Below are 144,179 nucleotides of genomic sequence, written 5' to 3' on the forward strand. Positions count from 1 at the left end.
CCACTTGCCTTTCTCTCTCTTCCACCACTTTGCTCCCTCCTCCTTTCCTTCCTAAATCCCTCCTTCTCCTTCCTTCCTTTTCGCCTGGTCCCTCCCCATCCCCTTCCCTCGAACAGTGCTTCCCTTCTCCCCTCTCTCCTTCTCCCTCTAGTCTCTTTCCCTCCTCAATCCCTCCCCGGCGTCTGCGTCAGGCCCCCACTTGCGTGACGCTCTGGGTCTGGGTGGGAGCTGTCCACTCGCCTAGGGTGCTGAATGCAGCAGCGGCGGTGGAGAGAGCTGAGAGCCGATTCTCTGCTCCAGGAACCTTGCTTCCAGACCTCGGACGGTCAGCTCACCGCCTGCCACCTCCCTTCCAGCACCACCCCTTTGGGAACTGAGCCAGGGGGGCAGCAGTCGCGGCGGGCGGGTGCTGAGCAACGGCGGAAGACGAGACAACACCTGGCAGCAGCCTGGAATCTGATTTGCTTCCTCTCGCCTTTTCAAAGAGATATATTTATACATGGTTTTTGGGGAGTCGCGAGGACCCAGCCGGAGTCAAGTGCTGGCTACCTCCCACCTCGGCCACGCTGCTTCGTTCCCCCCTCCCCACCCTTAGCTGGTACTGCAAACAAGCCTTACCTCGTTGCTTCTACGAAGAGAGGTAGCAACAGCGAGCCCAGCCAGCTAGAGGCAGCGGAGAGGAGGGAGGGGTTGGGAGGGGGGGCGCGCAGAGAGCCGACCGAGGCCGCCCTTGGTGGGGGTAGCAGGGGCAGAGCTGCCGTGAAGACCCGGCAGCCGCCCTTCTCCGCCCCCACCCCTCTAGAAGCGCTCTTTCCTGATTATTTGAGAACCGAATTATTCTTATTTCATTAGTATTATTTCATTTTTTATTACCCTTACTCCTCACTCCCCAGCCGCCCCCACCCCGACGCCTGCCTCGCCTCTGGTTGCATGGCAGCGCTGCCTGGGCTCGGGGGCTCAGAGCTGGCCCCCCGGGAAGGAGGAGGAGGCGGAGGATCATGAAGCCGGGAGTCTTGGCCGCGTCGGACGGCGAGCTGCAGCCAGAGGACGAGCCGGAGCGGCCCCCGCCCCGGAGACACCGGGACGCCACCGACAAGCAGTCACCGCCGCCGCCACAGCAGCATCGGTGGCCGCGGGCAGATCCGGAAAGAGAGAAGGAGGGCGACAGCGGCCCAGAGGAGCAACCCGAGAAGGCGAGGCCACTCACCCGCCCGGACCTGCCCTTCTACCGCCCCTTGCCCCTCGCCCCAAGGGACCTTTGATGGAGCCAGGGAAGGGGGCCGAGGGTTTACAGACTGCCACAGGGCTGGGCAGGGGGTTCTGATCATGTAACTACTCCCCCTAGTTCTCTCCCACACGCACGCCCCTCTTCTCTACCCCTTATCTCTGCTTCACTGCCTCCCACTCCCCAAACACACACCCTTCCTCTAGCCAGGATCTTAACGCTCAGGAAGGAGGTGGCTCTGCAAGGGTTAAACGATCTTTTCTGTTTTTCCCTTTCTTTTCCCCGTCCCCAGTCCCTGATTTTCCCACCTCTCTTCTCCTAATTGGCTTTCCCCTCTTCTGTGCAGCCCTTCCGCTGCAGAGGCAAAGCACAAGCCCCTTGCCCAGTATCACCTGGATCCCTTCCCCACCACCCACTGCTCTCTTAAAAACAACTCTGGTGCTTCTGGAGGTTAATTGCCCCAGTTTTCTGCCCAGGAGAATTGAAACTTCTCCCAACCTCCTCTCTTCCCCTCCTCACCTCCCCCAGGCCCTCAAAACCAACCTCCTGCTACCTAAGGGAAACTCTCTTTTCTCTCTAGCACATGCAGTCCTCAATTCTTCACTGAGCTAGTTTGCTCTAAGCCCAGCTCAGTAACCTTCCTCACCCTTTTATATGAAGAAATTTCCCACTCCCTGGGAATTTGAGAAAAACCCAATAAGCCTCTTCCCAGGGAACTTTCTAACAGTCAGACTTTGATCTCAAGGCCCTAACAGCCCATCCTCAACTTTTTTTTCTATCCCCCTGCCTGTACCAGTGCAACCAGGTCAAAAGCAAAGAGGGAGACATGCTGAAAGCCTAAGGTTTGGGTAGAGGTAGGAGGGGCAAGACGATTTTTTGGGCTGTCCAGGTAGAGTTCAGGACCAGTGACTCTCAGTTGCCAGTCCTGGGAGTCATTTATTTGCTACTTGGAGGGGATATAAGAGGAGCCAGCAAGAACGAAGACTCCCTCCATCATAACACAGATACACTGTGGACCCCCCAGACCATCCCATCCTCCGCAAAGACTCTACCTGCCCCTACCGGGCCCTCTGCTTCCACTGGGCACATGCTGATGCCCCTGAGTGGGCTGCTCTGGTGGTGGTGGTGCTGCTGTGCCTGGTACTGCTGTGGATTGTGCACCCCAGCTCCCCAGATGTTGCGCCACCAGGGTCTACTCAAGTGCCGCTGCCGTATGCTCTTCAATGACCTGAAGGTTTTCCTCCTGCGGCGCCCCCCTCCAGCGCCCCTGCCCATGCACGGAGAACCCCAGCCCCCTGGTTTGGCGGCCAACAACAACACCCTTCCGGCTCTGGGTGCCGGGGGGTGGGCAGGCTGGAGGGGCCCTCGAGAAGGGGTGAGCAGGGAGACCCCTCCCCTGCCACCTCCACCGCCTTTGCCACCTTCTGTGGAAGATGACTGGGGTGGCCCAGCCACAGAGCCACCTGTCTCGCTGCTCAGCAGTGCCTCATCAGATGACTTCTGTAAAGGGAAGGCTGAGGATCGCTACTCACTGGGAAGCAGCCTGGACAGTGGCATGAGGACCCCACTCTGCCGCATCTGCTTCCAGGGGCCGGAACAGGTGAGACCCTTCTCCCCTTTTCCTACTCACCTACTTGCCCTATGCTGTCTCTAGCAGGAGGACTGTAAGCTTTAAGGGATCCCCAGTGATGTTTCATGTGGTTAAATTTTCCCAAGAGGTTTCTGGTGCCTGGTGGAGCCTGTTTTGCATTTTCCTTCCATATGTTCGATTCCATCCCAAAATTCCATAAGCATCCTCAGAGGGGAAGATTTGGAAGTTGGAAGGGATGAAATGAAGGAACTTGGTGGTACATTCATGCTTGTTGCCAAGATATCCTTGTATCTGATTTGTCGTTAGTGACATTTCCCCAGACTGTCTTCAGTTCCAGATTCAAACTTCTTCCCTCTTTCTGATAGTGTATGGAGATCTTGTCCTTAACAGCCTACATCTGTTTCTTCCCTTTGAGATGATCCCCTCCCATATTATATTGACATCCTTGGCAGTGTGTTTTAGTTACTGAGGAGGAAATGGAGAGGGTTTGTAAGTTTGTGAAGATTATACAGTTTGCTAATACACTTCTTGTCAGACTCAAGTTTTTCTAGGTTGAAAGTGTTAGGTAAATAGGGTGAGAGGGAGTTTAAGGAAAGTGGAGAAGGAAATAGGGAGTCTGATCATAATTATTCCCCTTGGCAGGTCTGAAAGCACATGAACTTGAAAGTCCCTTAAACTCTCCCCATCCGGACAGAGATGCCAAGTACCTTATGGACCAGAGTCTTCCCAAGGCCAAGGGGTCTCCCTACCCTGACACATTCAGATTTTCAAAGACATACTCACACCACCCCTTCTAGCCCCATTTTCAATCTAGTGTCTGCAGTGCTGGAGAATATGTGCACATTCTTCTGGAATCATAAATTGTGGCAACACAGTTCTGGCCCACAGAATCCCAGATAAGAAAGGTTCACCTGAAAATCTGACTTAGTGATGCTGGAGAAGGAACATTCAGTTGCACCCTGGGCAGGGCTATATGGTCACACATCAGCCCCTTCTTCACCAGCTTCCCTAAAGTGGGGGTCAGGCTTCTGGGTGCTCCTACAAGTGATGGTGTACTAGGATGACATGCTGCTGCACCCTCTAGTTTCTGTTGAAGGCTTTGTCTTTGAGAGACAGGCTTCGCGGACATTTTCATTCATCTCGTGTTTGCCTGGAATGAGCAGGGCACTTCAGGACAGAAAATGACTGGGGCCATGGCCCAGGCATTATGAGAGGAAGTGATGTTGATCTCAGTGTGAATAAATGTCTCTGAGAGGCTGAGGGCAGGGTTCCTCCTTTTGTGACTGGAGTGGGTTGCCATTCCCTTCTCCAGGGGATCTTCCCTACCCTGGGAATTGAACCCAGGTTTCTTGCATTGCAGGCAGATTCTTTAGCACCTGAGCCACCAGGGAAGCCCTTTTTTGACTAGGATTGCCAAAAAGTCCCAACTGGACTGCAGCCTAGAGCCAAAGACTCCTGTTCAGCAGGAAGGTCCAGGTGCCTGCTCAGTGCCCCTCTTCCAGGGCTGGGCATTCAGTGCAGACACAAGGAGGAGTGGCACAGCTGAGAGCAGGAAGTGTGTTTCACTTTGGGCTGCTCCCAGTCAGCATCTGTCCCCATTAGAAGCCCCGTCTTCTCAAAAAATAAAGAGAGAGAGAGAGAGACTTATTTCTTCTCCCGTATGCCTGGTTCAGGTCTGAATGTCACAGGGGCACTGGGAGTGTGGCTTCTGGCAAGAATATGCTTGTCTCTAGCAAACAACAGGGCTTGGAACCTGTTCTGGATGGTATCTATCTGCTGTGTGAACTCCTTCAATTTCTTTATTCCCCAGGGTCCCTTTTCCAACTTCTGTGATTTAAAAGAACCTTTTTCTATTCCCCACATTTCCTTATAAGTATGTTGAGAGGATCCAGAAGATAATGAGCCTGAAAATGACTTGAAAGGGATTAATATATAATGACATATATTTTGCTTATGGTAAAGCAATATTTTGTTTAAAAAAAAATTCTTAGGAATACTGTGAAATACCCTTAAGTGACATAAGGTCTGGTTGAAGGTTAGGAGCTTTCCTTTCTTGTTTGTTATTTTTATAGTGTGTCACAAATAAAGCATGGAGTGAAAAAAAAAAGCTAGCCCCAATAAAGAAATGAGCTCTATTATTATGTGAGAGGGATGGGAGATAGTGTGGATACTAAGTCTGGATCAAATCAGGCACCCTCTGCATATGATTATTATGTTTTGAGGTTTTGCTTTATTTGGGCAGGAGCCAGGAGATTTTAATGGGGTTGTGTTATACTAGAAACAAGAGTCGCATGTGTTAGATGTGAACACATTTTCCCACTTTTTGCTTGTTTTTCTTCACAGGATTTCAGTGAGGAAGGGAGACAAAGGGGAGGAGATGGGGAAAACTCTCTAGAGAAAGAAGAAAGAGAAGTCAGACACAGGCAGAAAGTGAAAAGCTGAGATTTCAGTATTTTGTTTTCTGTTCAGGGAGGGAGCTGTCCAGCAATTGTTCACACGTGGACTTGCAGCTAATGCAGACAGTCTGCAATCTCAGTAGCTGAATGTCTTGGTCTTTCCTCTGACCAGACAAAGGAACTGAACAGCTCCTCGGTCACTTGCCACTACTCCAGGGGCTAAAAGGATGCCAAAGCTGAAAACCTGGTCTCTTCCTGCCAAAGGCTTAAAATGTATGTGGTGAGGGGCAGGCAACTGAAGGATCCAACAAGTTCCAAATTCATATATATCTCTAAAGGACTTGGTATTTATTCATTCACACATGCATATATTTAACAAATGTTTGTTGGGCACCTACAGCATGCCAGATATTGTTTCAGACCCTGGGTTTCCAGGAGAGAACAACACAGATGAGATCTCTGGTCTCCTGAAGCTAATGCTCAAGTGAAGATGCAGAAATAGACAAGTAAACTAGCAGACAAAAAAAGTGATAAAGTGATTTCAGATGGTGTTGAGTGCTGTGATGAAGGCAAAACAGGAAAATGAGTTAGACAAGAAGGAGGGGGAGGGCTTGGGAGCTACATTACACAGACAGATTGTGAGCAGCTGCCCTAAGAATATACCATCTGAGCTGATACCTAAGTAATGCAAATGACCCAGGGACACATACAGAGGTCTAGAAGAAGAGTTATTCAGGTAGAGGAGACAGCAGGTTCAAAGACCCAGGAATGAACACACCTAGTATGTTTGAGAAACAGAAGAGAGGACAGGAGGAGAGAGAGGGGTGGGGTGTGAACAAATGCTTTGAAGGCCAACTTGGCTCCACACTGGACAACTGCCTGAGTAGCCAACTCCTCCCCATAGCCAGTCATTTGGGTGGGACAGGGATCAGTCAGTCAAGGATCCATGAGAGCATGGGACAAGAGCCTGGCTGGCAGCCCTTCGCTCTCCATTTGTGCTTGAAGCTGCCCTAGTTCATGTCCAGGAAGTGTGCCGTGGCGGGTAAGCGGAGGTCTCTGAAGCCAGATGGCCCCAGTTTGAGGCCTGAACAATTTGCACAGATTCTCTGTGCTTCAGGTTTCTCATTTGTAAAACTGGCCTGATGATGACAGTCCCAAAATGCAAAACGTTGTTCTGAGCACCAGATTGGTCAACACCGTTAGAGCAGTGCTGACACGGTGTTTGTTGCTCTTGTTATCTCAGAGATAAGACATTGTCCCCTTTCCCACATACTTGGTTTAAAAGGAAAAGTGTGTTCCAGCTTCCAGGCTGGCAGGAGAACTGCTGTGCTGTGGTCCATCTGGGTGGCAGCTCGCTTCTTGCTCACTCACAATGCTCTAGACAGAGTGCTGCTCTTCTGTTTCCATCATCAAAAGTCTATATTAAGTGCCCACCTTTGCCTGCTGCTCTGCTGAGCAGGGTCTGGAGACACAGGGCAGATGTGGGCCTGCCCCCTCTGGGAGTTTCACAATCTAACCCAGACATCACAGAGGCTGATTGAGATCAAGAACACACAGACAGTGAGTCGCAGGTGAATTACAGTAATATCAGGGCAAGGAAGAGATGCAAGCTTAAAAGCAGCTAAAGTGTGGGGTGCCTATTCAGAGAGACAAGTGGATGAATTTGCTACCTTTTCTCCAATTAGTCAGAGAAGGTTTCTCTGATGCTGCTGCAGACTAAGTGAGAAGAAATAGGCTGAGTTTAGACAGCAGGAAGCAGAAGAGTTGTGAGACACAAGAATACGTTAACAAAGAGGTGAAACCATCTCCCAGCCTGGGTCAGCTGTGGAGCTCCTGGAGTGGGTACAAAGATGGAATCTACCATAGTAGAGGGGGTGACGGGTGATGGGGTACCTGTTTTGGACCTAATGAAAAGCAAGAAATAAGTAAGTCTGGAAGGGATTTAGTCTTGGTCAGCCTCCCTTATTCTTCCTGGGATTTATTTCTCTGGAGCTCCAAGTTCAGAAGGGGCCAGAGTAATGTGAAATATTTTAGTCAATGTTTTTGGATCTCAGAAAGTAGGAGAAGAGGGTGCTGCTGGGTTCAATGGAAACTGGGCACCCCCAGATGCAAGGAGAACTCTGGGAATGGAGATCAAATAGAGCATTTTAGGAGAGAAGAAATAGCATATTATTTTTCTTATCATCATGGTTCAATTTTATACTTCTTTGTGTGATTAATTAATATCTATATCCACAAAGAATAGACCCATACCTAACATTTATGGACCACAGGGCAAGAGCATGGATATGGTCTCACATATCATCAGTGCAGTTCAGTTCAGTCACTCTGTCATGTCTGACTCTTTGCAACCCCATGGACTGCAGCATGCCAGGCTTCCCTGTCCATCACCAACTCTTAGAGCTTACCCAAACTCATGTCCATTGAGTCGGTGATGCCATACAACCATCTCATCCTCTGTTGTCGCCTTCTCCTCCCGCCTTCAATCTTTCATAGCATCAGGGTCTTTTCCAGTGAGTCAGTTCTTCGCATCAGATGGCCAAAGAATTGGAGTTTCAGCTTCAGCATCAGTCCTTCCAATGAATATTCAGGACAGATTGCCTTTAAGATGGACTGGTTTGATTTCCTTGCAGTCCAAGGGACTCTCAAGAGTCTTCTCCAACACCACAGTTCAAAAGCATCAATTCTTCAGCATTCAGCTTTCTTTATAGTCCAACTCTCACATCCATTCATGACTATTGGAAAAACCCTTTCACATATCATAGGACAAAATATTTAGAAGTAATAAAACCAGCTAACAAACTGTTAAACAAAGTCCATTATATCATTCTGTCCTGGAAGGATATACCTTCAAAACAAGAAGGAAAACAGGTCTGAATTCAAAACTGTTAGGGTCCTCTGAATTCTGTGCTAGGCAAATGGGGACACTAGGCCCTTGGTCAACAGGCCACTCTGCTCAGATTCTCTTTCCACTGCTGGCTCCTTCTTGTACAGTGACAAGCCTTGGACATACACATGTGACACACGCACTGGCTTGTCCAAGCTCTATCTATACCACCTCCAAAGAGCTTCCTCTTGTCTCTCTCCTTTTGAGCCTGAAGAAGGAGAACCATGAAGGTTTGGGGAGCAGGCTCATAGCTAAATAGGCAGGAATTCCAGGGCTTCAGGTAATCAAAGCATGTTCTAGAAAGGGGCTGCGGGTCCCTGCAGGCTCCTTATGCTATGGAAAGCATGCAGCTGAAGAAGGAAGAGTGGAGCCTTCTATAGCAAGGGGCCCCCTTGCCTGAGTTTAAGGAAGGCATTGCAAAGGGACTGTAAGAGCCCTGGAAGCAGTGACTTGGTTGTGATTTGCTTATCAGTCCAGTTCCTGGCTTTATGCTCCATAAGTATTTGCTAAATGAATGAGCCTTTAGAACTTATGCAATGGGCAGCCCCACAGGTATGGGAAGTGGGGAGAAGAGACTAAAAAAGAGAAAAATACATTCACTGGCTGACCATGTGCTGCACACAAGAAGGGGCAGAGTTGTCCTCTGTGATCACAAATGGCAATGCCTTGGCCAGTGGTGGAATCTCCTGGGAAGCCAACTTGGGTTTTGATATTAGAAAGAACTTTCTATCAAAGCTGTCTCCAAGATAGTATAGGCTGCCTTAGAAAGGGGGCTCAAGTGGACATCTGAAACTAATGACCCTCAAAATCCCCTTTGAGCTTGAGACCTGGGATTCATTATGAGATTGCTTGGGGTCCAGAGAGATTTTAATCTAAGCAGAAATAGAAGGGTCTGCATCCTTTTCTAATTCAAAGGGTCATCTAGTTTCAGAATATCTAGTTCCAGGGTCTATATAGCACATGGCCTGTAAAAATGTATCTTCAGCAAAGATCACAAAGAACAGTCTCTGTCCTGTGTTTGTAGAAATTCTAAGGTGCTGATGAGGATGTGATGGCTGCAATCCTGAATTTGCTCCATGCATGTAAAATAGGAGAGCGAGCATTTCCTGAATGGCAGGCAACAGACACCATCATGGACCTAGGATGCAGAACCATCCCAGGAAAGGGGAAGCACACCTGTCACCACCTTTCCCCCAAATCACGTGTGAGCTATTTTCATTTTCCCATTGGAGATTTTTTCCCCACTGTTGTTTCCCAGTTGCTGGATTTGACAGTCCTGGTCCTATTTTAGCTGGAAGTTCCAAGGACCCTTTGGTGAGGGGTCTCAACAAAGCTCTAATGCTTTATTGGGAAATGATGTAAGGAGGCTTAAACCTCACCATTGGGCCCCTGGTTATTTTCCAGATTTAGCTCTCAGTGATTCACATGCACACACGTGCACATGCATGCATATGAATAAAGCATGAAGTGGAGGAGGGGAGTTAGCCAGTGTCTTGACAGTGCTGGAGTGATTCTCACCTCAACTCTCTGTAGATTCTCTGCATGGTGCTCACTTTGGAGTAATCCTTCTTCACTTGCCAGCCTGCATCTGCTTGCGGTGGGTTGGCTAATTTATTGGGTGTGGCTTCTAGCTGAGGCCCCCATACAGAGAATTCATAGAGCTGAAATATGGATTTCAAAAAAAGCCTGGAAGAAGAAATGAGAGATCCTGGAAATCAATATATCTCCCTCTCTCTCCCTCTGCTCTCTTTTCCAGCTGGTATGTGGAGAAGCCCAGCTGTGGCTTGTGAGTTGGGGGAGGGTGGTTGGTTTGAGGGGGAGGGGATCCTCAAAGGAGTGTGGGAATGAGCGAGCTGCTTCTTGTTTGCTGGGAAGGAAGCCAAGTTGGAAGTGAGCCCGGATGTAAACGATCTGGCAAGTGAATACTGTGTGGGCCGAACTGTATACCATCCCCCTCTAAGAAGTATCATGTGTAAGATAGTCACTTAGATGCTGTGTGTATTACGTAGAGTCCATCTTTGATACCGCCGTCTGTGCATGTTAAAAGTAAAATGGGGTGGACATAGGACTGACTGTTGCATGACAAGACAGGTGAAATTGCAGAAGTTATTGTCTGAGTTCTAGATAGATGCAAATTGTCAGAAAAAAGGGGGCTCTGCAAATACAGGCTCTGTGATCCAAACCCACGTAGGAGACACATAAGACCCAGTCTTGTAGCCAGTTCATTGCTTTGATGAGGGTATCTACAGGGCCTGTGCTCAGAGATGCTGAGGAGGACAGATCAGATTAGTTTCCTTCATGGTATCTGGATGTGGTTGAAGAGAAGCAACATCAGTTTCTCCAAAAGAAGCCTCTTGAAACCACCCTGATGTCTAACATGGGGCTTTGCATACAGTGCACGCATGGTCAGTTGCTTCAGTCAGGTCTGACTCTTTGTGACCCTGTGGACCATAGCCCACCAGGCTCCTCTGTCCATGGGATTCTCCAGGCAAGAATACTGGAGTGGGTTGCCATGTCCTCCTTCGGGGGATCTTCCCCACCCAGAGATCGAACCCACATCTCTTACATCTACTGCATTGGCAGGCGGGTTCTTTACCACTAGCACCACCTGGGAAACCCTTGCATACAGTAGGGATTTGATATTGATCCTTTCCCCTCCTTCCTAGCACATTCCAGACAAGCAGTGTTATCTTTGGTTCCTAGTGACATATTCACTTGTGTGTACATGGGCATATATGTGTATATATGTGTGTATATAAGTTAAAATGCTGAATGAGGGGGAAATGGATGAACCATTCCACCCCATCCAACCTCCTTTTCTGATTCTAGAATCACAAATAGCAATGATTCTTATTCTAGGAATCATAGTGATCATTATCCTGGCTTGAGATCACTTGACCAAGAACAGATCTTTTCTCATCCAATTGTACAAAGATGAGAAGAACATGGGATTCCAAGTCAGAAAGACATGGATTTAAATCACGGTTGGGGTCCTTCCCAGCTATGTGACTTGTTTAACCTCCCTGGACCTAGATTTCATCATCTATAAAGCAGGAATAAAGTGCTGAGCTTGAACACATAAGGAGTGGGCATGATTAAAGTTCTAGGCACACAGCAGTTGTTCGTTAAGTGAGAACAATATTTACCTGATTCTGTCCATGTAGCTTGGAGACCAGAGTGGGGCCCCCAGACCACACTGCTGTCTTTCCTACCACCTGCTCTCACAACAACCTTAAAAAATCAGACACGCTGATTAAAGCTGTGCTTTGACTACAGAAAGCCCCAGCTGTTTTCATGCCTGAGCATCAAGGACACACATTTAGATCCAATGTCTCTGTTCATCTGACTTTTTATCTTGCGTTTCCTGATTCAGCTGGACCTCCATCCTCTCCTGCTTGGATCCCTCAGTCCTAATATATTTTTCTTTCTTTTTTCTGTTTTGGCCACATTGGGTCTCTATCGCATTGTGAGGCCTCTCCATTTGTGATGCATGGGTTCTAGAGCACACTGGCTCAGCAGTTGCAGCACAAAGTTGCTTCATAGCATGTGGGATCTCAGTTCCCTGACCAGGGATTGAACCCATGTCCCCTGCATTGGAGGACAGATTCTTAATCACTGAATCACCAGGGAAGTCCTCTAACATATGTGTCTCATCTCAATCATCACCATGTCCCCGACCAATCTTTGTTAAATAACACTCTCTGTTGGCAGGAACTGTGCAGAAAGACACTTTTCTGGACTCTGAAATCCCTAGATGCCAGGAATAGGCTGTGCACAGAGAGGAGCGTGTTGAGGAACTGGCAGTGGAAATACCTGCTCAGGTGACAGCAAGGTGTTTTCCATTTAGGGTCATCCCTAGACTAGCATTTCTGAAAGCTGGGATGGGATAGATACTCTAGACAGACATGATGGTAAATAACATGGATCCTCAAGTGAGAATGTTGTTCTCTTGATATTTTGTTCTCATATCTTATGATTATGTCAGGAGAAAATCTCTGGAGATTTTCATAACATGAAAAGATTTTCATAAATCTCATAACATGTCTTGCATGTCTTTTTAATGCTTGTCAATCTCCTCTGTAAACAAAGAGAGAAGGTACCACACTCAGAGCCTTTGGACACACAGCAACATCGAGCTAGAATCTGTTAATCTTGTTTCTCTTGCATTTGTGTGTGTCTACTCTTTTTTCGGGGGAGGCTTCTCTGGTGGCTCAGTGGTAAAGAACCCTCCTGCCGATGCAGAAGGTGTGAGTTTGATCCCTGGGTTGGGAAGATCCCCTGGAGAAGGAAATGGCAACCCACTCCAGTATTCTTGCCTGGGAAATGCCATGGATAGAGGAGCCTGGTGGGCTACCGTCCACAGGGTCACAAAGAATCAGACACGACTGAACACACACACACACAATATTCTATTGTATGAATGTAGCACAACTTGTCTTCTTTTAATAGTTACTGATAGCTTTTATTTTTTTGCTTATGGTAATGACAAAAAGTCTCCTTTAGAAATAAGTTTACTGAAGTAAAAGTATGAGACATTTAGAGAAAAATGTTAACTATGAAGAAAATAATAGTATGAATATGTCAAACAGTGTAAGTGACTGAAGTCTGGGTAACATTGACATGGGTTGCACACTTTACAATTGCCCTGAAATATCTGTGGCCACCAAGAAGTGCCTCAGGTGTGGGGAAAATGCAGAGTCCCAGGCCATGGGCCCTGGAATCTGTATTTCTAACCATTGGCTTTGACAATTTCGAGTAGGGGACTACGTCACAGGAATAGTGTTATTAGGCAGGAGTTGGAGGAGGAAACCAAATGGTGGGAGAAGAAATGCTTCTACCAGACCTGAGGTTCCCTGACATGTAAGAAACAAGGCTGTGGGCCCTCATAGAGGAGCGGGCAGTAGTTGGGTAGGTGAGCACAGGACCATGTGATTAGGAAGGAGGTCTCTCAGTGAGGAGGAAGGAATTGATGACTCTTACATCTCTCTCCATCCCTGTCTCAGTGATCTGAGAGCTTCAAGTCCCACCTGGGACAGCCACAAGATGGGAAAAAGTCTAACCACTGTGTGACTCTGACATGAGGGAGAGACGCGAACTTTGACTGTGTAAAGACATTGCCCAGCGGATGCTAGTTTCCCTGACGAATACAGCCATCAATTCACATTCCTGAATGATGTTCAGAGGCTATTCTTGAGCAAAGTCAAATCAGGGCCTCTGGGGGAAGCCCTAGAGTCCCGGAGTAAGGGAACAGATGGCGCACAGCGTGCTCCTTCACAGCTCACTACCGACGATGAAGTGCTCCACTTTGGAATGGCACATCGCTCTTGTCTACAACTTGGCTGGATCTAGAGACGTGGCTCTGTCTAACTCCCCGTAGCAGGGGTGGGGAGTGTCATTCTCCTGGGTGATTGGAAAGAGAGGAAGTTCAGATGTCACGAGCTTTGGAAATCCCTCTCTCCACACTGTGTGTCCCTCCCTCTTAGGGTTGCCATGGGACTTGGATGAGCTAACACATGCCAAACACTTAGAGCACTGCTGACCCACAGTAGGCATGCAATAAGTGTTAGTAGCCATTGTTATTGTTTTCTCATTTATGTAAGGAGGAGGTGGTACGAGGGAATGTCCAAGCCCCTTCTAGTTCTGTTGTCTTCTTTTATGCCTTATCAGGCAGAGGAGCAATATCTGAGGTTATAAATCCAATTCTTCCTTTCCCAATAGAAAAACTCTTCCTAGAAGAATGACATTCGTGTGTGTGTGTGTGTGTGTGTGTGTGCTCAGTCGCTAAGTCATGTCTGACTCTTTGAAACCCCATAGACTGTAGCCCATCAGGTTCCTCTGTGCATGAGATTTTCCAGGCAAGAATACTGGAGTGGGTTGCCATCTCCTCCTCCAGGGGATCTTCCCAACTTAGGGATGGAATCCGTGTCTCCTGCACTGGCAGGTGGATTCTTTACCTGGGAAGCCCAGTGACCTAAGAGTGGAGCCTTGAAGACTGAACCAGAGAAAGAATTTGGAAAACAGGAAATGAAGACTTTTCCAGACACTGGAACAATGGAAGCAAAACGTCAGAGATGTTTTATGGGAAAATTGGCATGGATAAGAATATGGGGCTTTCAGAGCCAAGCGGAACTACATTCCAATTGAAGGGTTGCTTTGCAGTAGGTATGTGACCTTGGGCAAGTTACTTACAGACAGAAATGTTAATTTCTTCCATGGTCGAATGGGAATGATAATAATAGTGCCTATCTTAAAGGTACTATTGTGAGGCTCAAATGATGTAATGCATACAAAACTCTTGGCAAAGAGTAGAATACAAACACACAATAAAATTGCAAAGATGCAATGAACATTAGTTGTTAATGTTATCTGATCTGCCAGGCTTTCAGTGGTCTTCTCTAAACTTTCTTTGAGAATCTCTGCCTTGATGTGTGTATGATTGTGGGTTGCTGACATCAGGAGAAGCTTCCAAAATATCACAGGGGTAGGTGAAACTAAACATACTCAAGCATTGTCAGTAAATTAAAATTATTTCACAGATACACATAAAATTTTCCAAATGTACATGGAAGCCACCAGGACGAACAAAATCAAAAGCATCTTTCACGTTTGTTAAGCTTCTTGTCAATAAGTATTTTCTCAATTAACGGATACTCAAAGTACAAGTATGGGCTTTTCGGGTGGCCTAGTGGTAAAGAATCTGCTTGCAATGCAGGAGACCCGGGTTCGATCCCTGGGTTGGGAAGATCCCCTGGAGAAGGGAATGGCAACCCACTCCAGTATTCTTGCCTGGAGAATCCCATGGATAGAGGAGCCTGGTGGGTTACAGTCCATGGGCTCGCAAAGAGTCAGACGTGACTGAGTGACTAATGCACACACAAAGTACAAGTATAGTCATTTTGAGGGTTTGTGGAACTCTTTTAGTATTTAAAAAAATTTTTTTAAAGATTAATTTATTTTTGACTGTGCTAGGTCTTTGTTGCTTTGCTTGGACTTTCTCTAGTTGCGGTGAGGGGGGCTGTTCTTTGTTGTGGTGCGAGGGCATCTCATTGTGCTGCCTCCCCTTGTTGTGGGGCACCAGCTCTACAGCACACGGGCTTCAGTGGCTGTGCACATGGGCTTTGTTGCTTTGCGGCATGGGGGATCTTACCTGACCAGGGATCAAACCCATGTTTCCTGCGTTGGCAGTCAGACTCTTAACCACTGGACCACCAGGGAAGCCCCTCTTTAGTATTTAAAGAGACAGGCTAAAAAAAAAAAAACCAAAGGGTCATGGTCATGAAAGATAAAGAATGTAGGGGAAATCACCCTAGACTGGAGGAGGCTAAAGAGATACAGTAACTAAATACAATGTGTGATTTGGGCTAGCTTCTGGACCAGAGAAAGTCTGGACCAGACTTGCTTCTGTCCCTTTGTGGGACAGTTGCTAATAAGATGTAGCAATTACTTAATGGCATTGTATCAATGCTAAGTTCCTCATTTTGGTCATTGTACTATCATTCTATAAGATGTTAACCTTTGGAGAAATTGGGTGAAGGGTTTATGGGAAGCTGTGTTAACAAGTTTTCAAATGAGTCTTACATTGTTTCAAAATGAAAAGTTGAAAACTAAAAATAATTTAAATAGGGGGTAGTTTCTCATACTTGGAAAAATTGGGGGCGGGGGAGGGGGGGAGAATATAGAAAAAGGCACAGAAAAAATAGTATGGGTTTGGTGGTTAAAAACACTGGGTTAGAATCTAGGCTCTGGCACTCAGAAACTGAAAGCAACTTTGGGCAAATCCATTCAATGCCCTGGCTTCAGTGTCTTCTATCTGCAACAATTTGCTTCTCCGGAGCAAATTAAAGAAATAACGTCATAGAAATATTGTGAGAATTTGAGTAGACAACACCTACTATAGTACAAGGAAGGAGCTCCAGCTAAACATTCACTCTCTGTCTGGTCTCTCTTTACCCCTCTGTCTGCAGAGCATGACAAACATTCCTCACACATGTCCCAGATATGACGACTGTGTGCTAAGTGCTTTGAAATTGACAGGGTGACTCCTGAGCAATGAAAAGTGTTGAGTGGGCAGGAATGTTTTCCCAATACAGGATCTTGAGCACATAAACAGAGTTCATAATCATCAGCATGAAGAGCATTGGCCATTATGCAATGTTTTTTTTTTTTTTAACACTTCTTAACCTGACACCCAAAAAGGAGCGCTTTGGCACATTGAGTGAGTGTGGGCTGTTTATTTGATTCATCCTGTGGCGATTTCTCCAGGAGCCACAAACTTAAGCCTCCATGGAGCAGTGGGCTACTTTAGAAAGAAAAGCTCTCTGATGCTGGGACTCTGGTTCACTTATGTGTTCAGAGAACAATTGCCCAAAGCAGGCAGTCACCGGTGACTGAGGGCAAGTGTGAGTGGGAGTGAAGAGATGTCCTCTCCTGTGGTGTGTGTTTGTCTGTGGGTGGGAGTGAGTGAGTGGACATGTGTCTGCACGTGAACTACATCTACTTAACACAAAAGAAAACGGCGCTTGAGGGGGTTGGTCCATTTGACTGCTCCTGCCTTTCAATCATCTTTGTTCCAGAGAGAGCCCCAGGGGTCTGGTCCTTACAAACTCGGTACTGACGTTTTTGAGAGTCACTGCCTTGTTTCTTACTTCTGGCATCCATTAAGTGTCTGTCTGCAATAAAAAAAAAAAAGAAAAAAATCAGTTTGGGGCTTTTGAAAACGTATGTAGTTTGATTTCAAAAGTTTTCTGCTATCTCCTCCTCAAAACACATAGAGAGAGGTAATCTTTATCCTGTCTACTAACTAACATTTGACATGATGGCTGGAATTTGCTTCAAAATAATCTAGTGACTAAAGGTGAAACAAGACTGGTCATAAGTTGATAAATGCTAAATTTGGGTGATGGGTTTCATGCTTTCTTCTATTCTCTCTACTTTTATGTATGTTTGGAATTTTCCATAATAGAAAGGTATGGCTTATTGTCTGGTTAATTAAATGTTATTAAAAGACAATTACTGAACAGGCTTTTCAGGGGAGGAGGCACTAGCTGAGAGCAGACAAAACAGCTTTGTGGCACAGTGATGCTGACAATCAGGGCCAAGACAGACAGGACCAGAGTGCATCCCAGCGGGCCCTTCATCAGTCTTGCTCAACGAGGGGAATAAATTTGATGACCTCTTAAGGGATCTTCCGTCCCCAAAGGTCATTATTTAAAGACAAAAATGTCCTGTTGTCCCTTTTTTTTCTGGTCCACCTGGCTTGGTGGCAGCAAAAGATCGGTGTGACTACTCAGTCAACAGACATTGAGTGAACACACCCACGCCCTGAGGATGTGGAGATAAGATGCTCCAGGGAACAGTCTGGCAAGCTGAGAAGCAACCATAAGATGACATAATCAAAACAATGAGTACCTTGGACCAGAGTCACACCCACTGTGCTAAAGGACCACACAGGAGGGGTGGCTAGCAACATCAGGGAAAGCTAGAGAAGGATCTCTAGAAGAGCTTATCCTTGAGGGACCATGCTGGGACGGGTAGCGGGAATTCTCCAGGTGGGAGTCTGTGTAATGCCAGCTATACGAGATCTACCCTCACTCTCCTCATCGGGATTATTTCCCACACAGCTTAATCTTCTCTCCCTCTTGCTGCTTTCCAAATCACCCTGCTCTGCTCAAAGACCCTGAATCGCTCTCCTTAGAGAACTGGGTGGATTAAAGTATGGGCTTCATGCAAATGGGGGAGGGGTGCATTAACTCCTCTCTAGAAGCTTCTCCTCCCAAGGCCAGCCTTTTGGGACTTGGTCCTGCTGGCCTTTCTGTAAGTGGAACCTGCTGGGCTGGTTGTTCTTGGGGGGCACCTACCTGGTAATAATAACTCTGCAAAAACTTTCTTGGTTTATTGAATTAAGGTTTTTTTCTGTAAGTATTTCTTTTAAAAAATACTTTACTATTCTTACTTTATTAATTTTCATTGTTTGGCCATGACACACAGCATGTGGGATCTTAGTTCCCCAACCAGGGATCGAACCCACATCCCTTGCAGTGGAAGGGCAGAGTCTTAACCCCTGGACCACCAGGGAAGTCCCTGAATTGAGGTTTTATCTGGAAGCTTCAGTTGTGGGTCCAGGAGCTACATTATCCTCCAATGCATGCACAGACATGGGTTCATATTCCTTTGGTAAGGAGGAAAGAGCAAACTTTATTTTCCTAATTTCTTGGGGTAAGAAACCAGGATCTAGAGAGGTGGATGGAAGGCAACATGCTAAGGCTGCCTCAGCAACTAGAGCCTACATCTGCCCCTCACAGGAATAAAACATTTCCCCAGCCCCTTGCCAGTCACAGGAATATTCATTCATTCACTTCCTAAGACATAAACATGTTGTGAAGTGAAGTGAAGTCGCTCAGTCGTGTCCAACTCTTTGTGACCCCGTGGACTGTAGCCTACCAGGCTTCTCCGGCCATGGGATTCTCCAGGCAAGAATACTGGAGTGGGTTGCCATTTCCTTCTCCAGGGAAACGTGTTACAGTAAAGTGTTAATTTATCGGGATGTTTGGAGAATGAAAGAGATTAGGGAGGGAAAAAGTGGAGGAATGGGATACATTTATGATTAATTGAATTTTCTAGTGAATTTGGAGGTAACCCTATAATTTATATTTCAACTTTTATCACTGACAATCTTTATAAAATATAGCCTTTATAAAATATGTCTGCTTCATAGTGCATTTGGATATCACCCCAAGTTCCCTATATATACATTAAAGTGTTGCTGTTTAAAGTTAGACTCAGAGGTTACAGAAGGCAAAGGAGTGTGTTTCTAGCTTCACAGACCACAAGATACCTTGCAGAAGTCAGTATGTGGATTTTGTTGAGACTGTGATATCAACTTGTTTTGTCTTCCTCCCACAGGAGTGGTGTAAAACATCTAGTTCATTCATTCAGCACTTATTTATTTAGCAACTGCTTTGTGCCAGAGCTGCACTGAGCATCCTGGCTATCCTAGTGAGCTGGACCACAGCTCCTGTCTTCTAGGAGCTCTGCAGTCTTATAACTGCAGGTGGGGCCATTATAATCCAGGATGGAGAGGATTAAGAATTGTGCCAGGTGCTCTGGGAACACAGGATCAAGGTGGGCTTCTCATAAGAGGAGACAGCTATGGTGGGGCGGGTGCAGGGGGCTTGAAATTGTTCAAGATAACAGAAGAGAAGGGCATTCTAGGCAGAAGGAGGAGCTTTTCCAGAAACCCTGTTTGTTTCAATACACATGAATTCTCTCATCCATTCTCTGTACTCTGTTCAGCAGAGTCATATCTACCTCTCTAGGGGATCAGCTGTAGCAGCAATGAGCCTATCTTGACTTGGGGCTGCACCTGTGCCCGTCCTGGCCTAACCCAGTTCTGCTTCCACCAAGAGGCTGCCTTACAGAGCCCGTCTGAGGAGTGGGGACACAGGGGTCCCTCTGATGTGGGTGATCACCTTGGTACCAACCACCTCAGGTTGCCAGAGCCAGGTGGGAGCTGCAGCAGGTTGACAAAGGAGAGTCCAGAGGCCCAGGGACTCTAAATACACCAGGTCCCTCTAACGTGGGTGGGAAACAGCATCTCATTTCAGACTCAGGCATATTTTTATTTCAGGTCCCTCACCTATAGGCCATTGTCTAGCTAGAGAGATGAAATAAAATGTCATCAAAGTGTCATCAAAATGTCACCAGGCCCCATAGTCTTCTCAGACCCTCTGTGCTTGCTCATCCTTGTGGAGGCCTGGCAGACACAGCATCAACGTACTGTGTTCGTCTTTTGATTCCTTTGCAAATGATCATTCCAAAGTTGATCATTCTACTTTGATCATTCATCAGCACTATTATTACCTACCCTCATGCAAGAAAATATTCACAGGTTTTCTTGCATATAGAACAGTATGATTTGAGAAAGGGAACTTCCTTTTCTATGAGATAAGGAAATTGAGGCCCCAAAGAAAGTAAGTTATGTGTGTGTGTTACTGTTGGATGCACACATGCCAGGGAAGATGTAGGTGGTGGTGTTTAGTCCCTAAATTATGTTTGACTCTTTTGTGACCCCATGTACTGTAGCTCACCAGGCTCCCTCTATCCATGGGAATTCCCAGGCAAGAATACTGGAGTGGGTTGCCATGCCCTCCTCCAGGGGATCTTTCCAACCCAGAGATTGAACCCCCGTCTCCTACACTGGCAAGCAGATTCTTTACCACTGCACCACCTGGAAAAGCCCATGTTTGTAGGATATGTGGGGTAAAATCAATTCTAAATGTTACTCAATGCCACTTAACATAGGGTGGACAATCGTTCCAATTTCCCCAGAGACTGACAAAATTCCCAAGATGTGGGACTTACAGTGCTAAAACTGGGACAATCCCAGACCAACCTGGACAGTTGATCACCCTTCAAGAATGTTCCAGCTAACCATGCTGTAGACTAATATACCCCAGGACAACACCTCTGGTACTCAGTGTCTACCTGCTGTAAGTTGGGAGGCATTTGTTGATTGATTGGCTACTGGTGCCTGGTTTCCTATTCTAGGAGCAAGCATCCATCAGTGGTTCACCAGGCTGCTTAGAGTCAAGGAGCCATGATCACTGAGACCCTCCTGTTTGATCTTACACAGGGCAGGAGGGAGGGCCTAAGCAGTTAGATCTCTGGTATGGAGCTTCTCAGATTTTAATGGCCATGTGAACCACCTGGTGTTCTTGCTCAACTGTAGAATCTGATTTTGGCATTTGGAGTGGAGCCTGAGAATCTGCATCCCAACAGAACCCAGGTCAATGCGGATACTTTTGGTCCACAGACCACACCTTGAGTGTCAAGGAGCTCAGGGGTTCTTATCCTTAGCAGGCATATTAGGATTATCTGGTGGGGGGATTCTTCTTATGTCCAGCCACAAACCCAGACCAGTTAGGTCAGTCATTAGGGGTGGGACCAGGCTTTGGTATTTTTAACTCTCCCTAAGCATTTCCAATGTGCAAACAGGGTTGCAAATCCCAGGGAGGGGAAGGAGAGAAAAGTTCCCTCTGATGATAAGGGCTGATTGATAGGTCCAGATGGGCTAGGCTGTGCTGTCAAGAGATGTATTGCAAGTGGAATCAGAAATCTAAAAGAAGGTGCTTATTTTGGAAAGCCCAGAGGCAAAATTGCTTTCAAAATATCCGGCACAATGGTTTGTGTGCTTTGGCCTTTTAGCAGTGAATCAACAATGTTTCTCTTGCCCTTGGCATGGACGGAGCCCAGTATGCAACCTTAGGGAGAAGTGGGAGGCCCTGCTCTGAATGTATCTGATAGGAGAGAACAGAGGTTCTGAAACCAGCAAATCACGGGTTTCACAGACAAGTCTTCTGAACGGGTCCTCCAACTACTCAGGATTTCTTTCATTGCCTTGCTTACGGATGCTTTCCCGCAGCTGTTTCCAACATTCCCCATTCTCATCAAGCTGCCAGCCTCCTTCCAGCAGATGACTTTGCCTCCTGTTTTACTGAGAAAATTGGGGTCAGCCATTCAAAGGCCATCGTCTCTCCCCTCCTGCTGGTCATCGCTCCCTCTTCACTTCTGCAAATGTCTGTCTTTACCTAGTCCCTCCTCCTCTCCTACTGCCTCCCTCCCAGAGTGACCACACCAGTGCTCTTTGCCCCAGCATCCTCCACCACCCCTAGGACTTCATCCGCTGCTACCACCCTTTCCCTGCACCCACATACATCACTGTCAGACCCTCTCCATCACGTGCTCTTCCCTGGCTCCCTCTCCTCCGGACACAGGTGTGTTCAGATCTTTACTATCTCCTGAAGGGGGAGCGTTCTCTCTTTCATCTCCTCATGCCCATCCAGTTGTGCAACCTGGTTTCTACCTCCACCACCGACTGAAAATATTCCTTGGAAGGTCCTTGATGATCTAATTCCAAAACCATGTGGCCTTTCAGAAGCCCTCCTTCCTCTGGAAGGGGGTTTTAGGGGAGAAAAGATACATTATATGTATGGCTGAGTCCCTTCACTGTTCGCCTGAAACTGTCACAACATTGTTAATCTGCTATACCCCAATACAAAATAAATAGTTAAAATAATTACTTATTTAAAAAAAAGAAGTCCTCCTCCCTAGATTCCTCTGCACATTGCTGCTGCTGCTGCTGCTGCTAAGTCGCTTCAGTCATGTCCGACTCTGTGTGACCCCAGAAATGGCAGCCCACCAGGCTCCTCTGTCCCTGGGATTCTCCAGGCAAGAATACTGGAGAAGGTTGTCATTTCCTTCTCCAATGCATGAAAGTGGAAAGTGAAAGTGAAGTCACTCAGTCATACCTGACTTTTTGGGACCCCATAGACTGTAGCCTACCAGGCTCCTCCGTCCATGGGATTTTCCAGGCAAGAGTGCTGGAGCGGGTTGCTATTTCCTTCTCTACCTCTGCACATTAGGCACTCAGAATTCCCCACTCCATGTCTATATGGTCCTGCCTCTCGTCTTTGCTAACATCGGTTGCAGTGAAAATGAGGACTCGCTCTCCAGCCTCCATCCCCCTGCTGATGGTGAAGTCCTGTCCGGATTTCAGGCCACTCCCCATTTGTGGCTTCCCTCATAGCTCAGTGGGTAAAGAATCCACCTTCAAGCAGGAGACCCGGGTTCGACTCGTGGGTCCGGAAGATCCTCTGGAGAAGGAAATGGTAACCGACTCCAGTATTCTTGCCTGGAAAATCCCATGGACAGAGGAGCCTGGTAGGCTACAGTCCATGGGGTCGCAAGAGTCAGACATGACTTAGTGACTAAACCACCACCTCATTTGTGGGTCCTGAAGTCAGCTGCATGACTGAGTTGCAACCAGCATTTCCTTTCTCCATCCACTCCCCCCCGCCTCCCCGTCCTACCACGAGATAGACCAGAATAGGATAGGAAAACGTTTGCATGCATTACAAGTAGGAAGGGTAAGTATTGTTGAGAAACTTCTATTCTAGACTATCTTCTGTACTGCCAAACTGGGAATTAAAAACGACATTTCCCACACCTCTGCAGCATTTCCAAAACCACAGTGAGACTGTCTTCTGAGAACTGAGCCCTTCTCCCAAATTCCCTCCACGGCTGATGGTTTCTTGGGGGTAACATGCTGTGACTTCTACCTCTCGCTCCATCCACACTGACTGTCCCTAGGACCTACTCTGAGGAGTTGAGCATCCATTCCCGCCTCCCTCACTCCCATTCCTCCTGGCTTCACTGGCAGTTACAGATATTGCTATTCATCCCCTAGATATGACAACAGCCTTCTAACCGCTCTCCCGACCTCCAGTCTCCCAAAGCCTTCCAGTCCGTGGCAATCCTGAGCTGTCATTTACAAGTTACCCTTCCCTGCAAAGTGGAAGTATTTAATACTTTTCTCACAAGGCTGTTCCTAGGATTCATTGAAAGATACATAAGGAAAATATATAAACCTGGATAAAGGATATGTCAAGGGGCTGGCACACGTTAGGAGCTCAGAGGTTACTTTCTAGCCTCCTAATTCATCCAACATTCTGCTGCCAAACCCTCTATGGCTCCCTAGTGCCTACTGGATAAAATATCTCAATATCTTGGTCTTAGTTTCCTAAGAGTCCTTCAACATGGCCAGAAGGCTTCCATCTAAGCCTTCTCTGTCCACTGATCCCTGTCCTTCTGGACAGTGGCCAACTTGCCATTCCTCCCACAGACATGCACATTCCTGTCTCCATGCTCTTTTTTGGGCAGTGCCTTTTGCCTCACCGGTCCTAGACCTCAGTGCCACACCACTTCTCTCCTGCCTTGTCATCACAGTACAGTCTTGCAGAAGGAGAACACAAGATCCCCCTCACCAGCTGGTGGCCCCAGACCTGTGGAAGCAGATTGGGTTCAAGCCCAATCACAGCAGGCATCTTCAAGGGCAGGGAGCATGGCTGGAACCCAGTGCAGAGAGGACAGTGGCATGAGGATCTGTCGGCAAGGATCTGCGGAAAATAAAACCGCAGCTCACCCCTGACTCCCCAGCCACGACCCAGATGTGCTCATGCCTCTGGCTGGAATAAACCCCAGAATCTTTCTAACATGCCTACCCCATTCCCACTTCTCCATATAGATTATACTCACCCACCCCATACTTCCCCACCACTCCTGTAGCTATCCTAGCCGGGTCACAGCCACCCCCAGCTCCCGTGCTGGCCCCTTCACAGATCTGCCCACCTATCACAAGGACAAGTGCCGACTGGAGCACCAGAACACTTGTGCACTGGAAGGGGTCCTTCCTTCTTTTGGAGACAGGAAATCCTAGGTTCAAATAACCGCCCTTTCTTGTACCCATAGAAAACAAATTGGGTTCTTCTCATCTGTCAACTCAAGGGAACAGTAGGAACCTTATGGGTGGGTGTGAGAATTAATTGTGGTTTAATCTGTAAAGTGCAACACAGTTCCTGGTATCCTAAGGCCAGAGGGCTCAAAGTGGGGGCTTTGGGGGGTGTGTGTAGGCAAAGATATATTTTCTTTGAACTGGACTGGGCATATAGCTATTTTTAACAGAAAGAGCCCCTACCCCCACCCCCCACCACTCCCTGCCCTCCACACACAGACACACACACACTTTCTAGAACTGACTCTTGAAAAACTTGAAGATCCAGAATCATAGGGCCCCTTCTGCCCTTGAGACAACTATGGGCTGTTGCTAAGCAGAGGTCACCCCTAACTGTAGGCGGTGTGCTATAGGCCCTCCTCAGGCCCCTGATCTGATGCTCCTTGCACATGACTGAAATTCAACATTGCTGTCATAACCTAATTCTTCCATGCTGGTTGGTGAGCAGCAGCTGTCTGGGGCTCTAACAGCCCAGCCGTCCCAGTTCCTCCCATGGGCTCCCCTTCCCAGGCCTCACCAGGATCCAGCAACTAAAGGGTTAATGCCAGCACAGCAGGGGGCCTCGGGGACCCCTTGGGCTACCAGGCAACTAAGGGGCTGATGTCTGCACAGGTCCTGTTGCCTAACGTTTCAAACAACATCTCAGCCCAGATGTACAGAAGTTGCCCCTCTGTGTTCACCTCTGAGTCCCTAGCACTGAGAACAGATCCTGGCACACGATAGATGCTCTTTGTTGACTGACTGACTAACTCGCCTTATGCTCTCAAAAATACTAGCTTCCACCCCTTTGCCTCTCTCATAGCTCAGTCGGTAAAGAATCGGCCTTCAATGCAGGAGACCCGGGTTCGATTCCTGGATCTGGAAGATCCCTTGGAAAAGGAAATGGCAACCCACTCCGCTATTCCTGCCTGGAAAATCCCATGGACAGAGGAGTCTGACAGGCTACAGTCCATGGGGTTGCAAGAGTCAGACACGACTTAGCGACTAAACCACCACCACCACCCCTTTGCCTCATCCTCCTTTTCATCTGATGCTAATGGGAAGGAAACTGGTCCACTCTGGATCCTGCCCATTTACTCAGCTCTCCCTCAATCCCCCTCCATCCACACTAGCTGCTGGGGGTGGGGTAGGGTCGGGTCTGGTGGTGACCCCAGTCCAAGCCCCTCAGCAGCAAGCAGACTTTCTCCAGAAGTCAGTTGCAGAGGAATACAGATGGTGCCTTCTGCCTTGTGGGCAGCCAAATATAGTCATGCATGGGAGACCGTGGGTGTAATCAAAGCCATTTTATTTCTCAGACAATAGAAACAAACAGAACAGCAATCTCAGTCAGGCCAGAGAAGGACCAGCAGGGAGCAGGCAGATTGGAGGAGCTGTGAAACGGTATAAATTAATGAAAATGATTCTGCTGGCACTTATCACTGCCTGCCTGACTCCTTTAAATGGGTCTAGCAACTGCTGTCCTGGGCTCCCCGAACTTTGGGGCCTGGTACCCGGGGAGGGCAAAAACTTGCGGATCTGAAAGCAGACACGACTTTGAGTTCAATGACTCAGAGGAGAATGAGGGGGAGGAAGAGAGAGCCGACGGGCATCTATGGAGCTATCCACAGCCTGGGCAAGAATGTGTGGATGTCCAATCTGAGAAGCCAGGAAGCTCGCAAGGGAGTCCTGCACTGGGTGACCTTGGTCAGTGTGCCTCATCTCTCTGGGCCCCAGTGTTCACATCATTGAGTAGACTGGGCTAGTGGAGCTTCCAAGACCCTGCGTGTATATTAAGTCACTTCAGTTGTGTCCGACTCTTTGCAACCCTATGACTATACTCACCAGGATCCTCTGTCCATGGGGATTCTCCAGGCAAGAATACCAGAGTGGGTTGCCATGCCCTCCTCCAGGAGATCTTCACAACTCAGGGATCAAATCAGAGTCTCCTGCATGTCTCCTGCATTGGCAGGTGGGTTCTTTACCATTAGTGCCACCTGGGAAGCCGTCCAAGACCTTACCAGCCCTGATATTCAAATACTGTTTCATGAACACCCTCACTTCCATTTCTGGTAGAAATTATTTGGCTTGTCTCTCTCTGTCTCTTTCAGCCAGAAGCTCCTCCTCAAAGCCAAGAATTATTTCCTTTCTTTTTTTTTTTTTTTTTGGTCACGGGGTCCTAGGAGCCTGGGACCGTGCTGGAATGACAAAGTGATGGACAGACGGCTGCCCGCAGGGATGGCTAAGTCTGCTGCAGGCAGTAGCAAGACAGGCTACTTACCCCGTCTGATGGAAGGTGTGGGGAGGATTAGGCTTTAACCGGATTCGGGTGGGATTCATTAGTTCACACGGAAATTTAGCTCTGCTCTCTCCAACCCCCACCCCCACCCCCCCACATACACACTGGCAGGTTAAAGGCTGTAAGGCCAATGTGTGTCTGTTCCTGGCTTGATACTGACTGCCAGCCGGGCAAAAATCATTTGGGGTTTATATTTATGTGTCACCCTAGATTTAAAAACAACAGTGCAGACTGGAAGGTCTCCTGCCTCGCCCCGAGCCCACCCAGAGGCCCCTCATTTTAGCCATGAACACTACGCAGGGCTCCCAGAGCCCAGGCTGTAAAGCCACGCACGCAGCAGGCTTTGTGGACACGCTCCAGCGAGCGGCGATCGGTCTGAAGAGCCGGCCCCACCCTCTCGACTTCCTGTTTCCTTTGTCTGGGGCGAGGGCAGCCGGCAAGGTGTGGGAAGGAGGCAGGCGGCTTCTGCTGAAATGGGCTTTAGCATCCCGGCGGCTCGGAGGGAAAGGGGGCCGGGCTGGGGGCGGAGCCCAGCGGGCGGCCAGCCGGCTGCTGCTTGATTTAAGGAGATGTTTTCGAATCACCCCGGCAGGAGGCCCAGAGAGATGGTGGAAATTAAGTGCACGACTCCCCCGAGAATCTCTGGTCCCCTGTCGCCCCGGCAGAGTCCTAAGTGGTTATGGGGTCCCCTGGAGGGTCTCCGTGGGACGCCTCTTGATGCCTGCTTTATACTTGAGAGACCCCAGTAAAACCCAAAGCCCCAAGTCGGTGCCTGCCCCCACGGCGGGCAAATGAATGAACAAATGAGCAGATGGATGAATGACCAGGAGGGCAGCGGAGGGTTTGAAAGGGATTGTAAAACTGCCAGGTTCCCAGCGTTAATGCCACTTTCTCTCTTGTGAAGAAAAACACGTCTCAGCTGAGCAGCTAAGAGAGAAAAGTGTGTCTCAGGGAAGGAGTGGGGCGGGGGGGTGGGGGGGGGGTGGGTAAATGAAGGAATGAATGGATTTTGTGTTTTGACATATTTACTAAGAAATGTGGAAACTGCTTAGCACCTGCTAATTAGAGTCAGAGCAACCTCAATTCCCTGCGATCTGCAAATGCCAAGGAGCTGGAAGGAGGGGTGGATTTTCCAAAGGGATTCATGCGCTTTTCTCAGTTAAGGATGGAGAAACTGAGGGAGGTGCTGAGGAAGGCAGGGTACATAGCACTCGGATTTCTTGGCAGAGCACTCTCTTCTCTCATGATGAGGCTGCTGCTGGGAGGTGATGGAGAAGGGCTCAGGGCACTCAGGTGTACCATCTCAGACTATAGTTCTGGAATTGCAGTGTGTACTTAATCGCTCAGTCGTGTCTGACTCTTTTGGACCCCATGGGCTGTAGCCTGCCAGGTTCCTCTGTCCATGGGGATTCTCCAGGCAAGAATACTGGAGTGGCTTACATGCCCTTCTTCTGGGATCTTCCCAAACCAGGGATCAAACCCAGGTCTCCTGCATGGCAGGCAGATTCTTTACCATCTGAGCCACCAAGGAAGACCTACTGAAGGTCAAAGACTGGTCCAAGGTCACCCTGTGTTCTTTCTCTGTGCTTTCTTCTCCCCCATCCTGAGACTCTCTCCTATCTCCCCACTTCCTCCTGCCCAACCTGGGAACTGCAGAGTGGTTGGGGACCTAGCCTTGGACTCAGACTCCCTTAGTCCAACTCTTCCTTCCCTAATTTGCGTGTGTGTCTTTGAGAAAGCCGCTTTATTTTCTGGGCCTCAGCTTCTTCTCTTGTAAATGGGAGACAATAAGAGCACCTACTTCAGAGGGTTGTTGTGAGGATTAAAAATCTTGCCACAATGGATGTGGACCATCATTTGAAGACTTTGGAGTCTAAGAGCCATGAGAGCCTGAGCTCACAGTGAGTAGCTGGGAAAGTGTATGGATCAGGGTCTGTTCAGGAAAACAGAGAACCCACTGGGTACGTCAACGAGGGAACTGAACACCTGCAGAGGTATTGGTAGAACTGTAAGTCCAGGTAGGAGATGTTGAGGCAAGTTGGAGAAGCCATATAGTGAGGTGGTACCATCCCTAAGCTGAAGGAACAGAGGGAGGAGGCAGGTAACTGGAGCCTGGGAATCCAGGCTTCCTGGCCAGATCTGGGAACACTGAGGAAGGGTTGTCAGGGGTGTAGTGGGGATTAGAACTGAGGAGGCTGCATAGCTACTAGTGATGTTGCTACCTGAAGCTGAGAAGAAATGAGCTTTCCCGTCTCCTATGTCCCAGCCTCCCACTTGGCTGAACCAGTTGGCAGTGGAACCTAAGAAGAGCAGTTTGCAGGGGTCCATGCCCTGTGACACAGAGCAGAACAGGACAAGGCAGAAGAGACCTGCTCAGGGACCAGGGGCACACTACTCACCCTCTGAAGCTTTAATGTTCTAAACTGCTTACGAAAAAGTGGGCAGAGGATGCCCGATGGTTGACCTGGTGTGACTGTAGTGAGGCTTACATGAAAGAAAATGAACAAAGCCCACAGCACCATGCCTGGTTGTAGTAAGTATTCAGTAACTGTGGTTCATGCTGGTCCTCCTTTCAGGCTCCAATTCATATGCCACCTCTTCTGGAAGTCACTGCTGACCCCTGTGATCTGACACCAGCTTGCTCATGTTTTCAGCAGAGTGTTGATCACATTGCAGTGCTGCTTGGGATCAAACATCTGTCTCTTCCACTTGAGGATGAGACCCTGGGAGTGGTTTCCTCCTCTTGGCATCCCTTGCTCTTGGAATGCCTGTTACTCAGTTGTTATTGGGTGAAAGCCCAGTAGGCCACCATGAAATATGAATTCTTTAAAACCATCTTCAAAGTTCATGGCATGGGCTATGGGTTCCTAGAAGGTTAGTGAACGGAAAGGAAAGACAAGGCACGAAGCATAAAGTTTAAGGAAGATGAGAAGTATGGAAGTTTGGAGAAAGATATAGAGGCTCATTCACAGTCACACGCATAGTAAAAAGTGTCAGATTTAGCTAGTAGGTATTTTAAATTTTTAATTTTTTTCTCGTTATGAAAAAAACACATATTCAGTGTGGGAAATTTAGAAATTTCAGGTAAACAAAAGAAGAAAATTAAAATTATCCATAATGCCAACCCACTAAAATAACCACAGTAAATATTTTGGAGTTTATCTACTCAGTTGTATACATACGGCTTTTTTTTTTCTCTTACTAGAATAGTCTCAGTCTGTTTTGCAGCCCATTTTTTTTTTTTTATATAAACTTAACAGTAATGCTTGAGCAACTTTCCAAGACATTACATATACTTTTACAGCACAAATTACAAAGCTACATAACAGTTCACTTTACACATTCACTTGTTTTATTTAACCAACCCTCTCTTACTGCATTTTTTAGCTTGTCTTTAATATTTTACTGTGCTAGAAGATTCTATTATGAAATCTATTTAGCCTAATCTTTTTGCACGTTGTCAGTATTTCCTTGGGATAATTTCCTAGAAGTATAATTACTGGTCAGAGAACATGCACATTTTTACAGCTTCTAACAAGAATTGCCAAATTGCTTTTGAGAAGGAGATTAAAAAATTTTTTTTATTTGCGTTCCCCATTTGCTATAGAATACATGGTTCTGGGTAAATTTACCAATACTGAATTAATCTAATGCTATTTGCCAAAAATCAATTCATCAAATGATCAATTTGCAAAATAGCCATTTAAGAAAAAAAATGATAGGTAGATAGACAGGTAGATTGAGCAAGGCAAAGCAATTCATTAAATGACCAATTAACAGAATAAATAATTCAACACAGGTACTGATCAACATTGTTGTAAAGCAATTTCTACAGCATGGGGATATTTTCCTGTGGCTCTGGAGATCATCATTACGAGTGAGTGGAATGGCTTTCATTTTATCTTCACAGCAGCAGTTTAAGGATTGCTCCCTTTGTTGAAACTATGGGGTTTTGTGTGTGAGAGTATCTTTAATAGTCAAAAAAAAGTATATTTCTTCATTAGACACCAGAATGTTGACATTTTAAATGGGAATCTTTCCATTTTTACTGATTTGTTTTGAATACTTTTTTACATCATTTTCTGTTGCCACACTTAAAACATTTGTAATGAAATGGATGTGAGAGTTGGACTGTGAAGAAGGCTGAACGCCTAAGAATTGATGCTTTTGAACTGTGGTGTTGGAGAAGACTCTTGAGAGTCCCTTGGACTGCAAGGAGATCCAACCAGTCCATTCTGAAGGAGATCAGCCCTGGGATTTCTCTGGAAGGAATGATGCTAAAGCTGAAACTCCAGTACTTTGGCCACCTCATGTGAAGAGTTGACTCATTGGAAAAGACTCTGATGCTGGGAGGGATTGGGGGCAGGAGGAGAAGGGGACGACAGAGGATGAGATGGCTGGATGGCATCACTGACTCGATGGACATGAGTTTGAGTGAACTCCGGGAGTTGGTGATGGACAGGGAGGCCTGGCGTGCTGCGATTCATGGGGTCGCAAAGAGTCGGACACAACTGAGCGACTGAACTGAACTGAACTGAATGAAATGTTTAGTAAATTTTAATAAATGTTTAATAAATAAGTAGCTCCTTAATTTGTTCCTAGCAATTAGTAAACAAAATTTGATGTGTGATATACGTACTACTACCACTTCTCAGTTCCTATCTTATCTGGAAATTGTCCAGCCTTTTTAGGATTAGTAATCATTTTGCTTTTTATTTCCTCAATAGTTTAATATTGATGGTTAATGTTCATCATATTTGAGACACTCATTGTACTGTTCATTATAGTAATCTCCTCTAGGTTCTTTTTTAATTAAACTTTTTATTTTATATTGGAATATAGCTGATTAACAACGTTGTGATAGTTTCAGGTGAATATTCAGGTGAATATCAGAGATTCAGTCATGCATATACATGCATCCATTCTCCTCCAAACTCCTCTGTCATCCAGGCTACCACATAACATTGAGCCGAGTTCCCTGTGCTACACAGTAGGTCCTTGTTGGTTATCCATTTTAAATGTATCAGTGTGTACACGTCCATCCCAAACTCCCTATCTATCCCTTCTCCCCCATCCTTTCCCCTCTCTTCTGGATTCTTGAGCTCTTTTATCTGCTACTTACTCTTTCATGTCAAGTCTTCTGCAAACTTCTGACAAGTCATCATATCCCAATTACTCCTTGTTAGAAACCCGAATGCCAAGATCTCATATTGGATGAAACTGTTTCCTCTGATGTGCTAGTGAATTTCTTTTTTTCAATTAAATGTATTTTTAGCATTCATTTGCCAGTTCTTCAAATTGCATATCAGCCTAAATGTACTTCTAGCAGTTAAATTTTAAAATTTCAGCATTTCTTCTGTGATAGAATTGTTTTGGACATTTTTGCATGTCATTTTCTTTCTGTTTTTTAAAAAGCCGTTTATTTATTTGGCTTCATTGAGTCTTAGTAGGAGCATGTGAAATCTGCCTTGTGTCAGAAAGGATCTTGTTGGCTGTACACAGACTCTCTAGTTGTGGCACATGGGCTCCAGAGCACATGGGCTGCAGTGCTTGGGCTTAGTTGCCCAGCAATACGTGGGATCTTAGTTCTCTGATCAGAGACTGATCACATGTCCCCTGCATTGCAAGGCAGATTCTTAACCACTGGACCACCAGGGAAGTCCCTCATGTATCTTTTTCTGTTTATCCAATCTTTGGTCATTGGGGGCATTCTTCTATCAGTTCCTCAAATGGCATATCAGCTTTGATTTAGAATTTCTGGAATTAATTGATGCAATAGTTTCTGCCTTTTTCTTGCTTAACCCATCTTCTGATGTTTATAAGATTTGGGGCCCTTTAACCTCTGGCCTCTTTATTATATTTATGGTGAAAGTGAAAGTCACTCAGTCGTGTGCGACTCTTTGCGACCTCATGGACTGTATAGTCCATGGAATTCTCCAGGCCAGAATCCTGGAGTGGGTAGCCTTTGCCTTCTCCAGGAGATCTTCCTAACCCAGGGATCGAGCCTAAGTCTCCCACACTGCAGGTGGATTCTTTACCAGCTGAGCCACAAGGGAAGCCCACATTTATGGTGAATGTATAACAAACTTTGTGATTCTGTTCTGCATTGATATCTCTTTTTTAATGCTTTGACCAGTTTTGTCCTGAATTGTAAATCATATAAGTTTTCTTTTTTTAAGTCTTTATTGAATTCGTTACAATACTGCTTCTGTTTTATGTTTTTGGATTTTTTTTTTTTTTGGCCCAAGAGGCATATAGGGTCTTAGCTCCCTGACCAGGGATCGAACTGGCATCCCCTGCATTGGGAAGCGAAGTCTTAACCACTGGACCACCCATATGAGTTTTCTAAAAAATCCTATCCAGTTGATTTTCCTGTTTATTTTTCCCAGCATAGAATCATACATTACCACTAGCCATTTGAACAGTGGGAATGGTTCTGAAGGTTCCATTCTCATACCAATCTTCACAGTACTCCAGACTCCATGGGTTATTTTCAGGGTGAACTTGGTAAATTTGTCCACTTCTTGGACTAACTGGCTATTTTGGAAAATCCATGTTTTAGCAAATTCTTTTCTGATAACAGAGTCTGCTTCTTTGTGAAGGTCTTTATTTCCTTGCATCCTTGCCACTGTGCTAGTTTTTTACTGTTGCTGCAATTGCTACAATCTTAGTAGCTATAAGTAGTGCAGATTAATTTTCTTAAGTTCTGCAGGTGTGAAGTCCAATGTGCATCTCCCTGGGCTAAAGTCAAGATGTTGGCACACCATGCTCCTTCCTGGAAGCCTTAGGAGAGATTTTGTTTAATCTCATTCAGACTGTTGGCAATGGTCAGTTCCTTATGCATATAGGACTGATGTCCCTGTTTTGGTGTCAACTGCTGACTGCTGTAAACTGCCTGCTGGCTGTGAACTGAGGGACTTCTCAGCTGCCAGAGTCTAATGGGCCCCTTTTTCCATCTTCAAAGTGAAAGTGGAAGTGAAATCACTCAGTTGTATCCTACTCTTTTCGACCCCATGGACTATACAGTCCATGGAATTCTCCAGGCCAGAATACTGGAGTGGGTAGCCTTTCCCTTCTACAGGGGATCTTCCCAACCCAGGGATAGAACCCAGGTCTCCCACATTGCAGGCAGATTCTTTACCAACTGAGCTATCAGGGAAGCCCTCCATCTTCAAAGCCAGCCACTCTCACTCCTTTTGCAATTGACATAGCATCATTTATGAGAAGACTGGCCTTCCCCTCACTGTCCTGAGATTTCACGTTTGTGATAAATCAAGTAGCCATTGATATGTGTAAGTGGGCCTGTTTCTGGGCATTCTGCTCTGTTCCACTAGTCTCTTCAAATTAATTCAATATCACACTGAACTAATTTCTGTGGTTCTATCATTAGTTTTGATATCTGGTGGCAGAAAGTGAAGAGGAACTAAAAAGCCTCTTGATGAAAGTGAAAGAGGAGAGTGAAAAAGTTGGCTTAAAGCTCAACATTCAGAAAACTAAGATCATGGCATCTGGTCCCATTCCTTCATGGCAAATAGATGGGGAAACAGTGGAAACAGTGTCAGACTTTGTTTTTCTGGGCTCCAAAATCACTGCAGATGGTGACTGCAGCCATGAAATTAAAAGACGCTTACTCCTTGGAAGGAAAGTTATGACCAACCTAGATAGCATATTCAAAAGCAGAGACATTACTTTGCCAACAAGGGTCCGTCTAGTCAAGGCTATGGTTTTTCCAGTGGTCATGTATGGATGTGAAAGTTGGACTGTGAAGAAGGCTGAGCGCCGAAGAATTGATGCTTTCAAACTGTGGTATTGGAGAAGACTCTTGAGAGTCCCTTGGACTGCAAGGAGATCCAACCAGTCCATCCTAAAGGAGATCAGTCCTGGGTGTTCTTTGGAAGGACTGATGCTAAAGCTGAAACTCCAGTACTTTGGCCACCTCATGTGAAGAGTTGACTCATTGGAAAAGACTCTGATGCTGGGAGGGATTGGGGGCAGGGGGAGAAGGGGACGACAGAGGATGAGATGCCTGGATGGCATCACCGACTCGATGGATATGAGTTTGGGTGAGCTCCGGGAGTTGGTGATGGACAGGGAGGCCTGGCGTGCTGCAGTTCATGGGGTCGCAAAGAGTCAGAGACGACTGAGCAACTGAACTGAACTGAACTGAAGCAGCTTCATTCAAGACTGTGTTGGTTCTTCTTAGCCTAATGCTTTTCCACATAAGTTTTAAGATTAACATATCAATTTCCATAGATAAGATGGGATTTTGATTTGTACTTTGTTGAATCCAAATAGATGTTCTTAGGAAATGAACGTCTTTATTTATGAAATAAACTTAATAAATCTACTTAATAATAGTAAACATAGTATTATGTAGTAGTAGTAGTAAAATAGTAGTAAAAATAGTAGCAAATATATTTGTTGAATTTCAGCAATGTTTTGTAGTTTTGATATAAACTTTGTGTACATCCTTCATAAGATTTATTTTTCAGTATTTGAAATTCTTGATGCTATTACAAATGATATTATTAAATATATTTTAACTTTCCATTTGCCACTGATATGTAAGTTGATTTTTTTATATTAGTCCTAAAGATCAAGAAATGTTGCTGAACTTATTTTAAATATAATAGTTTGTAGATTAATTTTTGCAAGGTACCTAGTCATATTGACTATGAATAATGTAATTTTATTTCTGTATTTCTAATTCTTATAAAGAATTGTATTTTTTTTTTCTTGATAGAGAAAGGGGCTAAGATTTCTAGGATAGTTTGAATAAAAATGGTGTCTATTGATATGGTCATAAGATTTTTTCTCCCTTGTAAATAAATAAATAAACATATGCATTGTTTCTGAAGTGAACTACATTGATTGGTTTTCATCTGCTAAACAATCCTTGCATTTCTTTAAAAACACACTGGATGCTAGTGTGTTGTCTTTTTGTATATCACTGGATTCAATTTGCTGATATTTTATTTAGCAATCTTGTCTCATGTTCATGGGAAAGATTGGCCAGTAATTCTCTTTCTTTTAATGACAGATTTTAGTATCAAAGTTATATTAGTTAAATAAAATATGTCTCTTTTTTTTTTTATGATTTTATATAATATTGATATTATTTATTTTTTTAAATGTTTGAAATAATTCATCAGTTAAGACATTTGGGCCTCGAGCTTCTTTTTGTGAAGGTTTTTAGTTACTAACAATTTATTTAGGAGACATGGTGATATTAGATTTTTCTATTTCTTTTATGTTGGTTTGTAAGTTGTACTATTCTAGTCTATTTCATAACCCTGTGTACTGAGACAGCAAAAGAGACACTGATGTATAGAACAGTCTTATGGACTCTGTGGGAGAGGGTGGGAAGATTTGGGAGAATGTCATTGAAACATTTTCTAAAGGTTCATTTTTGGGGCTGGTGCGCTGGGAAGGCCCAGGGGATTTAGGTTGGGAGGAGGAGGGTTCAGGATGGGGAGCTGTGATTTTTTTTTTAAATTAAATTAAAAAAAAAAAAAAAAAAAAAAAGATTTCTGAAGTGGGAATTGGAAAAAAAAAAAAATTTTTGGCACAGGGATTTATAATATTCTATTATTAGCATTTTAATGTCTTAAATGTCTGTGGTGAATTTAATTCCTGATATGGGTAATTTGTGCTTTTCCTCTTTTTGCCTTATGAGTCTTGCTAGAGATCTATGTATTTTATTATGGGTCTTTTCAAAGACCCAATTTTTGGCTTTGTTGGTTTTCTCTATTGTACATTTATTTTCTACTTCATTAATTTCTGATCTCATTTTTATGATTCTCTTCCTTCTACTTACTTTGGGTTTAATTTGCTATTCTGTTTCTATCAATAAATTATTCAGATGAATGCTTAAATTACCAATTTTTTAGCCTTTCTTTTTTCTAATATAAATGTATAAGGCTCTCAGTAAAGTTTTAGTTACATCATCCATTTCTATATATCATATTTTTGTTACTAAGAATGGAAATCTCCATTGTGATTTCTTCTTTGACCCACGGACTATTTAGAAGTTTATTACTTAATCTCCAGACATTTGGTGGATACTCTACTCATTTTTTTATTGATTTCCAGTTTAATTTGGCACACTCAGAGGCTATTCTGAGAAATTTCTTGAAATTTCCTTAGAACTTGCACAATACATGTTCTAATTTGGGAAATGTTTCATGTACACTTAGAAAGAATGTACATTTTGCCATCAGTATGAGCAGTATTTTATCTATATCTGTAGGTCAAATGGGTCATTCAATTTTGTTTTTCAGATCTTCCATATCCTTTCTATTTTTTTTCTTGTCTACTTATTTTATCAGTTATTAAGGGAGTTGTTTTAAAGTCTTCCTCTGTGATTGTGGTTTTGTTTGTTTCTCCTTTTAGTTCCCTCTACTTTTGATTTTTATAAATGTTGAGTATATGTAAGTTATATACAAATGGAGAATTGTTATAAATTCTTGATAGATTGGCCATATTATCAGGTCTTCCTGCATTTTCCATCAACAGCTGATAAACTGTGACATTCAGCCCCATCCACTGAGATGTGAACAACAGCTCTTGCAGACCCTGGAGGGCAGAGCTGGGATGTAACAGGAGAAACAGTGAAACAGAACCCTAGGTCCTGGGATCTGCCAACTGGAAAGCTTGAACCACTCATTTAATACTTGTGAGCCGCAATTTCTTCATCCTCCAAAACGGGATTGTAAATCTGCTTGCTTTACTTCTCTTACAGGTATCAGTTCAGTTCAGTTCAGTTCAGTCACTCAGTTGTGTTCGACTCTTTGTGACTCCATGGACTGCAGTATGCCAGGCTTCCCTGTCCATCACCAACTTCCAGAGCTTGCTCAAACTCATATCCATTGAGTCGGTGATGCCATCCAGCCATCTCATCCTCTGTCATCCCCTTCTCCTCCTGCCTTCAATCTTTCCCAGCATCAGGGTCTTTTCTAACGAGTCAGTTCTTCACATCAGGTGGCCAAAGTATTGGAGTTTCAGCTTCACCATCAGTCCTTCCAGTGAATATTCAGGACTGATTTCTTTTAGGGTGGACTAGTTGGATCTCCTTGCAGTCCAAGGGACTCTCAACAGTCTTCTCCAACACCACAGTTTGAAAGCATCAATTCTTCGGTGCTCAGCTTTCTTTATAGTCCAACTCACACATCCATACATGGCTACTGGAAAAACCATAGCTTTGACTAGATGGACCTTTGTTGGCAAAGTAATGTCTCTGCTTTTTAATATGCTGTCTAGGTTGGTCATAGCTTTTCTTCAAGGAGCAAGCATCTTTTAATTACATGGCTGCAGTCACCATCTGCAGTGATTTTGGACCCCAAAATAATAAAGTCTCTTACCGTTTCCACTGTTTCCCCATCTATTTGCCATGAAGTGATGGGATCGGATGCCATGATCTTCGTTTTTTGAATGTTGAGCTTTAAGCCCACTTTTTCACTGTTCTCTTTCACTTTGATGAAGAAGCTCTTTAGTTCCTGTTTTACAGGTATATTCAAGCTTACATGAGATAGCAAATGTGAAAACACTGTATAATTCTAAAGCAGAGATTGTGAATGAATACATGGGCTGCATGCAGGCATCAGATTTTTTTTTTTTCTTTTTTTGGACTGCAGTGTGCTTCCTTTTTTTAACCCAGACATTAAAAAATCATATTTCACATAAAAAATATAGATTTCTGTCTCTGGGGAAAAAAAATCTGAAATTCTGACAACTACAGGCCTGGCTTCAGACACATGACCTATGGGCTAGGGCTGAGCGGGCTCACTGGAGCACAGTTTTACACTGTGAGAGTTGTGTCATACTCTCCCCTGCTCAGCATTTACACACATGCACTCACACTGCCAGGCTTGCCCATCTCTGCCCACCTCTTCATCTGTGGCTCTAGCTAAAGCATTATGTCATTATTAGTTATTACTCACTTAAAAGCCAGAGACACACAGGGACAGAGATTTTTTAGTGTTAAGTGTTGCCAAGAGCTGAAACAGGTAGCTGAGGGAGGAGGTAGAAACACTTTCCCTGGAAACCGAAAACTACAGCCTCTCCTGGATGCAGTGGAAAGGCAAAATGACTGCAGGAAGTTCCTCCCAGGTTTTAAACTGGGCTGGGGGTGGGGAGGAGCTATTATAGGATCTGTATGTTAGATGAGGCAAAGGTGGAGATTTTTCATACAAATTATACATTGTAGTATAATTCAACATTTGGGAAACAAAACGTTTTTACAATATAGACAACAGAAAGAGCATAAGACCTTTGTTTATGAAAAAAAGATTTATGGATTTGTCACAACTTACGGAGCTGACCACTTAAAATCTGTGAATTTCACTGCCTGTAAATTATATCTCAATTTTAAGAAGTAAAAAGTGAAAACAAAATTTTAAAAGGGTGACGGGGGTAAATTATAATTCTAACCTGTATCAGGCACGTTCAGTTCTGTTCAGTCACTCAGTGGTATCTGATTCTTTGCAACCCCATGTACTGCAGCACGCCAGGCTTCCCTGTCCATCACCAACTCCTAGAGCTTGCTCAAACTCATGTCCATTGAGTCGGTGATACCATCCAATCATCTTATCCTCTGTTGTCCCCCTCTCCTCCCGCCTTCAATCTTTCCCAGTATCAGGGTCTTTTCTGATGAGTCAGTTCTTCACATCAGATGGCCAAAGTATTGGAGCTTCAGCTTCAACATCAGTCTTTCTAATGAATATTCAGGACTGCACACACTCTGTACTAAGTATCTTACAGGGATTAATTGAATTATTTTATTCACACAATATCTTCTAAGGTAGGTGCTATTATCCCCATTGGACCAGGTGTTGAAACAAGTTCAGTGTGGTGAAGTAACCTACCAATTTCTCCAGCTGTTAAGTAGAAGAGCCAAATCTTAAACTCCAGATTGAAGAACCCCAGTGTCCAGATTCTTATTCATTCTATTCCATGTTCTAATCATTTTGATGATTACAAAGGGGAAGCAAAGGAATTATTATAATCTTAAGGAGGCAGAAATGGTATGAATGTAACTTGCTAGATTACAAGTTTAAATACCTGCTGATAAACACACTTTGCTTATTCAGTTTTCAGTTCAGTCAGTTCAGTAGCTCAGTTGTGTCCCACTCTTTGCCATCCCATGGACTGCAGCATGCCAGGCTTCCCTGTCCATCATCAACTTCCAGAGCTTGCTCAAACTCATGTCCATTGAGTCAGTGATGCCATCTAACCATCTTGCCCTCTGTGGTCCCCTTCTCCTCCTGCCTTCAATCTTTCCCAGCATCAGGGTCTTTTCTAATGAGTCAGTTTTTCACATCAGGTGGCCAAAGTATTGGAGTTTCAGCTTCACCATCAGTCCTTCCAATGAACAGTCAGGACTGATCTCCTTTAGGATGGACTGGTTGGCTCTCCTTGCAGTCCAAGACCTCTCAAGAGTCTTCTCCAACACCACAGTTCAAAAGCATCAATTCTTCGGTGCTCAGTTTTCTTTGTAGTCCAACTATCACATCCATACATGACTACTGGAAAAGCCATAGCTTTGACTAGATAGACCTTTGTTGGCAAAGTAATGTCTCTGCTTTTTAATATGCTGTCTAGGTTGGTCATAGCTTTTCTTCCCAGGATCAAACATCTTTTAATTTCATGGCTACAGTCACCATCTGCATTGATTTTGGAGCCCCAAAAATAAAGTCAGGCACTGTTTCCACTGTTTCCCCATCTATTTGCCATGAAGTGATGGGACTGGATGCCATGATTTTAGTTTTCTGAATGTTGAGTTTTAAGCCAACTTTTTCACTCTCCTCTTTCACTTTCATCAAGAAGCTCTTTAGTTCTTCACTTTCTGCCATAAGGGTGGTGTTGTCTGCATATCTGAGGTTATTGATATTTCTCCCGGAAATCTTGATTCCAGCTTGTGTGTCATCCAGCCCAGCATTTCTCATGATGTACTCTGCATATAAGTTAAATAAGCAGGGTGACAATATACAGCCTTGACGTACTCCTTTCCCTATTTGGAACCAGTCTGTTGTTCCATGCCCGGTTCCTACTGTTGCTTCTGGACCTGCAGACAGATTTCTCAGGAGGCAGGTAAGGTGGTCTGGTATTCCCATCTCTTGAAAAATTTTCCAGTCTGTTGTGATCCACACAGTCAAAGGCTTTAGCGTAGTCAATAAGACAGACATAGATGCTTTTCTGGAACTCTCTTGCTTTTTCAATGATCCAACAGATGTTGGCAATTTGATCTCTGTTTGCTCTGCCTTTTTTGAATCCAGCTTGAATTTCTGGAAGCTCATGATTCATGTACTGTTGAAACCTGGCTTGGAAAATTTGGGCATTATTTGCTAACATGTGAGATGAGTACAGTTGTGTGGTAGTTTGAACATTCTTTGGCATTGCCTTTCTTTGGGATTGGAATGAAAACTGATCTTTTCTAGTCCTGTGGCCACTGCTGAGTTTTCCAAATTTGCTGGCATATTGAGTGCAGCACTTTCACAGCACCATCTTTTAGGATTTGAAATAGCTCAACTGGAATACACTCATTTAGAAAACCCAAGTCACTCAAAGAGGTATCATCGGGTTCTAGAGTGCAATGTCTTCAATTCTATACAGTAAGGCAGGGGTACTTGGGAGCATCGGTAGTTCCTCCTCAAGGAAAATTATGACTTAATAGTAAATGGTTTTGTTTTCTTCAGGATATCTCGTGACAAGAAGTTTCTGTCTTTACAGAATATACACTGATCCATCCAGACAGGTCATCTGTATAACCTGAAAGCAGTAGTGTTTTTGTTTTTGTTTTTTTAATCCTGCCCCGAGGCATTGGAATCCTTGTTCCTTGACTAGGGATTGAAACCAAGTCCGCTGCATTGGAAGTGCAGAGTCTTAATCACTAGAACACCAGGGAGGTCCCAGTGGTTTTTATTTTGAGCATTTGATTTTCAAATCTAAATGCTAAGAATCCTCCCCACAAAAAAACTGTTCATGTTCAGAGATCCCATGAAACTCATTCATAGACCTTACTCTAAAAACCTTTGTTCCAAACCAGGATGAAGCCAGACTCTAGGGACCTCAGCCTTCAGCTTCCCTGATTGTTCCAAGCATCTCATCACCAGTTGTCAATCATGTACTTTCAGTTTTCTTCTCTCCTAATGGCTTGATGTTTATCTCTTGCTTTCTCCTGGTCTCCTGGAAAGTTGGTCCTGGTAACACATTCCAGGAGAAACTGGCTTTGCTGGTTCTCATTTCTGTTGCTTCTCTTGGACATCTTTAGCCATCTTTGGTAATTGGTTTATTCATCAGGACACATAACACACACACCTAATTCAGCATCGTTGTGTGCAATAATTTTGATCTGTCTAGTCTTCGTTTCACAGCTTTTTCAGTTACAGAAACTTGTATAAGAGGGGTCTGTTCACAGATCCACCAACTATGGATTGTTGTTCACTGGCTTGGGCTGTGGGTGGGGTGGAATGGTGGCTGGTCAGTAGGGGAAGAAATCTAGCTTATGCTGTACTCTTCAAGCCAGGTGCCTTGGCCCAAGTTTGGGTCTTCTAGAGGAAAGGGCATCTTTTTCTAAATCAAACAAATGCTGTGTATGGGACAGTGGCAGTCCCTTCTCTGATGAGCAGTGTGAGCAGGTAGTCCAGAAGACAGACATATCAGAGGATGAAATAGCACTGTCTCTATTCTGGCTTGTATCGTGAGTTATCTTGTCTCTTCTTTTTCCTCAGTGAATAAAACTTTCAGTGTTCCCAGAGCTACATTGGCTGGAGGAACGAGACTTGAAGGATCCATTTCCTGTACTGCCCCATCTCCATTTCACAGGACTCAGGTTTCTGCTATGGCAAGAAGAGAGGGAGAGAGGACAGGAATGGCTGGATAATTCTATTAGCAACTTCCTTCCTGTCTTTGCCCACTTAATTCCTAGCCATCATTCATATCTTGGCTCAAGCATCACTTCTTCAAGGACAGTCCTGTCCCTTTGTATTTGCCTCTTACAGCACTTCTTAGCTCTCTTGCCATGGACTTACTACCACTGGGATTTAATATTTATTTTGGATAATGCTGTAGATATGAAGATAGATAGGTGATAGATAGAGTCAAATACAAATGGGGAACACTATTTGTATTTACCATTGTATCCTGGTTGCCTGGCACATGGAGGGTATTTAATTATATATTTGTTTGAATGAATGAGTGAATGGATGGAAAGTAGTACAGATTGTGGGAAGCCTCAGAGTTTTGACTGAGGAGTTAAGCCCTCCTACGAACACTAGGAAAGCCCATTTCCTAGGCTAAATGAACCCCGCTGTCTTTGAACTGTGTACTACAGCTCTGGCATTCCAACGTAACCATTCCTCTCTGCTCTTACCTAACTTCAGAGAAGGTGCTTCCCTTGTAGCTCTGTTGGTAAAGAATCTGCCTGCAATGCGAAAGACCTGTGTTCGATTCCTGGGTCAGGAAAATCTCCTGGAGAAAGAAATGGCAACCCACTCTAGTATTCTTGCTTAGAGAATCCCATGAACAGAGGAGCCTGGCAGGCTACAGTCCGTGGGGTTGCATGAGTCAGACACGACTTAGCAGCTAAACCACAACCACTTAAAGGAAAAGAGACTCCACTATGCATCCTGATCTGCCCTGAGAAGATACATAGTGTGGTGATAAAAAATCAGGGATTTTGGAATTAGGTAGACCTAGATTTTACACCTGGATTGCCCACTTGCTGGCTGTGTGGTATAGGCTTCCCTGGTGGCTCAGCGGTAAAGAATCTGCCTGCCAATGCAGAAGATGTGGGTTTGATCCCTGGGTTCAGGACAATCGCCTGGAGAAGGAAATGGCAGCGTACTCCAGTATTCTTCCCTGGGAAATCCCCTGGACAGAAGAGCCTGGTGGGCTACAGTTCATGGGGTCATGAAAGATTTGGACACAACTTAGCAACTGAACAACAAGACTTTACACCTGGGTTACCCACGTACAGGCTGTGTGCCTCTGAGCAAATGTCTTCTGGCCTCGGTTACTTCAATCTATAAAATGGGTGTGATAAGATCTTTTTCATAGGGTTAAATGACTTAAGCTCTTTGAAATGTTAACCAGAGAATCTGATTCATAGTAGAAGCTCAATCAGTAGATGCTTTTATTATTAACTAAACTGAATGCTCATGAGAGAGGTGGAAAATTAAGAACCCATAGGAGTGGGGGCCAAAAAGAGTAACTATGTGACATCTGGCTTTCTTATTTCTTTCCCGGAAAATATGGAAAGGAAAATACCTTAACAGCTGGCATAATTTAGAGATGTGTTTAACATTCAGTTCTTGTGTTCCCTGAATCTACCTTTGTGTCTTACAATAGTCCTAAATTCTAAGCAGATTTTTCAACATCCCATTGACACCACCCAGCACGCTAGAGAGATGAAGAAGAAATCAAGCAAGGCATTGATTGGCGATACAGCTTATACACTTACATGAGCTTCTAGATTAGATGAGCATGTCAAGGAACAGCCATGCAGCAAGCTGGCTGTGTTCCCCCAAAGGCTAATAGCAAGTCTGTAGTCTTTTTGCTTAGAATTATTGTACTTCTCCAGTCATTAAACTCCCCACAGGCATGGCTAATTTGAAAATAGCAAAACTCTGGGATGAAGGACAGAAGCCAGGTTTCCATTGACCTGATTCAGGTAGGGCTTGGAGAGTTTCTTACTCTCCTGCTCCAAATGGAATGTGTAACTCCTCTCCAGAGGTTCAGCTCATCGAGTCCAAGAGCATTTACGAGTGTCTGACATGTACTGGGTGCAGCTCCCTGACCTGGGGATGCAGAAACACCACCTTCCCTTGAGGTAGTAGATGTGTTTGAAGGAAAACATATTTTATATTCTAGAAGCATTGCAGCAATCACAAATTTATTTTTTTGAAAAAGGAAAATGAATTCCTTAATCCCATCTCCCTAATATGATGACTTTTACTTTTGTGTGTCCCTTTTCTAATGTCTTGTTTTGAACCAGCTCTAAAGAACCCATTTTGATGACTCTTCTTAGTCACATCATTAAAGTTGGGGAGGAAATCTCTTAAGTTGTAAATGCTTCCCATTAACTAATTCCAAATCCGGTCCTGAGTAATGGAGTCCTCGCTGTCTCTCTGATTTCACTTCCTGCTAGTCTCCTCATTCATTTTGGTGTTCATGTAGTTTTTGCTCAAGCAGACTGCTTCTGCCTCTGGGTCTGTGAACGTGCACTCCTCTGTCTAGGACAGTGGTCCCTCTGGTCTTCACTCAGCTTATTCCCTCACTGAATTCTTGTCGCTAAGAGAGGCCTCCCTGGACCCTGTTCTAGTAGCTTCTATCACTCTCTATCCCTTTTCCAGATTTAAACATCTTCACAGTACCTACGACCCCCCTGACATTTGTATTTTAAAGTACTTGTGTGTGGTCTTGCTCTTCCCATTTGATGGGAATCACGTGAGGGCAAGGTCCACTTTTCTCAGTGTTATATCCCTAGCATCCAGAGCAGTGACTAGCCTGAGACAGACAGGCAGCACCCTGTCACTGCCACAGCTTGCAACTGCGGTCAGCTGGGATATTTAAAATGGATAACCACCAAGGACCTACTGTATAGTACAGGGAGCTTTGCTCAATATTATGTGGCAGCCTGGATGGGAGGGGAGTGGGAGGAGAATGGATACACGTATATGCATGGCTGAGTACTTCTACTGTGCACCTGAAACTTATCACAACATTGTTCATCGGCTACACTCCAATATAAAATTAAAAGTTAAAAAAAGATGAAATCAACTGGGAAGGGGTAGTGGTGTTTACTTGGCAAAAAACCTTTTGTTTCCCTGATAATCTTTTTTTTTTTAATTATAGTATGAACATTTATCATGAGACTTATTCTCTTAACAAATTTTTAAGTATGCAATACAGTGTTGTTAGCTATAGACACTACAGTGTATAGCAGATCTCTAGAATGTATTAGTCTTGAATAACTTTATAGCCACTGAATAGCAACTCCCTGCTTCCTTCTCTCTGCTGCTGCTGCTGCTGCTAAGTTGCTTCAGTCGTGTCCGACTCTGTGCAACCCCATAGATGGCAGCCCACCAGGCTCCCCCATCCCTGGGATTCTCCAGGAAAGAACACTGGAATGGGCTGCCATTTCCTTCTCCAATGCATGAAAGTGAAAAATCAAAGTGAAGTCACTCAGTCGTGTCCAACTCTTAGCAACCCCATGGCCTGCAGCCTACTAGGCTCCTCCATCCATGGGATTTTCCAGGCAAGAGTACTGGAGTGGGTTGCCATTGCCTTCTCTTTCTCTCTCTAGCCCCTGGCAACCCCTGTTCTTCTGTCTACTTCTCTGAGTTTGACTATTTTAGATACTCATGTAAGTGGAATCATGCAGTATTTGTCCTTCTGTGACTGACACTTCACCTAGCCAAATGTTCTCCATTAGGGCTTCCCATGTAGCTCAGCTGGTAAAGAATATGCCTGCAATGCAGGAGACCCCAGTTTGATTCCCGGGTTGGGAAGATCTGCTGGAGTAGGGATAAACTACCCACTCCAGTATTCTTGGACTTCTCTGGTGGCTCAGCTGGTAAAGAATCCACCTGCAATGCAGGAGACCTGGGTTTGGTCCCTGGGTTGAGATCTCCTGGAGAAGGGAAAGGCTACCCACTCCAGTATTCTGGCCTGGAGAATTCCATGGATTGTATAGTCCATAGGGTTGCAAAGAGTCAGACCCAACTAAGCAACTTTCACTTTCACTTCAGCGTTCTCCAAGTTCATCCCTGTTGTCATTTATGGCAGGATTTACTTCTTTCTAAAGGCTGAATAATATTCTATTTTATGTATAAGCCACATCTTTATCCATTCATCCATTTTTGGATATTTAGGTGGTTTCCGAATCTTAGCTATTGTGACTGATGCTGCAATTAATATGTGAGTGCAGATATCTCTTTAAGATCAGATTTCATTTCTTTTGGATATATATCAGAAGTGGGATTCCTGAATCATAAGGTAGTTCTACTTTTAATTTATTGAGGAAATTCCATACTGTTTTCCATAGGGGCTGCACCAGTTTACATTCCCACCAATAGTGCAAAAAGATTCCAATTTTTCCATATCCTTAAAACTTATCTTTTGTCTTTTTTTAAATAATAGCCATCCTAATAGGTGTAAGGTGATATCATGGTTTTGATTTGTATTTTCCTGATATTGAGCACCTTTTTATATACCTGTCAGCCATTTGTATGTCCTCTTTGGAAAAAGATGTCTATCTAAATCCTTCACCCACTTTTAAAATCAAAGGTTTATTTCTTTCTTTCTTTCTTTTTGCTGTTGAGTTGTAGGAGCTCCTTATATATTTTGGATATTAACCTTTTCTTCAGGACTTCGGTTTTCAAATACTTTTTTCCCATTTCATAGATTGTTTTTTACTCTATTGATTGTTTCCTTTGCTCTGCAGAAGCTTTTTAGTTTAATGTAATCCTATTTGCCTAATTTTGCTTTTGTTAATTGTACTTTTGGTTTCATATCCAAGAAATCATTGCCAAGCCCAATATCATGAAGTTTTTCCTATATGTTTTCTTCTAGAAATGTTATAGTTTCAGGCCTGATATTTAAATCTTTAAACCATTTTGGGTTGATATTTGTGTATAACATAAAATAAATGTTCAATTTCTTTCTTTCTTTCTTTTTTTTGCATGTGGGTATCCAGTTTTTGTGACAATGTTTGTTGTAGAGATTACCCTTTCTCCATTGTGCATTCTTGGCACCCTTGCCAACAATCAGTTGGCCATACATGAGTTAATTTTGGGCTTTCCAATCTGATCCATTGGCCTATATGTCTGTTTTTATGCTAGTACCATACTGTTTTACTTACTGTAGCTTTTCAATATACTTTGAAATCACAGTGTGATGCCTCTAGCTTTGTTCTTCTTTCTCAAGACTGCTTTAAATATTTAGGGTATCTTTTGTGGTTCCATATGAATTTTAAAATTGTGTCTCCTGTTTCTGTAAAAAACGCCATTGGGGTTTTGATAGAGATTGCATTGGCTCTCTAGATTTCTTTGGATAGAATGGACATTTTAACAATATTAAGCATTCCAATCTATGAACATAGAATGTCTTCCCATTTATTTGTGCTTTCTTTAATTTCTTTCATCAAAAATTTATAGTTTGTTTGGTAATTTTCATATGTGCTTTCTTTACCTACTCAGTGTAGACAGCTGGAGCAACGGTTGATATGTTCCACTCGTTCTCCTCCAGCAGTACCAACTACTGTGGAATTTCAGTATTCTTTGGAGGGGCAGTATGTCCAGTCTTCCATTCATCTCCTTCACACCATCCTCACACGACCTGGTCACATTCTGTATTTCCTTACCTGCCTGTGGAGAAGTGCAAAAAGGGTTTACTTTAAAACAAACAGGAAGGTGATGTACATCAGAGCCCCAGCAGTTCCTCATGGGAGGAGAAGGGGTTCAGTGACCACAGGAATTGGATTTGATGTTTTAGAGCTCAACCCCCCTGCTGCACTTCCTTGACAAGACCTGGTGAAAGCTAAATGCACACATAACAGTGCCATTACCTTAGAAATATCTACAAAGATGAGGAAATAATGCTGTCAACCAATGGGACAAAAATAGAGATACTAAAACCCACAGATAATCCCCGAAACCTCATTTTGGCTGGTAGTGTCTCATTTTCCACTTGTCCAAAGCCCCATCTATTGCACAAAGCAATGTACAAACAGCAGCGTGGTCCTCTCTGCCCTGCCCACACTTTGCAGGCAATGAAGGGAAAATACCCTCCATAAATCAAGGCATCATATTAACACGGATAATTTAAGCCCTGATCAAGCAGGGCTTCCGTGGAGGCTCAGTGGTAAAGAATCCACCTGCCAGTGCAGAAAATGCAGCAGACACAGGGTCAATCCCTGGGTTGGGAAGATCCTCTGGAGTAGGAAATGGCAACCCACTCCAGTATTTCTGCTTGGAAAGTTCCATGGACAGAGGAGCCTGGTGGACTACAGTCCATGGGGTCACAAAGAGTTGGACATGACTGAGCGACTGAGCATGCAGGCATGCAAGCAGGAATAAAAAGGCTGTCTACTTCCTAAAAGAACAATTTAATATTGATGTTACTTCTCTCCCACAGATGTAAGGTAGCAGTTTTCAGCTTACCATCCAGGGAACCAGCTGAAATGCAGATTCCTGATTCAGGAGGTCTGAAGTGTGGCCCAGGAATCTGCCTGTCTCACAAGCACTACAGGTGGCTTGAATGGAAGTGGTTTTCCACATCCATGTTTTGCCAAAGACTAAACTAAATGCTCTCAAACACATTTCCTAGTTCAGACCTCATTCCAAGACCAAGAATAATTAGATCATATTCACAAGAGCCAAGACTGCATTTTTAAATGACCCTCCAGTGACCTAAGAACCTCTGCTTTAACCTCCCAGGTCCCTGGGGATTGGGGGCAGGTGTTCAGTGTTCCTCAGAGGTTAATGTGCACATGAGTTGCCTGAAGACCCTGTTAAAATGCAATCTCTGACTCCACAGGTCTGAGTTGGAACCTGATATCTGACTTTCAGTATTAAGGCTAATCCTCAGTTTTCCCTTCTTTAAAATGTGTGTAATATCTGCCTCACCTCCCAGAGATGTTTTGAAGATCAAGTACTATAATGTATGGGAAAGAATTTTGTCAACCTTAGAATGCTTTTTATAACAATTATTATAATAATTGTAATTATTATTCTCAAATGTAGAATATAATTGAAGCCATATTTGAGCCCAGGGGTCTGAGTCTGTATCCAAACTTTCCAATGTCCATCCAGGATTTCCATATTCATCTGCCTAATTGGCACTTACTGGAGAAGAGAGAATACTACCCGGCTGCCCCCTGCAGATCCCTACCCAGCTCTGTGACCTTCCATGAGTGCCCTAAGCAATGGATGTCAGACTTTATGGGGCTGACATGAATTGGTTGGTGGATGTTACCACAGGAAACAGGACAATCCCGGGATTGAACTGATGATCTGTGTGTTAGTTGCTCAGTCACGTCTGACATTTTGCAACCCCGTGGACTATAGCCCACCAGGGTTCTCCAGACAAGAATACTGGAGTGAGTAGCCATTCCCTTCTCCGGAGGAATCTTCCCAACCCAAGGATCAAATCTGGGTTTCCTGCATCGCAGGCAGATTCTTTACCGTCTGAGCCACATGGGAAGCCCTGAATTGGTGATGCCTCACATCAATTCCATGTTAATCTCTGGAAGTGCAGCTCAGATATATCTGTTTCCCAAACCTCATCAGGTGATTGCACTGGGCCACCTGGATTGAGAGCCACTGCCCTCTAGGGGTTTGCTACCCAGGGTGTTCCAGAAGTGACTTGGTAGCTTGCTAGAAATCAGAGTCTCAAGCCCCACCCCAGAACTACTGAATCAGAATCTGCTTTTAAACAGGATCCTTCATGTTGGAAGCTCTGCTACAGGGCAGTTGTCCAGCCAATGTTTCACTGGAGTGCAGGTCCTCTATAAAGATAGCAAGTAGAGATTTATAGCTTCAGGGAGCACTCACATCAAGTGGGGTCAGAAGCCATTTCTGGCTAAACTTGGGCTCTAGAAACTAGAGGCTTATATAACTACATCCCTTTCCTTTGTTGTGGACAATTCTTCCTCTCCCCACCTCATCACATCCTTCACTTTGTACCCCTTGGATTCCTCTGATGTATCCAATCCCTCAAACATGTTCACTCTTCGATGCAGGGGGCAGAGACAGCCTGCTCCGAGTCCCCTGGGTGCTTTTATAATACAGATTCCTGGGCAGCACCCCTGACTAGCAGAATCAACATTTCAGGATGTGGGGCCAGAAACACAGAGAACACGGGCTCAGAGTTTGTACTTTGTAGCTCTGTGCACTGCTTTCAGTGTTTTGCTCTACTGACATGGCTTTGGTGTGTTTCTTCTTTTCTTTTCTGTTCTCTGACCTGTCTCCTCCTTAACTTCTACACACACCCCAAGGCTACATATTTCTTTTCTCCAAAGATGTAGTTTTTCCTTCTTTCACGATGCAATCCCCTTTCCTAGAAATTCACTTTTTTCTTTTGAATCAGAGAGCTGCTCTGTTTTTGCTAGGTTTTGCGATCCTTGGCATTTTTTTTTTCCCCCCGCGTTCCAGGAGGACTAGAAGAGGCTAGCTGCTGCTGCTAAGTCGCTTCAGTCGTGTCCGACTCTGTGCGACCCCATAGACGGCAGCCCACCAGGCTCCCCCGTCCCGGGGATTCTCTAGGCAAGAACACTGGAGTGGGCTGCTATTTCCTTCTCCAATGCATGAAAGTGAAAAGTGAAAGTGAAGTCGCCCAGTCGTTCCGGACTCTTCACGACCCCATGGACTGCAGCCCACCAGGCTCCTCCGCCCATGGGATTTTCCAGGCAAGAGTACTGGAGTGGTGTGCCATTGCCTTCTCCGGAGGAGAGGCTAGGGCCTCGTTTATTGTAAGGGAGAGTGAGTGAGCAGGCAGGGATCCCCCTTCCCCCACAACAGGAAGCACAATTAAGAATGTTCCCAGCAGGAAGGCTGCTCTCTGGGAAGCACAGAGAGCTGTCAGGACAAGTGACCTTTCTAATCACGCCTGACATTTCACAGCCTGGAAGGCGGAAGGGCTGCCCTTATTCCGGAGGCATCGTGTCGCGCTGTGTCACCCCAGACACCTGCGTCTGAAGCTCCGGTGACTTGGCCTCCAACTGAGGGAGGGGTGGGGGGCGATGAGTCATAGCATGCACAGGGCTTTGTTTCCCAGGAAAAGAGAAAACATTGAGCAGGGGGCTTATGTGGACCGGGTGACTGTGTCTAAACCGAGGATAGAAAGGGATTGGAGGCGGAAATCGCCTCCCCAGGGATTAGCCCTGTTCCTGAGGGCTCAGGTGATGCTGATCAAATAGGCCTTCTTGAGGAAGAGAAACAGACAGGATCATTTTCCAGTCCCTTCTGGCCCAGGGGAACTGTAATGACTCACTTTTTACTCACCCCAATAAGAGAACAGCTTTATGTTTTCTTATTAGAAAAAGCAATCCAGGCTCATTCTAAAAAGGTCATGAAGAAGTGAAGTGAAAATCTCTCAGTCCTGCTGGACCCCATGGACTACACAGTCCATGGAATTCTCCAGGCCAGAATACTGGATTGGGTTGCCTTTCCCTTCTCCAGGGGATCTTGCCAACCCAGGGATTGAACCCAGGTCTCCTGCATTGCGGGCAGATTCTTCTTTACCAGCTGAGCCACAATAAAACATATCGAAGTATTAAAGAAGAAAGTAAAACTTACCTGCAATCCCATCACTCAGAGATAACCACTATTAATGTTTTAAGGACACATATGCATAGATATGATATTTTAAAACAAAATACAATCCCATCAAAGTTATTGTTTTGCAATCTACGGTTTTTACTTAACATCTTGAACACATTTCCATGTCTAAATATATATTTAATAGACTCATTCTTAATGCCATCACTGTAGTCCATTACATGAATGACCCTACTGAGGTCACCTCTGATTTTAATCATGATGGAATAAATTATAATGAACAGTCTCATAGTCAAACCTTTCTGCAGAACTCAATGTTTCCTGATGATAAATTCCTAGAAGTGGAATTGCTGAGTTTAAGAGTAGGCAGACTTGCTCTCTGTTCCCTAGAAAAATTAAACCAGTGTACATTCCTACCAGCAGGAAATAGAGAACCTGCTTCCCTTTACCTTTCTCAGTTCTGGGGATTACAATCTTTGCCAATTTCATGAGTGAAAAATGCTCCCTTACAATCATTTTTATGTGCCTTTTTCTTTTTATAAGAGGAGTTTAACATTTCTTCCTATGTTTAGTGGCCACTTGTGTTTCTTGTTTTGTGAATTTACTTGAACTTCCCCCCTCATCTTTGGGGGGTGTTAACCTTTCTTATCGGAGAAGGCAATGGCACCCCACTCCGGTACTCTTGCCTGGAAAATCCCATGGATGGAGGAGCCTGGTAGGCTGCAGTCCATGGGGTTGCTAAGAGTCGGACACGACTGAGTGACTTCCCTTTCACTTTTCACTTTCACGCATTGGAGAAGGAAATGGCAACCCACTCCAGCGTTCTTGCCTGGAGAATCCCAGGGACGGGGGAGCCTGGTGGGCTGCCGTCTATGGGGTCGCACACAGTCGGACACGACTGTAGTGACTTAGCAGCAGTAGCAGCAGCAACCTTTCTTATATTTACTTTCTGTACAGTAAAGAGGGCTTTCCAAGTGGCTCAGTGGTAAAGAATCCACCAGCCAATGCAGGAGACGTGGGTTCAATCTCTGAGTTGAGAAGATCCCCTGGAAGAAGAAATGGCAACTTGCTCCAGTACTCTTGCCTGGGAAATCCCATGGACAGAGGAACCTAGCAGGCTATAGTCCATAGTATTAGGTAGGTAGAATAGGAAAAAGGAGTCCAAAATGGTGGTGACTAAAAGACAAAGAAAGGAAAAAGCCTGTGAAAAGGGAATAAAAGAAAATCCGAGGACCGGAGTGAAAACCTCAGGTGAAACAGCCCTCCTGGCTAGCCCAATCTACATGGGGCAGGCTGGGGGCTGGAGAGGGTGTGGCAGAGGAAACAAACGTATAAAAGGAGGAAGGCAAGACAGATCGAGGGCTCTTCTTTTGGGTTGGCCCACCCTCACACCTTGAGGATATATTTTCCTTGGCTTGCCAAATAAAACTGAGCTGTAACTGAACTGTAACACTGGTCTGCTGTTTCAAATCTTTGCTGCAGGGAGACGAACCGAGGAAATTGCACACTCCCCTGACAATAGGGTCTCAAAGAGTTAAGACACGACTGAGCACTCATGCATATACTGTAAAGATAATAACTTATTGTCATACAAGTTATAACTATTTTGCCTTGCTTACCACTTATCTTTAAGTTTATGTGGTTTCTGCCATGAAGTAGTTAAAATTTTTGACTAACTTCTGTGGTCCCAGCTTTTTTGGAACTGCATTTAGAAAGGCCTTCTCTGTTCCATGGTTATAAAAATATGGATCTGTATTTTCTTCTTGCATGTTCTAGTGTAACCCAGCAGGATTCTAGGGGGCCTTCCCAGAACAGGCCCTTCCCCAATCTCTTCTGCTTTAGCTTCTCTCTGAAAGTACCCAGACAATGTATTTGATGCACTTTTCCTGAATTGTGTTGCAGATGTGAAAACCCCCTACCAAACAGAAGAGGTTAGCTACTTGATGACTCTGAGCACGTAGCCTCAGGCCTCCTGGAGCTTGAGGACTAATAAAGTTCACCCCCATGACACCATCCTGTTCCCTCACCCCAGCCAAGTGACAATTGTGCATGATCTAATCTTGTACCCGGTGACCCTCCCCATCCCCCATCTGGTTTTTGAAAATGCTCTGCTGAAACCTTTGGGGAGCTTGGCCCATCTCCCTGGTGGTTCAGATGGTAAAGAATCCACCTGCAATGCGGGAGACCTGGGTTCTATCCCTGGGTTGGGAAGATCCCCTGGAGAAGGGCATGGCAATCCACTCCAATATTCTCGCCTGGAGAATCCCATGGACTGTATAGTATATGAGCCACCTCATTTCCTCCCATGGCCCTGCAATAAACCTTTCTCTGCTCCAGCTTGTTTGGCCTCACTGTGTGTCAGGCACAGGAATTGTGTTTATACTAGATTCCATGGTCTTCTGCTGTTCTCTCAGCCTGGAGGGAATGATCTTCCACTCTGAAGCTGGGTGGTGTCTTCTCACTTCTCAAGTCTCAGATAAATACTACTTCAGGGAGCCTTTCCTGGTTACATAACTTCTCCCAATCCCCATTCATCTTTCTCTTAGAAAGCTGTGATTTTCCTTCATAAGTTTTATCAAGAATTGCAGTTATGTATTTTATTTGTCTATTTGTGTGTGCACTTGTGCCATGTCATTTCAGACAGCTTTGCAACAGTGTGGTGTATGCATGCTCAGTCATATCTGACTCTTTGCAACCCCATGGACTGTGGCCCGCCAAGCTCCTCTGTCCATAGGATTTCCCAGGCAAGAATACTGGAGTGTATTGCCATTCCCTCTTCCAGGGGATCATCCTGATCCCAGGATTGAACCCAAGTCTCCTGAAGCTCCTGCATTGCAGGTGGATTCTTTACTGCTGAGCCACCAGGGAAGCCCCTTATTTGTCTGCTTAGGCAATATTTGCAACTAGACTGTAAATTCTGTGAAGGGCAGAAATCATAGGTCTGTTTTGTATTCCCAGCACCTTGCTTAGGGTCTGGCACATAGTAGATGTACAAAAGATATTTGTGAAAACTTGTTAAATGTTAAATTCATCTAGAATTTATTTTGGTATAACGTGTGAACTAGAACTCTAATTTAAGTGTTTCCAAATAGTTATCTTGTGGTTACAACACACAACTATAATACAGACTAGTTCTCTCTCTCTTTTTTTTTATTTTGGCTGCACTGGGTCTTCATTTCCATTTGTGGGTGTCTCTAGTTTTAGCTCGAGGGCTTAGTTGCGGTATGTGGAATTTTGGTTCCCTGATCAGGGGTCAAACCCCGGACCCTCTGCATTGGGAGCGCAGTCTTAACCACTGGACCACCAAGGAAGGCCCCAGTTCTCTCTTTTATAAATTTATTTGTTATTGAAGTAAAGTTGAATTACAGTGTTGTGTTCATTACTGCTGTAAAGCAGCGACTCTGTTATATACACTTTTTCATATTCTCTTCCATTGTGGTTTATCACAGGATACTGAGTATAGTTCCCCGTGTGGACTAGTTTTCTTATAGTCCCTGTTTCGTTTGCCACTGGGAAACGAAGCCTGGGATGTGGGAGGGCTAGAGTCAATGGCTCTCCTAATTGCGATTTCCAGCCCCATTGTCTCCTCTCTCTGCAATGACTTCCCTTTTTCTGTTATTGCCTGAACCCTAAGTGCTTCCCATAATGCTTATTTCAAGGCTCAGCCTAGAGAGGATCCTTAATTAATGGTATTTACTGGCTGATTCAAATCATTTAAATGGCAGGGGAATCAGATATCTTTGATGTGTTTCATACAATATTCACATCAGCCTTCGGAAGTCCTGAAAAATCTATGCTCCCCCTACAACCCTGAGAAACCCTGGATGTCTCTACATCCTTTCCATATCCAGGGATCACGTATAACAGCAGTGAATGAAAATGAGAGGAATGGAGAGTTAGAGACAGTAGAAAGAGGAAGCTGGCAGCCCTCACTTAGGTTCCTTTTAAAATCTTCAAGGGCCACCTTCTGTCACCTGCCATTGCTCCTCCTAAGCCACCTGTGAAGTAGCTGCAGCCATCGTACAGTCAGGCCTAGGGAGGCTGCAGGTTTTAAAGTTTTATATCAGTATTTTTTTCCTATTTAAAAGTAACACACTAGGCATAAAATAATGAAAGAAGTTACAAAGGAACTGATGTTACTCCGTTCAAAAACCATTTTAGTGAGCCTAAAAATGTCCAGCTTTACTAATCATCAAGCGACTGTGACTCTAAAAAGCAATTAGATACAATTTGCCTCTAAAAACAATGGGAAAGTCACAAAAGAGGAATCAGTTTTACTCCACTTAAAAATTTTCATTAAACCTTAAAAAGTCAACTTTACAGATAATCAAAGGATGTAACTTAAAACCACAATTAGATATTATTTATTCCTAATAAACTCATCACAATGTAAGAAATTATAAGTAACACTGAGCAGAATGTGGTAAGGCAAGTACTTTATACGGATAGAAAAATGAATGGAGAGGATGTTTCTGGAATGGAATTTGCCAGAAAGAAACAAGAATCTTACAAATGTCCATACCCTACTGTCCCTTAATCTTACTCTTAGAAAACTCTACTAAAAATGCTTATCATGTGCTTGTTTATTAAAACGAAAATGAGAAAAATTGTTTGACAATAAAGACATGAAAAACACTGGAAGTTCAGCCACAGTATGGATTATTATGAAATCATTATCAATAATATTACTGTGGCTTAATTAATGACATAGGCTATATTCCTGAAACTAATAAGTATCCAGAGTTTGATTTCAAATTTTATTTTTAAATTAACTTTTTATAAGAAAAAGATTAGACTAGAGATGATAAAGTGTTAGCATTAGTTATCTCTAGGTGTTTGGGCTACAGGAAATATTTTCCTTCCTTCAGTTCAATTCAGTTGCTCAGTCGTCTCTGACTCTTTGTGACCCCATGCACACCAGGCCTCCCTGTCCATCACCAACTCCTGGAGCTTACCCAAACTCACACCCAATGAGTTGGTGATGACATCCAACCATCTCATCCTCTGTCGTCACCTTCTCCTCCTGCCCTCAATCTTTCCCAGCATCAGGGTCTTTTCAAATGAGTCTAATCTTTTCATTAGGTGGCCAAAATATTGGAGTTTCAGCTTCAGCATCAGTCCTTCCAATGAACACCCAGGATTGATCTCCTTTAGGATGGACTGGTGGATCTCCTTGCAGTCCAAGGGACTCTCAAGAGTCTTCTCTAATACCACAGTTCAAAAGCATCAATTCTTTGGTGCTCAGCTTTCTTCACAGTCCAACTCTCACATCCATACGTGACTACTGGAAAAACCATAGCCTTGACTAGACAGACCTTTGTTGACAAAGTAATGTCTCTGCTTTTTAATATGCTATCTAGGTTGGTCATAACTTTCCTTCCAAGGAGTAAGTGTCTTTTAATCTCATGCCTGCAATCACCATCTGCAGTGATTTTGGAGCCCAGAAAAATAAAGTCTGACACTGTTTCCACTGTTTCCCCATCTATTTCCCATGAAGTGATGGGACCGGATGCCATGATCTTAGTTTTCTGAATGTTGAGTTTTAAGCCAACTTTTTCACTCTCCTCTTTCACTTTCATCAAGAAGCTCTTTAGTTCTTCTTCACTTTCTGCCATAAGGGTGGTGTCATCTGCACATCTGAGGTTATTGATATTTCTCCCGGCAGTCTTGATTCCAGCTTATGTTTCTTCTAGCCCAGCATTTCTCATGATGTACTCTGCATATAAGTTAAATAAACAGGGTGACAATATAAAGCCTTGACGTACTCCTTTTCCTATTTGGAACCAGTCTATTGTTCTATGTCCAGTTCTAACTGTTGCTTCCTGACCTGCATACAGATTTCTCAAGAGGCAGGTCAGGTGATCTGGTATTCCCATCTCTTTCAGAATTTTCCACAGTCTGTTGTGATCCACACAGTCAAAAGCCTTGGCGTAGTCAATAAAGCATAAATAGATGTTTTTCTGGAACTCTCTTGCTTTTTCCATGATCCAGTGGATGTTGGCAATTTGATCTCTGGTTCCTCTGCCTTTTCTGAATCCAGCTTGAACATCTGGAAGTTCATGGTTCATGTATTGCTGAAGCCTGTCTTGGAGAATTTTGAGCATTGCTTTACTAGTGTGTGAGATGAGTGCAATTGTGCAGTAGTTTGAGAATTCTTTGGCATTGCCTTTCTTTGGGATTGGAATGAAAACTGACCTTTTCCAGTCCTGTGGCCACTGCTGAGTTTTCCAAATTTGCTGACATATTGAGTGCAGCACTTTCATAGCATCATCTTTCAGGATTTGAAATAGCTCAACTGGAATTCCATCACCTCCACTAGCTTTGTTCGTAGTGATGCTTCCTAAGGCCCACTTGACTTCACGTTCCAGGATGTCTGGCTCTAGGTAAGTGGTCACACCATCGTGATTATCTTGGTCATGAAGATCTTTTTTTGTACAGTTCTTCTGTGTATTTTTGCCACCTCTTCTTAATATCTTCTGCTTCTGTTAGGTACATACCATTTCTGTCCTTTATTGAGCCCATCTTTGCATGAAATGTTCCCTTGGTATCTCTAATTTTCTTGAAGAGATCTCTAGTCTTTCCCATTCTGTTGTTTTCCTCTATTTCTTTGCATTGATTGCTGAGGAAGGCTTTCTTATCTCTCCTTGCTATTCTTTGGAACTCTGCAATCAAATGGGTGTATCTTTCTTTTCTCTTTTGCTTTTCGCTTCTCTTCTTTTCACAACTATTTGTAAGGCCTCCTCAGACAGCCATTTTTTTTTTTTTTTTTTGGCATTTCTTTTTCTTGGGGATGCTCTTGATCCCTGTCTCCTGTACAGTGTCATGAACCTCCATCCATAGTTCATCAGGCACTCTGTCTATCAGATCTAGGCCCTTAAATCTATTTCTCACTTCCACTGTATAATCATAAGGGATTTGATTTAGTTCATACCTGAATGGTCTAGTGGTTTTCCCCACTTCCTTCAATTTAAGTCTGAATTTGGCAATTAGGAGTTCACGATCTAAGCCACAGTCAGCTCCTGGTCTTGTTTTGCTGAGTGTATAGAGCTTCTCCATCTTTGGCTGCAAAGAATATAATCAATCTGATTTCGGTGTTGGCCATCTGGTGATGTCCTTGTGTAGAGTCTTGTGTTTTGGAAGAAAGTGTTTGCCATGACCAGTGCATTCTCTTGGCAAAACTCTATTAGCATTTGCCCTGCTTCATTCTGTACTCTAAAGCCAAATTTGCCTGTTACTCCAGGTGTTTCTTGACTTCCTACTTTTACATTCCAGTCCCCTATAATGAGAAAGACATCCTTTTGGGGTGTTAGTTCTAAAAGGTCTTGTAGGTCTTCATAGAACCGTTCAACTTCAGCTTCTTCAGCATTACTGGTCGGGGCATAGACTTGGATTACTGTGATATTGAATGGTTTGCTATGGAAACGAACAGAGATCATTCTGTCGTTTTTGAGATTGCATCCAAGTACTGCATTTTGGACTCTTTTGTCGACTGTGATGGCTACTCCATTTCTTCTAAGGGATTCCTGCCCACAATAGTAGATATAATGGTTATCTGAGTTAAATTCACCCATTCCAGTCCATTTTAGTTTGCTGATTCCTAGAATGTCAACGTTCACTCTTGCCATCTCTTGTTTGACCACTTCCAATTTGCCTTGATTCATGGACCTGACATTCCAGGTTCCTATGCAATAGTGCTCTTTACAGCATTGGACCTTGCTTCTATCACCAGTCACATCCACAACTGGGTGTTGGTTTTGCTTTGGCTCCATCTCTTCATTCTTTCTCGAGTTATTTCTCCGCTGATCTCCAGTAGCATATTGGGCACCTACCAACTTGGAGAGTTCATCTTTCAGTGTCCTATCTTTTTGCCATTTCATACTGTTCATGGGGTTCTCAAGGCAAGAACAATGAAATGGTTTGCCATTCCATTCTCCAGTGAACCACATTCTGTCAGACCTCTCCACCATGACTTGTCCATCTTGGGTGGCCCCACAGGGCATGGCTTAGTTTCATTGAGTTAGACAAAGCTGTGGTCCATATGATCAGATTGGCTGGTTTTCTTTTTTTTTTTTGAATTTTCCATCTGACTTTATTTTCAAATACACTTTCTTTAAAAAAAAAAAAAAAAACCAAACACTTTCTGTGAAGATGACAAATATCAGTATTAGGAAATCCAATTATACAAAAAATACTACATCTAGTCTGGGGTAGATATATTTATTTTTGGTAACATACATTAAGCGGTGATTTCAGTGTGTCTGCCCTCTGATGCCCTCTCTCAGCACCTACCATCTTACTGGGGTTTCTCTTACCTTGGACATGGAGTATCTCTTCACAGCTGCTCCAGCAAAGTACAGCCACTGCTCCTTACCTTGGACATGTGGTATCTCCGCTCAGCTGCTCCTAATATATTCCAAATTCCTTATAATCTATTATGCATGCATGTTCAGGCATATCTGACTCTTTGCAACCCGTGGACTGCAGATCTCCAGGCTCCTCTCTCCATGGAATTTTCCAGGCAAGAATACTGGAGTGGGTTGCCATTTCCTACTCCAGGGGATCTTTCTGACTCAGGGATTGAACCTGTTACATTTTTATTTTTAAGAAGTCTTCCCCTCTCTTCTCCCTTCCTATCCCTTGGTGATGCTAACTTGGTCTTGGGCTACATTCATTGAAGTGTGAAATCCAGAAAAGTGAAGTAAGAACTTCCTATAGACCTCTCTTGTCAGCTTAATACCTCTTAGGTACAAGATAAAGCTTTTAAAGCTTATACTTCCAGAAGGGAGTTAATAAAAGTGTGACGTGAGAAGGCACTTGAAATCACAGGACATGAAAAATGGCTAGGATACATAGGTAGGATTAGGAAGCTAGACGGGTTGCCCATAAGTACCAGAAGGTTATCATGATGCAAAGGGAAAAAATTATTCTGTCACCCCAGAAAGCAAGACCAGTGATTGGAAATAACTGACAAAGATATCTGAGTTCACCTTAAGAAAGAACTGTCTAATGATTGGAGCTGCCCCAAAAGTGAAAAGGACAGTCTCAGCAAGAAGGGATATTCATTACTGAGGTCATGGCTAAGTGCCCAGATGGTAGCAAAGTTGAGAGGGCTCTGGCATTCCTTGAGTGGTTATGCTGGTCAGGTGCCATCTATGGTCTCATCTAAGCAAATGATGCTATGCTTTGCCCATCATTAAATGCCAAGGAGAGTACTGGGAATCACTTGGTAGTTCTACCCTCTCCCTGCCACTTCCTCAATTCCAAGCAGAAAGTCCCCAAAGCCATTTGAGACAAGTGGTATGGGTCTGTGGATGCGATGGGATGGGGCTTGGAAATGAGAGAAATGGAGCTATAGCTCCATTTGCACTCTTGGTTGTAAGTGACAAAAAGCCAACTGAAATTGTATCAGGCAAAATAAAAAGTGTATTAGCCCCAAATCAGGCAAGCCAAAATGAATGGAACTGGGTGCAGCATGGCTAAAACCACAGCTACCCAACTAGCAATGTCAATTACTCTTGAAAATTTAATACCAGTAAACATTTTCCAATTTCCATGGTATTCATAAGCTGATTGAAATCATTTAGTGGCAGGTACAAAACTGGAAGAAGTGCTAACTCATCTTTCCAAATAATTCAGATTACGCAAAAACTGTCTTCAAGTTTCTTTAATGTCTCATATACATTAGAGACACAGGAAGCTCGGAAAAAATGGCAGGTACAATCTGATTTCAAATTCCATCCTTGATCCACGTAGCTGAGTCTGGCTACATCATGACACAGGCCTCTTCATGTGGAAGCAAGATGGTGTTCAACAGCCTAGAGTTACACTTACAATTCATGAATTCAGACTAAGATGGTGCCTTCCTCCAAAACTTACATAAAATCCTTAAGAAGACCTCCTTAGATGATTTAGGTCATGTGACCTATTCCTAAACCAATCACTGTGCCCAAGGTAATCCACTAATTGATTAGGCTGGATTATATGTACACACCTGAAATTAGATGTGGTGGAGGGAATTCAGCCTTATATGGACTTCTGGGTTGAGCAGGATATGTAAAATGGCCTATGTCCAGTATAAGGAGTGCTCTCCTATTTTAAAAATATTTTGGAAAAAGATGTATCAGCTGCCATGGAAATCTATTTTATGTCCACACCATCTGGTAATTCTACCTCTCTTCCAGCTTGAATTCCTTCCGCTATAATTTCCATCCTTCTTGTTCTGTGCCATCTTCAGGGTAGATTTAGATCAAAACCTCTTCCTTCACAGACACGCTGTGAGGCTTAATTAGGTTTTCCAGAAACCATCTGTAAAGTGCCATGGGATCTTCAAAACCAGATGCTTTGTAAAGATATGCTGCCATTAGAATCAGCCCTTCATTTTTTATGCTTATGGGGATGGGAGGAGGATGGATCAAGAGACAGGAAATGGAAGTCTACAAATAGTTCTGAGACTTTACTTTGACCATGGTTACTATTCTCTTCCCTCTCCAAATACTTTGCCCCTGCCATGCACAAGGAGGAAACATTAAAAACAACCATGATAGGTTTGTGTGTCTGTACCCTTCTCCAAGAAAGAGGTAGGGGAAGTCGGGAATGGGAGACCAGGAGTGGCAAAGCAGGTTGTATAACCCGAACCAAATCAGTGTCCTGAGGATTAGCAGCTGACTATGCTGAGTCCTTTCTTTTTTTAGCTCAGGTTAATGAGCTATGAATGATATATAACTGTCTGGGCAGTATGCAAACGTCAGAGCTGGGCTCCTCTGTCAACCTGCAAGATCCTCTTCTGGGGGCTGTCAGGGACAAACTCTGGGAAGCATAGTGCTTAGTGGGAAGGTAGAATGAAGGTTTGGGAAGCAGAACGTAGGCCAGGTGTAGGCAGGACTGGGTACACTGGAGGGCTCTCCTGTCCCATCCTGGCTTATGCACGTCCATCATTGGCCTTCAGGAAACCAGTTTCTGTGGCTGTTCTAGGGAGCAAGCCCTGGAATCCAGCAACAGGAGCTCCACGGGCCTTCTTTGTCTTTAAAAAAGTTTTCCTCAACTTCGAACTCCAATACTTTGGCCACCTCATGCAAAGAATTGACTCATTGGAGAAGACCCCGATGCTGGGAAAGATTGAAGGCAAGAGGAGAAGGGGACGACAGAGGATGAAATGGCTGGATGGCGTCACCGACTCAATGGACATGAGTTTGAGTAAGCTATGGGAGTTGGTGATGGACAGGGAGGCCGGGCGTGCTGCGATTCACTGGGTCGCAGAAGTCAGACATGACTGAGTGACTGAAGTGAACTGATAGATATGGCAGATAGGTAGACACACACACACACACACACACACACACACAATCTATCTATCTATCTAGATATATCTATCTCTACATCCAACTATCTCCAGCAAGCTGTTCCTGTTGTTCAGTCACTAAGCTGTGTCTGACTCTACATCCCCAAGGACTGCAGCACACCAGGCTTCCCTGTCCTTCACCATCTCCTGGACTTTGCTCAAACTCATGTCCACTGAATCACTGAGGCCATCTAACCATCTTATTTAGCAAGCTAGCTATCAAAAAACTTCTGTAAGCCATTTGAGAGTAAGTTGCAGACCCATAAATATTTCTTTATGAACTTCCTAAGTACAAGCATATTCCCCTATGTAAGTACAATATAATTATCACACCAGAAATTAGAATTGATACAATGCTGAAAGCTAATAACCTCGATTGTCCCCTTAATTCTCTAAGCTGATTTTTTTTAATCCAGCTCCCCTAGCTTTGTCTATCATTCAGGATATTGACATTTTTGAAGAGTGAAGAGTCCAGGCCAGTTGTTTACTTGCAGACTATCCCTTAATTTGGATTTGTTTAATTACTTTCTCATGATCGGATTCAAGTTCAATGCATAAACTGTTAGCAATGTGACCCTTAGCAAGTTGCTTAATGATGCACAACCTCAATTTACTGATAATATTACATGCCTCCTAGGGTCATTGTGAGAACGAAGAGAGAGAATATCTGGAGTTCTTAGCCTAGGAACTGACAAAAGTAAGCACCAAAAAATTGCTGGCTCTGTGATTAGAATCACTGACATCACCAGCCTGGGTCTGATAGAGTCTGTTCCCAAACAGATTTTCATTTCCTTGGGAAATTTCCAGAGCCCTTGATCCCATTCTCCTCACCTGCAAATGAGAAATAAGTCTTGCTCTGAGTATCTTGCTGAGCTATTGTGAGAATCAGATAAGAAACATGATTAATGGCACAGCAAACTCGTACGTGATATGAAAATACAAGAAAGCATCATTACTACTTTTTGTGTTTGCAGACTTTTAAATGACCCTCCCACAGAACAGGAAAATCCAAAGTGGGAAATAAAATAAATTAGCATCTAACAAAAACCTGATTTCTGTGTTTAACATTTTTATCAGCAGAACTTCATTTTCAAATGAAATTTGTGAAACCCCAATATATAAAGCAGACTAAAATAGAGCTGCTCTGAATGACGTTTGGGTAGAGATGGAGTACACAAGGGCTTTGGGTCACACTTCCAGAGACCTCAGGTTCTGAGGAGCCAGGCTGGAGCCCTGCAAATGGGCCCCAGATGCTGTGATGGTTACAGAGTTTTCAGGGTTTGCCTCAATTTCCTCAGTGGGATCTGCTCACAAAGCCATGCCATCGTTTATCTTCTCCTTCTTATTTCTGCTGAAGAGTTGTAATATCTATAGACCCCAATGATGGTTCACTCAGGTCAGTATTAGTGATTATTAATTATTATGAACATCCTTCCCTGGAAAGACCACTAAGTGCCTTGCACTCAGAGACAGACAGATCACATAATGAGGCACCGGTGATGTCACCGAGAGAGCAGCTACTGTCAGGAGCCTCCCAACCTAAGGGTCACCTACACCTGCATGTTTCACATCCTGAGCCGGAGGCTCAACATTCCTGTAGCCCCACCTTGTCTGCACACCGCCAAACCTCATGTGAAAAACTCTGATAATGGGCTCAGGCATTGCTTATACCAGAGCAGGGCCACGTGGTAGGACAGGAAACTGACACGAGCCTGGTCCCCACTTTGTGACAACCAGGTCACCTTTGTTGTTTTTGTTGTTCAGTCACTAAGTCATGTTAAACTCTTTGCAACCCCATGTACTAGAGCATGCCAGGCCTCCCTGTCCTTCACTGTCTCCCAGAGTCTGCTCAAACTCATGTCCATTGAGTTGAAGATGCCATCCAACCATCTCGTCCTCTGTCGCTCCCTTCTCCTGCCCTCAATCTTCCCAGCATCAAGGTCTTTTCCAGTGAGTTGGCTCTTCGCATTAGGTGGCCAAAGTATTGGAGCTTCAGCTTCAGCATCAGTCCTGCCAATGTATATTCAGGACTGATTTCCTTTAGGATTGACTGGTTTGATCTCCTTGCTGTCCAAGGGACTCTCAAAAATCTTCTCCAGCACCACCATTTGAAAGTGTAAATTCTCAGGTGCTCAACCTTCTTTGTGGTCCAGCTCTCACATCCATACATGACTCCTAGAAAAACCATAGCTTTGACTAGAAGACCTTTGTTGGCAAAGTGATGTCTCTGCTTTTTAATATGCTGTTTAGGTTCGTCATAACTTTTCTTCTAATTTTGTGACTGCAGTCACTGTATGCAGTGATCTTGGAGCCCAAGAATAAAATCTGACACAGTTTCCACTTTTTTATCATCTATTTGCCATGAAGTGATGGCACTGGATGCCATGATCTTCACCATCAATGCTATTAGGCAGACAACAAAACCCCAACTAAGGTAACTTGCTTACGGTCACCCAGCCTCGGAAGAGTGGGATTCAAATCAAGACTCTTTGGGCTTCAAAGACTATGTACTCTTATCCTAGGGGTTATAGACCAACCTATTTTCTTAGGACTTCTGGAAACACTGTGTAGCATCCATGGCTCACTGACACCGTCAACTCCTTTCACCCTTCCATCATATGTGAGACAAATTATTAATATTATCTAGTTCTTATTTGTGATCTGCTATGTGCCAAGTGCTTTTCCAAATGCTTTCTGTGTATAACTCATGTAATACTCACCATGACCCAATGAGTTAGGTACTATTCACTTTGCAGCTACAAACACTGAGGAACTGGGAGGTTCAGTTCCATGTACAGAAAAAAATATCATTACAGCTAGTGCTAGAAACTGAATGTTTGTTTCCCCAAAAAGTTCATGTTGAAATCCTAGCCCCACTGTGATGGTAATAGGAGGTGAGGCCTTTGGGAATTGAATTAGGGTGGAGCCTTCATGAATGAGATTAGTAACCCACTCCAGTACTCTTGCCTGGAAAATCCCATGGGCAGAGGAGCCTGGTAGGCTGCAGTCCATGGGGTCACGAAGAGTCAGACACTTACTGAGCGACTTCACTTTCACTTTTCACTTTCATGCATTGGAGAAGAAAATGGCAACCTACTCCAGTGTCCTTGCCTGGAGAATCCCAGGGATGGAGGAGCCTGGTGGGTTGCCGTCTATGGGGTTGCACAGAGTTGGACACGACTGAAGTGACTTAGCAGCAGCAGCAGCAGCAGCATGTGATTATTTTGCAAATGTTTGTCTCCCCTCTAGACCATAAATAGCAACCAGGGTCTATTTTATTTGCTGCAGCGTTCCCTAGGATCTTGTGTGGCACTTGCATACATCAGTAAATATTTGAATGACTGGATGGATGAGTGAATCAGCAAATGAATACAGGGAAATGTGGTCTTCTTCCTACACCCTGCTCAACAAAGGGCTTCAACCTGTTTTCGGTAGAGCTATCTCAGGGGTCGCTGTGCACTGTGCGGATCTGGAAGTGTCCACTCTCCTGTCAATTCACACAGCTCCCCTTTTATTTGTTTCAAATATTGGCATACCTCCTAGGATACCTTAGAGGAAAATGTTCCAGCTACTTAAAGAATGTTTAAAAACCACTGTTTTAGACCTTACCCTTCCTGTCAGCTATCCATTACTCTCTCCCATCTTCTCTTCCCTTCTTCCTTCCTCACAGAAACTTCCACAGAACTAATGCCTGGCAAAGCTTTAAAAATAGAAGCCCCTCTCGCTCCCCCTTTCCCTCCATTTCCTTTCCTTCCCATCCCCCCATAATTTGTTGTTTAAAAAAAAAAAAGGAAACCGTCTGGATGTATTCCACTGAAAAGACACACTCTTCCTGACTAAATGAGACAGTTTGCTGATGGATCCGTCCAGCCTGATGGTCGAGCCCCCATGAGTCACTGTGAGCAGCAGCCAGCTCCTCTGCCCTGGGTGGACACACACACACGCACACACCCCAGAGCCACCTCATTCAGGTTTCCAGCTGGACCTCGCAGGCACACACTGAAGTGACACTTTGAGGATCTTCTAAGGCAGTGGTCCCCAACCTTTCTGGCACCAGGGGCCAGTTTCATGGAAGACGATTTTTCCAGGGGCCAGGGTAGGGATGGTTTGGGGATGATTCAACTGCATTACCTTTACTGTGCACTTTATTTCTGTTATTATTACACCAGCTCCACCTCAGATCATCAGGTATAAGATCCTGGAGGCTGAGGAGCCCTGCAAGGTGCTGCCAATGGAAGGGTCCCTTGGGATGGCTGTGGGACCCATCTACTCAAGAGGAGAGCAAGAGAGTCACACTGCCTGGGGTGGGGTGAGGCCTGAAGTCAGATGGCAGTTTGGAGTGCTTTGTCAGCAGGGTGGGTATATGAGAGAGAGAAAACAAGAAATAAGCCAGAGCCTAAAAGGTGTCATGGGGTATGCGTTCAGCCAGTGGACACTGCAATTATGAATGAAGAGAGAGACAGTGTGATACGGTAGGAAAAAAAAAAAATAAAAGCTTTTGACATCCAAAAGTTGCGTGTTCAATTCCCAGGTGCATCACATAATCACTGCGTGACATTGGGTGCATGCCCTCATTACTCCTTGCCTCTGTTCACTCATCTATAAATGGGGATAATAATACTCACCTCTCAGCACTCTTGTAGGCTTAAAGGAAATCACATTTATTTGATGTCCACATGCACCAGGCAGTTAATAAAGTACTCTTGCTCTGATGTGGCAGGACGTCTTCACCCTGATGGCATTTTGAAACAGTCATTGTAAGAAAAAGTAGAGTGGCTAAAAAAACTGCTTTCCATAAAATTTATAATTTATTAAAACCTGGCAGAACACTCACAGCTTGTTAACAAAATTCAGATCTGCAAACTTTGATCCAGAAAAAAATTAAATTTGGAAGGATTATAAAGGCCACAGAATAAAATTTTCAACAACAAAAGCTATAATTAGTGAATTTTAATATGGACCCAAACCAGATCCATTAATCAAATGGTTAACACATATTTTACTTATAAAAACATTAATCCCCATGAAAAATCTCAATAACATTAAATGAGAAATAGAAAAAAGTGGAAATAGTTTAACTGTTCTATATTTAAAAAGATTAATCAAAAATTAAATGGACTTCTCTTTGGAAAACACATTTTCAAAGAGTTTATCGATGCATATACATCTCTCATTAAAACTGTGCATTTATTATCATATATTAATGCATATATATGGAATTTAGAAAGATGGTACTAATGAATCTATCTGCAGGGAAGCAATGGAGGCACAGACATAGAAAACAGGCTTGTGGACACAGTGGGGGGAAGGAGAGGGCAGGATGAATTGAGAGAGTAGCTTGGAAACATGTACATTACTGTATGGAAAACTAGATAGCCAGTGGAAATTTGCTTTATGATACAGGGAGCTCATATGTGATGCTCTGTGACAACCGAGAGGGGTGGGATGGGGTGGGAGGTGGGAGGGACGTTAAAGAGGGAGGGGATGTGCATGTATCTATGGTTGATTCATATTCATATATGGCAGAAACCAGCACAATACTGTAAAGCAATTATCCTCCAATTAAAAATAAATAATTTTTGAAAACTGTGCATTCATAAATGCAGAAGCAAAATGTCCTTGGGGTGCCAATGGTAAAATCAAAACCATCTTTACAATGTCTATAACAATAATGACAATCATGAAAAGTGTTTAGGTGAAAGAACAGTGGGATGTGGTTGAGCAGATGTGTTGGGATGAAAGGAGTATTTGGATACAGGGGGTGCCAGAATAAGATGGCATTGTCCCCCTGTCTCTTCATTCCCTAGGACTTACACTGTGCCATTCCTGGAGGGATTAAGGCAAAAGGAAAAGGGTTGAGAAAAGGGATGAGTATAGGGAGATGTTTGGCAGTGCCCAGCCCTTGATTCCTTCCACATGACTGCACCATGTAGGGCAACCCCCCAGCACAAGTTGCTCAGTTTTCATATGGGTCTATGATAATTCTGGGTTGAGAGGTGATAGGCCAAAGATTCATGGAATGAAGCTCTTTCTCATAGAATTTGATTCTATATGTGGATATTTGCTGGCTTGGCTGGGGCCATAAAGAGCCTATGCATCCATTCCTTTGTGAATCTTTTAGCAGCTCCTAATTTCCAATGCTTTCCTGCTGGCTCAGCTTGCAATACAGGAGACACAGGAGATGTGGGTTCTGTCTCTGGGTTGGGAAGATCCCCTGGAGAAGGAAATGGCAACCACTCCAGTATTCATGCCCGAAGAATCCCCTTGGACAGAGGAGCCTGGCAGCCTAGACAGAGGAGCCTCACAGGCTGGACAGAGGAACCTGGCAGGCTACAATCCATGGGTTCCCAAAGAGTCAGACACAACTGAGCGACTAAGCATGCAATCTCCCGGTCTGATTATTTCAGTCTACGTTCCCCTATTCTTCTCTGCTTCTCCTCCATTTTCCTTGCCTGTGGCATTTTTGCCTGAGGGAAAGAGTCAGGGCAAGAAAGGTGATGCTCATGGTGAATAAGGATAGGGTTTTACTGCAGAAGAGGGAGGTGGGACAGGTAATGGGGAATTGTTGCAGAGGTGAAGGAAAAGGCACCATGACCACATGAACATTGTTGCTGAATGGCAGAAACCAATGCAACATTGTAAAGCAATTATCCTCCAACTTAAAATTTAAAAATTAAAAAAGGTGATGGCTCATTCTGCCATCATATGATATCATAATCAAATGCAAAGTTGATTAAAAAATGCAATGGGCAGACACCATGGGTGAGATAGTAAGCTCCCAGTCATTGAGAGGCCGGTGCATGATTACAAGGGGCACATACAGCACTCTTGCTTGCTGAGTGGAATGGTTTCCATGGAGTCTACGAATGTTTTCCACACTGTCCTACTGTCTAAGACAGACTTGGCTGATGAGAATTTAAAAATCAAAGACATAAACAACAGAATAAAAACAAAAATAAACATTCACCTTGCACAATATACATTTCAGGAATAATTCATCTCTTTCGTCAGATGAAGGTTCAGAAAGAGGAGGGGAGAGGCTCTCCCAACTCCCCACTCCCCTACAAGACTGGGCTGAGGAAAGTCTAGTACCTTCATATAACAACCTTTCGCTCTGGGTGATTATGTTCTGAAAAGACATAATTTGGGCCAAGAAAACTTGTAAAAAACCAAGATAGAGATCAGAAAGCTGATTTATATTTACAGTGGAGGACACTCCTTTTCAATGCCTAGAGTGCTTATGTCCCCACATCAATGGGGCTTGTTCTAGGATCTTATATAGCTGAGAAGCCAGACAAAAGAAAGACAAGAAGCTTGCTGAATGACATGGGCCATGAAGAATTGAATCAGATGCTCTTTAAAAACAATTTGGGTCAAAGCAATAGAAATCTATCCTTCTCCACTCTAGGGAGCAGATCAATGCAGTGCCCTGAGGATTTCCATGGCTACACGTCTCTCCCTCTGTTGCGTTACAGATGCACAACCATCAGTGGCTGTCTCTGGATTCTCTGCTTCAGGATTCTGAGATGGCCATGGAGCTTCCAGTGATCAGGGTTGCCACTCCCAGTATACCTCTCCATCTGCCCAGGGAGTGCACTCACTTCAGTTACAAAGGGCTCCTCATGTTGAGTTGTTTTGTATGTACAGAACCCTTATAGAATCTTAAAAGGTCAGACACTGTCAGTGACTGGTAGAGATTATTTAATCCAATGCCTCCCCACCCCCAATTAAACGATGAGAAACAGACTTGCCCAGCAGCAAGAGGAGGGGCCAGGACCCAAAGCCAAGCTTTCATCCCAGAGCGTCTTATTCATCTCTTTCACCAATAGGGATGCACCCAATTTGGGCATTAGTACTCTCTGGGGCACTAGCTTGCCTGCTGTCTGTAACTGTACCCACAGATAAGTAGCCTAGCCATGCTTTTCAGTACCTTGGATACCAGAGAAAGAACATGCTCAGTATCCGGAGACCCTGCCAACATATGGCAGCTGTAAGAAAAGTGAGAAAAAGTGTCCCTGGAAGGGGTGAGCTGATTCGTGCAACCAGTCACTTCTTTAAGTGGCTGTCCTGCTGATTTCCCAAACCATCAGTGATCCAAGTTGGGAGAGATCAGGTACAGGAGTCCAGACACCCAGTTGTGATCTGGGGACCAGGTTTGGAGGTGGAAGCGACTATTTCCAAGAGCCTGTTCTGCCTTCTCAAATCAATGCCATCTTCCTCCAGTTCTTTTCCCCAAAAGTCGAGGACTTTCATATGCTCTTTAAGGAGATGAAGTTCTCACTATTTCAGAGCGGATGCTGTGTGTTAGTCTTCTCTTTTATTCTATTTTCATTCTTATGAAAGTAAAATGAAGTTACTCAGTCGTGTCCGTCTGACTCTGTGCGACCCCATGGACTGTAGCCCACCAGTCTCCTACGTCCATGGGATTTTTCAGGCAAGAATACTGGAGTGGGTTGCCATTTTCTTCTCCAGAGGATCTTCCCAACCCAGGGATCGAACCCAAGTCTCCTGCACTGTAGGCAGACTCTTTACCATCTGAGCCACCAGGGAACCCTATGTTCTGAGCTTAAATCATAAAAATGCCTTATTTCCCAATGAAGAGATAGGAGGCGTGAATAGAGGGGAGGGGAGTGAGAGTAGAAATTGAATTGTGTGTTTGTCAGTTGGAAACTGGAAGCCTGTCTTCATTTCCTAATAAATTATAGATTTCCATTTTCAACAGTTTCCTTCAATGCATCTCTCCTCCATAACTGAATCTGTGATAAACTTTCAATAAAAATTTGATAACAAAAATCAAAATACACAATAAAACTGTATAGCAGTTATAAGTGATGTTTATTCCTTTACATTTTAAAGTATTAATGCAGCATAGTTTCCCAAAAATTCTGCATTTCTATCAACTTCTTGTCTCACAAAATTGTTTTCTGAAAGCTCTGATTCTGCTTGTGTATTTTTTGCTTTTCTGCTTTGCTTTTCACCAACAAGTTTATTACACCACTGGGTCAACAGAGCGCAAGTGGGTCAATGACTAGCTCCACCTCCCTTTCACTAGAAATAATCAGGAAAACACTTTTATTGAATCTCTGAGCATTTAAATCTGATTATTCTTTCCAACAGGGAAAGTAGATAAGTACTACTATTGCCCTCATTTTAGTGATGAAGAAAGTAAGGTACAGGGAGGTTAAATAACTTACCCCAAAGTCCCCTAAACCATACCCTGCATCCGTGTGCATCTGTACTAATAAACTCACACTGTTCTGTTTTTCATAGTCACATCCACTGACCTCCACATGTCATCCCATAGGTGTGTTGTAGGAATTGCCATGAAAGAAAGAGCACACGCATCGCCACCAAAGCTGTCCTCCCAAACATTCTCATGATAATTTATTTAAGTGAAAAAATACTAACGTTACTCTGAAAGGGTGGTATAGGAATGCTGTGCCATTGCCGCAAACCACACGGATGACAAATGGACACACTCAGACTGGGGGTGGATAAACTTTTATTTGGGCTTCCTTAGTGGCTCAGATGGTAAAGAATCTGCCTGGAATGCAGGAGAACCAAATTCTATCCTTGGGTGGGGAAGAGCCCCTGGAGAAGGAAATGGCAACCCACTCCAGTATCTTGCCTGGAAAATTCCGTGGACAGAGGAGCCTGGTGGGTTACAGTCCATGGGGTCTCAAAGAGTCAGACAAAACTGAGAAACTAACACTTCCACTTCTAAGCTTATATTTGGAGTGCTCTCTGAGGTGGGCAGTACTGGTTTTCTTGGTGATACGCTAACAGTAAGTACGAAGTGCTTCTCTCATGAAAGTCAGGGGAAGTACAGAGATGAGGAGGTCTGTGGGCTTGGTGCTCCTGTGCTGACCACTCCAAGTACACTGTGTGAGAGTCCTTGATCCTGGCTGGAGTCCAGCCCTGGTGCTGGGACAGTGGTGTCACAGCCGGGATGGCCTCTGAGGGTGAGGTCTTTGCTGCCAATGCACCTCCTCAGGGCCTTTCCCTTGAAGCCTCTCTCACCTGCTTTGGGGGAGAGGATCAACTCTTTCATGCACCTCCTGCCACGATGCTTTCACAGCCAATTAAAATTCTATTCCATCCCCAGCAAGGGAGCTGGCAGCCTTGGGTCTCCCCAGCAGGATGGACTGGCTGCAATTAATGTCTCTTCTGGAGCCCGATTAGCTAAGGGGAGGCCAGGATACTTATCCTACCCCCAAGGCCACCTTTAAATTAGGAAATGGAGGTTCCCCGTCCCATTGCCTCTATTCAGTCATCAGTTAATACAAACATGTTAACCCATTCTATTTCCCTCTTGGTAGTGGAGCTGGATCAGAGAGCCAGACATCATCTCTCAGCGGCACAGTCCCAGGAAGAAGAAGGGGGAGACTCCTTGAGTCCCTTTGTATCCCAATTCCCAACCACTGGAATTAATTGAGAGCCTCCTCTCCTGGGCACAGGTTAGGAGTTAGCAAAGTTCAACAAGAGCCACAGGTAGAATGTTTAGTGTCATCATGCTGAAGCTTTGAATGTGGAAGGTAATGCATATAAATAATATATTTAAGAAAAAAGAGAAAGTCCAAATGGTGGAAAGGAGAAGGACATTAATACATAGTGGAAGTTAAGTATGTGCCAGACATTTTACATATAGCGTGGAATCCTTCAAAAACTCCATTTTTACAGGTGATGGTCCTTAGGGCTCAGAGAGGTTAAGAAAATTGTCCAAGGTCACAGAGCTAATGCGATAAATTGATTGTACTAATGGCCCTAGATCTTTATGCTTGCCTGTAGTCATTTTCTTTTGGTAGTGCCTGCTCACATTGACTCTGAAATAGGCACACGACTTGCTTTGACCAGTGGAACATTAGTAAATTTGATGTAAGCAGAGGTTTTAAAAGTGCTTGTGCATCAGGGCTTGCTTGTCCTCTCTTGTGGTGGGTACTATGCCCCCATCATGTGAGCAAGCCTGAGCAATCCTATTGGATGATAAGAAACATACAAGCAGAGGTGGACCATCCATCCTAGATCAGTCAGACTCCAGCCAACTCCAAGGTGCATGAGGGAGCCCAGCCAGGACCAGCCAAACCAAATCAGCAGAACGATTCAGCCAACTTATAGACTTGTGAAAAGTAATAAAAGGCTATATTTTAAGTCATTAATTTAATATATATGCAGGAGCATAGTTAGCAGCCTAATTAACTGATATAGTTAATAAATGGCACAGTCAGAAAGTTGTTTGATCTTAAAGCACGTGCAAGAAAAGATAGGAAAAGGCTGAAATCGTAGCAGGGAAAATGCAGGTTGGATTACGATACATCTTTAGTGACAGAGTTGCCCAGTCACACAAGGGTGTTACTGGGACCAGTGCGGCATTCTTACATTTAGGAACCTCAAAGAGAAGTGGTGGGCAATGATCCAGGTGCAAAGTGTAAGTGTGGAGTCCTACAGCCCCGGGTACCTTAACCTTATAGTCTGCCATCTCAGAGACTGGGCTATGCTGAGACTCTTGACCAGAAGACTCTGAGTCATCCATATCATCCACCAGTTTGCTGAAGAAGGAACACCCCACAATGCCCAGGCTAAGATTCTGCAGCCTTCAGCTAGCTACATGCCCCTGGTTCTCTTTCACAGCTGAGGCACTCTCCTAAGACTGCCTTGGTGGTGGCAATGCTGTAAATTCCTGACTCAGCCCCCATTCTGAAGCCACCTCCTGTGCTTTCTCTCCAGCAGAAAGAAAGGTGGAGAGGAACAGACCATCTGCATTTCTGAGCTTTCCTTCTCAGGGTCATAGTCATGGCACTACTGATAATCGTTCATGAGAATGTAGAGAAAGGACAAGACCTTAAACATGGGCCAATAGCAGCAGGTACTGATGGAAACGGGCACCGTTTTGCTGAAGGCCAGTTTGGCCTCCAGGATGTATTAACAGCCTTAATAATGTCCACACCCTTTGAATGAGTGGTTCCATTCCAGACCTGTCTTCTAAGGAAATAATTATGGATATGAGCCATGAAATCAAGGATCACTGTGAGGAAATTTTCATGACATGGTGTAAATGAGAAAATACAAGTTAAAAACTGGCTCTAAATTATGTTCCTGATTTGGGGAAAATTACGTGTGCAAGTGTAGGAGGGGTATAGTTATGAAGAAATGTTTGAGTTATTATAAATCTCTACATATTTTTAAGATAGAGTCTTTGCTCCCCCAGTCTCCGGACAGGTAGATCCTTGGCTGTCTTGGATGTAGCAAGGAAACGTAACTTAAAAATCTAACCGATGGTGAAGGTCTGAAATGATGCATGATATGAGAATAGGAGTCAAGAATAGATTTTTTAAAAATATGTATTTGTTTGTTCATTTATTTATTGGCTTTGAGGCATGTGGGATATTAGTTCCCTGCTGCTGCTGCTGCTGCTTAAGTCACTTTAGTCGTGTCCGACTCTGTGCGACCCCATAGACGGCAGCCCACCAAACTCCACCATTCCTGGGATTCTCCAGGCAAGAACACTGGAGTGGGTTGCCATTTCCTTCTCCAATGCATGAAAGTGAAAAGGGAAAGTGAAGCTGCTCAGTAGTGTCCGACCTGACCAGGGGTCAAACCCGTGCTCTCTACAATAGAAGCATGGAGTCTTAACCACTGGACAACGAGGGAAGTCCCAATGTGTGTGTGTGTGTGCCCAATTGTGTTTGACTCTTTGCAACTCTGTGAATTGTAGTCTGCCAAGCTCTTTTGTCCATGGGATTTCCTAGGCAAGAATATTGGAGTGGGTTGTCATTTCATATACCAGAGGGTCTTCCTAACCCAGGGATTGAACCCACATCTCTTGCATCTCCTACATTGGCAGAAATAGATCTTTTTTCAGTGTGCATGGACCACTGCTGGAGGGAAGACGAATAAAGCTTTAAACAATCACGAAGTCTAAAGGGAGTGAGAACAGGGACTGAGTTGCCAAATCCCAGAAAACAATTGTTTGGAAACGTCTTGATTTCTTGCTTAACCACCTTGTCACCTGAAAGAGGTTACAGGCAAACAAAAGGAAGTAGTATTTTACAAAATTAATAATTAATTAAGTGAAATACAGGCTTAAACACTACAGCGAAGGCTGAGAATCTGGGTAGGGTTGAGGAAGCGAGTCCTAGTGTGGGTGTCCCTGGGGAGGTGTCAAAGAGCCAGGGCTTGACTGAGGCCACTGGATGGCCCCTAAAAGGGGACTGTGGGCTACAGTCACCATCTTCTGGAGGGAAGCACTGCTGGCCCATAAATATCCCCCAATCTTTAAGTGTAGAGGCTTAGGCTCTTCCGTGCATTGGTCTTCATTGTACACATCTGAAAGGGAAAACTGGAAACACAGGTAAGCCCGGGAGACTCTGGGGTCCCCCTTCCCAGCGTTGTCTCTAACAGGAGCACTGCATCTGTCAGGGACCCCTTGACAGACGTTCTGAGCAGAGGCTAGAGGATGAAGAGGTGGTCTTTGAAGACCAGTGCCTGCTTCCCAGCTCCAGAAGCAAAGAACACAGAATTCTTTCAAACAAAAAGTCAAATTGCCAAGATGACAGAAGCTACAACCACTTGGAGCCGCTTAGCAGAAGCTTGGAGTCAACAGACCGGCGTCTATTCGCACACCATAGTAATTCCAGCTCTCCTTAGCAGGCTTATTCCTGACGGGGATCTGCAGCCAACACTTCAGGAATAGCACGCTTCCTTGAGAGGTGTGAAAAGAACCGGGCTGAACTTTCAGCAGACTCTGGAGTGGGTATCACCCGGTGAGAGGCATTAATATCACAGAAATGTAGGGCAGACTCTTGGAAGCTCTGAACCCAGAGAGGAAGGGGCCCATCCTTTTATTTTCTTTCTCCTTTTGCAGTGTTGTCCCGCCGCACCACCCTAGGAAAAGCCACTGCCCTCTCTGATGCTTCAGGTTTTTCAGTCTAAATGGAGTGGAATCTGAACATAGTTCATCATGAAGGAGAGATACAAGTCCTACACAGAGAAAGAATCGAACAGCGTGTTGATATTTACTGCAGCCTCTTTAAAAAGCAAGCAAAGGAAATCATAGGGCAAAAAATGTCCTTTCCCCCTTAAACTTCCCTTTCCCTGCTAAGCTCTCTATTACACATGGCCACTCTGCTCTCTTTTCTCTGCACTTTCAAGGGCATCGCAAAGCTCCCAGTTGGCTCCATGAACACAGAAATGCACGGCCTTACCTAAGACAGGAGTGGTAGCTGCAAACACTCATGGCTTAAGACCTTTTCTTGACCCCATATCAGGAGGTAGACACACGTGCGCATGAGGGAAGAAGACTCGGGGAGGGACAGAAACACTGAGACATGCGGGCGGATGGCGAGCTGGGACGTCTGTTCTGTCCTTCCCTCTCTGTAATAACAGGGCAGTGAGCAGCCCCGGGGACCCTGGCCTTCATCACACTCTTATTACCTATACTCATTATCCAGGCTCCCAGGCAGTTTTAAGTGCTCACAGGCTTCAGACTGATGAGTTTCATTTACAAGGTGGTAAAGTGCAGCAAATACAGAGACCCCTCATCCACAGGGCAAGAGGGCAGAATTTTCTGCCTCACTCCTTTGGTTAGGGTGTGAAGAGACTTAGGAAGGATCGATGGGCACACGATCGACAGCATAGAATGATCTATGAAGAGCTCTCGCTATGGGTCAGGCAGGGTTCCACGCACGCCTCACCGTGCACTATCTCATTTAATCCTCATGACACTCTGGGGAGCTGGAAGTATCTTTGGTCTCCCTTTACTTCTGAGCAGACTCGCCAGGGTCTCATGGGTGATCAGTGGCAGACCAGTCAGCCTGGTCCACTGGCCCGAGCAGCCAGGCTCTACTACCTCATGCATGCCAAGTGCTTAGAACAGACCTGGCCCCTGGCGCATATTCGTGTTAGTAAGAGGGGCAGACACAGCAGCTGAAATAAAGCAGGACAATGTAGATGAAGGACTGTGGCTCAGAGCAGGTGGGTATCTTGCACAACGTCCATCACCTAGCAAGTGGCAGAGCCAGGATTTGAACCTAGCAGTCACAGCTTGCATACAGGGGTTGGCACATAGTAAGTGCTCAGTAAGTTTTAGCAATCGGTATTTATTTTCCTCCTTTATTTTCATCTAAAAGCCTCAGAGTGATGTAGGAGACAGAAGGTTTGCTAAAATCTAGTCCAGAGCTTCACAAATGAGTCTTAGCCAACCTTGCTTCAAGAGAGGGGGATGGGTCTGCATGAAATCAGAATCTCTGCAGTCAAAGCTTGGGAATCTGAACACATAAGCTTTCCAGGTGATTCTTCTGTGTATGAAATTCGGAGAACCAAGGGATCAAGGCTTAGCTGAAACCCATGTCAGAGGGTGGCAGAGTTGGGAAGAGTGCCCAGGAAAGACCCTACATTTTTGCTTTGTTAGAGTCGGCCATACGCAAGATTCTAAGTGTCTGGGGCCATGATTCAGAGCATCTGTGAAGTACGACACATCATCACAGCTTGTTTACACTTGTAACCTCTGCTGTATCCCCTAAACACATCAAATCATGTATCAATTACTGCGGCTTCCCTGGTGGCTCAGACAATAAAGAATCTGCTTGCAATGCGGGAGATGAGGGTTCGAACCCTGGACTGGGAAGAGCCCCTGGAGAAGGAAATGGCAACTCACTCCATTACTCTTGCCTGGAGAATCCCATGGACAGAGGAGCCTGACGGGCTACAGTTCATGGGGTTGCAAAGAGTTGGACATGACTGAGCAATGAACACTTTTATTTTCATTCACTGTGACTGGAAAAGAATTTCTGTAGAATTTCACCACAACACCTTCAACTCCACAAGCATTTTGCACCCCTGAGGCTGGGCATCCTTCTGCCTGTGCACAGGGACTGTGGAGGGCTGACCCCAGGAGGTCACTGAGTAATTGCCCTTCAACTTGCCATTGACTTGTGCCCTTGGCTTGGCCTGACTTGTGGGAAAGAAAGAGAACACGGTGACCTGGAATCTCTGAAATTTCAGCCTACTGGCCTGGAACCTTGGAAACGGGCCCAGCCCTCTGCTATATGCAAACAACCCAATTATGGCCAGTGAGGTTTATCAAAGTTATGCTTTTCTATTAAGTCAGGCAAAGGACTGAAGGCGAATCAACCTTTAACTTTAGCTCCTTGTTAACAATAGTGATGGTAAGTGTACAGAAAGACACACAGACAGTATATGGCACCTGTAGGTTATTAGAAATACAGATACGATTAGAAATATCCACATAAAGTATGACCTTCTTTCTTTCTGCCAGCCCTTGTGGGGCTTGGTTTGTTTATTATGCAGATCATGTTTGACTTTATGGAATCAGATGTTATTTAAATTCAATTATTGTGAGGTTAAGTTCTTCTTTCTGGTATCAGTTGAGTAAATTCAAAGGCAGTTAGAGGGACTAGGTACATTTGTCTTATTCCAGTTAAATTATAGGGAGAAAAGCAGTGCAGGAATAAAAAAATTATCATGAATAGAAAAACATGGTTTGGGGGGTTTGGTTGGGGCTTGTGTGTGTGTTTCCTATGTCTCTTCTTGTAACCCTTTTTTTGAACTGATGAGCAGGAAGGCTGAAAACTCTTCCATGAAGAGGAAAGCAGATTATATGTTTGTATGTGAGTGTGAGTGTGTGTGTAGTGTTGTGTTTGTGAAAGTAAGTTGCTGGTATGAGGGAACTGGAAATATTTATGTGGTTAATTGAATTTAGTGTAGATAACTAAAGCTCATTAAGGTCTTAAGTCTTCTTTTTCTACTTAGTAATAGAGTTTTCTTTTTTAAATCAAATTATCTTACAATGATTCCCTGTTTACCAGTGTTCACACTCTGTTAGTCTCCTAAAGCAGTGGCCCCCAACCTTTTAGGCTCCAAGGACCAGTTTTGTGGGAGACAGTTTTTCCATGGACAGGGCGGGGGGTAGGGTGCAGTGGCGGGTGGTGGTTTCGAGATGATTCAAGTGTATCACATTTATTGTGCACTTTATTTCTATTATTACATCAGTTCTGCCTCAGACCATCAGGCATTAGATAGAGGAGGTTGGAGGGCTCGGCTTTGGTGTCATTGAGGGAGGAAGTGAGAAGCTTGGGCCTGGTCTGGCTGGAAAGGGAGCAGGTAAAGTGCTACGGATGAAAAGCGCTATGGATGAGCAGCCAGAAAGGGCTCCAGCCAGAAAACAAATTTCTGCCTGTATGCTGCCCAACACAACACACAGAAAATTCAGAATGGCTTGTCTATGTATAATCCTGGATTCCAGGATCTTTAAAGGTCATCTTGCCGATCAGCCTGCTTCCCAGAGATAAGCAGGGAGCTTGCTTTCTCAAACATGTAGGTTTTCCTTCTATTCACTTTCCCCACTTGGGTTCCCCCTTTGTGTAGTTGGTTGATATTATGAACCAGTTTGCTTGTACCCATAAGTTGGGAGGATGTGTCCTTGATAAGCCTTCCTCTTAGCTTGCTGTTCAGTTGCTAAGTCGTGTCCAGCTCTTTGTGACTCCATGGAGTGCAGCACACCAGGTTTCACCGTCCTTCACTACGTCCTGGAGTTTGCTCAGATTCATGTCCACTGAGTCGGTAATCCTGTTAGCTTGTTCCCCCCAGATATGTGCGATCTAGTTAGTGATACAAAACAGTTCTGTGCTTCCCTGTCAATAGTCCTTCATCACAGATGCCGTCTCGGATGGACATGGAGGAGTCTCCTTTCTTTGGCATCCCTCCTAATTCTCCTCTACAGCCTCAGTGAACTTTTCCTATTCCTGTGCCCATTCCTCATCCCCTGCACCACACACACAGGTTTCACTCCACTCAGGAGGGGGAGTTCTGATTTTAAGGCTTTTGGTCCTCTGAGTCTTCACAGTGGAGCATCTACAAGGCAAGTGAATGTTTTCCTGTGAATACAGACTACATCTCAGAGAAACTTCTAACGCATTTCTATGCTTATAAAAAGTGCTGTCTCTTAATTTTGACTCAACAAATGTCTACTCCTTGCCAAGGGTGGGAGTGTGAGGAGGAAGTGGGGGGGGGGTGAGTTAATTCCATTATGTCCCCCACTCACCACTACCACCACCACCACATCAATTAATACTCAGTGAACACTGCCTGGAATGGGGTTCAGAGGAGAGGGGCAAAGGGGAGAAGAGTTTTACCTTTGCATTTATACATTAATAGGGATCCAGCAAGGCCATCTCTTTTGTCAGGGCTGGAAAGGTAAGGATATGATGAACAAGACTGCTGGGGTGGGAGGAGAGACGGGAGGCAGGTGACATGAGCTGGCAGAGAAGTGGTGGGTATGGGCAGCCTGATGGACAGAGCTTTACCCTGCCTTTCTCTTGAGCAAGTAACAACCTCTCTGAGTGGGTATCATCATATAGTAAAGCAGGAGAAATGATATTAGCTTCATTAAGTTATTGAGGTAGTAGATGATATAATGTCTATCTTGTTAGAACTCTGAGATGTTTACAACACTAGAATTATTAATAAGAAGGGAATATTATTCAAAGAAGGAAGGAAGGCAGAGAGGGAGGAAATTGATCAGTGTTTGACATAGGTGTGAAGGTGGCCTTTGAGACAAGATCAGCCATAATACCTATTATAACCATTTCCATGTTAGTCTAGCATTTACTGAGACCTGCTTGTGTGCCAGGCAGGGTGATAAATATATGTTCTTATGACCCTCTTCTCCCAATTTCATGGATGCTCAGTGCCGCCAGTAATTCTATTTTATTTTACTAGTCTAATTACTCCCAAGCTCTCCCAGGTGACTTTGTAAACCAATTTTCAGACCTCCATATCTTCTCCCCCACTTCCAGTCTCAGTCCATAGCTTTGCTTTATCTAGAAAAAGAAGAAACTGAGAGAAAACTTGCCCAATATTCTCATCCGACTGGATCCATCAGCAGCTTTTGCCAGGGCTCCCTCTTTCTTGAGAGACTTTGTCTTCTTCTTTGGCTTCTGGAACATCACATTCTCCTCTCGGCCCACTGACCTTCCCTCTCAGGCTTTTCTACTGATCCTTTCCTATCTTCTAAGCTCCAACATCTTGACATCCTGTACAAAGCAGTTCTGGTAGCCCTCCCTCTTCCTACCTGCCCTCACTCCTGGGTTTGTGGCTTTAAAAACCATCTGTAGGCCAGTGACTCTCAAGTATATATACTGAGGCTAGAGCTTTTCCCTAAACTCTAGACTAATGTATATCACATTCCCACTTGGATATTTAACAGGCATCTCAAAATTGACACATTCCCAAATGAGCTCCCCATCTACCCTCCAAAACCTGCCCCTCCCTCAGTCTTTCCCATCTCAACTAGAATGCAACTCTCCAGCCCCTCACTGCTCAGATCTTCATCATCCTTGACTTCTCTCATCCATCACACCTAATCCATTAGCAAATCTTAACATCTGTATCTTCAAAAATATATCCAGAAGCCACTTCTTAGAACTTCCACTGCTACCCTACTGGTTCAAAGCACCATCATTGCTCACCTGGATTACTGCAATAGCCTCTTGGCTCCTTACTTGGTCCTTACTTCCTTCCAATCTATTTTCAATACAGAAGGCAGAAGGAACCTGTTGAATATGGTCAGATCATGTCACTCTCTTCTGCTCAAAACATGCTTGTGATTTCCCATCCCATTCACAATAAATGACAAGTCCTTAAAACAGCCCACCAGCCTTGTCTGGCTTGTCCCCCATTCTTGATCCCCATTATACCTCTGACTTCATCCACTCTCAGTCTTTCTGTTCATTCTAGCCCAAACACACTGGCTCTTTGGTGTCCCTAGGACATGGCAAACAGGCTTCTGCCTCAGAGCCTTTGTACTCGATGTTCTCTGCCCAAATGCTCAGGTCTCATACACCTACATGGCTTGCTCCCTCATTATCCTCAGGTCTTCTGTCAAATGTCCCCGCTTGTAGAATTTCAACCTGTCCCCTCCCTGGTATCTCATTTTCCTTTCCCTTGCTTATTTTTCTCCATAATAGCTCATAACAGCATGCCATGTACTTATAGTTTACTTGTTTATCTTATTTATTTTTAAAAAGATGTTTTGATGTGGCACATTTTTAAAGTTTTTATTGAATTTGTTACAATACTGCTTCTGTTTTATGTTTCCGTTTTTTGGCTGTAAAACATATAGGGTCTTCACTCCCCAATCAGGGATCGAACTCACACCCTCTATCTTGGAAGGCAAAGTCTTAACCACTGGACTGCCAGGGAAGTCCCTTGTTTATCTTTTTAAAATGTCTTTCTTTCTCGACCAGAGAACTTTGGTTAGTAACATTCACTGCTGTATCCTTGTCACCTCATATAGAACTTGGAACATACTACATGTATATTTGATGAAGGCCCAGAGAGGTTAAGCAACTTGCCCGGGGTCACACAGATCATAAAAGCCTGGGTATACTCAAGTCTGTCTGGGATTAGAGTCCAAGCTCTTAACCACCATGTTAGTGTCAATAAAGGGAAATGTCCCTGAACTGCACCCCAAGGCTGTTGAGTCTATTGCTTCCCTTGCTCTAGTCTCCCAGAACTGCAAACTATTGCACAGCACTGGGGCTGTTTTTTTTTTTTTTTTTCTTTCTTTCTTCTAAGTGGCAAGGATGCCTGGTGCCCATGTGGGTGGCAGGGGAAGTCTTTGGCTTACCTGCCAACTGCCATGGCAACCAGGTAACCTAAGGACTCCAGAAGCAAGTCCTTTCAGATTGAGAGGGGAGAAAAACTGAAGCAAGGCAGAATAAACAGGAAGAAATCTGTGAATGGAGAAACGACTGAAGTCTTGTTCCTGCAGCTTGCTGTGTCATTTGGCAGCGAGGCGAATCCATCCTGTTTTCTTCCCCACCCGCCAGCTCAGCCACAGCCACAGCTATGGATCACCTTGTCCTGCCTCCAGCATAACCCCACTTAACCCATTCAAGAAGCCTTCCGTTCAGCCTCCCCAGGAAAGGAGGACTCCAAACACTCTCAGTGACCCCTGGTAACACAGAGGGCAGTCCTGGGCCAGAAGCTGGGAGACCTGTGTCCTAACCCCTAATCTACTTCACTGGGGTGGACTCTTAGGCATTTCTTTCATCAGAATCTCCCTCTAGGCTCTGCTGACCCTGTACTTAAGGCATGGTTTGCTTATTTGATTGTGGGAGCATAGAATAGAGTTGTAGTAGAAAACCTATGGAATTAAAGTCATTATGGAAAGGCAAGTTGAAATTGTAATATTTTCATAAGAGGACTTACTCGGGCCAGGCTCTGCGTCCAGCACCTGGCTTGCATGATCTCAGTCCATTCTTACAGCCAGGCTTTGAGGAGGTAAGAGTTGCCTGCAATGGAAAAATGAAGAAAGAGAACCTCAGAGAGGTTAAGAGACTTGGTCCAGTTTGCATAGCCAGTAAGTGTTGAAGAGGGTTGGGTTGGGGAGGTTGGGATTGGTGTATATATATACTGTATATAAGATAGATGGCTGGTGAGACCCTACTATATAGCTCAGGGGCGTGGGGAAAAAGAAGGTACACTCTGCTTGTAGGACATATATGAAGTTAAAAATGCATTCTCACATACTTGGGTGCAGACAAATGCTGTTTGACAACTCCACTTACACAAGGCACTTGGGGCTTCCCAGGTGGCACTAGTGGTAAAGAACCTGCCTGCCAATGCAGGAGACGTAAGAGATGCAGTTTTGATCCCTGGGTCAGGAAGATCCCCTAGAGGAGGGCATGGCAACCCACTCCAGTATTCTTGCCTGGAGAATCCCATAGACTGAGGAGCCTGGCGGGCTACGGTCTGTAGGGTCCCAGAGTCAGACACGACCGAAGCGACTTAGCATGCACACGCATGAGGTATGTAGAGCAGTCAAATTCATGCAGTCAGAAAGTACTTTGGTAGATCCCAGGGGCTGGAGGCTGGGGGTATGGGGAGTTAGTGTTTAATGGGGACAGAGTTTCAGTTAGGAAGGTGATGATGTTGAGACTTGCATAGCAATGTGAACATGCTGAGTTCCACTGAACTGTACAGTCAAACATGGTGACAATGTATGTTTTACATTATGTGACTTTTACCACAATAAAAAGAATTTAAAAAGGAAAAACGGATGCATTTAAATCTAAGGGGTTGCTTTTCAAATACTGTGTTCTTCACCCCTCCCTTACACTGTGTCCCATGGGGGCCAGGGGATTAGAGAAGATCTGATTTTTCTTGACTTAGTCATTCCCAGGGTGGTCTCTGGGCCCCAAAGCTCTGAGGAGATCATCCAGGAAGTGTCTGGTGCCCTTTCCATTTAATGAGCCCCTTTGATCTGTGGAGTTTGCTGAACACTGCAGACAAGATGGTGATAATCCTCCAGCCCAAAGGCCGGAGGACCCTCAGGAGCTGGGCTGGAGGGGTTCATCCTCTGCCTTACTCTGGTGCCCATCCAGCCTATGAATGCACCTTTACTGTGTAACTCCGAGCTGCCTGGTCCTGTGGGGTATGCAGGATCACCCTGAAGCCTAGAGAAAACAACTGAAGAGTGATTAAGGGCTGAACTGTGGGTGATGATGCAGAGACAGAAAATCGGTCCAGAGCGGGCCCCTTCCAGACTTGGTGAAAGGGCCGGTGCTGGAGCAGGGAGGGACAGACAAGAAGAGACCCATGGGCACAGATGTGCAAGGGACAGCAGGAACCAGAGTACAGAGGGGGATGAGCAGAGTGTGGTAAGAAGCTGAGTCTGATGTCAGAAAGACCTGGCTTTACATTCTGGCCACGACACTGGCTGAGTGACCTTGGGTTGGTCATTTAACCTTTCTCTTTAATAGGAGTCACTGTTATATTGAGAGATGTTTATCACCTCCATTTCCATGTTCCACCATTTTAGCTTGTAATAAAGTTGACTGTAAAGAACATTCTCCTTCTGTCTAACCTGAATCCATCTGGCTTTGGCTCATTCACATCTTTCTTGTTCCAGGAGAAGCACAGGTTGACCAGCCAAAGATAGTCCAGGGTCCAGATTAAGGCCTCTTAGAAGCCCTAAACACAAAAAGATTATGGCCCTCCTCCCCAATGTAAAAATATGCCAAATCATAAAGCAAAAAATTTATGTGAATGCCAAGGTTAAAATAGCTTTTTTGCAGATTTTTTTTTTTTTCCCTAAAATCCTGGATCACTTCCTTCATCAAAGTTAAACTTTTCTAACAGCTTCGATATCCTTGCTTTCTAGTGTTTGTAGCACCCAAAGCAAGCCTCTATTCTACCTTTGGGTTGTCCAATCCAGGGAAAGTGTGGGGGACTGGGAGCTCCAGAGGAAATGGCACATCTTTGGCCTCATGGTCTGTGGCCAGGACTAGGACCAGGCCAGGTCATGCTCCTTCCTTCTCCAGATAACTAGGGGCCCCAGGGATGGTCCCCCATCCAGAGCCACGGTGGTGAGCCCAGGTCTTGTTAGTTATGCCTGGCCAGCGGCTCTCCCTCTCCTGTCTCACGGCTGCCGCGTTAGAAAGCAAAGAGAACAGCCTTCGCTGTTGCTTGGCACCGTTGCCGGGGACCGGAAGTACTGTCTCTTACCTGATTGGCAATCTGACATGGCTGCCTAACAACCCGATTAATCAAACCCAGCTCATCCTGTTAGAATTAATGAGCCTAGGAGATGCTGCCATGAATAATGAGGGCTTTTGCCCCTCCTTCACCACCTCTCCTCCCCCTCCCATTCCTATTTTTCTTCTCAGAGCCACACCGCAACTACTCATTATCGAGGACCTGGAGGCCTCCATGGGTGTGGTGAGCACCTGGCATTGTGGGCATCTCCTGCCTGTCCTACTGTACCTGGAGCCAGAGGCTGGCCATGTCCTAGAGGAGCGAAACCTCTCATTTATCAAACAGCTCTGTGCACACTGCACTGTTAAAGCAGGATGGAGTATGGGACTTCCCCGGCAGTCCAGTGGTCAAGACTCCATGCTTCCACTGCAGGGGTCATGGGTTCCATCTGATCCCTGATCAGGGAACTAAGATCCCACACGCCAAGTGGTATGGCTACCAAAAAAAAGTTAGATGGAGTATCTGTTTCACGTACTGCACTAGGTGCTAAGGATGCAAAGATGGACATAAGATGCATATTGCTGCTGTGAGAGGTCATGGTATAGTGACCCAGAGACACATGGGGAAGTGCTTTCAAAGTGGGTATGGGAGGGTTCCTGGCCTGCAGCCACCGTGAGGGGGTCTGTCAACACAAAAGGAGCAGAGTGGGGGATCAGAGAGGATTTTATGAGGTGGTGGCACCCTGAGTATTTCCGTCACCAGGTTCCTTCATCATACATACACGTGTGGAGTGCTGGGCACTGAGTGAAGTGCTGCGGTCCCAAGGTCAACAAGATGGACATGGCTCCTGTTCTTATGGAATAGGCAGTCTCATCTTCATTCCTCTGGGCCAGGCAGGAAACCTGAGCAGACAATTGAATTATGTTTTCACTTGCTCAAACACAAAGGCTGTTGAAGGCTTGCTGGGTGTAGTCTAGGCACTGGGAGAATGAATGCAAAGATGAACAACCTCCCATCCCTGCCTCCTAGGGCTCCTCTGATGGGGCAGTGGATAGGCATATGCCAAGGGCCTCAGAAGGTTACACTGGTGCTCAGAGATCAAGGCATTGCACTCAATCTAGAGAAATCAGGGATGACTCCCTGTAGAAGGTGGCTTTGGAACCATCATGAAGACAGAAAAGCAATTGAACATGTACACCAGGTGCAGAAAGACACTCTAGATCTCATCCAGGCTGAGGGGTAGTCTTTGAGTGATAGGAGTTGAAGTGAAAGGGAAAGATGATTCCATGCATCTTGGGAGAAAAGGACTGTTTCTACAGTCTACAGCAAAGAGCATGATTAAATACACAAATAAAGATCTGTGTCTAATAGGTCAGGAGCTCCTGTGCCTGCTTATTCTAAGTTGGGAACAAGATGTGGTTTCTCGAATAGTGAAATCCCCAAATTCCCAGGTGGATCAGTGGATAAAGAATCCGCCTGCAACACAAGACACGCAAATTCGATCCCTGGGTCGGGAAGATCCTCTGGAGAAGAAAATGGCAACCCACTCCAGTATTTTTGCCTGGGAAATCCCGTGGACAGAGGAGCCTGGCAGGCTACAGTCCATAGAATCACAAAAGAATTGGATACCACTTGGTGACTAAACCACCATCACCAAATTAAAAGGGACATGGCTTCAGTGGCCATATTGCAAACACACCAGCCTGGGGCTTAGGGAAAGGGGCTGTGCCTGGCAGCTTCTGGGTCCTTTGACAGGAGTGAGGCAGAAGGCATCTCTTCAAAATAAATGAATTGGGGGAGGAAGGGCGTGGGAAGTAAGGAAGGGGGCCTTGGGATGGGTCAGAAGGGAGCAGAGGTTGGGGAGTTGGGTGGGACCCACTCCTAAAGTCCCTGAGAAGGTAAATGAAGGCGCTGATGGACAGGAGTCAGGAGGTAGAAATGACAGGCTCTAGGTGAGGAAGGAAAGAGGGGAAAGTGAAGGGGAGGAGAGAAGGGAGTGAGGGAGGCCCTTTGGGGCCGGCAGCATCAGGACCAGCAGGGAGTGGGCACAAGCTTCAGTTGTGGAGGCTCCAGAGACTGAGTCCAGCCTTGCAGTCCACAAGGAGCTTCAACTCTGGCACTGTCTTTGCCTCCCTGCTTCTAGTGAAGCCTGCCCCAAACTGGGCTTCCCAACAACTCCCAGCCAGTCCCAAGGGACATGCCGAGAGGGCCCCAGGCCTTCAGAGGGGGCATCTGCTCAGCCTCCTAGGTCCCCAGGAGCCAAGCCTGCCACATTTTTGTCGCTCTGGGATCAGGGGCAAGAGGCTTCACAGAGGGGATCTGGGTCTCTATGGGCTGTGCTGTAGAAGAATGCAAAGGCTCAGGACCAGAACTCCAAAGCTAGGCCAAATGACCTTCATGACATGTGTTCAAAGCTTGGGTTTGCTGTTGACATTTGACTACGGGGAAATTTTGCATAAACACTTGCCTCCTTGGAACACAGATTCCCACATCTGCAGCTGATGATGGCTGTCTCTTCAACCCGCCAATCCAATCCATTCCGCCAGCTGGCTTCAGTCACAGTGTGGCCTGTCTGCCCCTGAGAGCATTTGTGTTTGAGACCCCTGGCTGTACCTTCAAAGATAAGTCTACCTAGGCTGACACCCGTGTTAGATGGCAGAGAACTTCCATGGAGATCCTCTAACTCATTTTCATAGAAACCCTAGGACTTGGGCAGTACCGAGTAGGAGCCAGGAGCTCAGAACTGTTAGTTGAATTCACTAAAGTTGGGAACCTGGAACCCAGACCTCCTCCAAACCAAGTCTGTGGTCTGGCCTGGCCAGAGACATGGAGGGTGGGGGGCAAACCAACTCTGAAGGCAAACTCCCCACCCCTTCCCCCATTGCGGAGGTCTGGCTTCCTGGTGGCTGAGACGGTAAAGCGTCTGCCTGTAATGCGTGAGACCTGGGTTCGATCCCTGCATTGGGAAGATCCTCTGGAGAAGGAAATGGCAACCCACTCTAGTACTCTTGCCTGGAAAATTCCATGGATGGAGGAACCTGGTAGGCTACAGTCCATGGGGTCTCAAAGAGTAGGACACGACTGCGCAACCTCACTGGTTCACTGGCTCACCACCCTCCGCCTCTCTCCCTGCAGGGGGAGCTGCTGAGCCCGTGCCGCTGCGATGGCTCGGTCAAGTGCACGCACCAGCCTTGCCTCATCAAGTGGATCAGCGAGCGGGGCTGCTGGAGCTGTGAACTGTGCTACTACAAGTACCATGTAATCGCCATCAGCACAAAGAACCCTCTGCAGGTACGGCCGGGGGCTGCCAGCTCGGGCGCTACAGCGAGGGCCGGGCTTTCCCAAACCCCCTGATCTCCGGCGGGACGTGAAGTCACCTTAGAGCTCCGGGGCTTTGGAGGAAGGGAAAGATGGCCAGGTGGGCGAGACCGAGGATAGAGAGTGGGCAGGAGGGCAGGAAAGAATTTTTGTGTTTTCTCTTAAGCCTCAGCCAGAAGAGGAGAAAGGGGTGGGATCAAGAGACAGAAATAGATAGAGAAGGAAACATGGAGAATCAGATGGAAAAGAGAGAATAAGTGAGTTCATGGATAAATGAATGGATAAAAGAAATCAGAAATAAGAAAAAGGAACAAGAAGCAAAGAGGAGAGGGAGGGAGGAAACAATAAGAAAGAGAGAACAGAGAGTGCAAAAAAGGCAAAGAGGCAGGGTGGGACGGTGAGGAGAAAGACTGCGATGAGGTTGGCAGAAAAGAAATGAGAGCAGAGACTGGATGGTATGTCCCAAACTTGATGGTGCCTGGAATCCCAGCAAAACGCAGGGTGGGGCCTGATATTCTCCATTCCAACAAGCTACCCAGTGATGCAGCTGCTCCTGGCCCACAGACCACACTTCTTATGACAAGGGAAAAAACGGAGACGAGACAGGAGAGGGAATCAGAGGAAGAGAAAAGACGGGGCAGGAAGGAAAAGGGAGAGAATATAAAGAGTCCATGAAGGTCAAGGGCAGGAAGACCAGGGTTCAGGTAGGGTCTGTGGAACAGATTCACATGGGGTGGGGCTGTCAGATCAGAGGCCCCCACGCCCCCCATGGTCCTCCCGACCTCTCCCACCCTGCCCTGAGACATCTGTCATCCCCAGAAGAGCTGACAACCCCTGTACCACCTCATAAATCCTCCACATCACACAGCTTCCCCCTGTGAGGCACACACACACAGAGAGGGCGCTTTGCTTCTGAAAATACCTTCACATAGACACGGTCAGCCGGTGAAGCTGCCACGTCATCAATTAGCCAGCATGCTGGCGAGGGTGCGGGAACTCCAGCAGCTTGGCACAGTTGTCTCTCTGCTGTCTGAGGGGGTGAGAGAGAGTCAGTGCTGCCCCAGCAGAGCGAGTGGCTTGGGGATGATGGTGGGCTGGGATCTCTGCATGGAAGGGCAGCTGCAAACACCCGGAGCTGCAATGTCCTTGCAGTGGGGGCCAGCCCAGGGTAGGGGGGCCATTATTGCTAGAAGGGAGCCTTAGAACCCCTAGGCACTTCAGTCATCCTGATGGTGCACCAAAGAGTCAGAACAAGAGGTGCCTCCCCATGCTCTGGTTCCATCCTCAGCTATTCATTTCAAAATCTTGAAGTGTCTTAAAATAGCAATGTCTGATTCCAGGCCCTGGGGTGCATTAACTCTTCTCTTCTTTCTCAGCCGATTCAAGCCTTGGAAAAGGGTCAGAATCCAAACCCACCAGGCGAGTGCCCCCTTGGCTTTGTCCTTGGCTCATAAATAGGCATTAGCCCTTGACACAAAAAGGGAAAAAACATTTAGGGATAACTTTTTCCTGGGGGTTGTTGTTGTTCAGTCTCTCAGTGTTGTCTGATTCTTTGAGACCCCCTGGAGTGCAGCACACCAGGCTTCCCTGTCCTTCACTATCTCCTGAAGTTTGCTCAGACTCACGTCCATTGAATCGATGATGCCATCCAACCATCTCATCCTCTGTTACCCCCTTTTCCTCCTGCCCTCAATCTTTCCCAGGATCAGGGTCTTTTCCAATGAATCTTTTCCTGGGAGCAAAGAAAAGAAAAGATTATTCTAATCTCATAAGTGCCTTAAGCAAATGGCAATATTGACATTGCCTTTCTACTTTATTCTTTATTCTTAAGTTACTACTTAAGAATAACTTTGTCTTTTATTGTGCCCATCTTTGCATGAAATGTTCCCTTGATATCTCTGATTTTCTTGAAGAGATCTCTAGTCTTTCCCATTCTATTGTTTTCCTCTATTTCTTTGCATTGATCACTTAAGACGTCTTTCTTATTTCTCCTTGCTTTTCTTTGGAACTCTGGAATAACTTTATCAAGTTACTACTTAAGAATAATCCTTAAATTACTAATAAGAATGAATTTATTCTTAAGCTACTACTGTGTCTTTAACTGTGAGTTTCTAGTCATTGGAGATTCTGATTCTGTTACTTCTGGATTGTGATCAGACCTCATTGCATTCAGTGGTATGTGCTCAGAAAATGCCATTTCACTCTCCCAGATAGTACCAGAAGAAGGAGGTAGTCTGGACTAGCAGCAGTAGTGTGTGGTTGTGGCCCAAATCGACCCAGTTGCATGCCTTGGGCTCCTCAGTCTCAGCCAAGTGTGAGACTGCCTGCTCAGCCATGGTTGGGCAACTTCTGATCCTCCTCATCTGTGGTAGAGGATGGAGCAGGCAGGCCCTACCAAGAGAAAGTAGAACAATGGATGGGGTGCCGGGGCTAACTTCTGTCAGAGTAGGGAGGTGTCTTCCAAGTCTCTGATGTCTCACCTCTTGGTTCATGACCCCATAAAACATTCTGAGAAACAGTGGGCATGACAGCATGTTATCTCGGTGACCCTCTGCAAGCTCTGTTTCTAGAAAGAGCTCCTGAGAAAGGTGGCATTTCAGTGTAGCCCTGTGGTCTCAAGGCTCTGTGGGTGCCTCTCATCCTCTTTGCTACATCTGAACTATAATTATATTCATGAACATTTAATTAGTGCTTACCGGGGGCCAGTGGTTGTTCTAAGTGTTCACATATATTATTTAACACTAACAACAACCCAATGCAATGGGTACTATTATCATCCCCAACTTACAGATGAGACAATGGAGGCACAGAGGGGTCAACAGTTTGCCCGAGGTCACCCTGGTGGAGCAGGGTTATATCCAGGGGTCTGACTCCTGAGTCTGGCCCTTCACCTCTACCCTACATGCCCAGCATGGAGATTGCTAAGTATGGTTATGAATACTCCTACCTTGCCATGCATAACTGTATTTTTGCTAAAATATAAAGGGGAATAGAAATGATGGCGGCAGGTACCCTTCAAAGCACTGATTAATTTCACTTAATTCTCACAATACTCTAAGAAACAATTATCTCCACTTGTTGAAAGTCCTGATGATTTATTGACTTCTCCTAGGTCACACTCCATGAGTTGGAGCAGAGCTGAGCTAGGATTGGGTGACCAGGCCCTTGCTCACTGCCTCTTCTTGTTATAAGGAAAGAATCATCTGTCTTCATGCTCTTGCCCCTTGGTCTCTCCATTCGCTGCACAGAGGGGCATGGAGAAGTCTCTGGATGCTGTGATCAGGAGCTTGCTGGGGATGAAGAAGCTCCGGGGATCCAGTAGGGGCAGAGCCTGCTTCCTGGGGAGCCCTTCCCCATCTCCCTGGGAGACCAGAGAGCTCCCCTGTCCTCTCCTTTCTCCTTGTGGCTCTGCTCCCCATATGACTTGTGGAGCCTCCCATGGGGCAGACAGGAGGGCAGCCTTGGGCATAGCACCCCATCCTGCTCTTTCTTCTTCCTGCTTCAAATCGTAGTCGGGGTGCTTCCACAAGTGGCTTGGGGCTGGTAGGAAGGACTTTAGGGGTTAAGGGGAGCTTCCTCTGCCTCTCCACTTGGGGTTTCTTCTGCCTGGAGCAGAAGAAGGGGAGGGTGTTGATGTCATAGAGGTAGAAACAAAAAGCTCAATCAGGAGCCCTCTTCACAGACAGGGAGGCTGGCTCTGGAAAAAGCATTTGCCCTCTATTAGAGGAGTCTGTGGGATCAGGCCATCTTCTGGAAAATTCCTGTTATGTGTAACCCTAGGCGGGGTGGAAAGAGCAGTGGAAAATGTGAAGGCCCAATTACCTGTAACAGGATGCTATCTGTATAATTACATGTAAAGGCTGATGTCCCACATCTAAATGAGCGAGCAAATGCTTTCGAATAGTTACAGTTCCTTAGGGGCCACTGGTCAGTCCCGGCAGGAGGCAGAATCATCAGTGCTTCCATCTAGGCTGTATAATGTGCAGGGAGGGCTTGCTGTTGGCAGAAGGAAGGTTGTCCGCCTTTTCTGGGGAGTTCTGACATGCCTTCTGAAATGCCTACTAGGCGCTCTCTGCAGGGCATTACACAAACTGCTACAATCAGGAGATAGTCCTTCCTTCCACTTTCCAAAGGGCTTCCCAGGTAGCACAGGGGTAAAGAATCTGCCTTCAAATGCAGGAGATACGGGTTTGATCCCTGGGTTTGTAAAGATCCCCTAGAGAAGGAAATGGCAACCCACTCCAGTATTCTTGCCTGGGAAATCCCATGCACAGAGGAGCCTGGTGGGCTATAGTCCATAGGGTCACAAAGAGTCAGACACAACTGAGCATGTGCACATGCCACCTTCCCAAACCTGATCCTGTCATTTCCCTGCTGCAAACTGGTCAAGAGTATCACGTTTATTCCTACAAAAAAGTTTTTAAAAGTCTTTGCATATTCTTTAGGCTCCCGTGTGGTATTCCTTCTTCCTTTCCCAGTTGTCTTACCCCACTCCCTGCTCTCTGCTCCACCCTCTCTGGTCTTCTTCCAGGTTTTTGTACTTACCCTGCTTTCTTCTGTCACAGGGCCTTTGCACATGCTGTTCTCCCTGCTGGACACATATGCCTCCTCTCTTTGTCTAGTAAACTCCCACTCAACTCAAAGTGAAATCCCCTGTCACAGGCTCTCACATGTCATGATGGATTGCCATTGTAAATAATCATATGTCTGTTTGTGTTCTCTAAATATGAGGCCCCAGGAAGGCAGAAGTCTGCATGCTTTTGCTTACTGCTTTATATTCAGCACCTAGCAGCGTACACACACAGAACACCCGGTACATATTTGCTGAGCAAGGGCATGAATAAATCCCAAACTAAAATCCAACTCATGGCTCATCTAGGCCTGTGATACCTGGATCAGTCATAGACTCATAGAATTTCAGTGGAAACCCACCCACACTCTAGCCTTCAATCCATCCATCAACAAAGCTATTAGCATAGTGCTTTTCTGTTAAAAAAAAACAAAACACCGAAATTTCAGCATTAGTATACAGTCAGTAAATTATACTGTTTTTCTTCTCTCTCCCTGACATCCTGTGGCCTCTCTTTGTCTGTTGAATTGGTAATCTCAAGCATGTATATTAAATGACATGCCAGGTGTTGTTGTAGAAAACAAGCAAAAAAAAAAAAAAAAAGCCTGTGCCCTCTTAGCACCTATTAGTGAGAAAATAATGTGTTGCTCAGAAAAGAATATTCTGGGGACCTGGAACACCACCTACACGCTGCATTTCCACTTTCTCCTTCTCAGTTTTCTGTCTGCATCATAGTCAACCACAAGGACTTTCCTTCTCAGCCTCACCCACCCAGAAATGACTTCTGATCATTTGGTGTGATATGGGCTTCTTCCATATCAAAAACACAAAGTTAATACTCAGAAACTCTCAGAAAGAGCTGCTGTATTACACGTTGGTGAGCCCTGGTTTAAATCCAGAGGTGAGAGGCTGGGGCAGCAGCAGGAAGAGGGCGTGGGATGGGGTGGAAATGGGATGAGGGCCTGCAGGCCCCCACTGACCCGCCGTTCTCACCCCTGCAGTGGCAGGCCATCTCCCTGACAGTCATCGAGAAGGTTCAGATCGCAGCTGCCATCCTGGGTTCCCTCTTCCTCATTGCCAGCATCTCTTGGCTCATCTGGTCGACCTTCAGCCCCTCAGCAAAATGGCAGCGCCAAGACCTCCTCTTCCAGATCTGCTACGGGATGTATGGATTCATGGACGTGGTGTGCATAGGTGGGTCTCCGGGATGTGTGGATTCGTGGACATGGTGTGCCGAGGTGGGTCTCTGGGATGTGTGGATCCATAGATGTGGTGTGCATAGGTGGGTCTCTGGGATGTGTGGATCCGTGGACATGGTGTGCCTAGGTGGGTCTCTGGTATGTATGGATTCGTGGATGTGGTGTGCATCGGTGGGTCTCTGGGATGTGTGGATTCGTGGACATGGTATGCATAGGTGGGTCTGAAAGCTTGTCTCTACAGGAAGTGGGGAGCCATGTGCTGGTGAATTAGACACATCCCCCAGGGTCCCTCCCTCTTGAAGGTAGAAAAGGTCAAAGCAGAGATGGCACCAGGCTTGAGACTTGTGAGCTCAAGAGGGGCCATGGCTTAGATTTAAGGGGTGTGTAGGGAGTAGGAGGAGGCAGAACAAAGACAGGAGACCTCAGTCTTTCCCGGAACTCTGTCCTGCCCAGTTGAAGATGAAAATGAGGAGGTTAGCCTCTAAGAATATTTGAGAAAGGTCAGTTGGTCAGTCTACCTGCCATAGGCAAGTTGTGGAAGGCCTCTTATCCGTTGTGTACCACAGCTGCCAAGTCAGAGCAAAGGAGGCCTAGACACTTAATTCCATTCTCTTCACAGCAAAATGCCCAGAAACAGTCATGATGATACCTCGCTCCCCGTTTTTTCAGCTTTCTTTAAGCCTATTAATACCCAAGGTTTCTCTAATTTAGTGGTTTTCAAAGTGTATGTAGTTCAGGGGTTCCATGCACAACTTCAAGAGCCACTTTAAGGAGTGGGGGATGAGATGCTGTACGGACCGGCTCTGAATCTTCATCCCTGCTTCACCCCTAGCTTCTGAACTTTCATCGATTCACGTATGTGTCTGTTCCCAGGTAAGGCTTTGCTTTCAAGCTTTCAGTGTTTTAGAAGGTTAGAGTCCCACCACCGTAAGCCCCTGCTTGCTCCCTTGCACCATCCCCAAATGTGTGTTCCCTCCTCTTCCACTATATTAGGCTGGCCGGTGGAGGGTTTTTGTTTTTCCCAGCAGATGACTATGGCTGTCAACTCTGGAGTCTTCACCCAAATGACTGAGGAGGTGGGGAATGGCCCTGGTTTTCTCTGAGTGAAGGAAGCATGCTTAAGCCCTGGTCATACGTCCTATCCTGGACCTCTCAGGTTACCCCCTAGGCCATAGTGCCGACAGCACCAGAGCTCCACAGTGGTCCTCTCTGGGCATTAGTCTGTGTTTCTATCAGATAGGCTACACTGCTCTGTTTGGCAAGAAAACATCTATCAGCTAGAATTGGGCTAAGAGGGTGTTCATTTTCTTCAGGGTCCTTTAATATTAGGGATCACAGAGGCTTGGATACAGACTGCAGCAGCCAGAGGCTAGTGATGCTGGAACTTATAAACCTATCTAAGCGTCTTGCCGCCTCTCCATGCTGGCTAAACCAGTATGTCAACTCCCAAGTTCAAGAGCCTTTTAATTACAGCACCTAGGCAGTGAAAGAAACAGACTGCCCAGGCTTGGAGGCCTATAGAAGAGAGAGGCCTGTGAATGGGGAGGAATTTGACATTGAGGCATTCTAATTTAGTTTCCTCTCCCACCAGACTCCCTTCCTACCCCTGCTGAGGCACGAGTTGCTGATGCCAAAAACCAGGTGTGTCTCCATATGGAGGTGTGTGGCTCTGGCAAGAAGGGGGAAGCAGTGGAAACCTTCCTGTAGGGCCCTTCCAGCTGCCCTTCATTCTCCTTCAGGCAGGCTTTTGATGGGTTCCTGGAGTGCATGTCTATGAGACACACTTTCCTGTCACGTGGTGTATTCGTCAGCTTTGGCTGCAGTAACAAACAGCTCCGAAACTGCACTGCCTCACAGCGAGCATTTATGTCCCATTCGTGGGTCCACGAGATGATTTGGTTCTGCCAGGCTTGGCTGGACATAGCTTCTGAGACTGTGTTGGGCTCAGGCCTGAGTGTCTCCTTATGATGGGGCCCAGGCTAAAGGGGCAGGAACGACTGGGGTCTAGCACAGGAGGATGAGTGAAACTCACAGAGCTTCTCAGAGCTTCCGCTCAGTGCTGGCACCATGGCCCTTCTGCCCACAGGCTATGGGCCAATGATGTCACCAATAAGCTCCTGCCCTGGAGGCCAGCATGAGTGAGAGAGAGGAGCATAAATACCATCTCCCAGTCAGGGCTCCAGAGATTTGAAAACTGGGAGGATTGGACATAGAAGACACTTGGTCATGGGACCAATCAAGACAACTCCCTTGTTTGGAAGCCGAGAGAACAGGGGACCCACGGAAGGGGAGTGAGTGATCAGCTCACGATTGCTCAGCTGGGACTAGAAGCAAGGTCTCCCAACTGGCCATCTAGGGCTCTTTCTATTATCCTCTGGCATCAGAGAGCAGGACTCTTGCAGCAGCACTGGGAAACCTACAGATGCCACCTGAGACTTCCAGGGCACATGGCCCATGTACAGGAGGGGCTCTCATGGCAGGCTGCACCCCATGGGTCTGAGCCACCCAGCACCCCCACTCTGGCCCTCCTGGTGCTCTGGTCTCTCCTCATGGTGTCTCCTCTGAGTAGGGCTCCGGGACCATCTCCTTCTTTGTCTCTTCCTTGGCTCCTCTATCTGCCTGCCTGCTCCCCGCCCCTGGCCCACTTTTTCTCCCATCTTGTATACATATGACCCTCAGTCACTCCGATTATGGGAAAAGCAGAGTGAGCTAAATGCTGAGAGTTTTCACATTGTTTTCCTTCCTTCCAAGCCTTCAGGAAAACATCCTTCTCAGGGGCACAGCCCCACCATGAGCTATCCAATCATCTGGTGTGAGAGCCAGTGACTGCTTGGAAACCGTTATTAGATGGAAGGGGAATGCATAGGGACCCTCATCTCTTTTAATGCCATCCAAAAGTGGTCACATATATTTATAGTTAGACTATCTCACCTGGAAAAATTTAAAAAGGGAGTAATATGTGCTCTGGGCTTCCCTGGTGGCTCAGTGGTAAAGAATCTGCCTGTAATGTAGGAGACCTGAGTTTGATCCCTGGGTCAAGAAGATCCCCTAGAGAAGGAAATGGCAACCCACTCCAGTATTCTTGCCTAGAGAATCCCACGGACAGAGGAGCCCTGAGGGCTACAGTCCATGGGGTCGCAAAGAGTCAGACAGAACTGAAGCAACTCAGCACACATGTGTGCAAAATGTGCTCTGGATAAAAAAGAGGGAGGTGACAGGCAGGAGCTGGAGTACATAGATTCTTGTGGTGGTTGCGATGATGATGCTTTTGATGATGGTGATGACCAATGTGTGGATGTGAGAGTTGGACTGTGAAGAAAGCTGAGCGCCAAAGAATTGATGCTTTTGGACTGTGGTGTTGGAGAAGACTCTTGAGAGTCCCTTGGACTGCAAGGAGATCCAACCAGTCCATCCTAAAGGAGACCAGTCCTGGGTATTCATTGGAAGGACTGATGCTAAAGCTGAAACTCCAGTACTTTGGCCACCTCATGCAAAGAGCTGACTTATTGGAAAAGACCCTGATGGTGGGAGGGATTGGGGGCAGGAGAAGGGGACAGAAGATGAGATGGCTGGATGGCATCACCAACTCGATAGACATGAGTTTGGGTGAACTCCAGGAGTTGGTGATGGACAGGGAGGCCTGACGTGCTGCGATTCATGGGGTTGCAAAGAGTCGGACATGACTGAGTGACTGAACTGAACTGATGACCAATAGTAAGGATGATGGCTTTAAGGATGAAATATAAGTAACAGTCATTTTTCTGCTGTGTTCTGGCCAGTTGAGGAGAAACACACAGCACTGCACAAGTAGATGTAAAAATAGCTTTTTAAGAGCTCTCTGGAAGGGATAATTGGGTGGCATCTCTTTATTTTTAAGCTCAGCTAGACATTCAGACTCATGGAACTACCAGGGAGCGTGTTTGGCGCCAGAGTCACTTAGAGGACCATAGACAGGAAGCACAGGCTCCTCGGGCGGGTGCAGCTTGCTTCTGCAGGTGAGTCCTCATCTGTTGTAGTTCAGGACCAGTCTCTCAGCCCCCAGGTGATAGCTCAGAAACAAGGAGATGAGAACCACAACAGTGTGTCCCTCTTGGCCCAGTTTTCAGGGTCCCCACAAGAGTCAGACATATTCACAAAAGTCAACGGACTAAGAAAGCCCAATGCTACAGCCTCCCAGCAGTATTCATAGTACAGCACTCACCAATCAGGGTCACCTCCAACTTAGGACATGTTACAAGTCAGCTGATACTGCACTTTCATCAGATTGCCAGGAGAGACAAACCAGAATGCCAACACAGTCTGTTCTTACAAAAGGAGTGTGCCATCACACTCCTCTTTATCCTTGGGGAAGGGAAAATGAGTGTAGCCCTGTATTAGCTTAACAGGTGGAGTAAGAAAGAAATTAGAATATGGTATTCCCTGGTAGCTCAGAGGGTAAAAAATATGCCTGTAGGGCAGTAAACGCGGGTTCGATTCCTGTGTTGCGAAGCTCCCCCTGGAGAAGGAAATGGCCACTCATTCCAGTATTCTTGCCTGGAAAATTCCATGGACAGAGGAGCCTGGCGGGCTACAGTCCATGGGATTGCAAGAGTCAGACACGACTTAGAGACTAAACCTTAGCCTAAGAAAAAGACAAGACACTTGTTAAAATAATTCCTTAAATTTTCTCTACTTTCCAGATGCCTTGGTCTATTCCTTGAGACTGTTAAATGGCCTCAGATAGTAAAAATTTGAGTAAACATAATGCATAGGTTTAATTCATCCTTAAACATAACTTTTCTATCAGAGTGATGTGTAAGGAAAAGTTGATGAGAGTGGGAGGGACGCATGAGAAATTCACTGTGTCAACACGAGCTTAAGGGGTATTCTCTGCCATAAAGCTAAGAGGATGCAAAGTCTGAGATATCGGCTTGCTGCTCATGAAGCCGCATCAGCCCCATCCATGGCTGTGTCCACCTGGCTGACCTTCAGGTGAATCAGTGAAAGCAATGGCTCTCGGACAATGGCCTCTGGTTTTCCTCAAAGGATTTTGCCTGGAATGGTTGCCAGGAAGGTCTGGGTTCTCTATTTAATGCAGCATGGGTTCAAGGCTGTGGACAGTGACTCTGGACTTCGTCATGTCAGAAGGTTGTACATTCTGGAACACAGGCCACCTCTACAGATTAAGCATCTCCTGGCTTAGAGTCCTAAGTCCTGAGACCAATCTCTGCCACAGTAAAAGCCAGATGTAACTTGCTGTAGACAGAACAATCCACCAAACCCAGGGAACAGAGAGGAACTGAGAAAGGGGCCGACAACCCTAGAAGGTAATCAGGGGAAGAATTATCCATATTGAACAGGTGAGGGTAGGCTTAAAGCAGTTGGGCTCCAGGTCACATAACTAAGCAAATGGTAGAGCTGGGGATTGGACCATGACCCTCTGGCTTCAATTACTGAGCGCTTTCTACTGCCTGTTTCATCTCTGATTGCTCTGTGAAATTGCAAATGCAGAGCTTGAATGGGGAGGCAGGTTGAGGGAAAATTGGTCCAGTAATATCTTGACTCATTGAGTTAATGGCTGGTGGCAATAAGAACTTCAGTGAGCCCCAGCTGCTCCTGTCCTGTATTCAGGGATTTGGAAATTAACCATTGTTGTACCTCCCTTTTGGTCAGTGCTATTCTGACATCAACTGAGAGGGAGGCTTGAGAAGTCGAGATGAAATTTGGGTGGTTTGTTTTCCTGTGACACTCTCGTGAAATGTCCTTGGAATATGGGGAGCTAAATCCACTGGTTAACATTAAATTAGGGAATCCATTCCTTCATTCAGAAATATTTATTGGAGACTTCCCTGGTTGCCCAGTGGTTAAGACTCTGGGCTTCCTGGGCTTCCCTGGTGGCTCAGATGGTAAAGACTCTGAGCTTCCACTGAAGAGGGCATGGGTTCGATCCCCGGTTGGGGAACTAAGATCCCACATGCTCCAGAGCTAAAAAAAAAATTATTGAGAGAGCACTCCCGATGAGAGAATCATCCACTCTCAATGACTGTACATTTCACTGGGAAGGCAGACAAGCTAATTACTGAGGCTAGGACACAGGGTGAGCACAGAAAATGACTGAGTCAGAGTAAGCTCTGGGCAGTCAGATCCATTCATTCAGTAGCATTTGTTAGCTGCCTAATTTCGTTCATGAAACTAGGAAACTTTAACAAAGACGTGAATGAGTCCCAGTCCCTGCCCTTGAGGAGCTCACAGTCTACAAATAAATTACAACAGAACAGGAGCTTTTACAAGACACAGAGAAAGGTAGAACAGAGCAGAGAGCAGTTAACTCTTCTTTGGAGGTACTCAAGACTGCTGTATTTAAAATGGATAACCAACAAGGTGGAAAAGGAAATGGCAACCCACTCCAGTATTCTTGCCTGGGAAATCCCATGGACAGAAGAGCCAGGTAGGTGGGCTACAGTCCATGGGGTTGCAGAGTCAGACACAACTTAGCGAATGAGCCCATAACCAAGGACCTACCGTGTAGCATATGGAACTCTGCTCAAAGTTATGTGGTAGCCTGGATGGGAGGGGAGTCTGAGGGAGGATGGATACATGTATATATATATGGCTGAGTCCCTTTGCTGTCCACCTGAAACTATCATAGCATTGTTCATTGGCTATGCCCCAATACAAAATAAAAAGTTTAATTTAAAAAGAAGGGTTTCTAAAGGAAGGAATCCTATCCTTGAGCTAGTTTTGAAAGATATGTCAAAATTTGTCCAGAACAGTGGAGAAGAACTTTCCAGGCAGAGCGTGTTAGAGACAGAGATGAGAGAGAACAAGGTGTGCTTAGAAAGCATTGAGAAGCTTTGTATGGCTCAGTGCAAAGAGCCAGGATGGGGAGGTAGGTCACGGGGATGGGGAGGTTGGCAAGAAGCAAATCTCACAGCTGATGAATCATGCACGAAGCAGCTCAGACCTGCCTGTTGGTGAGGGGAGGCATTTTAAAGATTTTATACAGAGAAGTATGATCAGACGTGTGTTTTAAAGAGAGAGCTCTAGCAGCTGTCGGAGAGTGGATCACAGAGCTGGACAGACTAGATGTTGGGAGAAGCCAGCTGGAAAATGCTTATAATAGAGTGAGAAAGAAGTAAAGAGATGCAAAACAGCGATGGTGGCGAAGAAGTGTGTTGGGTGACCTTGAGAAGTACACAGGATGTGGACTTGATAGGGCGGTCTGAACTCCTTCAGACTGGTGGGAACCCCGGGACGCTCGCTTGAGTGGGGACCAGGCATCATTCTTTGAGCATGAGAATGGGATGGGCAGTGGGTAAAACAAAGAGGAACTAAAGGGTACGTCTTCAACAAAGGCAGCACAAAAAGCAAGGACCACCCTAAATCTAAAATCCAGGCAGAGAGGCAAGAGGCAGTTTCTAAGTCATGAGTTGGCAGTAGAAGAGATGCCAGACACACGGAAGACATTATGGGCTGCAAAGAGGAGAATGAAGGGTCAGGAAGGTGTCTCTTTGCTGGGCTAGAAAGAGGGAAAAGCTTTTTTTTTTTAGTGCATAGGTGGTCCCCTCCTGTGATATAGAAGAAGATATTGAGGGCACTGAACCATTTCTGACAACTCCTGGTAACTGATGGGGAGATGAGATGGTAAGGAAAGCAGGCAGTTGAAGACAGATTTGGAAGGCAACAGTAAGAGGTGTTTGAAGCTGTGAATTTTGAATAGGTAACTTAGGAGGACTGTTCAGGGAGTAGGTGACTAAGAACAGAGACCTAGGGAACATTAAACACCTAAAGGGATGAAAGGAGACAGAAGATGAGAAGATAGCAGGAGGGACTGAGCCACAGACCTCAGACTCTGGGTCTCCGGAATGGTGGGGGTGGTGCTGCAAGATGGTCTGGGGCTGCATGGTACCCACTTTCTTACTAAACGGGACCTTAAGTGATTTGTATAACCTCTCTGCTTTTGTTTTCTCCCTTGTGAGATGGGATAATACCGTCTTCAGAGAGTTGTTGAGAGGACTGAATAAGATGGCACATGTAAAGAGCAGGCATTATACACATGAGTGACCAGATCAGGGTAGATTCCCCCCAGGCACTCGATAAAGATTTGCCAAAATGGTTAAAGGTTTGCCACAGCCTGGAGTCCTCCCATAATTGAGAATCTGCCGTTATTTGGAGCAGTGCCTCTCCTGGAAGGTTTTGGCTCCCTCACCCGCGTCTCCTGAATGAGAAGATCTGATTACATCGAACGTCCTCGTCCCACCTGCCCCCTCTTCCGTCATCTCTAATGACGCTGTCTTCCCTGGCGTAGAAGCTGACAGAGCCTCCCAGGAAACAAATGGGACGTTCTCTGCTCCAGTGGGTCAAGTTATTAGGATTTAACAAGAGCAAATTAATTAAGGTCCCTGGCACCAAAAACATTTTTTTTTCACTCCACAGACCCAAGAGATTGGCCACCAAGAAGTCAACTCTGCAAAAATGAGGCCCGCGTCCTCCTCATGTTTGTTTTTCTCTTGTGAGTGGAAGCGGGTCAGGGGAAGGAAAGCAAGAGAGATCCTGAAATTGCTCCAAATCTTTAAAACAGAGGGCTAGGGTAATGGATGGAATTATAGAAAATATTTCTCTTTTGTTGTTGCTGTTGAAACTTCTCTGTGTGCAGTCCAGTGAGTAATTTCCCTCTGATTTAGAGGTACCTGGTTCTTGCCTTCTGAGATGAAGAAGTTCAAATCCCAGTTTACAGCAAGCATGCAGCGGGTGGGGACAGGAGGGCTGTGGGAACATTGTTTTTCAAACTTAGTTTTAATTCACATTATCATAAAAAGCACATATATGCCACAAAGATTCCTTCCTTTCCTCCTTCCTTCTGGGTAGGAATGACCCCACCTGTCCAACCTCTTGTGCTTAATCGCTCAGTCATCTCTGACTCTTTGCTTCCCCATGGACTGTAGCCCGCCGGGCTCCTCTGTCCATAGGGATTCTTCAGGCAAGAATACTGTGGGTAGTGTTCCCTTCTCCAAGGGATCTTCCCAACCCAGGGATCAAACCCAGGTCTCTAACATTGCAGGCAGCTTACCAGCTGAGCTACCAGAGAAGCCCAAGAATACCGGAGTGGGTAGCCTATCCCTTCTTCAGGGGATCTTCCCAATCCAGGAATTGAACTGGGGTCTCCTGCATTGCAGGCAGATTCTTTACCAGCTGAGCTACCAGGAAAGCCCTGTTCAACCTCTTAATTCCCTGAAAATATGGAAGGGGCAGGCTGGTGCAGCAGAAGAGACTAGAAGACCTAGATCTGATGACCAGATTAGCTACCAGCCACCTCTGTGACCCAGGACAAGTTACTTCCTCTCTCTACAACTCAGTTGACTCATCTATAAAATGAGAGGGTTGAACCTGATAACCTACAAGGTTCTTTTAGGTCTGGAAATCCAGGATTTTGGAAACACTTCCACTGTGAGAGGTCATGATGACTCTCAGAAATTGGCAGTTGTGACCTTGGGAATTCCCATATTGTTGGGCCAAGCCAAACAACCAATAGAATCCACCACATACATGGGCCAGACAATGCACAGACCATGATCTGTTACCTCTATGTGGCTTATCCAGCTTCCTGGATTAACTTAAAAAAAAACAAAAACAACTTTGTTTTGGATTGGGGTATAAAGCATCACTATGAACAAAGGTAGTGGAATTCCAGTTGAGCTATTTAAATCCTGAGAGATGATGCTGTGAAAGTGCTGCACTCAATATGCCAGCAAATTTGGAAAACTCAGCAGTGGCCACAGGACTGGAAAAGGTCAGTTTTCATTCCAATCTCAAAGAAAGGCAATGCCAAAGAATGCTCAAACGACCGCACAATTGCACTCATCTCACACGCTAGAAAAGTAATGCTCAAAATTCTCCAAACCAGGCTTCAGCAGTATGTAAACCATGAACTTCCAGATGTTCAAGCTGGTTTTAGAAAATGCAGAGAAACCAGAGATCAAATTGCCAACATCCATGAACTTCCAGATGTTTAAGCTGGTTTTAGAAAAGGCAGAGGAACCAGAGATCAAATTTCCAACATCCTCTGGATCATGGAAAAAGCAAGAGAGTTCCAGAAAAACATCTATTTCTGCTTTACTGACTATGCCAAAGCCTTTGACTGTGTGGATCACAATAAACTATGGAAAATTCTTCAAGAGATGGGAATACCAGACCACCTGATCTGCCTCTTGAGAAACCTATATGCATGTCAGGAAGCAACAATTAGAACTGGACATGGAACAATAGACTCGTTCCAAATAGGAAAAGGAGTACATCAAGGCTGTATATTGTCACCCTGCTTATTTAACATATGAAGAGTACATCATGAGAAATTCTGGGCTGGAAGAAGCACAAACTGGAATCAAGATTACCGGGAGAAATATCAATAACCTCAGATATGCAGATGACACCACCCTTATGGCAGCAAGTGAAGAGGAACTAAAAAGCCTCTTGATGAAAGTGAAAGAGGAGAGTGAAAAAGTGGGCTTAAAGCTCAACATTCAGAAAACAAAGATCATGGCATCTGGTCCCATCACTTCATGGCAAATAGATGGGGAAACAGTGGAAACAGTGTCAGACTTTATTTTGGGGGGCTCCAAAATCACTGCAGATGGTGACTACAGCCATGAAATTAAAAGACGCTTACTCCTTGGAAGGAAAGTTATGACCAACGTAGATAGCATATTCAAAAGCAGAGACATTACTTTGCCAACAAAAGTCCGTCTAGTCAAGGCTATGGTTTTTCCAGTGGTCATGTATGGATGTGAGAGTTGGACTGTGAAGAAGGCTGAACGCCTAAGAATTGATGCTTTTGCACTGTGGTGTTGGAGAAGACTCTTGAGAGTCCCTTGGACTACAAGGAGATCCAACCAGTCCATTCTAAAGGAGATCAGTCCTGGGTGTTCATTGGAAGGACTGATGCTAAAGCTGAAACTCCAATATTTTGGCCATCTCATGCCAAGAGTTGACTCATTGGAAAAGACTCTGATGCTGGGAGGGTTGGGGGCAGGAGGAGAAGGGGACGACAGAGGATGAGATGGCTGGATGGCATCACTGATTTGATGGACATGAGTTTGGGTGAGCTCCAGGAGTTGGTGATGGACAGGGAGGCCTGGTGTGCTGCGATTCATGGGGTCACAAAGAGTCAGACACGACTGAGCGACTGAACTGAACTGAACTGAATAGCCAATTAACAAACAATGTTGTGATAGTTTCAAGTGAACAGCAAGGAGACTCAGCCATACATATACATATATCCATTCTCCATCAAGAGCTTCCCAGGTGGCTCAGCAGTAAAGAATCTGCCTGCCAATGCAGGAGACAACGCAGGAGACTCGGTTTCCATCCCTGGGTCGGGAAGACCCCCAGGAGGAGGGAATGGCTACCCACTCCAGTATTCTTTCTTGGAGAATTCCATGGACAGAGGGGCCTGATGGGCTACAGTACATGGAGTCACAAAGAGTCGGACACGAATGAGCAACTGAGTATTCTCCCCCAAACTCCCCTCCCATTCAGACTGCCACATGACACTGAGTAGAGTTCCATGCGCTATACCGGAGGTGCTTGTTGGCTTGGATTAACTCTTAACTTGTAATCTTCGCCTTTTTCCTTAAGCACCTCCCTTTCACCCCACCCCCACTTCCCGTGCCTGGCAACCTTTCTCCACACCTGAGCTGCTGGATGTGCAGAAGATGAAGACGATGATTTAGAAGCACACACACCAAACGAGCACTGTCCCCCTCAAAGAAGACCCGTTGGGAGGCAATTCAGTTATTCCAGTTGTGCTGACAGGGCTAAAATATTTTAGGAACGCCTATTAGGAACTGCCTTCAGTGCCTGCAGCACAGTTTTTGGAACACATTCAGAAGTGGCAAGTCTGTTCATTGATGACGGGTTTTGACTAGAAATAGTTGCAATCTGGTAAATAGCATGGATGCTCAGGCCAGCGCATATATTTTGGGAACCATATGAAGTGTGCCGTTGAGCCACAACTGCCTTTGTCTATGGCTCCTAACATGCCCCAAAGGTATTGTAACTCCAGCAAATAGAAAAGTAAGCTTCCAAATTCAGTGTTTCAACCCAATAGTAGTTCCTGTGAGTTGTGGGTGGCCGGTGGGGTGCGGGTTTCTCCTCCATACAGTGATTCAGAGACCCAAGAACCTTCCATCTTGTGGCTCCACAGTTCTCTAGGCTTTTGAATCTTCTATCTCTGGCTGATAGAAAATACAAGAGAGCATGGTAAGGCAAACACACGCGCACACACACACACTTTTCCCTTCTGTACCCATTTCTTAAATCTTGACTTGACTCATGCTCACATTCATTGCCAGGCACCTGGCTCCACCTGAGTGCAAAGGGCTCTCTGACCTCAGCTTCCTGTTTTGTAAAGTGGAGATAACATCACCTTCTTCACTGGGTTTGTGTGATAAGTTGACCCTATTTGCAAAGCCCTTTTAATGATAGGACCTAATAAGCATTCAATAAATATTGACTTTCATCACCATCACCATCATCACCTGTCTTCCACCATCGCCACCCAGAGTGGTGGAGATGTGTGGTCCTTTTAGTATTTGTTCAGAGAGAAGAGTGCTAAGCCTCCCAAAAACTCATGAAAGAAGTCTATAGTCTCTTAGGGCATAACTTCACGAACACTTCCAGAAATGGACCTCTCAGTCATACCAGTGCAAGGATTTTTGGGACACGTGAAGAATCAACTGGTTTACAGAGCTCCTTTCAGGTCTAGCGTGTTATTCATCTATAAACAATGACTCAGACCGAGGGTTGGGAAGGACAGTTAGGAGACAGAAGAACAGGTGCTTGTGGCAGGGAATGGGGTTGGCAATAAAGGAGTAGGAGGAAGAGGGAGGAGATAAGAGTGGACTTTTTCTGTTCTGCAATTTCCCCAAAACAATCAAAATCGTGTGGTATCGAGTGTAAATGTGTGCCTGGCACACTGCAGGCATCAGAGCAAAGGATTCATCACCTCATTCAGTATCATAACAACCCTATTAGGAAGGGGATAGCAGCCCCACTCCCTGATGGGAAAACTGGGGCTCAGAAAGAGGAATTAACTTAGATCAAGAGACAAGGCTAGGAAGTGGCAGGTACTCTTAATGTTCAATTCATGTTCATCCATGAGTTGACTCTAAATTGTGGGACCCAAACACCTTTGGGTCTTGGAGAGGAAGTATCCATTTCTTCAGTTGCCTTAGCTTCTGTGTCTGTCATATCTGGAAATTGAGTGTTTTTAAAATTACTTTTGGTTCTTTGTTTGATCATAATTCAAAGGCTTCCATGACGCAGTATGCCAGGATAAGGACCATGTTCTGGGCAGTGCTGCTCAAGGGTGGCCACATCTAAAACATCAGCATTACCTGAGGGTAGTGCCCGGGAATCTGTCTTCATAAGCTCCCTGATTTGGGGGCTTCCCAGGAGGTGCAGTGGTAACAATCCACCTGCACATGTAGGAGATGCAGGTTCGATCCCTGGGTCAGGGAGATCCCCTGCAGAAGAAAATGGCAACCCACAACACCATTCTTGCCTGGGAAATCCCATGGATAGAGGAGCCTGGTGAGCTGCAGTTCATGGGGTTTCAAAGAGTCAGATATGACTGAGCACGCACGCACCACACCATTGTAAAGTTGTCTGCAACCTTTATGCCACTTAAACTAGGATACTAGCAAGAGAAGAGGCGAGGGTGGCAAGTGGGATCGGTGTCACTGAAGGGGCCAGAGCTCTTCTCTACGTACTTCTCAGCTGGCCTTAGCCTGTTAATTCTGTACATCATGGGAACCCAATTTCTTGGGTTGCTCACAGAAGTGAGCAGAAGTGCTTGCTCAGAGAAGTGCTCACAGAAGCACACAGTCGGTACTCAGGAAATAATACTAAGCAGAATTAAGCTGTATCTCACTGCTGTGGACACAGTGAGAACCAAGGGCCAAAATTCATCACTTGAAGACTGAGATTCTAGGTCAGGGAGAGCTTCCTGATAGCACTGTGAGTTAGGGCAAGGGAACCACACAGGCAGGACCACCTACTCACATGGCCACTTTCCATTCCATCCTCATGGGCTGAGCAAAGGCCCATTTCACCTGGAGGCTGGGGGAGAGAGATGGCAACAAACAAAGGGTTCTGACATCCTACAGAGCCTACAAGAAGAGGATCCCTGAAAGACGGAGAGACGTTAGAAAGATGAAGGCAGGAATTCTTCTAGAGCTGTGTCTATGGAGAACCGCCCAGGGTCGGGCACCTTGTTAGGTGGTTACTAGACAAATAAAATGACAAACCCCAGAAAGGGACTCAGTCAAAACACATTTGCAAGAGACATGAATGGACCTGTCATACAGAGTGAAGTAAGTCAGAAAGAGAAAAATATTGTGTATTAACATATATATATATGGAATCTAGAAAAATGTTATAGAGGATCTTCTTTGCAAAGCAGAAGTAGACACACAGACATAGAGAACAAGCATATGGATACCAAAGAGGGAAGGAGGTGGGATGAATTGGGAGACTGACATATACACACTACTGATAATATGTATAAAACAGATAACTAATGAGTACCTCCTGTGTAGCCCAGGGAACTCCTCTCAGCGCTCTGTGGTGACCTAAATGGGAAGGAAATCTGAAAAAGACGAGACAGATGAAAACATACACCTGATTCACTTTGCTGTACTGCAGAAACTAACACAACACTGTAGAGCGACTGTACTCCAACAGTGTAAGAAAAGAACAAATGTATTCACGCCCACAGATTCCAGAGGCCTGCTAAGCACCTTTACTTTGGACTTCAAGCCTTCAGAACTATGAGACAGTAAATTTCTGTTTTGTTAAAGAAAGAAAAACCAAACGTATTGAGTTTCTGATATTGCCATTCATTAGAATTTTCCGTTTTGTTTTTCTACTACTTCTCTGCCTCTATTCCCCAATAGCCTTCTTCCCTCCTATTCTAATTTTAGTCTCTCTTTCCCTCCATCCATTTCCCCATTCATCTTCTTTCTCTCCCATATCTTCAGCTTTGCCCACTTCACCTGTCCCTCTCAGATGAGCCCCACCCACTTTCCCTCATTAAAAAAAAAGAAAACAAAAAACTCTGCTGCTCAGGGAATCAATAGGTAATTTGTAGAGCAGGAAGCAGAGAGAGAGAGTGCGCTAGGGAGTGGATGTGAATGAGGTAGTTTGTGCTTTTCCAACTATTGCCAAATAAGCATTATCTACAAAAACAGGTGCACCTTCCTTCCCTTCAGCCACCTATCCATTAAAATGGTTTAATTACTTCCTGAACACTAGACAGATAATTAGGAGGTAGCATTCAGACCCAAAATTTAAGCCACCCTCTTCAATCAGGGTAAAACTGTCTGATCAAGAACTAATTAAGAATCAAGGAGAGCGACTCTTGTTGGAAAGAGTGAGTTTGGGTCTTTAAAAAAAGATCCTGATTTCCCTTCCCAGAGGCCCCTATGTCCTCTGTCATCACCAAGGCTTCATGAGGCTCTCAATACCATATCCGCTGCCCAAGCCTCAACCATATCTGACCCCTGTCCTTGAGGGGCTTACAATCTAGGGGAAAGAGCACAGCAGTGTTCAAACAAGACTTGTGGAGTGAATGAACCCATGAACACTGCAGTGCCAAGGGTACACAAGCATGAATTCAGAAGGTTGAAGGAAGTGATGAGAGTTAGCATGCTGGGAGAGGGTGGGAAACTGGGCAGAGAGGAAGTCTACTTGTCTAGAACCAGGCAGGAGATCAAGGGATCCCCTGGTGGTCCAGAGGAAATTTATGAACCCCCTAAAATCATACAGACAGTTCCCTGTGTCTGATGTTTTTTCCCCCAGGAATTTGGTCCTAGCTTTCACCAATCCTCAAAGGGGTCCGTGATCCAGAGGATTAGAAACAACTGAGCTACAGGGTAACTATCTCCTTTTATGAACCTTTGAAGACCTGTTGCACAAAGTACATTTTCAGGAGCTATTGGAGCCCTTCCTAGAGGAAAGAGTAGCAGTTGGGTGGCTGTCTTGTCTCCTAGAATCACAGCGTGTTAGAGGTTGAAGAGGCTTTGAGATGTTCCCATTCAGTCACTTTGCTTGACATGGAGTTGCTGGAGTGACTCACTGCTGTTTACGCCTATGAGTCAGCTCTTCCCTGCAGGGACCAGACCAGTTGCCTCTTGATTTGTCGTTGTTCAGTCACTCAGTTGTGTCCAACTCTTTGCAACCCCATGGATTGGAGCATGCCAGACTTCCCTGTCCTTCCCTATCTCCTGGAGTTTGCTCACACTCATGTCCATTGGGTCAGTGAAGCCATCCAACCATCTCATCCTCTATCACCTCCTTCTTCTCCTGCCGAAAATCTCCCCCAGCATCAGGGTCTTTTCCAATGAGTCAGCTCTTTGCATCAGGTGGCCAAAATATTGGCATCCCTCAGTATACAGCACTGCAACTGAATCCCGCTGTGCCTTCTTCCCAGTCATCTCACTCAATGTGGGTCTGGCCTCCTTGACCACCTTCACCATATGCACAACCATCCCTTTCCTGTTTTGCTCATCCCCATCTTCCCAGCTCTTCCACATGCCCTCTGGACCTCATGGTGCACGATTGGCAACCTCTCCTCCAAGTGTTCCCTTCCTCATCCTTTAATTTTGTAATATAGCTGTCTCCTGAGGACATTATTTCTTGTGTGGCTGTCTCAAGCAGTGGCTGCCGTGTCTCTCATACACTGTATCCTGGGGGCTCAGAGGTGGGGCGGTATCCTCCTTGCTCCCCGTTACCACCTCCAGACTTCCTCTTCCTTCATCTTTCAGAAGCTCCAGCCCCTCTGAAGTGAATGTCACCAGATACCAGAGTCCTTTCCCCTTGATGCTGCTGGTGGCTGTGATTCATTCACTCCTCACGCCCCCTGCACCTGGCTCCCAAACTCCCTCCCACCTGTCCTATCCTTGGCATCTCTGGAGATCAGTGGTTCTCAAAAGAGGTGTTAATCAATCCCTGGGAATATTTTGCAAATGTATGAGGTGTTTGGTTTGTTTTCTAAAGTGGTTGTGCCCCAGCATTTACATTGATACTTGTACTATCTTGTTATAAATGACTTGCCCTTTGTTTTTCTTCACATAGTCTGTTAGGGCATTATATTAATTTAAAAAGGGAACCATACTAGCTTAGCTATCTTATATAAGTTTCATTTCAGAACAGAAAAGGGGATATTAAAATATATTTTTATAGGGACTTCCTTGGTGGTCCAGTAGTTAAGAATTTGCCTTCTGGTGCGATAGATGTGGGTTCGATCCTTGGCCAGGAAACAAAGATCCCACATGCTGAGGGGTAACTAAGCCCTCAAGCTACAGTTGGAGAAGTCTGTGCTCCACAACAGAAGACCCCGAGTGCCGCAACTAGAGAAAGCCTGCACACTGCAATGAAGAGCCCACATGCTGCAACACACTCAGCACCCCATATTTTGTATCTATAGAAACTATATAAACATATATATATAAACATACATATATATATATTTGTTATACAAAGAGGGCATTTGGTCTGAGAGCATTGAGGATGGCTGATGCAGTTAATCTACCCAACTCCTTGGCTTCCTCATTATTCCTTATCTTATTCCATAAGACCTTGTCCTCCAGGTCACCTCAGCCTTGCTTAAGTGGCCACTCCATAGAGCTTATCATTACCAAGAACCACCTCCCTTCAAAATCTGAACACCCCACTCTCTGATCATCACCCCCTATCCTTATAGTTCACCGACTCGCAATTCTCCAAATTCATAGAGACCTCGTGACATCGACCCTATCACTTTCTACTTTTCAATTTTCATGTTCCTTATCCCTTGCATGTTCTTACTTCCATCCTTCCTGGTCTAGGTTCCCTGGGCCAACCATTCCCTGTGGTAACCATTCCCTTTGCAGACTCCATAATTATGTCCCACTTTCTTTCCTGTCCTACTTGCTGGGAAAACAGGCTCTGCTGCCAAAGCCTGTGTGGTTTTTCTCCATATATGTCAGAGCCTGAAATAGTCTTGCTGGTTTGTTTTCATATCTACTGTGTCTCTATCTGCTAGAATGGCAGCTCTCTGAGGGCAGGTCTCTACCTGCCCTGCTCACTGTTATCCTAGCGCTTAGTAGATAGAAGGCACACAATTTGTGTTTAGTTTCCTGGTTGCCCCGTGCAGCTCTTTTCTGACTCTACACTGTCCTTGGCCAGAGCTCTCTCAGCTATGTGTGTATTTCAGTTGTTTAGTCGCTAGGTCATGTTAAGACTCTTGCAACCCCATGGACTATAGCTCACGAGGCTCCTCTGTCTATGGAATTTTCCAGCCAAGAATACTGGAGTGGGTTGCCATTCCCTTCTCCAGGGGATCTTCCTGGCACAGGTATTGAACCTGGGTCTCCTGCATTGGCAGGTGGGTTCTTTACTGCTGAGCCACCAGGGAAGCCTGTGTATTTCAGTAGCACTGGGCTATTTGTTAAATAGCCAAAAGTGAGCCAGTGGAATTTTGGACATTCAGCAGGTATGGAATTACTACAGGGTTTCTTTCATGGTACCTTTGAAGGCACAGGATTCATTGAACATCTATATGCTAAGTGCTGGGTGCCACGCACACATGATCGCAGGAGGGAAAGCTATTTGTATTAATACTATGCCTCAATGGACAATGAATTTGGACTTTTTCAGGCCAAGAAGTAGGAGGGGTGGGGCCAAGGACTATGTGTATGTGCCCAGCTGTGACATGCACTCGGTGTGGCCACCTGCTGCTGCTGCTGCTGCTGCTAAGTCACTTCAGTCGTGTCCGACTCTGTGCGACCCCATAGACAGCAGCCCAACCAGGCTTCCCTGTCCCTGGGATTCTCAAGGCAAGAAGACTGGAGTGGGTTGCCATTTCCTTCTCCAATGCATGAAAGTGAAGAGTGAAAGTGAAGTCGCTCAGTTGTGTCCAACTCTTAGCGACCCCATGGACTGTAGCCCACCAGGCTCCTCCATCCATGGGATTTTCCAGGCAAGAGTACTGGAGTGGGGTGCCATTGCCTTCTCCAGTGGCCACTTTCTACCTGCTTCCAAAGACTAGTGAGCCTAAAAATGCAGGGATGGTTACCATGCAGCCCACAGCTGAGAGGCAGGTTTGAAAAGAACAAGTCAAACCAATATAAAGTCATCTCACCCAACACCTCTGTGCTTAGCTGCTCAGTTGTGTCCAACTCTTTGTGACTTCATGGACTATAGCCTACCAGAGTCCTCTGTCCATGGGGATTCTCCAGGCAAGAATACTGAAGTGGGTTGCCATGCCCTCCTCCAGGGGATTTTCCCAAACCAGGGATCGAACCTAGGTCTCCTGCATTGCAGGCAGATTCTTTATACCGTCTGAGCCACCAGGGAAGCCCAAGAATACTGGAGGGGGTAGCCTATCCCTTCTCCAGGGGAACTTCCCAACTCCGAAATCGAACCAGGGTCTCCTGCATTGCAGACGGATTCTTTACCAGCTGAGCTACCAGGGAAGCCCTCAACACCTCTACCCACTTACAAACAGAGGGAGGCTGGTTCCTCCCGGCAGTGACTTGCTGTCTCTTACCCACCTCTGTTTCTTCTCCCTGCTGCCCAGGCCTCATCATCCATGAGGGACCCTCTGTGTACCGCATCTTCAAACGGTGGCAGGCTGTCAACCAGCAGTGGAAAGTGCTGAACTATGACAAGGCGAAAGACCTGGAGGAGCAAAAGACAGGAGGCAGGACCAACCCCCGGACCTCCTCGTCCACCCAGGCCAACGCCCCCACCTCAGAAGAGGAGGCTGCGGGCACCCCTGCCCCCGAGGAAGGCCCTGCCCGGGCGGCTGGCCACCCCTCGGGCCCCCTGTCCGATCACCACTGTGCTTACACCATCCTGCACATCTTGAGTCACTTGCGACCTCATGAACAGCGGACCCCGCAGGGCGGCAGCCGCGAGCTGGTCATGAGGGTCACAACGGTGTGAGCCGAGAGACCTGCGAGGGAGCTGTGACCATGCACGTGCAAGAGAGAGAGCAAGAAGAGGATGGGCTGGGAAGGGCTCGCCCCGACACGAGGCCACCGCCGTCTGGGGAGCAGGTGTGGAGAGGCACCCAGGGGCCAGAGGGCAGGCAGAGGGCGGTGCGCCTTGAGGGCGCTGGAGGGAGGCTGGTGCTGTGAGTGGGTGATTTTCAGCGAGTTGATTCCATTCTCCAACAAGAGGGAGGAAAACCAAGACAAACTCAACAACGAAGTGCAATACAGACAGTCTAACAAAACACAATGCACCCACATGTGCCCCACCCCCCGTGCCATGCGAAACACCCTGGCAAAGTGGCGGCTGGCGGGGGGTGCAGGGAGAGAAGCTTTGTGTCTGATGGTGGTGGGGCCCACAGGCACACATGTGGGAACAAAAGCACTTGTGGCCTGCTCCGTTTTACCCCTGAGCTTGCTTTGGTTTCCTCTTGGGCTGTGTTCCAGGGGCCGTTGAGGCGGGTGGGAGAGGGATGGGTGTGGGCTGGCAGGGAGGAGATACATGGTGTTTGTGAACCCCTGGGCTCCCCTGGGTGGGCAGGATTCCTGACTCGAGGGCCTGGGGGGGACAATGGTGCAAGAAGGGAGATGCTGGTCTGAATGGCCAGAGGGAGGGGGGTTTCTTGCTCCCTCCAAACCTTCCAAACTGGAACTCCCAATTCAGATGGGCTCAAAGAGGGCTTAGGTTTGGAGTTGGGTGTCTTTTTGTGCCCTTGTTACTTTATTTTATGGTGATTTGGCTCAAAGATGTTTACAGGAAATACGCACACACACACACACACACACACACACAACTAAAGTACAGGTTTCCCATGGGTAGCTCAAGCACAGTCCTGCTGCTGTGGCTTCAGCCTTCAAGCTGTCAATCCAGGAGTGATTTTCCCGACCACGCAACCCCACCCATGGCTGGGACACGCTCTGTGTCACTGCCCCTCCTGGTTTCGCACATGCTGAGACCCCAGGGCCGCCCACGGCAGGGCACATCCTGCCCAGGGCCTCCCAGGAGAGCTGCTACAGTGAACAGAAGGAAGCTGGCCAGATGTGTCCCCAAGGAGTGGAGCGGAGACCCATCTTAGTAATCCTTGCTGTTGGGGCCCATCCCCAGGGGCAGTTGGGCTAGTCCTCTGTGCTACATGCTCCCTGGTCCTTCCCAGGCAACAAGGAGGGCCCAGGGACCCTCGCAGGGAGCACTGTCCCTTGAGCCCACCTGCTGGTCCTGGGACCCTGCCAGGGAAGGCCACAGGGTGGTCACCTGCAGTTTCTCCTTGTCATTGCACAATGGCTGCGTCATCCGTGGGTATTAAAGGGACACTGTCAAGTACTTTTTTAAACTAGTTTTTAGGGTTTTTTAAAACTCTCTGTTGTTTGTATTATTCTCTTAAAGCTTGAAAATAAAATTTCTTTCCCTACCACGAGTGTCCTTCTCCATCTGTGAGTTTTCCTTTCTCTGTCCTGTCCCCTCTATGATGCTTTCCCTCGCCCTTGTGTCTGCTTCACCCCTAGAATCTTCTCCCCCACAGTGAATTGTTCCTCCTCCATGGTACAGATGGCGTGGGGCAAGTGTGTGTGTGTGTGTGTGTGTGTGAACCTACGGGAAGCCCTGGGACTCCTGGCCTCTTCTTGGCTTCCTAGCAGGTAATTTCCTTCAAGTCACAGAGGACCAACTCCCCAGCTTTCTGCCTATGACTCCCCGAAGCAGAGATAGGCTGGGAGGAGATTTGGACTTTTCACTCCATCAGGTCATTTGAGAGAAGCTGAGAGAATCACAGGTGAGGGCCGTGTTAGGACCTCCTTCTCTTGACAGTTTTCCTTTTTATTTTTTTTAGAAAAAGCTTTTGTTGTGGTAAAAGTCACATAATATAAAGCATACTGTTTTGACCATATTGAACTGTACTAAGTACTAAGCACTTAGTACTAAGTATGTAGTACTAGCAGTAAGTGCATTCACATTGTTGCGCAATTCTTACTGTCACCCATCTCCCAAATTTTCCACCTTCCTAAACTCAAACACCCCGTTCTCCCTCCACACCCCTCCCCACCCCCAACCCCTGGTATCTACCAACGCATTTTCCGACTCTATGAATTTGACTCTTCTCGGTACCTTGTATAAGTGGAATCAAACAGTTTTCTGACAGTTTTCCTTTGAACCATCAGAAAACGGCTCCCAGGGCAGGACCCCAAGAGAAGGCTCAGACATATCACTAGGCCTCAGACAAGACCTTCCTTCCCTCTACCTTGATCTGGTCCTCCTCCCTAGGGGGCTGGGGCAGTCAGTTAGGAAATGCCATCAGTGGGATGCACACAGATTTAGGAAGTTTCCTCCTCTGATGAAGTTCACAGTTCAGAGGGTTAGAGAAGACGTATGACTAATGAGACACCAAAGGACACATACAAAGAAGACATGCAGGTGAAAACCAACAAAGCCATACAAGTAATTTATGTAAAGTGAAGGTGTCTGTTTTTTCATGTGCTCTAGGAATGGGACATCCCGTTTAATTAAATATTTGTGAAAAACTTAGATGTGTCCAGACATGCATGATCTAATTTCAAAAAGTAACCAGAATACAGCAAAGTATGCACATCATCAAAACTATAGTGGCCGTTATGTTATCTTTCTTTGGAGATTCACTGATTTGTGGGGTACTTCAGAATCTTGTGCTCATTCATGCAGGCTCATCATTCCAGATATGCTGTTTGAAAGAAGAGGTGTTTAATGAGAAGTTCTAATGGGATGCTGAGTTTGTTGGATCTTGGTGATATAAGCACCAGGAGATCAAAGACCACATCTGTCTTGTTTACCACTATATATCCAGGACCTACAGACTTACGGCAGTGCCTGGCATACAGTAGATGCTCAATAAATGCTTTTTTAAAAAGTTTTGTTTATTTGGCTGCACCAGGTCTTAGCTTCAGCACTCGGGATCTTCGATCTTTGTTACATGCAGATTCTTTAATTACGGCATGCAAACTCTTAGTACCGCATATGGGATTTAGTTCCCTGACATGGAATAGAACCCGAGCCCCCTGCATTGGGACCTCAGAGTCTTAGCCACTGGACCACCAAAGAAGTCCATCAATGAATGATTTTGAGTGAATAAGACTACTGGATGGGAGGACCTTCCAACACACAGGAGACATGCCTCCACTTCTTTCAATTTATGCTCTGGCGCTCAAGGTCAATTATAGAACAGACAGGGATAATGCCTGACCGCTCTACCCAAGGGGATGGTAAATTCCCTGTGCCTTGGGGAATGAAGCTTTTGGGAACAAAAATGCATGAACTGTCCTCCTGGCCCCTGATCACTGGTCATTCAGGTGAGTCTCTCATCTTGTAATGAGTGACCCATACCATGTGCCACACACCTCCCCATCACACTCAACTCTGATCCAAGGGCTTAGTAGATATTTAGGGAAAAGAAGCCGTGGTTGAGGAGGGTTTAGGAAGGGTTTAGGTTTAGGAAGAAAAGAGAAGCAGGCTTACCCTGTTTCCATGCCTTCTTAATTTTCGAGACAGAAAAGTTGTGAAAACAGCATCCTCAGTGCCCATGGTGCTGGTCAAAGTCTGGTGCCCTGCTGTCCACCTAAGGCCCCGCCAGCAAGGAAGGGCACAGTACCTGGGCCAGGCAGCAGCATGGCATGGAGCATCTCCAGGGCATCCCCGATCCTGAGGGGCCCTCTCTGATGGAGAGGGGACAGTCTGCTTCTGCTTCTGTTAAATAAGAAAAGGGATATTCAAGTTATCCGCCTAGTATGGCTTTCCTTTCCCCTATCACTTTAGGGAAATAATAAAAATAGCCAAGCTTATGGTACTTTCCAGGCTCTCCTGGTGGCTCAGTGATAAAGAATCCACCTGCCAAGGAAGGAGATATGGGTTCAAACCCTGGGTTGGGAAGATCCCCTGGAGAAGAAAATGGCAACGCACTGTAGTTTCCTTGCCTGGGAACTACCATGGACAGAGGAGCCTGGCGGGCTATACAGTCCATGGGGTTGCAAAATAGTCTGACACAACTGAGCAACTCAACAACAACATAATACTTTCCATACGCCAAGGCACATCTCAAACTTTTTATGTATGTTAACTCATTTAATGTCCCAGCACAACTCCACAAAGTTGGGGACTACTATTATTTTTGTTTCTCTGGTGAGGACACTGAGGCATGAAGAGGTTAAACCTGTCGCACATGGTCACATCGCTGTGCACGGCCACACTAGAATCTATATCTCTACAGTCTTTATATGTTGGGCTGTTAACCACTACATTATATGGCCTTTCGGAAAAGTGAAAATGCATTTAAAAGGTTTATCTTGATTCAAGACGTGTTGGAGAAGAGTGAATGAACCTTATACCAGCTGAACATGACCCAGGCACCATCTGTATCATCTGCCCTCAGAGTTGGCTGAGGTCTGCCAAGACCTCTGCATTCTTTAGGCTATGGGAAGGTCAATGCTCTCATCAGCATTTTAAATAATTCAGACACTAACATGTTTTCTAGGTGCTTCCCACTCAAATGTTCAGAATCTCCTGAACTCAGGGTTTCTCTCCTCTACCTTATCGCCATCTCTTTGACTCTAGGTTAAGCCCAAATGTTGGACGAGCTTCCTCCTCCTCATTCTCCCTCTAACCTGCAGTTACACACAATTGTGCGTAATATAATTTTATTATAAATTTTGAAGTAATTTGAAGATTCTTCACAGAAAAACTTGCAGTGAGAAACTGCTATGTGGAAGGTTCTTGCCAGGTGGGTGTCTCAAATATAAACTGGATATAATCACCTTCAGGGATCTCATGGTCTGGTTACTAGATTCTAGTGAGAAGAGGCTCAGCATTTCTGATCAAAAGCTGTTCTCATGAAAGAGCTTGATGAGATTCCTCTTACTAACTGTAAATAAGTTAACAACCTTCTCTCTCCTGTGGAATTAGCATTTTTAAGAGGAGATCATTCTTAAGCAAGAGGAGTCACTCTGTAAGGGGTGGAATTTCAATCATCATCGAGCAGGTGCTAGGCTGTCGAAGTACTTTTAGCTGAGAAGATCACAACTGTGGGTGTGCATTTGACCCACAAACACATAGAATGTAGTACAGTGAATGATCAATGCATTTCCTCAAAAGTGACACCTCAAAAGGTCTCTCTACTGAGCAGCTCTCTGGATTCCCTTGGGAGGACCAAGACACCCAGGTAACAGGTGGCAAGAGGCAGGAAAAGAGTCATCTTTCTCAGGTCCTCTGGGCTCTGTTTTGTCACTTGGTTTGAGCAGCCTCTTTGTCTAGAGGTTGGATCTGGGATATCACCTTTTCTGCCCCAGCCAATCACCATTTCAACGGATGTCTTGTTGAGATGGAGACTCTCCACACCCTCCAACACAGGCCACTGAATCTCTTCAAAAAAGGGATGTAGAAACTCTGAGCGTGCTGAGTCCACTCCTACCTAGTAAATCGTGATGACATTATTATTTTTTTTTAGTATTTGTTTATTTGGCTACATTGAGTGTGAATTACAACACAAGGAAGCTTCATTGCATCATGAGGGATCTTTCATCAATGCAGCTGCAGGTGGGCTCAGTAGAGCATAGGCTCCCTAGCAGTGGTGTGAGGGCTTAGCTACCCCTCAACATGTGGGATCTTAGTTTCCCAACCAGGGATTGAACCCACGTACCCTGCATTGCAATGTGGATTCTTAACCACTGGACCACCAGGGAAGTCCCATGGGGACATTATGGTAAGCCCTAGTTCCTCCCTCAAAAGCCTCAAGGCTGAAGCATCATCTCAGGTCTTCTCAAATCAGTTTGGTGCCTGCCTGTTGCTTTTATCCATCTAGCACACAGAAACACTCTTTCCCAAGGGGAACATACATCATGTGGTCTTAGTTGGGCTTAAGCCCTGAAACCACTTCACCCAGGTCTGGATGACCAAAGTATCTTATTCCTCTGTCCACAGGGACTGGTTCAGAAGTAGACATGTAACCAAAAGCAATCCAAGTCCCCCCTGGGATTTTTCTACCAGAGCTAGTGGGAAATGGTTTCCTTCCACCATGGCTGCTAGCTGGGAGTCAGGGAAAATGAAAGACCCCACTTTCTGCCACACATTCATAGAGAGCACTTACCTATCAGAATAAGGTCAAGTGGAGACATACAAAGCAAAACAGCAGGAGAGAGACGATGCTGGTTCTCTCCCAGATCCATGATTGATCTAGTGTCTCTGCTAGATATCCCAGGACATTTGCCAGTAAATCCTATTTTTACTTGCATTAGTCTAAGCCGGATATATCTTTCTTGCAACTGAAAATATCCATCATGAATACAAAGATCTCCATACACTCCATGACAGAACTTTGAGTGAGATCCATGGTACATTGATTTGGGGCCAAAGCACTGGGGTGGGTTGCCCCTCTTTCCTGTTGGTTTGGGGCCCAAGTCGGCACAGCAGAAGCATTTTCAACTATCATCATCCCCTAATTATTTTCATAAATCTGTTCAAGGTTGTCAATGATTAAATAGGAGGGAAATATGCATAGGCATACATGAAAAGTGTTTTTTTAAGCAGTTCCTTTAAAGTTTTTTTCTTAAGATTACTTTGGGGGAGACAGTGACAGGGCCTAAAATGACAAGTAGATAGACAGTAATCAGAACTCCAATTTAAAGGCATAGAAATGGGCAGGATCCAGTTATGAGGCCACAGGACAGAAGCCAGGACACTAAGACTCAGAGCAGAAGGCAAGAGGCCAAGCTGAGAGCAAGACCCTGACCACCAGCCATGACCAAAGTTTTCCCATTCTCCCTGGCATTGACCATGTAAATGGCATGGCCCCATACACAGTGCCATCTTACTGTTACTGCTATTGTTCCTACTGGGTTAAGTAAGCCACCCCGGGTTCCTGACTTTATGTCTGGGGCCTTGTGAAGCAGCCACAACTCCTCTGTGGGCTAGTCACTTGTTCTTTTGGTCTCTGTTTCCTTCCTCTTTAAAATAATCAATTTGCCTCTCAGGATCTTTGTAACATCATAAATAATGCACATAAAGTAGGCATCGAGGACTTCCCTGATGGTCCAGGGGCTAAGACTTTGAGCTCCCAATGCAGGGGGTCCAGGTTTGATCCCTGGTGAGTGAATAGATCCCACACGCCACAATTAAGACCTGGTGCAGCCAAATAAATAAGCACAACTCTCTAAAAAGTAGGCAGTGAATAAATTACTTCTATTATCATTTTATTGCTCGAAAGAGTAATAGGAAAGTTCTACCATTACCATAGCATATAAAAAACAAGGTTAGGTGAAAGCAAAAATGGGTACCTGGCACCAATGTTCTGTCTTGTGTGGTTTTCATTCAGCTGCAAGTAAAGATACCTGACTAGCAGGAGCTGAAACAACTGAGCTTTTATTTTTCATCTGCAATGAGACATCCAGAGTAAGTGGCTGCTGGCCATAATATAACTGACAATCCGGGCCCTTTCTGTCTTTCTGCTCAGGCACCTTTAGCCTGTCGACTTGTCACCCACAGCTATAACCTTAGAGTCTCAAGTAGACTATGATAGCTCAAAGTAGGAAAGGAACAAGGGATGACCCTGTCTCATCCTTTCTTTATATCAGAAAAAGCAAAATCTTTCCTAGAACCACATTTCTATTCCTAGAGGCTTCCACGTGGTTTTTTTTTGTTTTGTTTTTTGTGTTTTTTTTTGGGCCAGAAATGTATCACAGAGCCACCCTTAGCTGCAGGAGAGGCTTGGAAAGTGATTATTTATCTTCTCAGCTCCTGCGGTGGAATGCACCAAGGGAAAAGGAGATGAAAAGGGATGCTGGTTAGACCAGCAAGGGCCACCTGCCCCACCCTGTGGGTAGGCTGATAAATCACTGTGCTCTTTCAGAGGGCCATTTGGTAATGTTCTATTAAGTGTAAAGTGCACATACCCGTCAACCTAGGAGTTCTATTTCTTTGGAAGTCTCCTAGAGAGACAGTGGCAGATGTTCCCTTCTCAAAGAGCTTGGGAAATGAGGATCAGAGTGGGAGCATCATAATAATGATGGAAATAAACCTCAATGTCTGTCAACATGGGAGTGAAGATGTGTGAGAAACTGAAACCACAGGGTATCACTCACAGCACACAGGATGTCATAGATCTGGAGGGACCGACCAGGACAGATCTCAAAGTCACGTTGTTAACTAAAAACTATCATCTGCAGGGTAGTATGCACAATGATCACATATGTGTCAAGCAGCCAAAGAGGAACCCCACCCAGATTTCAGTTTTAAAATACTGTACTCTGAAAGAATATGGATCAGTTCAGTTCAGTTCAGTCACTTAGTCATGAAAGAATATAGATGGATACCGCCAAACTGGTTAGAGCTTCTTGAGGGTCAAGTTGGGGAATGTGAAGAGGAACTTTCCCTCTGTTGCTTGCATTTTGATAAGAAGAATAAACTCATGTAATATTTTTGTAGTTTTAAAAAATTATGGTACATACATAGACCATTTATTAAGTGAGCATTGAAAACAACGATTAAAATCTTTTTGGAGAATAGGTACCTTGTCGTTGGAGGAAGCCCGAGCACATTTTTCCTGAGAACTTTAGAGCTTTGCTTTGGAGAAGGGGCTGCCCTTCCAGGTAGAGTAGAGGAGTCCTTGGGCTTCCAAGTTCTGTGTTCCTATGGTTCTGTGATAAGGTAAGTTTGGGTACATGTGTGCTCAATTTTGTCCAACTCTTTGCCACCCAGAAAGGTTGTTGCTGAACCACAGAAGACGCCAGGATTCTTGGCCTCTGGAGGAGAAGAATTCAATCCAGGGCCAGAGACGAGGCTTGATTGCTCAGAGCTTTTGTGTAATAAAGTTTTATTAAAGCATAAAAGAGATAGAGAAAGCTTCTGACATAGGCATCAGAAGGGGGCAGAAAGAATATTCCCCTGCTAGTCTTTAGCTGGATGTTATATAGCTACTGCTGCTGCTGCTAAGTCACTTCAGTCGTGTCCGACTCTGTGCAACCCCATAGATGGCAGCCCACCGGGCTCCCCCGTCCCTGGGATTCTCCAGGCAAGAACACTGGAGTGGGTTGCCATTTCCTTCTCCAATGCATGAAAGTGAAAAGTGAAAGTGAAGTCGCTAGTTGTATTGGACTCTTAGCGACCGCATGGACTGCAGCCTACCAGGCTCCTCCGTCCATAGGATTTTCCAGGCAACAGTACTGGAGTGGGGTGCCGTATAGCTACTAGCAGTCTGCTAATGAAAGAAAGGAAATGTCTCAAAACTCAGAGAATGGTACCAGGCCCCTCACCCACAAGATGCATTTTGAGATCATCTTGGCACCAGGTGAGGCATCCCGGGCCATAAAACAATTGACATGAATCTTGAAGAAAGGCAGATTCCCATACAAATATATAGTTTCATTAACATAGATTAAGAGAACAATGTATGTATGTATAACATACTGGTTTGTCAAGTCAGTTCTGAGCCTTTAGGTGGAACTGACTTGAAGACAGAGTCTGGGGTAAATGCATGGTACATAAACAGAGCTTAAGAGACACATTTCCATAAGAAAAATGCATTGGTTAGCTCAAGGTTTGAGAAAAGTTAAGTTCAGGTGGAACCAGGTGTCATTATGGCAACACAGAGTTTTAAGAGAAACCTCTTTTTAAATTTGTATAGAGAGAGGGAAAAATACAACACTAGTTTGTTTCCTCCTGCCGTTTAAGAGAGATAAGAAACATGTCTGACACTTGCAGCCTATTTCTTCTGTTTGGAAACCCCTGGCTTTCCTGCCTGTTACACTCTCAACCCCTTGGACTGTAGCCTGCCAGGCTCTTCTGTCCATTCGATTCTCCAGGCAAGAATACTGGAATGGGTTGCCATTTCCTCCTCCAGGAGGTCTTCCGGACCCAGGGCTTGAACCCACATCTCCTGCATCTCTGCATTGGCAAGTGGATTCTTTACCATGGTGCTGTTAGGGGAAGCACACTGATTGAAACCGCCCACCCTGGCCAGGCACCATAGTAACCATTTGCATGAGTTGTTTTATGGCAGGAGATCCTGATAAGGAATAAGGAACTAATAAGCCACCACCAACCGGAAGAGTTCGAGAAAGGTCTAAAGGAGACACCGCGTGTCCGTCCACTTCCCAGAATCCCTCTTGTTAGCATCCATCTTGGCTGAGCGATGTGTGCACCACCAGGAAAGACTCTGAATTAGAATGATCGGCCAAAGAGCACCCAGAAACTAATCCCATCACCATAAAACCCGAGACTGCGAGCGCCACGCGGCAGAGCAGTTCTCCTGGATTCCCTTACCCTACTGCTCTCCACCCTGGTGCCCTTTCCCAATAAAATCTCTTGCTTTGTCAGCACATGTGTCTTCTCGAGCAATTCATTTCCGAGTGTTGGAAGAGAGCCCAGTTTCGGGCCCTGGAAGGGTTCCCCCTTCCTGCAACAGTGTCATCAGGGAAGCCCAAGGAATGTTTGAGAGCCAGGAAATTTGCAACGGAGAATTGACTTGACGAGCTAAGGGAGATCAATGGCAGGGAGAAGGACCTCAGGTTGGATTCCGGGAGTGGCCTCCCCCAAGTGCATTTTGGCCCTGGGCCTCCAGATCAGAGTTTTTCCCAAGATCATGAGCTTTTGCTGCTAGCACACACTTGAGTGAAGCCCGGCTGGGAGGCGCCGAGCACATCTGCAGCGTGTCTTTGAGAGTGGCCTCCTGCTGGCCAAGCTCTGCGTGTGCCGGAAGAAGATGTAGGCAAAGCTGGCCAGCACAGAGCCAGCATTGTGCAGGCTGCAGTCACCTGGTTTTGCCCCCTTCTCTCTCCCACCCCTTTGTCTCCACCTTCCTAATCCTCCCGAGGCGAGTGTTTTCAAGCAGCAGCCAGATGGTGCCTTCTAACGGCAGGTGATGGTGGATGGGATGTTTGACACCACGCTCCCTCCCCATGCCCACTCTGGGCTCCAGCCCTTGGGACCCTCTGGGCCCTGATAATAGGAGACAGGCCATTCTCTGCCTGGGGACGTGCCAGCCAGGATAGTCACTGCAGGCTCCTGCTTGTCCAGCCAAATGCCTGAAGCCTCCCAGGTGCCAGTCCTGGCCTCGGAACCTGCCAGATGTAACTGGGGAAAGTCAGTCAAGGAGACTGACAATGTGAAAAATCTGAAAACAAACAAGGTGAGGGGCTTTCTGGGCTCCGAGGCAGATGGTGACCCTGGGGAATCAGGCAGAGTAAACAAACAAACATCAAATAAACAAAACTTTCTTCAGCAGCAGCACCACCAACAAAACAGAGAGTAAAACAAGCAAGTTACATTCCATTTTGTGCGTATTTGACTATTTTCACAATGTAAATGTGAATATGTTAAGTCACTCAGTCGTGTCTGACTCTTTGTGACCCCATGGGCTGTAGCCTGCCAGGCTCCTCTGTCCATGGGATTCTCCAGGCAAGAATACTGGAGTGGGTTGCCATTTCCTTCTCCAGGGGATCTTCCCAACCCAGGGATTGAACCCGGGTCTCCTGCATTGCAGGCAGATTGTTTATTGTCTGAGCCACACAAAATGGCTTGCATCACATCACCTGGTTTCTGCAATCTCTCTGGCCTGGAAGGTCCCTCCTGTCACTCTCGATGCATAAATCCTACAAATCCTACAGGACCCACTCCAAATGCCACCTTCTCTCAGAAGCCTTTCCTGATGGGTCCTCCTCCACCACCCAGTGGGAAGAACTCTTCTTCTGGGTTCTTATGTCCTTTCCTTGTACCATGTTGATAGCAGCTATTCCATTCACACTTTTAAGATAGTTATATATATGCATGCTGATTCCACCAAGTAGCCCAAGAGTGCCCCCTCACTTTTTGGCCATTCCATGCAGCATGTGGGAATCTTAGTTCCCATCCAAGGATGGAACCCATGCGCCCCTGCATTTGAAGCCCAGAGTCTTAACCACTGGACCACGAGGGAAGTCCCCTGGGATTTGGATTTGTGCCCCTTTCTATCCTCAGCACCTACGCATGGTCTCAGGCAATGGGAACTAAATAAATGGATAACTAGATCAATCATTGACTCATTTCATAAATACTATGGTGCATCCAAATATAACAGGCACTGTTCTAGGCAGTGATGTTAACAAGACAGATCAGACTGTGGACCCATTGTCCTCACAGATTTTGCAGTCTGGCAGGTGAAGGCAGCCATATAGACAGATAATTACAGCGAAGAGTTACAGTGTCATCATTAACAGTACATCAAAGGTAGATGGGTGGGTTCAAGTCTACGTGAGAGAGATTAGGAAAGCCTTCAGGACAGAGGTGATGTTAACTTGATCCATTAGTTCTGGTTCATGCTTCCCAGGTGGGGCTAGTGGTAAAGAGCCTGCCTGCCAATGCAGGAGACATAAGAGATGCAGGCTTGATCCCTGAGTTGGGAAGATCCTCTGGAGGAGGACATGGCAACCCACTCCTGTATTCTTGCCTAGAGAATTCCCATGGACAGAGGAACCTGGCGGGCTACAGTCCATAGTGTCGCACAGAGTTGGACACGACTGAAATGACTTAGCACACATGCATGCAAAAAGAGGGTTAGACATGCAAGAGATTCGTTGGTAGGGAGAGCAGAGGTGGTAAGAAGAGCCCTCAGACTATAGTCAGCGTGACAGCTGTGGGAAAGGAGGATAGAGTAGGGAGAGTCTCAGACAGCAGGGCAGTCCCAAGAAAGCTGTGGCCAGGACAATGGGGAGTCCTTGAGCCCAAGTTGCCATTGGAGGAATCTCAGATCTTGTTGGCTGGGGCTGCCTTAGTGACCTGCTGTGCCCAGTCAGTGGCTGGGAAGAGTCCACAAAAACCACGGCGTTGGCAAGAACATGGTGGCAGGACCAGCAGGACAGTAGGTGGGGGCATCATTAATGATGTTCCCTGCAACAGGAGATATGAGGGCACATTTTCATGGCTGCCACACTTAGTCTTTATGCTTAAACAAGTATCAGCAGCATATTGGTGAGGCGACGTGGGAGAAGACAAAAGGGAAGATGCTCCAGGACGAGGAGTGTGTATGAGCAAAGATACTAAAGCATGAAGCAATGGCACTCACTGGTGGCCTGTAATAGCTGGGCATGAATGGAGTGTGGACTGGGGTATGAGGAGGGATGATACAGCAAGAGATGAGGTGGGCTGGGGGGCAGTGGCCCCATCATGGGGGGTATTACATGTGAGCTGTGGGGAGCTGTTGAAGACTGGGGGATATTAGAGCAGATCTGGGCTTGGAAGCTCTGCTGGCCACATAGAAGAGGGCTCAGAGGGAAACAGGCTATAGAGGAGGCCCAGCAAGGGCTGGAGAGCAACATACTGAGGATGGACTAAAGCAGTGGAGGTGGAAAAGGGACGAAAGGAGGGATGAATGAATGGAAGGCTGGATAAACCTAGAAATGAATGAGTGAATGCAGGTGCTAAGTCACTTAAAAGTCATGTCCGACTCTGTGCGACCCCATAGACGGCAGCCCACCAGGCTCCCCCGTCCCTGGGATTCTCCAAGCAAGAATACTGGAGTGGGTTGCCATTTCCTTCTCCAATGCATGAAAGTGAAAAGTGAAAGGGAAGTCACTCAGTCGTGCCCAACTCTTAGTGACCCCATGGACTGCAGCCTACCAGGCTCCTCCGTCCATGGGATTTTCCAGGCAAGAATACTGGAGTGGGATGCCATTGCCTTCTCCGGTGAATGCAGGTGGGCAGATGCAAACCAGCTGTGTTGTCTCAAGGACAGCTCACTGGATTCAAAGCCCTGAATTCTGCTCTTAAGTGCAAATGGAAATAAAGCAGCTCTACTATAACTCATCCTGCTGAAGAGTTTCCATTAGGTGGAAATATGCCCTGATACATTATCAAGGGACAAGTCTCTCTCCAAGGTCCTGCTCAGCAGAAACACACTGCCGCCTGTCCCCTCAGCCCAGGCTAGTGTTAGGCAGGCAGGCCTGGATGTGACTCTGAGCCCAGTTGGAGGCTGAATCCCCAGGAGGCCAGGCCATCCTTTTTCGCTCCATTCATTTTCAGGGCCAGATGGTGTTTGCCTCATTGACTTTCACTGCTGATGGCATCTTGTTTGCTGGTTTTTCACAGGTTGCTTTCTTTCCTTTATTTCAATTCATTCTCCTACTTGCCCCACTTTTGTGTCTGTGTCATGTTCATCACGCCGGCAAGGAGACACCTGGAGCTCTCAGCAGGTGGGTGTTTCCAGGGAGCCGGCCAAACCCAGTTCCTACAGCTCAGCACCCACCCCCACCTGACCCAGCTCCTTCACGTTGGGAGCCCTGAGAGCAGTAAACTCAGTTTTATTGAAAAACCCAGCTGATTAAGCAAGATGGCAAGGCCATCAATGACAGCCATGACCAAAAGGGTGATTTTTGGTCCAATCTACTTAATTCTGCCCAAGCTCCCTGTGACCACCTTGCATAAGGACTGTCTTAAAAGCAACTTCAAGGATGGTTCCCATTTAGTACTTTGTGTTGTTATTCATTTGTGTCCTATTGCTCATGACCCCATGAACTACAGCATGCCAAGCTTCCCTGTCCACCACTGAGTCGATGATGCCATTCAACCATCTCATCCTCTGTCGTCCCCTTCTCCTCCCGCTTTCAATCTTTCCCAGGATCCCAGCATCGCCCATGCAACTCAACTTTTCCAATGAGTTGGCTCTTCACATCAGATGGCCAAAGTATTGGAGCTTCAGCTTCAGCATCAGTCCTTCCAATGAATACTCAGGGTTGATTCCCTTTAGGATGGACTGGGTTGATCTCCTTGCTGTCCAAGGGACTCTCAAGAGTCTTGTCCAGCTCTATAATGTTACAAGCAAGGTCAATCAGTTTATCCGCCTGCTCATACCATGCCTCCAGGCCTCAGGGCCTACCTACAAATCAAAAGGCTCCATCCTTCCTTTCTAGTCAAAAAACAGCCTCTTTCACCTTTAAAATGCAGCTCTACTTTCTGCTCAAAGCAGTGTTTCCAGCAACCTCTGTTCCTTATGTTTGCAACCCTGTCCAATTGTGGCTAGTAGTTGACTTTCTTTGGTCTGAGTTCCCCTGAACATTAGGTGCTTCTGTTCTATTTTCTTCACCTTCTTAGATTCTCAAGAGTAAGAACGAAGCTGTGTTCCCCCTTTGGGGTCTCTGAGCATCTGGAGGATAGTCTAGCATCACCGCGCAGTTGAGCGATGTTGGTGTAGGTGGCTTGCGAGGCCTGCTCTGGCTGCATGGTGAGTCCTCGGGCCAGCACTTCCCATTCACTCAGTGTAAACACTAGCTTCTGCTCACCCACAAGCCTTATCAGGGCTTGGGAACGATGAGTGTAACCTGTAAATTGTTCTGAGGTCCTCAGAAGAAATAGGACAGAGAGACTTGCAGCCGTTATCAGAAAGTGATCAATACTGGAGAAAAAAATCACCCAGTTTTATGTTTGTCTTGTATTTTCATCACTCTCATATACCCTGGTCCTTCTTATCATTTGCTGCTTGCCTTTCTCAGCCTTCCTCCCTGCAAATATTTATAACATTATGTAACTGTCTCACATTTAGATTTAAGTGACTCCAAGTGTGTTGTCCACAGTCTTTACTGATGAACACATGATTCCCTGGGCCTGCACTTTGGTGGTGGTGTTGGTAGTGGGGGGTATGTGTGTGTGTGTAACTGAGAAACAACCTGGCAAGTGCCAACTGGCAGCGTCTCTAGATCAATAATGGTAATGATTTCAGAGACTTCCAAAGAGCTATTGCCAAATCCTTTGGCTTTTTTCAATACCATTATCACTATTACAAGGACACCCCAAGGCCCTTTTACTTAAAGATACGACAGAGTGCCCCAAATGAGAGGACTGTTGATATCTGTCTTAAAGGGCTGCAACCTCAACGCTTCCTAGAGTGGTGGGTGGCTGGGCTAAGGTTGACCTTGGAATGGCATGGTCTCCAGAGAGCTCATATTTTGCTAGTTATCCATGTGACCTTTACTCTGCCTTACCCTGAGAATTTCCACCTGCCTCAAAGAAGACATGTTTATAAAAATCTAGAGCTTCCCTGGCAAAATAAGGTTGTGTTTAAGTGCCCACGCCTGGGCAGACATTCTGCTTCCACTCTTCGCTCTGCTGTTTCCTGGGTGTGTGTCCTTTTCAAGGCTCTCCTCTCCTGGAGCCCCCATCCCTAGGTATTATAGATGAGGTATAGGGGCTGGAGGGTTGTCCAGGGATGATTGACAGTTGGGAGTCTGTGGTGGGCATTCCGTGTAGGGGAGAGGGGATCCAGAAAAACAGCATGTGGCTCAAACGAGAAGACAAAGCCCTGAGAAACCCATGGAAATCATTCATCCATCCATCGATCCATTCATTCACATGCACTCATTTAACATATATTTCTTGAGGGCCTACTTTGGGTCAGGCATTATTCCATGTTCCAGATCAATGCTGTCCAACAGAAATTTAACATAAGCCACACATGGGATTAAAAAATTTTTTTTTTGCTGTGCTGGGTCTTCATTGCTGTGCACAGCCTTTCTCTGGCTGCAGTGCATGAGCTTCTCATTGTGGGGTTTTTCTTGTTGCTGAGCACAGGCTCAGCAGTTGTGGAACACGGGCTTAGTTGCCCTGCGGCATGTGGGATCTTCCCGGACCAGGCATTGAACCCACATGCCCTGAACTGGCAGGCAGATTCTTTACCACTGGACCACGGAGAAGTTCATACACATGGGATTTTAAACTTTTTAACAGCTGCATCAAGAAGAGGAAATAGGTGAAATTAATTTTTATGATCTGTTTTAGTTAACCCAATATATCCAAGGTATTATCAGTGCCATTTCAACATGTAAGCAGTATAGGAAACACTAGTGAGATATTGTATGTTGTTGCTTTTATCCTGAGACTTTGACACCATGTGTTACTCACAGCACATCTCCAGCACCGGCTATGGAGACTGAGATGTCTGGAGACCTGGAGTTGGGGACAGGAGTGATAGCTGACGTGTACAGGCAGCTGACGTTTACAGGCTACTCATTAGGAGAGAGGCAGCGTGCTAAGCATTCCTGTGCATTAAATAAGTCCATTCTGCGGCCCAGCTGGTAGGTGTTGCTTCACACTTATTCCACAGTGATGAGGACATGGAGGCCCAGAAACTATAAGTTGCCCTAAACCATATGGCGGCTGAGTTGTGAGCCAAGGAGCATGGTCTGTCCAACTCCGCGTCCTTAGGCTTGTATTCACAATCCCATTACCTTGTCCCTTTAGGCCAGTCGGCCCGTATGAATCTGTTAACACAATGTGGTTGCTTTTTAGTTCTCAGGGCTGTGGTGAGAGAGGCAATGAAACCATTGTGACCCACATGAACTGCTGGCTCTGCCTTACCCATGACACCAAGAAAGGTCACATCCCTTAGATTCCCCCAATTTAGATGAAAGCCACCCATAAGCTAATCAGTAGGGATTCCCTGTCACCCTTTTTGGGTCCTCCCTGCCCCTGGGACTTTAGAGTCCTATCAGGGACCTTGCCTGGCTCCGCCACCACCTGCCACAGTCCCGTGTGCCACGCAGGGCCATGCCCAGAGCTGGGCCTCTCCCGGCTGGAGTGGCTGGTTCACGACAAAGCTGACCAGAGGTGACACTGCAGGACGCCACCCTCCACTGTGTGTTCCTCAAGCCCCAGGGCCAGCAAGTGAACTTAAAATCTCAGACTTCTGAGCCCGCATTAAAAAGTAAGGATATTTCACACACACACACACACACACAAGCACAAATAGAGTTTCTCTCTTAAGAAAAAAAAAAAGCCCCAAGCATGATAACCCTCATTTTGTACACCCACGTGGCGACCTGTGGGTGGTGGCTGTCCCTTTAGAAGAGGCACTTGCAACTGTGGATCACAGCACTCACCACTCCCTACCATCCCAGGCATGAAAAATTAGAGTTTTCGTTTATCATCACATGTTGGCTATTGCTTTGAACTGTGGAGACAGTGATCTCTCTGGGCTCATGTCTCTATGAGACAGACGGCACACAGGCCCCGAGTGGCCTAAGGCTGGCAGTTCAACAGTTCCCTCACCTGGCACCATGCCACACCCGTCCAGCTCTCAGGGCCCCTCCCTCAACCGCCCACACAGCCATTCTCCTCTCTGGAAGCGCTACCCCCTCGCCAAGTCTGGCATCTGGCCCCGCAGATGCTGCAAGCTCTGAGCTTCTCTCCAGTTCTTAGGAGCCTCTGAAGCACCAAGCATCCCTTTCGTTTGCCAACAACATGGTTTTGAGTGTGTGAATGTGCTTGTGAGGAGGCTGACCTTAACACCCCAGCTGTCTATTTCTCTTTTGCTAGGAGTTGGGAAACACCCACCATGCCTCACCGGTTTATCTTTCTCAGGCGACCACGTGGTAAAGTGACTGAGAGCCCAGATCTGGGAGCCACACTGCCTAAACAAAGCCTGGCTTCAACACTCACTACTCACTTGTACTTGAAAACGTTCCTTGGTCTCCCCATGTCTCACCTTCCCTAAGGGGAATTTGTACTAAAGTGTGTAGGGTGCTTGTCTCAGCACCTGGCACAGCTGGTGCCATGGAAGAGGTTGCTGTCATTCTCACAAAAGACAAACCCAGTTCTCAGCAGTTCACCCACTGTACCATTTGATCTGACTGGTGCAGAGTAGGTAGAGGAAAATGGTGACTGTTTTCGGTCTTAGTACCATGGCCACAGAGTATCAACTCCGCAGAGACTTCCTTCTTTCAGGGTTTCTGATTTCAGAGAAGGGCACTTCATCGTTTTTCCACACTAGGAGAGAATTGTGATGACATGCTCCAAGGAAACGGGCCCAAAAGAACAGCCCCTGTTTACTCCGCCCACTGCTCAACAAACTGGGAGAGTGACCACAGAGCACAGTGGACACCTGAGCCTTTACACAGGTGGGGGCCCCTGGCCTGCTCCCCCGTGTGGAAGCACCTGAAGGTGGGCGGCCTGGATCCAGACCAACCACTTCCTCAGAGTTCAGCTACAGCAGGAGGTGGGGGTGCTGGTCAAGATGTTCCCCTCCATACAGACTACAGATGGAGAAAGGAAGGACTCTGTAGAAGAAAAGACAAATGCTAGCCCAAAGAGCAGGACAGGCACAGTAGGGGCTGGGGTCCTCTGGACCCAGGGCAGGCCACTGTGAGTGACCCGGGCAAGCAGGTCGTGGAAGGGTTTTGGTGGGGCGGGGGGTGGGGGTGTGGAGGCATGGACAGAACAGGGTTAGGAGTCAGAAGACTTGGGTTCCAGGTCCAGCTGTGCCCCAACCACGTGCGTGACCTTAGGCAGGTCCCCTCTGCTGATCCGCAGTCTCCTCAGCCAAGGAGGAGGGAGACAGGATATTCTTACTGTCCCTTCTAGTTGTGACACTCTGTGACCATCTTCTGGCCACAGTTGTTATGTCTTCTGTCTGTCCCAGTCTTGCCAGTGGTATACTGTGACCCCCCAAAGCAAGACCCATGTCTATGATAAGCTCCAGGCTCCTGTGTGAGGTATTGCTTAGAACCTCAGACCTCACTTGGGCACAATAAAACTTTTTTCTTTTTATAGTGGTAGCTTCCATGCTGGGCACCCCACATTTCACTTATCCATTTTCCCATTAATTCAACAGCATTGATTAAACACGCAGCATGCAGAACATGGTGTGGGCACTGGGGAGAATGAACGAGACAGCCCGGGGCATAAAATCCAGCACCTTGCCCAGAGGCCAGGAGCCTGGATCTCTGAGCACTTGTGCATTGAAGCATCCTGATGTACCCCTGCCTAAGATGGTGTCATGGCCTCACCCTCATCTCATGGGTCAGGTGCAGAGGGTACCAGAGGGCCAGGCCAGCCTCCTGCATCACTGGAAGGGCAGGCTTTCAAGTCCCCTTCTTACCCCGTCCCTCTCTTCTTCAGGGCCAGTGGATGGTCTGAAATCAAAGCATTTCCAGAGACACTCCCCAGACTGAAGGGATCCTGGGCCCTGGTGTCAGGAGCCTCTCCTCTTTCCCCAGAAGCCTGGACGGCCTCCCACTGATGGAGCCTGATAATAAATGAGTTCATTACCCATGCTGCTGAGGCCCATGACAGCCCATCTGCTGGCATGATTAATTAAAACTTTGACTGGCAATGGAGGTGCCATCTCAGGGCCGGAAAGCAATTAATCGGAGCATCTTCCAGCCCATCATTTCTGATGGATCCTACAGAGACCGGCGCCAGAGACAGAGAGAGGGGTCTTCGTGGGCTGCTCCCCTTGCCTTCCTCTCCTGTGCTCCCTGCAGAGCCTCCTTCCCTGTGAAACCCACTCTAATTAAGTGGAGGCAGAATGGTGAGCCAGATCCTCGAATTCCATCACGTGCAGTTGTCCCCTGAGGAAGATTTCCTTCAGTTCAGTTAGGGAAGGGTTTTTCTACCCCTCCCAGGAGCAGGAAGTGTTGGGGTTTGAAAGAGGGTCTCCCCCTCTCTTTTCTTGAGCCCTGCGCTCAGACGCAGTGAATTCCTCCTGCTTGCCTCTCCATGTGGAGACCATGTCATCATTCTCTCTCTCTCTGTCCTCCCAGCTGTGTGTGGAGCAAGGCTGCTAGGAAAGACCTCGGGCCCAAGCAGAGCGCTCCCTCCTCGGGACAGTGAAAGGTTGTTGCTGACCCATGACGTGGGTTTATTGATGTGTCTAGAACAGTGCCTGGCACACAGTAAGTACTCTGTAAAATGCTCATGCGAAACTGAGTGAAAAAAGACCAAGAAAAAAGCCTTCATGCAGTGTCTTTGAGGTTTTTAAGCTCATGGCGCCCTCTGATGATACAGTATCTTACAGGGACTCCCAATGAGGAAAACAGAGTAGGTGCTGCTCTGGTTTAAGTGTGTATGAATAGGGGAAGGAAGCCCTCACCTGCCCCCACTCTGAATTTACAAAGAAAGAAAGCGGAGGAAAGAGACTAGAGACATGTGGAGCTAACCCCAGTCCAGGGCCCCTCCCAGCCCGTGGCTCTCCCCATTGCTCTGGGCCTACCCCTGAGGGACCCCGCCAGGCCACCACCCCAAGTCTTCTCAACCAGAATGGCGTTACCTTTGTCTGTCATGTATGTTAAGCTTCTGCAGAGGCTTTCATTTGAGGAAAGGGTTCACATGTTTAAAAAGCAAACAAACAAAATCCATTGTTAGGGGAATGGAAGGAGAAGGGAGTATGGATTGAGACAGAGGTTGGTTCTGGGGGAGATTCTGCTTCCTTTTATCACATGACCCTAAAGAAATCAGAAAATGGACGAGGCAGGGATGAGACCTGAACCTTCTTGCCTGTGCTTCTTTGGGGGATTTATTGTTTCATTCTGTCCAGTGGGAGGAAACTCTTGCTCACTGACTAGGATCTGACTTGGTAGGAGACAAGAGAAAGGGGAGCGATTAGAAGGGAAGAAGGAAAAGAATTCCCGCTTGGTTCCTGAAAGTCCTGAGATGCTCAGATACCAAGTGCCTCCAACTCACATGGGGAGGAGTGACTAGAGAGCCTTTCTGCTGGTGTCCCTGGCTCACGCTGAGAGCTAAAGAGGGGGAGAAAGACACCAGGAGATGGTGCTCAAACTTGGCCACACATAAAATCATAGAGGGATCTTTAATCACTAGCGATGCCTCGTGCCTGCGTTGATTCCATGGGCAGGGCCTGGGACCCAGGGTGGGCAGCAGGAGTTTTTAAAGCTCTTCAGGTTCCAGAAAAAGTCCTTCTAATCAAAGCTACAGTTTTTCCAGTAGTCATGTATGGATTGAGAGCTGGACCGTAAAGAAAGCTGAGCACCAAAGAGAACTGAGGCCTTTGACTTGTGGGGCTGGAGTAGACTCTTGAGAGTCCCTTGGGCATCAAGGAGATCAAGACAGTCAATCCTAGAGGAAATCAACCGTGAATATTCCTTGGAAGGACTGATGCTGAAGCTAAGTTTCAATACTTTGGCCACCTGATGCAAAGAGTTGACTCATTGGAAAAGAAGCTGATGCTGGGAAAGATTGAGGGCAGGAGGAGGAGGGGGCAACAGAGGATAAGATGGTTGGATGGCATCACCGACTCAATGGACATGAGTTTGAGCAAACTCAGGGAGATGGTGAAGGACAGGAAAGCTTGAAGTGCTGTAGTTCATGGGATTGTAAAGAGTCGGACACGACTGAGTGACTGAACAGCAACAACAGGTGATTCTAACGTAGAGCAAAGTTCAGGAAGCCCTGCATCAGGAGCCGGGGTAGGCAGTCCTTCCTGAAGCCTCCCAAGGAGCAGCGCCTGTGATTCTTAACCCACTTCTTGCAAAGGGTGGGTCTCCAGGGACAGGAGCCCCGAGCCGGACAGGACAGAGGTGCAGAGGCACCAAGAGCGGCTGGCACACCTGCAACCTGTGGTTATTCTGCTCCCCAGGGCTTCCTGCTCCTTGGGGACACAGGCAAACCACACAGACAAGAGCTTTGCAGGAGGCTGCATAAATAGGAGATGCCAGGTCGGAAACATTGTCCTGCAAAGAAGGGAAGGTCAGAGAGGGATGTGGCTAAGGCCAGAGGGAGATGGACAGTTGTGTCCAGCTATGTCAAGGTGGGAGAGTGAGCAGCCGGGTGGCATGCTCTGAAGAGGAGGAGAGGGGAGAACTGGAGACAAGCTAACTCAGCCTGACAAGTGGGGTGAAGAGGGCAGACAGACACATGCCCTTGACAGCAGGCTCCGGTTTTCCAGGAATCTCAGGCTCCCCGGGGGCGGGAAGCTGGATTCCCGCTGCTGAATGGCTGTCAGCGGGGTCATGCTCTCGGCCATCCTCCTCTCCACTTCCCCGGGGGCTGCCCTGGTTTGGACTCTCATCCTTGTTCCAAGGCCACTCCAGCAGCCTGCAAACTGCTGATGTTGCATCTTCTCCATCCTCTCTGCCAGAATAACCTTGAAGGGCCCATCTGATTGCATTTTTCTTTTCAAAAACACAGTTCTTCTCACGACAGCTGCCTGACCTATCTTGGCAGTCTGACTGCTCACCGTTTTCCATCATGCACCTCACCCTCCAGCCAAACCAACCACTTACCCTTTCCTAGGTCTGGCCTGAACTTGGCTGTGTCCTCTGAGCGGCCTGCCTTTCTCCCATTAGATTCTTGTTCCATTCATGGTCTGTCTTCAATGCCACCAACTCTAGAAAGTGCCCCCAGCTACCAAGCCTGAACTCCATTGCTCCTTCAGTGTCTGAAGCTCATTTTTGTCCCTTTTATAGCCTTTCTCACCCTGTGGGTTTGGGTATCTGTGGCCATCTGGAGGACCAGCAATGTGTTCTCCTATTCTAACCTTCTGGAGCGCCCAGCTTTGTTTTGGATACAGCAGATGCTCAATGTATGCTTACTAAACTGAATTTTGTAGACAAGGAACCCAGGACACAGGTCAGGGAATGGGTGGACAGCGGGACCTGCTTGTGGGATAGCTGGAATATCAAGAGAGGCACCCCCATAGAAACATATACACTACCATGTGTTAAATAGATAGCCAGTGGGAATTTGCTGTATGACTCACAGAGTTCAAATTGGTGTTCTGTGACAACCTAGAGGGGTGGAATGGGTTGGGAGTGGGGAAGAAGGTGCAAGAGGGAGGGGACATATATATATACCTATGGCTGATTCATGTTGATGTATGGCAGAAACCAACACAATACTGTAAAACAATTATCCTTCAATTAAAAAAATTTTTTTAAAAGAGAGAAACGCCTCTTCTTGCCAGCCTTGGAGTTGGGTAAGAGCTGTGTGCTCCACCTATGTCCATAAGGGCATGTGGTAGGGCCATATGCTTGGGCCAGGCGGGACAGTGACCACCTGGTCTCCGTCCTCGGAACATATGAAATTTCATGAATAAAAGGATACAAAGACACATACTTATCAATAACAACAGCTAACACTCAGAGAACACTTTGTGGTCTGTTTCACATTCATATTCTCAATAAATACAGACATAGAGACTTTCTTTACAGGTTGGCAATCTGATCCTTCCCACTCACACAAGGTGGACAAATGTTATCCTCATCGATTGGACACACCACACACACACTTCTTTATATTTATAGAAAGAAGGGGACTAAAATCATTGCCTCCCTTCTGTATTTCAGGCACTGTTCTAAGTAGCCAACAGATACAAAACACGCTCCCCAGAAGCCTGCTCACATGTCTGTGTGTGCATCCAACTCAATGCCCCTCCTCTGTGTACCAAACCACTCTCTCTCTCCTAACTCCACACATTTATTCCCTGCAGATGCAGTCAACAGTCTCAGTGGCTATGACAGGCTGAACTGTGTCCCCACGGAAGCCGTGTTGAGTCCTCACCCCCGGAATGTGACCTCATTTGGAAACAGGATCACTGATGTGATTATTAAGATGAAGTCCTTTGGACTCTGTGGGAGAAGGTGAGGGTGGGATAATTTGAGAGAATAGCATTGAAACATGTATATTACCATATGTGAAATAGATCACCAGTCCAGGTTCAATGCATGAGACAGCCTGCTCAGGGCAGGTGCACTCAGGGATGGAATGGGGAGGGAAGTGATAGGGATGGAGGATACATGTGCACCCATGGCTGATTCATGTCAATGTATGGCAAAAACCACTACAATATTGTAAAGTAATTAGCCTCCAATTAAAATAAATTAATTAATTAAAAAAATGAGGTTCTATGGGGTGAAGTAGGCTCCTGGCCCATTATGACTTGTTCTTTAGGAAATGCTGCCCACGGAAATGAAGACAGTGACCCAGAAAGGAAATGTGTGTGTCTCTGTGTGCATACTGGGCATAGGATTAGCCTTGAATGTGTAATGAGTGAGTGCCCATGTATGTATGAGCCAGAGGCTTTAACTCTGTGTGCACCTGTATATTATGCATGTAAAGTCAACGGATGATCTTTGCCTCTCTTCTATCACACACACACACAGTAGCCTTTAACCCTGAACCTTCCTAAGTCCTGTTGGTGGCTGTGCGCAGCCCTGTGTCCCTGTGCCGGTGGGTGTACTGCAATATATGAGTGGTGATTAAACCTCTATTAGGTTTCATCTCTACTGATCATCATAGCCCATAAAAGGCATATAGGCCTGATGGTACTGGAGGATCAAGGCTGAGAGGGTAACAGGCAGGAAGGCCAGGGGTCTCCAAATGGAGGAAATAGGCTGCAAGTGTCAGACATTTTTCTTATCTCTCTTAAGTGGCAGGAAGAAACAAACTGGTGTTACATTTTTTCCCCTTCTCTATACAAATTTTTAAAAGAGGTTTCTCTGAAAACTCTGTGTTGCCATAATGACACATGGCTCAACCTGAACTTAACTTTTCTCAAACCTTGAGCTAACCAATGCATTTTTCTTATGGAAATGTTTGTCTTAAGCTCTGTTAATGTACTATACATTTACCCCAGACTCTGTCTTCAAGTCGGTTCCACCTAAAGGGTCAGAACAGACTTGACAAACCAGTATGTTATACTCAGACACTGTTCTCTTAATCTACATTAATGAAACTATATATTTGTATGGGAATCTGCCTTTCTTCAAGATTCATGTCAATTGTTTTATGGCCCGGGATGCCTCACCTGGTGCCAAGATGATCTCAAAATGCATCTTGTGGGTGAGGGGCCTGGTGCCATTTGAGACATTTCCTTTCTTTCATTAGCAGACTGCTAGTAGCTATATAACATCCAGCTAAAGACTAACAGGGGGTACTATTTCTGCCCCCTTCTGATGCCTATGTCAGAAGCTTTCTCTATCTCTTTTATGCTTTAATAACACTTTTACACAAAATCTCTGAGCGATCAAGCCTCATCTCTGGCCCCGGATTGAATTCTTCTCCTTCGGAGGCCAAGATTCCTGGTGTCTTTCGTGGTTCAGCAACAGCCTTTCAGTGGTGGGGGGGGCTTGTCCAGGATTCTTCAGGACAAGGTAAGGATGCTTGGAGCTCTAGTTCTTTGTTCTCCCAGCAAACACGCTTTCTGCTGTATTTTACTAACTCTGCAGCGTGCTCGTGTGAATGAATGACACATCCAGCACAAAACAAGTGAGGAGCCCTGCTCCGCGGTTTCATGGTGACCTCACACGGCTTATGGCAGAAACCCGTCAGGGGATTATACTGACCTGCCAGTGCCAAGAGGCACCCAATGTCTCCTTCAGGGACCAACCAGAAATGGGCAAAGCATGTGGACTGAACTCTCCTTTCTCGGTCAAACTTTCCGATCTCTTTGACCATTTCATAATTTCTTGGGAATTAGAACTACTAACCTATCTGTCGGATCATAGACTTTCAAGGGACTTGTAATCTATGCTGTTACTGTGTACTGTTACTTAGGTTCCAAACTTGGATTGGCAGTCAGGAAGAGCCTAGCCTCACTAGGAGTCAAAAGTTCGGAAGCTAGATGGAGCTATAGCTCCAAGAGCATCTCTGACGTTAAAGGTTACTTAGATTGGAAGTACAATGGGTTTCTTCTTTTGGTAACGCTAGCTCTTAAGGTGGACCAGAGGAGGCTTTCCAGTGGCTTTTGTCCCAACTCCTTAGATATTCTTTCTGTGGAATCTGTGGGAATGAACTGGAAGGAATGGCCCTAAAAACTCTAGGACAAAAATAACTTTTTCCTCATTGGCCAGCCCTTCACCATCTCTTCTGCTATTGCTTATACTGGTGTGGCAACGCATGGAAGGAACATCTCAGTTTTATATTCATACGAGTCTTATTGTGGTCAGGAATATACTCAGGGTTATGCACAGGCACTCGGGTGATGAATGTTTCCCCCAGCGGTCTTAGCTTGGGAGGCATTCCGGAAGGTTACTCTGATTGCACCCTGGGTGGCATCAGAGGCAAGCAAGGTTTTAATGGTAAGGAACTGAACATCAGTCAGGGATGCCATCAGGTCTACCCCTGGTGCATCTCCACCCCGCCTCAGTGGTAGAACCAGGAGGAATGAGTATGGCACCTGCGTTGGTAAGGGACAGACTAAGTCCAACCAGGAAAGGAAAGCTTTGGTGTAAAGTCTGTCTACACCCCCATCTAGAGCAGGGAGGGACACCTCTGGTTGAAAGATGGCGCTGGTCGCTTTCTCACTTACAGATGGGGGCTAACAATTCCAGCCTCACTCCTTTGAACTGTATTCTGAAAAATGGATAGATTTGATCCCCAGGGCTTAAAGAAGACACTCCTGATCTTCCTATGTGATACTGCATGGCCATGGTATCCATTGGAGGACGGTGAATGGTGGCCAGTTGGAGGGTCTCTTAATTATAATACTGTTTTACAATTATACTGGTTCTGTAGAAAACAAGGGAAATGGGTAGAAGTAGCATATGTGTTGCCCTTTTTCTCTCTGTAAGATATGCCAGACTTATGTCCTAAGGGTATAGATTTGGTGTGAAACCTTCAGCTCCCTCCTGTACTCCTACTTTGCCCCTGTAACCCGGGCTCCAAACTGAGCAAACTGAAAGTCAGAGACAGCCCCCCCCCCACCCCGACCCCCACCCCCCGACCCAGGAAAGGTTGCCTTGGTCTCAGTAAAAACCCAAACTGAGATTCAAACTGCCCAAGTAGAGGTCCAAACAACCCCTGTCTTAGTATGACCTCAGACTACTCTGGTTTCCATAGAAACTCAGACAATCAAAGTAAGAGAAGCTCAGACAGCAAAAACTAAGGGTGAAATATAGGATGAGATGGAGGACAGGAGACAAAGAGATAAAGAAAAGCAGGTTTCTCCAGTCTATCCCTGGGATCATATGTGCAGAGCAGCCAGAGAGGCTGAGGAACAGCCACACTAGCTGTTGCCTCTTCATGAAGCACCCACTGGGAGAAATAATCAATCTATGAGAGTTAATAAGCCCTTTTCTTATCAAGAAATACAAAGAATCAAGGAGGATCTGGGAGACTATTTAGAGGACCCAGAAAAAAATATTAGAGCTTTTAAAGGTGTTACTCTGCTCTATGACCTACTTGGAAGGATGTGATGTATATCTTGGGACAAACGCTGACACCCGACTCAAAAACTCAAGTTTTAGGGAAAGCTGTTGCTTATGGAGATGAATGGCTTGGTAATGTATCAGTAGGAAAGAGGGAGGACGAGATAGCCGTCCTTCTCACTAGGAATCAGGCGGTCCCGACTGTAGAATCAGACTGGGACTATAACACAGCTAAAGGAAGATGGGATCAGAGTCATTTTGTCAGATGTATCCTTGAAGGACTCAGGCAAGCACATGCTAAGACTTTAAACTATGCCAAATTGGCAAACATAGAACAGGTGGGGAAGGAAGCTCCTGGTAAATTCCTAGATAGACTGAGAGAAGCCCTTCGCAGA

The 144,179-nt window shown here is 45.9% G+C and overlaps 1 protein-coding gene across 1 annotated transcript; it reads left to right on the forward strand.

Annotated features, from left to right (window-relative positions):
- The first annotated feature begins 2,312 nt into the window (after nt 1–2,312).
- On the forward strand, nt 2,313–115,885 carry MARCHF4 (membrane associated ring-CH-type finger 4). The gene is made up of 4 exons (XM_005896175.2): nt 2,313–2,825; nt 89,969–90,124; nt 95,723–95,915; nt 115,518–115,885. Exons 1-4 carry the CDS (start codon nt 2,313–2,315, stop codon nt 115,883–115,885), a joined length of 1,230 nt encoding a protein of 409 aa, XP_005896237.1.
- The last annotated feature ends 28,294 nt before the right edge of the window (nt 115,886–144,179 follow it).

Source organism: Bos mutus, chromosome 2 (assembly GCF_027580195.1).
Source record: "Bos mutus isolate GX-2022 chromosome 2, NWIPB_WYAK_1.1, whole genome shotgun sequence".
NCBI lineage: Eukaryota > Metazoa > Chordata > Mammalia > Artiodactyla > Bovidae > Bos > Bos mutus.

Excerpts from the sequence above, each read along its gene's own strand:
- MARCHF4 (XM_005896175.2), top strand. The coding sequence starts at position 2,313 with ATGCTGATGCCCCTGAGTGGGCTGCTCTGGTGGTGGTGGTGCTGCTGT. Across the intron at positions 90,125-95,722 it reads GCACAAAGAACCCTCTGCAG|TGGCAGGCCATCTCCCTGAC; the intron begins GTACGGCCGGGG and ends TCACCCCTGCAG. Across the intron at positions 95,916-115,517 it reads CATGGACGTGGTGTGCATAG|GCCTCATCATCCATGAGGGA; the intron begins GTGGGTCTCCGG and ends CCTGCTGCCCAG.